This window comes from Nyctereutes procyonoides, unplaced genomic scaffold (genome assembly GCF_905146905.1).
Source record: "Nyctereutes procyonoides isolate TBG_1078 unplaced genomic scaffold, NYPRO_anot_genome, whole genome shotgun sequence".
NCBI lineage: Eukaryota > Metazoa > Chordata > Mammalia > Carnivora > Canidae > Nyctereutes > Nyctereutes procyonoides.
The window spans coordinates 40640752-40784930 of NW_026575051.1; the positions used below are offsets into that span (position 1 = coordinate 40640752).

Consider the following 144179-nt stretch of genomic DNA (forward strand, 5'->3'; position numbering starts at 1 on the left):
CAAGTGCTCTGGGCAACAATTTCCAACATCTAGATCACAGAAGTGATATGTTAAAAAAACAAACACTTTGGCAATGGCATAAAAGAGATTTGGTAGCAAAATAATCTGGCTCCTGAAGCTAAAGGTGAAATGTACCTTATTGCAGATATTTCTTTCAATTCAGAACATCAGAATATGGAGAGTTGCATAATGTCACTTAAGTATATGGTAGGGTATGTGACACAAAAGGTTAACTATTATAACTGGCTAAATTATTTTCTGCATAAAACTGGCCACCGCTAGTAAACTTTACTTAGTCATCCCTTCCATCTAGATATAGTTGTAAAATCCATCATAGCCAACAGTCTATATTTTCAAGGAATTCCTCTGGTATGCTTATTGTTTTCATACACTGCCCACCACTACTCCCAATTTGACCTGATCTTGAATGGAAGAAATATTAATGACTCATTAATTGTTGTTAGTGAGCTGACTTGAAATGTTATCATATTTAGAAAATGGCGACAATTTGAAGTTTGAGAGGTAAGTTGGTACAATACAAATTGCATTTTTTTAAACTGTTTTCTTCATGAGTTTCAAGATTTCTTCTATTGAGGTGAGCAAACTTGGGGGTCGGAATTCACATTTTATATTAAAAATAGTCTAGGTTCTTTTTTTTGAAGTTTGAAATATGCAAGGTTAAATGGTGACAAAATGAAAGGTGGGCATAAACAAATTTTCAGAAAAGGTTATGATGTTTATTCCTCCACGGCTTTCAATATAATTTGCCCTCTTCTTGCAATGAGTTTCCTTTCCACTTGACTATCTGTAAAATCCTATATATCCTTTAAATCCAAACTCAGGCATCACTACATGTTATATATTGTTTTTAAAATTTCCAGCATGACCATGACCATATACCTATGACCTTGGAAAAGAAGTCCCACATTGACCACTGACTTTTGACTTGGCCATGTGACGTGCTTGTCCAATGAGAAAATAATAAATGTGACACAAACTGAGACTTAAAAAATGATTGCACATTGAAACTTACTTTCTCTTGCTGGTTTTGGAGCTCAGAAACAATGTAAAAAAGCCTAGGCTAGCTCGCTTCATGCTGGAGACACATGGCTGTTGCCCCTGTTGCTTCAAGCACCCACCATATATATGAGTGAGGCCACTCATAAACAACTAGATGCCAGTGACATGCCAGGTGAATGTAGATGCATGAGTGAATCTAGTAGAGACTATCTATCAGACATGAATATCTAGATATATCCAGCCAAAATTACTAATCTACAGATTTGTGAGCTAATAAATAATTATGCTAATAAAGGACTATTGGGGGGGGTGGCTTGTTAAAAGCAAAAATTAACTGATGTAAAAATTTGTACCTCTAAGTGGGGTGTTGCCAGAACAAATTTCTAAAATGTGTCACAGTCGTAGCAAGTGGAAGCTAGGAAAGCTGTGGATCAGTGTTGTTAGGAAACACAGGAATCGTAGTGAGAAAAGTGGTAGCAGAGGCTGGAAAAATGTTGAGCTGACTCTGAGTAAAGGCTGAAACGACATTAAGTAAACAGCCATGGCAGGCTGAAAAAAATGGTGACCCATGTGATATATTAGTGAAACAATTTTTACTGCTGTTACCTGTGGTACCTTGGAAGATAGAAAATACATCTGAGAAACCTGTGGATGTGACTAAAGAGATTTCTAAGCAGTGCCAACAGGTTTGTGGTTGCTGTATATCAGAGGGAGAGGAGTTCAAGTAGGAACTGTTCATAAATAGAATTTAGGAGATAATGACCTTAAGACCGTCAAGTATAAAACTATAGTTTATTCATTTTTAGATTTTCTTTAAAGATTTTATTCTTAAGTAATCGCTATACCAAACATGGAGCTCCAACTCATGACCCTGAGGTCAAGAGCCAAAGCCCCTCTGACTGAACCAGCCAGGCATCCCTCAGCTTTTTAAATTCTTTAAATCCAACATTAATTTGTACTTTTCTTAAGTTTGCAACTTCTGTTTTTTACTAATTCTGCCATAATGTTTTGTTAGAAAATGTGAATCTCTGAGTCTGCAGATGAGGTACTCTGAGCTGAGAAATTTGCCCAGTTGCACAGCAAGTAGTAAGGCTGAGATCTGATCTCGAGCTATCTGGATCCCAAATTAGTATTCTTTTCAGAACACCTTTTCTTCTTCCCTGTTTTCCAATATTTTTTCTTTTTTTTTAAATTTATTTATGATAGTCACACAGAGAGAGAGAGAGAGAGAGAGAGAGAGAGAGGCAGAGACACAGGCAGAGGGAGAAGTAGGCTCCATGTACCGGGAGCCCGACGTGGGATTCGATCCCGGGTCTCCAGGATCGCGCCCTGGGCCAAAGGCAGGCGCCAAACCGCTGCGCCACCCAGGGATCCCTCCAATATTTTTTCAAAAAGGAGAACCTTCCAATGTATGGTACTTAAAATGTATACTATATTTTCATTTATAAGGATTCTCAAAAAATACACAAGTTTCACAAAAGTGAATCCTTTTAATATTCAAGATGGGTGATAGAATGATACATTATGTATGAAGGGTAGAATATGCTTTCCACTTTTGTAGTTATAATAGAAGGAAATTATGGTATCCCAGCAGTTTGTGCTGTGGAAGGTGGACTCTCTTTGATATGTGACCCGTAATGCTCTCCTGGTATATCTCCTGCTGCTTCTGGCTTAACATCTTCCTCTTTTTCTGGATAAGCTTTTTCTCCCTTTTTACTTGGAAAATTCCCATTTAGATTAATGAAATGGAATTTTCCTTGGCAGGAGAACAAGGAAGAAATGAATTTTCAACAACATATAATATTAAACCTACTTAGGAAGGGAAGAATACATTCAGTTAGGATAATTGCTCTTTGTTTTTCCCTTTCCACAAAGGAAAGAGAACTCTATTATTGGAACAATTTATATGTTACTTTTCGTGGAATTAGAGAACACAGGTGATAAATTTCCTTAAGCCCTCATTCACTGAATTTCATCATAATCTTCATTCTCTTGAAATTTGGAAAAGAAAAAATTCTCTATTTAAAACATGAACACATGTTAATTAGGATTCCTACAATGACCATTATGCTTGGCAGAAGAAACTTTAAAAATATAAAACTGCACTGTATTTTATTCCATATTAAATTTCTTAAATTCAACATTAGTTTGTATTTTCCTTGAGTTCGCAAATTATGTTTTTTACTACTGGTGCCATGTTGTTCTATTTAAAAACTAATCTTAATTAAATGTGGTTGATGCTTTGTCATTTATCAACTATTTTAAATATTGTGGAACAAAGAGAATTAGAGTACAACCTCATAGTTTACCGTATTTGGTATCATTACAATGCATGATTTCTCAATAGAGGCACTATTATTGCATTTGGGGCAGAAAAATAATTCCTTGTGTGATATTGTTCTAAGCGTTGCATTAGCTTGCTGCCCTTGGTCCCAACACAGTAAGTGCCTGTGGGGCTCCAGAGTCATTGTGATAAGCAAAAATACCTACACGCATTTACAAATACTCTGGGGGTATGTTATTGTCCCTAATTGAGTGAGATTCATTGGTATAGGCAAACTTAAGAAAGCCAAAATCTTCTCCTCCTACCCTCTAAATTTCTCCCAACTGATTATGGAATCTCTAAGGACATCTTACCTGTACTCACAAAATAGCTATCTTTACTCCCTCATGGCAGCTGCTAATTTCCTCCTTCCTGCTTCAACTTTTTGCAATGATGTCCAGTTCATCATTGCTGGTGATTTTTCCTGCTCTAGCTCTTTCCAGATAGACTTTGGTATAACTTGCTTCTCAGAACTTTCCTGGTTCCTTGACATTCCTATAGTTAGTATTAAGTGAGATGAGTGGTATACCATGGGTATACCATGGTGAGTTTGGGGGTGAGGAGGAAGGTAGAGGAGCAGTGGAGTTGCCTCTCCTTTCATTCCAGAAATTGTGTTCAACACTCCCATCCCTTAGAATGAGTTAACGCTGCAAAAGCATCTCATTTGCCTACCAGATTTTGGATTCCATGACAGCAGGGACTTCTGAGGAACAATATCCTGCTTATTGCTGGTGCTCAAATATTTGAGGCTTGGAATCATATTGAATCTATCCATTAAACCTCTGGAATTGAGCAGCAGCCTCTACCAATCTCTAGGTACATTCAGAAGTGCCCCATCCAAACTGAACCCTATTTAAATCTTCAGGCTAAGAGATCCCAGGATAATTTTAGTTTTTAAAAACTTAGCTGACATCCCAACTATGTTCTCATCTCACACTTCTAATTGCTTCTATTTTTCTGTCATTTTAAACTTGGTATGTCCAGAACAAAAGTATTATCATTCCCTCAGCTCTGCTAGAAAGTCTTTCTAACTTCTTGATTTGTGGGGGAAGGGAGAGGAAATCAGCAGTTTAATGACACTTATGTATCCTAGGTGAGAATATTTGAGGTAATCTTTGACTCTTCCTTCTCTTGTTAGATACTAATTATTTTAATAATTCCTTTTTAGTGAGCTAATATGTCACCAATTGCATTGATTATTTGATAAACATTCTTAATTTGCCAAGTTATGTTTTCTTCACTTTGCCAGATATGCCTTTCAAAATTTTATTGCCTTTAAACTGGATTAATCCACTACCTTGTGGTTCAGTTTCTCCTCTATTCACTCTGCTCTCTATCTAACCTGTCAAATGGATATTCCAGTGGCATGCCATATATACCTTCTGTACCTATTTGGCCAAATAATCCTTGATGTCACTCATTTTACAAATTATTTATTGGATGTCTACTATGTGCCCAAACTTACTCTTCTTTTCCTTATTTTTAAAAAATCCTACTTACTATGAAATTTATCCTGATTACTTCAATATGCACTGTTCTCTCCTTTCCCTGAACTTACTCCATTATAGCTCATAGTCAGAACTAAAGTTTGGAATTTTATTTTTTATCAATTGTTTCCACAATAAATTATTAATCCTTAGAAGACCTAAATCATTTTCATGTTTTCTATAGTATCTAGAATAGGGCTGGGTACATTATAATTGCTTATGAATAAATACTTGTTCACTGATTTATTGAAAACAGATTCTCCCAAGATGGACCTAATTAAAAAATGAACTCTCTGGGATAGAATATATATCTCTATTCATTGATCATGGCGGGTTTCCTATAGGTTATAATATTCCATGTTTTCTTTTTTTTTAAAGATTATATTTATTTATTTATTTATTTATTTATTTATTTGAGACAGAGAGAGAGAGAGAGAGAGAGAGAGAGAGAGAGAGAGAAGCAAGCTCCACACAGGGAGCCCGACATGGGACTCGATCCCAGGTCTCCAGGATCAGGCCCTGGGCTGAAGGCGGCACTAAACTGCTGAGCCACCGGGGCTGCCCTATTCACATTTTCTAAACAAAATGAAATCTCGCTATTTAAATGTCAGGATTGATGCTACCGAGTTAATGTTTTCCTATGAAATGGTTTAACACTAATTTGTACAGATTCAGCCTGTTATGGAAAAATTATAAGGAAAGAAAGTAAGCCTCGGAAAAGTTTATTGAATTGTTTTTGTGAAATCTGATAAGCAAATGGCAAAATTTATACAACAGAGCAAGAAGAGCCAACCAGGAAGAAGAATAGTCAATACACCATTGGAGAAAAAAAAATGTGCATATGGGGATGGAATTTGCTCACCAGATTTCCAGGATTATTTAAAGTTTCACTATTGTGTTACTAGTGCAGAAATAGACAAATATACCAATAAAACACAAATCGGAACCTCAGAGGCAGATCCTCACATATATAAAAGAAGTCAGAGCTGCAATTTTAGAGTAGTGAATAATAATACTTGGACAATCTTCTTCTCTATGGGCCTACATCATAATCAAAGAATAAATTCCTGATGGACTAAATATATATAAAATTTTTAACTTCCTGAAGAAAATATAGATTACCTTTGCAAACTTGTGTTACAAAAAGGATTTAAGACCAAAAAAGGGGCAGAGTCTATAAAGAAAAAGCTAACTAAAAGTCTATTAAAATGAGAACTACTAAAAAAAAATGAGAACTACTGTTTATTGAGAGATACTATTTTAAAAATGTGAAAAGACAATATATATGTAAGGGGACTATATTTCCAACATATATTAGAACAAAGTGTTAGTATTCTTTATACATATATAAATATTATATATAAAGATATATATTATATATAAAATATATTTTATATATAATTTATATATAAATATATATATTCCCCAAAAACCTACATTCAAACTAATAGAAAAATGGGCCAAAAATAAAGTAAGACACCAATTTTACAGAAGAGGAAAAACCGATGATTTGTAAACATCCTTATATGTCCATATGTCCAGTTTCACTCATAATCAAGAAAATGCTGAAATACCTTTTACACCCAAAATATTGGCAAAAATTGTAAAGCCTGAGCAATCAACGTGTTCATGAAGATGAGGGACAACAGGAACTCTTATATATTGCTAATGAGAGTGAATTCGTTGAACTCTCTTTGAGAATGATTTGACATTATCTAGTAAAGTTGAAGCTGCATCTACCTCATACACAGCAATTCGGCTCTAGATACCTATCCTAGTCTAAGGAAACTCATGTATGTGCAAAAGGGTGAAGGTACTAAAATATTCGTTGCAGCACTTGTTTTGACCAGCAAAAAACAAAAACAAAAACAAAAAAACAACTAGAACCAACAGGAAGGACAGATGACGAGAGGCTGGATAAGTGAGTCGTGGTAGGTATGTATAACAGAATACTGAATATAGAGTAGTGAAGACAAACGGGCTGTAGTTTAATGCACCTGAATGAAAGAAACATAACGCTGATGAAAGAGAAAGTGATAAGAATACATAGATTGCAGTTCCACTTATATAAAATTCAAACACATCCACCCAACTGAACAAGCATGCTATTTAAGGATACATGGTGTTTTTTAAACTACAAAGAAAAATAAAGAAATGATAAACCATAATTCAAGATAATGGTTACCTAGGAAGCAAGTTGTTGAATAAGTTGAGAGGGATGGTAATGCTAGGCAGGGTTACAGTTTTCTTTCTTATGTTGAGTGGTGGGCATATTTATTTTATTTTTCTTGTTCATATTATACATATGTATATCATATTCTTTGTATATATGGAAATAATTCTTTTTTTTAAATGTTTATTTATTTATGATAGTCACACAGAGAGAGAGAGGCAGAGACACAGGCAGAGGGAGAAGCAGGCTCCACGCACCGGGAGCCCGACGTGGGATTCGATCTGGGGTCTCCAGGATCGCGCCCTGGGCCAAAGGCAGGCGCCAAACCGCTGCGCCACCCAGGGATCCCTATATGGAAATAATTCAAAATGAATTTTTGGTTACCATGTAACAGGTGTTCAGCTAAACTGTGCTTCTGGTTGTGTTATGATTCTAATGGGGATTTATTTATCTAAATAGTCTGGATGTATACCTACAATGGTCACTTTAAGCATAATTTCTTCTTTGTGTGTATGGTTCCAATGGCTGTATATAGACAGAACTCACTCTTTATAACTCTATTTTCCTTCGTAGAGATTTTACACCCAAACTCTACAGAGTGAGACTTTCAGTGGGAACATGCAGAAAATCAGGGTAATTTGGCTGATATTGAAGGCTGTGGGTATTTATATTAGCCCTGTGTAAGAATAAATTGGGAGATTTCTTGCCCTGTGCTAATGGTAATGGTCTATATGTCTACAATTTTAAAATAACATTCTCAAAAATAATTCCCTCTCCCCCTCCATTTTTATAACTCCCCCCACACTAAGTATCTTTAGGAACATATGGTAGTTCCCCCCCAAAAAGCCAAATGAATATATGAAACATTAATGCGCTGTGCTATCATCACAAGAATAAAGAAAACTGGGACTTCAACAATCTCCTAACACAACCACTGGTGCTTGCCAGTTCTTATATCAAATAGAAATCATCACTTAGGGGAAGGATGGTTGCACAGTGACTAAGCAGACAGGATGGCAGGTGTGAGTCAAAACACTCTGGGGTGCTAGCTAGCTCAGATCACTCTGTATTAACTCACTGCTGGAGAGAGAGGGAATCTAAAAACAAATCGCCCGCTGGACGAGGAGTAAAATGCTGAAAACCCAACTAATGGAAATATAAAAGGTGGAGGAGGCGGTTTTAGGTGTTGTTTTGTAACTTCAAAACCAAATTTGTTGATCTTTCTCCGCCTTCATCTGGCTTAAGCCTCTCCCATCTTTCCTAGCTCCCTGGCCCGGTGATGCACAAGGAGGTTGCTGTTCCTCCACTTTGCCGCCGGTGCGCACGGAGCTCGGGCCGGGATCACCTGTCACAAAGCTTAGCGGCCGCGTTCCTGGAGCGCAACGTTCCAAGGCCAGAGAGGACACGATCCCCGCGTCCTTCCCGGGCCGGTCGCGCGTGCTGGTTCGCCGCCGCCTTAGCGACCTCCCTGTTCCTGGGAGTGACCAAATATGATCAGTGTGTGTTAGACACATGCTCAGAATAAAACAAAGCCTCAACCACTCTTCCTGATTTGCATAACTGGTTTCCATATTGCCGTCATAAAAAGAGGTTAGTTTTAATGAATATGAATGTAATTATAGAAAAGGGGCCCTAGGTGGAGCCTCAGTACTGGTGGCGACAAATGGGATAACAAATTGAAAATAAAATAAATCAAAGTCCTCCCGACGTACCAGAAGGAATGATAGCATTTAACAGCGTATGCTAATGTTGTTATTCTTCTAGCATAGGAAACAGTTGAATATAGAAATGCGTGTTCTGTTTAAGAATAACTCTCAAAAGAGCACATTCCCCAATAAAGAATGAAAGGACATGACGCCAGTGTTCTCCCTCGGCGGGGGTTTCGACAAGGGGTGCTGGGGGAGAAGTGTCTCTAACCTGTTAGCACACTCCCCTGACCATGTCTCCTTGCTCCTTATAGAGACGCCACCACTGACTTATTTATTTTTATGATACAAAATCTCACATTATAAGAGAAATAATCAGAATTATTTTTTAAACGATTTGCCTTTATTAGATTAAAAACAGAAACCAGATGTCAAAATTATTTTTTTCTGTTTTTTTTTAAATCTTTGTCACCATTGCTAAAGAATCAAGACAGACTTTTTAGATTTTGAAACTTAATTTTATCATAAGGAATTTATGTAGCACAGGAACAGAAAAACGAATTTGTGTTCATTGTCACATGTAAAGATTAGTGATGCAAAAGTGAGATTTGGAAGATTTTGATGGATAACCCCAAACAATATCAGAAAGCAGTAAAAAAGTGGAAAACGTGAGAATACCTGTCAAAAATGCAGGAATTCTTAATATGGGGAGGGAGTTCTTGGGTAGAATATTTTGGCTCTGTGGATAGAATTCATAGCATCTATACTGAACTTTTTATTTTTTTATTTTTATTTTTTTAATGGGTCCTCCAATATTTATTTTATTTTTCTTTTTTTAATAATAAATTTATTTTTTATTGGTGTTCAATTTGCCAACATACAGAATAACACCCAGTGCTCATCCCGTCAAGTGTCCCCCTCCGTGCCCATCACCCATTCACCCCCACCCCCCACCCTCCTCCCCTTCCACCACCCCTAGTTCATTTCCCAGAGTTAGAAGTCTTTATGTTCTGTGTCCCTTTCTGATATCTCCCACACATTTCTTCTCCCTTCCCTTATATTCCCCTTCACTATTATTCATATTCCCCAAATGAGTGAGAACATACACTGTTTGTCCTTCTCCGATTGACTTACTTCACTCAGCATAATACCCTCCAGTTCCATCCACGTTGAAGCAAATGGTGGGTATTTGTTGTTTCTAATGGCTGAGTAATATTCCATTGTATACATAAACCACATCTTCTTTATCCATTCATCTTTCGATGGGCACCGAGGCTCCTTCCACAGTTTGGCTATTGTGGACATTGCTGCTAGAAACATCGGGGTGCAGGCGTCCCCGCGTTTCATTGCATCTGTATCTTTGGGGTAAATCCCCAACAGTGCAACTGCTGACCCTTTTAAAAACAATCTTGTTATTTTGTTTATTTTGATCTTTCGGACTTAATTTTGAATTTTTAAAATACTGCTTTAATATGTCTTGATAGTTGAGGGATTTTGTGCTTGTTAAATTCTGTATCCAACTGTGTTTGCTTCACTCACCTCATTGTAGTCCTGACCCTAATCCATAGACTATTAATATTTTCACAAACTTCTAATTGAAACTTAACATTTCCTTTAACTGGTGCAACAAACCATAATAATATAAGCATTATTTGTGACTTTGATGACACTACTTTCCAATTATAACTTATATCTGCGGTACATACATCTTGTTGGTACCATATATGTGGTATTATATATCTTATTAATGCCTTAATAAAGAAGCAGACACTACTAATATGCCACAAATTCATTTACTTTAATTACTTCATTTACTTTTTGTTACTATATTTCAATATAATGAGTTTCTTTTATAGTCTTACACAGTTTATTTTATTCATTCAAATGGACTATCCTGAAAAAGGACTCACAACGTTACCAGATTGTCAAAGGGTCCATAGCACACAAATGGTTAAAAACTTTTATGGGATAACTAACAATCTAGTTAATCTCTTGGTCAGATCATCTCTGAGCTGAGACTACTCATTAATTTAGTTAAACTTTAACTCATATATACATATATTCATACTCACATGTGTATATATGTGTACATATATAGTCTAATATATATATTCATATATTCTAATATATATGAAATATATTCAAATATATATGAAATTTTTGGAATCAGTGCATGGCTGAAATAAACCAAATCGGTTTACCTATACAGATGTACTTTAAATGGCATGAAAACCCTGAGAGTTTGATAAAAATTCAAGTTCCTGGGTCCAACTTGAACTCAAGTCTCTTGGGAATCTTAGGCCTAGGAATTAAACTTTTATGCCAGCTTCTCTGAGATTCTGATTCAGATGGTTGTTGTCCTAAAAGTTCTTCACTCCAATCCTTAAAAACTTCTACAAGAGGTTATTAAAATCTGTTCTCAGTGAGACTTTTGAATCATTCAGAAAGCAGTATTTTTGCAACCTCCTTGTATTTATTTTTTTAAAGATTTTATTTATTAATTCATGAGAATTAGAGACACACACACACAGAGGCAGAGACACAGGCAGAGGGAGAAGCAGGTTCCATGCAGGGAGCCCAACGTGGGACTTGATCCCGGGTCTCCAGGATCACACCCTGGGCTGAAGGCGGCACTAAACTGCCAAGCCACCAGGGCTGCCCAACTGCCTTGTATTTAATACTGCCTTCCTCTTTCTTCTTTTTTCTTCCCTCCTACCCTTCTCTTCCCTCGCCTTTCTCTCTCTCTCTCCCTTCCTTTCTTCCTTTTAGGGAAACTGATTTTTTTTATCATTTATTTCAGATAATTTAAGGGGAGAGTTTTATAACCAAATCTGTTTATGTACACATCACCCAACTTAAAAAAGCAAACACTACAAATAAAATTTAAATTCTGCCATTAACCTTCCTGATCATATGCGAGTTCTTCACCCCCAAAAAGTAATTAATACTTACAGTCAGTGTTTATCATTCATGTATATATGTTTAAAATGATATTACACAGATTTGTACCATTAAATAAAACTATTATATTGAATGCTTCTAAGTTTATATGGTTGGTTATAAACTACATGTGCCTTCCACAGCTTGCAATCTTATCAATATTGCACTCGAAAGATGTATCCATAACGATACTAGTAGCCCTAATTTTTTAAATAGATTTTTTATTTTGAAATAGTTTTAGGCTCCAGAGAACTTGCAGAATATGGAGAGCTCCTGTATGCCATTCTCCCAATTTTCTCTGGTGTTAACATCCCACATAGCAATGGTACTTTTGTTCAAACTAAGAAATTAACATTGGTACATTACAAATAACTAAACTCAGACTTTATTTGGGTATTACCGGCTTTTCCACTAACACCCTTTCTCCTGCTCCAGAATCTAATCTGGGATACCACATTGCATTTATTACTCATTCATTTTTTTCCTACTGTATGATTATTCTCCATTTCTCCATTCTTATATTGACAGACATTTGGGTTGTTTCCAGTTTTCATTAGTACAACTGATGATATCTTTGTATACATATATGATATCCTTGTGCACACATATATAACATATGTTATACTTACATAAAATCTCACAAATGAATGAGGCGTTCCCAATGCTCCAAATTCCTTCCAAATTTTCATATTGTCAGATTACATTTTTACTAATTTTATGGGCATGAAATAACATTCATTTTAATTTATATTTCCTTTATTACTAGCAAGATTGAGCATTTTCTATGTTTTCTGTTTTATAAAGTGCCTGTTCATATCCATTGCTTTTTAATTTTTTTGTATTGATTTGTAGACATTTATTTATAAAGACACATATACTCTACTAAATCTTGGTTGACAATAGGTATTGCAAATATCTTCTCTTGATAGTGGCTTGTCTACTCTCACTTTTTAAAAAAATGTCTTCAGGTGCCCAGACATTTTAAATGTTAATATGATCTAATTAATTCATAGCCTTTCCCTAAAGGTTTGAATTTCTTTTTCTTGATAACACAATCTTTCCCAACTCTGAAAGCACAAAAATATTCTCTTATATTTTATTTTTTAAAAGTTCGAAAATTCTGCTTTGTACATTTGGTCTTTCCTCCTCTTGATGCAGATTTTTTGTATGGTGTGAGATAGGAATCCAGGTTCATTTTCCACAAATAGATATCCTTTATCACAGCAGCATTTAATGAATGATTTATCTTTTCCCAGTGATCTGCAATGCCACCAATATTAAATATCAAGTTACTATATGTGCGTGGCTCTATTTCTGGGCACTGTTCTCTTCATTGTTCTCTTTTTTCTCTGTCATTTTGCTAATGCCATACCATCTTAATTATAAATCCTTAAGTCTTAGTATGTGGAGGAGGCTCCATTTCATAGTTTTTCTTTAAGAATAACTTAGCTTGGGTGGCTCAGTGGTTGGGCTTCTGCCTTTGGCTCAGGGCGTGATCTCAGAGTTCCCGGAACTGAGTCCCACATCAGGTTCTCTACATGGAGCCTGCTTCTCTTTCCCTTCCTATGTCTCTGCCTCTCCATCTCTGTGTCTCTCGTGAATAAATAAATCTTAAAAAAAAAAAAAAGGAATGACTTGGCTTTTCTTTGCCTTTTGCCCTTCCATTTCATTGGAAGGATTTTAATTAATGCTTCATTTTAGGATCAGCTTGTTAAGGTCTATAAAACAAAACAAAACAACACCACAAAACTTGGTAAAATTGAGAATTGTGCTGAATTTGGAGTAAAATTGGTATCTTTATGTTCTAAGTCTTTGTGTCCACATACATGGTATATTAGTAGGTCTCTTTTAAAGTATATCAATATATATTTACAATTTTCTTTCAAGAATGAGAGTGAAATAAAGACATTATTTATGCAATTGTGAACCTGAAAGTTAGAACTAACAGTTTCTCATTATAAGAAATGATAAAAGATATAATCCAGACAGAAAGTGATCCCAAATGGATTGTATAAGAAGGAATAGTGAGCAAAGATATTAATGTAAATGTAGGTTAATAATAACAATAATGTCTAATTTCTGAAAGGTAACCAGAATAAAGCCAAAATACTAAACATAAAGCATATGATAAGTGGGTGAGGGCAACTAAATAGTTCTAATATCTTTATATTATTAGGAAGAGTAATAACTATATTGATATTTTAGTCTTTAAATATGCATGTAAAGTGGCAAGAGTAATAATTTAAGAACTAGATATTGAGTGTATAACATTTCCAAAACAGTACAGGAAACTGAATAAGAAAAAGGAAGGAAAAAAGAAGAGAAAGAGGAAACAAGAAGATAAAAACAGAAAAATAGTAAACATGAAATAAAATACTTTGTATTTCACTATTTTACTAATTTTTTAAAACCAAATATATAAATAGTCAAGCAAAAGTATTTTTAAAGTTCTCACATCTCTAGTTAGAAACCAAAGATTGTCAAATTGGATTTTTAAAATTCAGCTATTTTTTTGTTTATAAAAGGCACATTTAAAATGTAAGGACATAGAAAGATTGAAAGTCAAATTGGAAAAGTATATACCAGGAAAACACTAACCAAATAAAAGTGGTCTAGCTATAGCAATAGCGTGCAAAGTATACTTTAAAGCAAAAATTACTGTGAGGGGTAGTAAGATTCATTACATGAAGATAAAAGTCTTAGTTTATCTAGAAAATATGACATTCTAAACTTGAAACCCAGAAAACAAGCAAAAATGAATGAGAATGTTAGAAATTTGAACAAAATTTGCAAGCCTGAGCTAATAAAAATGGAGAACATTGTGATTGTTAGTTGCAATGTTCTCCATATGTTCATTGGACCACAGTTGTACAGTCTTTTTAAACAGATGAGGAATATTTATGAAAATAGACTGTGTTTTAAGCCATAAAACCAACCTTAATGAGTTTTAAAGGCTTGGTATCATACAACAACAATCTCTGTTACAATTGAGTTAGATATCAATAAAAAATATAAATACACGTATAAACAAGTACTGCTTAACTGAATATTTTAATGGAAATTAGGAAATACTTAGATTTAAATAATAAGGAGATGCAGCAAAGACATTTCTTAGAGAGAAATCTATAGCATTACATGCTTGCAAATGAGAAAGAGTAAAAGCTCTAATTAATGAGCTAAGAATCAAACTTAAGAGGTTTAAAATATAAATAGCAGAAAAATTTTTAAAAATCAACTAAGAAACAAGAAAATAATTATAAGATATTATTAAAATAGAAAAAATATACAATAAATGAGAGTAAGAATGTGAAAAGTTGGTTCCTTGAAAATGCTAATGAAATTGGCAAACTTCTTGCAAGCTTGATCAAAAAAAAGGAGAGCATTCAAAGTAAGGACAATTAAGAATGAAAAAGGTAAGAGTACCAAATACTTCAGATACTGGAAAGAAAATAAAAGGAAATTGTGAACTTCTTATCAATAAGCTTGAAAAATATAGCTTATCAAAACTGAAAAATATAACTTAGCAAAATTAACTCAAGTATGACCATATACGGCACCTGAGTGGCTCAGTAGTTGAGCATCTGCCTTTGGCTCATGTTGTGATCCCAGGGTTCTGGGATCAAGTCCTGCATCAGGCTCCCTAGAGGGAGTCTGCTTCCTCCCTCTGCCTGTGTCTCTGCCTCTCTCTGTGTCTCTCATGAGTAAATAAATAAATCTTTTTAAGTATGAGCATATAAGAAATAATCTTTAACTATTAAAGAAATTGAAACAGTAATTCAAAAATTTTCCCAGAAGAAAACTCCAAGCCCCATAAAGTTCTCAAATTCTATCAAATATCTAAAGAAAATTTTATCCCATCTTTACACAAACTCTTCTGCTCATAATGACCTGAAGCCAGATAATATATATTATTTATTATCATAAAATATATGACATATATTATATGTAAATTTATAATGTATTATGACCCTAAATCACCTGAAGATGAATATGTTTTGATAAACTATAATCATAATTTAAAAAATGTGTGTGGTAGTGGCAAGGCTACCCAAATAGATCAGTGGAACAAAATATACACTTTTAAAACAGACACATTTGGGGAAACTTCATTTGTGCTATAATAAGTGAGTAAAGGAAAAAATAACATAATTATCTTAGTCTGTTTTTTTGGAAACTAGAGTCTGGAGCAAAGCTTAAGGGCTATTTCTTTACTGGGAGATCTAATCCCAGGGCAGAAAGAGTGAAGGACAGTGAAGCTGGGAAGGACGGTGAAACAAATACACATCTGAGCTTTCCAAAGAGGCACAGCTGGTTCCCACTACTCAGTCATGCTGAACATTTTAAGACAGGGTGTTCAGAAGCATCACGCTTCATAACAGTCTATCAGAAGAAGGATGAGAGGAGAATTAATCTGCTGGTTTTCACTTCTTATCTTCTATCCGTCACTGGCCAAAATTTGTCTCAGAAAGCATCAACCTCACCACAATTCCAGGCTGTCTCATTTGGTCCCTTTAGGTCACCTCTAGGACACTTATGCCAAGATCTTATTCCTTATAGTGTTGGATTTTATCTAGCAGGGGCACTAGCAGGAGGAGCCAGAGACTCTATGAATCCATTTGGGTTGCACCTGGGTGCCAGATCCACTGGTACTCCCACAGCAAGGGACATGATGGGGGCAATGCTGCCATTGGCACTCTGTATGGGGTAGCTCAACACAAATGGTGGTGCTGGGAGACGAGGCAACAGCTCCTGCAGCCATAGAGCATAGAGCCATCAGGAGCTCACCAGGAGCAATCCGCTGAGGACCCCAGGCAAAGTGAATCTGAGTGAATTAAGGAGCTTCATTAGCTGTGTCCAAAACAATTGGATAATCATATGGGAAAATAAGACATCTGATCCTACCTCACATTTTGAAAGAAGTCAATTCCATGTGGAATAGAGATCTAACTGTGAATGGCAAGAAAATTAAGGAGAATACACTTACCAGATGAGAGAGAGAATCTTCTTAGGTCTCCAAAGTACAAACCATAAAGATTTAAAAATTTTATAACATTGAGGTAAGGATCTAGTGCTCATCAAAAGACCTCATAATGAAAGATTTTTGTGACACAAACCACAAATATGGAGAAAATATTTGCTATGCATATAACTGATAAAGATATTTAATCTACATAAAATTATTATAAATCAGTAATAAAAAGATAAACAATCCAGTAGAAAAGGGCAAACAATATGAACAGTGTTTAACAGAAGAGCACAAATAGCCTAGGAACATATTTTAAAATGGTCAAACCTAACACCTAAAAACAATTACTATAATGTATCTTACAGTAGGATATAGGACAAAAATCATATGATCATCTCAATAGACACAGAAAAAGCATTTAACAAAGTTCAGCATCCTTCATGATAAAAACACTCAATAACTAAAACTACAAGGGAAATTCCTTAATCTGATTAAGGCTGTCTATGAAAAACTGACAGCTTACATCATACTTAATGATGAAACACTAGATGCATTTGTTTAAGATGAAGAATAAAATGAAGATGTCACTCCTGCCATTTCTATTCAACATTGCACTGGCTGTTTTAGCCAGGGCATTTTGGTAAGAAAAATAAATAAAAGGCACCCAGATTAGAAAGAAGTAAAATTCTCTCTACTTGCAGATTACATCATCTTTCTTATATATAGAAAATCCTAAAGATTCTATTAAAAAACTATTCAAACTAACAAATAAGTTCAGCTAGGTTGTAGGACACAATACCTATATACACAAATAAATTGTGTTTCTATACGGTAGCAATGAACAAACAATAAGTGAAATTAAGAAAACAAGTTCATTTACAATAGCATCAAAAAGCATAAAATACTTAAGAATAGACTTTTTTTTAAAAGATTCTATTTATTATTGAGAGTCACACACACACACACACACACAGAGAGAGAGAGAGAGAGAGAGAGAGAGGTAGAGACATTGGCAGAGGGAGAAGCAGGCTCCGTTCAGGGAGCCCAATGTGGGACTTGATCCTGGGCCTCCAGAATTACACCCTGTGCCAAAGAAAGGCAGGTGCTCAACCGCTGAGCCACCCAGGCATCCCCAAGAATAAACTTCACAGAAGTACGAAATTTATACTCTGAAAAGTATAACATATTGTTGAAAGCAATTAAAGATCTAAAATAAATGGAAAGCCATTCAGTGTTCATAGACTGGATGAGTTAGTACCATAAAGATGACAATACTCTCAAAACTGATCTTTACAAACAATGCAATCCCTATTAAAATCATAGTTAGCTTCTTTGCAGAAATCAACAAGATGAACCTAAAATTCACATGGAAATCCCAGGATCCCAGATTATCTTGAAATAATCTTGAAAAAAGAACAGATTTGGAGGGCTTACATTTCTCAATTACAGAATTTACTGTGGTGCTGCAGTAGTTGAGAAAATGTGGTATTGGCATAAGAAAGTAAATAGAACTCATTAGAATTGAGTTTTTTTTTCTAACCTTCACATTTAGGGCCAACTGATTTTCAGTGAGGATGCCAACACAATAAATTGGGGCAGGAAACCTTTTCAAGAAATGGTGCTGGGACAACTGGATATCCACATGCAAAACAATGAAATTGGACCCATACTTTATACCATATGCAAAATTTAACTCAAAATGGATCAATCTAAATATTGAGAGCTCAAACGACAAAACTCTAGAGGAAAGTACAGGAATCTTTATAACCTCAGATTAGTCAATCAATGGTTTCTTAGCTGTGATACCAAAGCAAAAGCAACAATAGAAAAAAAAATGATAAAATAGACCTCATTAAAATGGAACAATTTTATGTTTCAAAGTACACCATGAAGAAAGTGAAAAGACAACCTAACAAATGGTAAAAGGTTTTTGCTCATTCTATATCTGATAAGGGACTTTTTGACAGAACGTGTAACAAACTTTTACTGCCCAACAATAAAAAGACAGTTAAGCCAATTTTTAAAATAGGCAAATGATCTGAATAGACATTTCTCCAAAGAAGATGCATATACAAATGGTCTGAAAAGATGTTCAACATCACTAGCTATCAGGAAATGTAAATCAAAACCAAACTGAGATTCCACTTGATATCCACTAGGATGATTATAATCAAGACAGCTAATATATTGGTGAGGATACGGAGAACTTGGAAACTCTCATACACTACTGGTGGGAATGCAAAATGGTGCAGCCACTCTAGAACTGCAGCCACTGGCAGTTCCTTAAAAGGTTAAACTTAAAGTTAACCATATGACCCAGCAATTCCACTCCTAAGTATATATCTAAAAGAAATAAAAATATATATCCACACAAAAGTCTGTACATAGGGCACCTGGGCAGCTCAGTAGGGTAAGCCTTCAGCTTGCCTTCAGCTCAAGTCATGATCCCAGGGTCCTGGGATGGAGCTCCGCAATGGGCTCCCTGCTCAGTGGGAAATCTGCTTCTTCCTCTACCCCTCCCTCTTGCTGGTGCTCTCTCTTTCTCTCATGCTCTCTCAAATAAATAAATAAAATCTTTTTTAAAATTTGCATGCAGTGTTCAAAGGTGGGAGCAAGTCACATATTGTATTTCTATACACCATTCAACAGATGAACAGATAAATAAAATGTTGTGTATCTATGTAATGGACTATTTGGCAATAAAAGGAATGAAGTACTGATAATGGCATGCACTACAACATGGACGAAACTTGAAAGCATTATGCTAAGTGGAAGAAACTGCTCACAAAGAAACAGATGTTCTATGATTTCACTTATGGGAAATGCCCAGGATAGGTAAACCAATAGAGACAAAAAGTTACTGGGGCTGTTGGATTTGGTTGGATTTGGTGGGGAATGGGAAATGACTGTTAGTGGATGTTGCATTTCTTTGAGAGATGATGAAAATCTTCTAAAATTGCTTGCAGTGATGGCTGTATAACTCTGTAAATGGACTAAAAAGTTTTGAATTGTATACTTTAAATGAGCAAATTGTAAGGTATGTGAATTACATTTCAATGAAGTTGTTATAAAACTTAAAAAGTGCTCGACCTCATTCAATATCAGATAGATGCAAATTAAAACCACAGTGATATATTGTTTTATTAAGAACAAGTGGGAAAACTTAAATTTTGGAAAATGTCAAGTGTTAACATGGTAACAGAACAGTGAGAACTGTCATCTGCTGCTTATGGGAGCACAAATTAGAAGCACCACTTTGGGAAATGCTTCGGCAATAACTTGTATACACCGTAAGACCTAGTAAATCCATTCTTTTCATGCAAACATCAGGAGACAGGAACACTGTTTATAGCAGCTTCTATTGTGAAAGCGAAAGATTGGTACAACCCAAATGTGCAGCTGTGGGATGGATTCTGTTGGCCAGGCCAGGCACTTTATCAATTGTCCCATGGAAGCCACCTACAACAGAGGAAAGGACATTTTGTAAGTGGAAATTGGGCTATTAGGAGAGGGGAATAGCCAAAAACAACAACCATCATCACAAAACAAATACTCTCTACACACCAGAGGGGTTTTTTTCCCTTTTACAATTTGTTCAGAACCCACAGGGAATATGGGTGTGGTTACCTACAGCTCCCTCAAACTCCTGAAAAGCAATGCACCTTATTGTTAGCCCAGCATGAGTGCAGAATCTTAGAAAGAGATGATAGGAGAGTTGAGAAAATGGGGGCTTGGCAACTAAGTGTTTTCCAAGGTGCAAGATGGGACCCTGGGGGGAGAGACGCTGTCTCTAGCTATGAACAGAAGAAAAGTAACAGTAAGCAGAAGGCAAACTACTCTCCATTTCCCCTAACCATATCCCCCTGCCCCAGAGAATCAGGAACAAGGACCGAAGAAGCCAGTGGACCCACCATTCCCAAGCTGGCTCAATATCTGCATTACCCACATTAACCATTCTTCCACTCTCCACCCTCACACCCGGGGCAAGGGAGAAACCAAACTGATCCTCCTTGTTTTCATCCTGCTCCCTAAGGCACAGTAGATACTGTCTTATTGCTGGGAAAAGTACTTCCTTCTTTCATCTGAAGTGGGTTCCCAGCTTCTCTTGCCACTAATCATTTATTTTTTGAGCGTGACATTTTCCTATGCTTGTCCTTTCTGTTAATAAATCCTCACTAATCATTTATTTTCTAAGCGTGACATTTTCCCACATTGTCTTTTCTATTAATAAATCCTCACTCGTCTTACCATCTTCCCAGGTGACACTGATGTCATTGATTTGCTCCCTCACCATGACTTCCTTTTCTGGCCACAGATTCTTAAAAGCAGCTCAGGAGTGCCTCCTAAGGCTCCCTCTCCTCCCCTTCTACCAGTGGTAAACAAATCTCAGTGTCAGTTGAAGGATTTCATGCCCTAAATCTGCAAACCAGGATCATCTGTCAACACCATTTACCTAAGGTGGTAAAACCTGTGAATTATGATTTTTAGACAGGTTCTCTTTATAAAAAGGCAGCAGGAAATCTCGTAGGCCACAGAAGGAAAGAGTTTTAATATACATATACATGTATATTTTATATACATAAAATATATATACAATATGCATAAATAATGTGGTAATGTTTCAGCAATTCAAGTGGATTTTACCCTTAAAAGTTCAGCTATTTTGCTGATACAAGTTTTATATATAATGTTTGTTTATTTTCACCAATACCTAGTAACATAACTCAGGAGTGAAAAGGTGTTTTCAATCTTTTACTATTTAAAGTTTCTTTGGTTATGGGTTCCTGGTGACTCAGTTAAGCCACTGACCCTTGATTTTGGCTCAGGTTATGATCCCAGGGTCATGAGATTGAGCCTTGGGTCTGGCTCAGTGCTCAGCAGGGAGTCTGCTTGAGATTCTCTCTCTCCCTCTCTCTCTGCCCCTCCCCCTCTAAAATAAACAAGTAAATCTTTTTAAAAATAAAGTTTCTTTGGTTATTATTCATGTCATCATTTAATAGAGTTAACTATTCATAATACACATCATTCTTTCCAGGAGATTCTTGAAAAATCATTTTATTGTGAAGTCTCTTATATTTACTTTATTGTTATTATATGGTTATTGCTTTCAAGAAGTATTTGAGGTGGCTCATCATAAAAAACAAAAATAATACAACTGTAATAGTAGAAAATAAAAGCCCTGCAAAAGAAAGAAAGCAAATACTCTCAGCTCATGAGAAAATAAAGCTATAGTGACTGAGCATTAGCCCGAACTTCCTAGAAACCAAAAGTGGAAACAAGCCATGCCAATACTTCAAATTTAAAAAAAAAAAAAAAAAACACGTTTGGTTTTGCTCTGCAACCAAATCTAAAAGGAATTTATCCAAAAAAGAAACATTCATTCAAAATTATTTATTGTTTTTTTAATAATAAATTTATTTTTTATTGGTGTTCAATTTGCCAACATATTGGGTTTCAATAACACCCAGTGCTCATCCCGTCAAGTGCCCCACTCAGTGCCCATCACCCATTCACCCCCACCCCCCGCCCTCCTCCCCTTCCACCACCCCTAGTTCATTTCCCAGAGTTAGGAGTCTTTATGTTCTGTCTCCCTTTCTGATATTTCCTACCCATTTCTTCTCCCTTCCCTTCTATTCCCTTTCACTATTATTTATATTATTTATATGTTTATTATATTATTTATATGTTTATTTTTGAAAATTATTTAGAACTTACAAGGAACTAAATGCTATATAACCCACTGAGAATACAATGTTAAACATTTCAAGAATGGTCTCTGCTCTCATAGAATGAGAAACAGATAATAAATAACTAATCAAACAAATACATATAAATCACAATTGAAGAAGTGCAAGGGGACTAGGAAAATAAACTAAAATTCAGGAAGGCCTCCCTGAGGCTGTGATATTTAAGAAACAAAGAGATGAAACGTAATTTCTGCCCAAAGATGTTTCAGGGAAGTTCAGTGCCCTAAAATAATCCTATAGAAGACTTGATTTTTGAGGTGCAGAGAGTCGAAGTATATTTGTCAGATATCCTGCTTAGCAATGTTACAGAGGGGAAATCTGGCCCTGGAACACAGGGGCCAGATTTTTTATTAATGTGCCTAAGAATGAGGCCCTTGGGATAGAATTGAGCAAGACTTTTTTTTTTTAAGATTTTTATTTATTCATTCATAAGAGACACAGGCAGAGGGAGAAGCAGGCTCCCTGTGGGAAGCCCAATGTAGGACTCAATCCTAGCACTCCAGGATCACACACTGAACCAAAGGCAGATGCTCAACCACTGAGCCACCAGATGCCCCTCAAGCAAGACTTTTAATATGAAGGTATTAAAAGAGGAAGTTAAGATTTCCCTAAAGAGGTAGCAAAATCTGCTTCCAAGGGTCCTTAAGGGTGCCTGCTTACCTCCTTGGGTTTATGTAATTTTGCCTAAACTCAAGGGATTAAAAACTCAAAGGCCTTATTTTGCTAACTTGTGGCCATATCATTGCTTTCTTTTCCATAGCTCTTACTAAGTAGAAGAGAGATGAGTAAGGAATGCAGTTTATGATAGAAACATTATAATTCAGACTCATATTTGAGGTTGAATAATTTAGAGATTGGAAAAACAGGAGGAAGTTATATGAAACTTTTTTTCTTTTTCAGTCTGCTGAGACTGAGTGGTCAAAGGAAAGTGCAAGGAGAGGGGGGAAGAGGAGAAAGAAATGGGAAGAGAGCGAGAGAGACCGAGGAAGTGAGCGTGAGTGTAAGAGAGAGCCTCTGCTGTAATAGAAATATGATGTTGAAAAAGGCTGACAGGCAGAAAACAAGCCAAAGTGTTGTTGCTATGGTTACTGGACCATCTGTGTTCTTGCCTCCCATACGCCAAAGGGTTATATAACCTGGTAGCCAGCTAAATATTAAAATGGACCTAAAAGTGACACCAGTTATTTTTGTCATTTTTTAAAAGGGTGATTCAAAATGAAATTGCAACATTACACAACTGCTCTTTATGTCTACTTCCACATGAAACACTCTAGAATGCTAGTACAATTCCTTTTGAGGGCATCAAGAAATATCTGAAGTACTGCAATAGCCCTGATTTTCAATCCTTGAGAGGCCATTGTTCTTATTAATTTTTAAAGTAGGCTCCACGTGGAGCCCAATGCAGGGCTTGAACTCACAGCCCTGAAATCAAGACATAAGCTGAGATCAAGAGTCGGGCACTTAACCAATTGAGCCACCCAGGTGCCCCTTACTAAATTTATAATTAGGCAGTCTCAGCAGTTGATACATTTATGTGTTTTCAATTGCAATTAATTTACAAATAAACCAAAAGTAGACTAAAACACAAGAACTATTCTCTACAAGGAAACGAGACTCTCCATTGACCAAAAATCCAATTTTTCTCAAATGTGAGATATGCAAAGAATATACTCTCCTTAGCACAGGGAAATGAATATTCTAAATTCATCTCTCACTAGAAATAGAGCTTTCTTGTGCAAGTTCAAGGGAATTGTGGTGAGAATTATGTCACAACTGGCAGAAAAAAACAGCCCTGAGCCATCCCACCTACCCATGCCCACAGCATGATTTAGGAGAATGCCAGCCACAGATAAGGCACTTTTAATCATGACAAGCTAGAATTGAAAGGGGTTGGATTTTGCCAGTTTCATCCCATAACTGCATCCCCAAATTGCTTTCCCTTCCATACCTCTTAGTTAAATAAAGGAGAGACAAATAAGAAATGCAGTTTTATTATGGAAACATTATAATTCAAACTTGTATTGAAGGTTTGAATAATTTAGAGATGAAAAAAATTTCTAAAGAAGGCCAATCACTCCTGAGGATGTATATCCCGCCCTTAGCTCTGACTCATAGCTATCCTGCAGGCACCTGAAAATCCACATCCAAAGATTAATTCAACTTTTCCACTTCCTATCACTTGTTCTGCTTCCCCTATCCCAGTTAATGTCCAAGCTAGAAAGTTCAAAGCTACCTTTAACCTTCTCACCTCCGACCATAGTAGCTACGGGGGCTTAGATGAGTTAGTTTACTTATCAGGTCTGAACCTGGGTTTTCCTCAATTGCCAAATGGATTCCTTTCTTCTCAAGTTATTAAAGAAGGTTAAATGAGAAAGTGTATGGGGAATGCTCAGAAGAGTGCCTGGCCTAGTAAATGCTCAAGAAATGAAGGTGGTTCCATGATTATCCATCACCAGAAAACTGCATGGGCTCCTAACTCATCTTTCTCAGGGCAGTATCTTCCCACTTTTTTCCACACTCACTCTCCGCTCCCTTTAGGATCCCCATGGTGCACCACAAATAATCATTTGTCTATTGCAGTTTTCCTGTCCTTGTGTCATCATTGTGTGTTGGGTGTGTGGGGAGCAGAAACTTGCCTTTTTGTTCACTGGTTTCCAGTTGGAGAGAAGCACATCTGAGCAGCTATACATGAGGGCACAGGGAACGCATCCTTCAGTATTTAAACCTGATTGAGATAATTAAATCCCAAACTTGAAGCAGGTGCCATAATGGGATGAGCCATGGAGGGAGGGGAGGAGTGATCAGCATTCTCTGCATGCAGAAGGAATGCGCATTGATTTACTTAGGTGGGCTGTAGTAAAGGGTTTGCAAAAATGGATCATCAATATGTACCACCCCACAAGCTTTGTGCAATGTGGCTTTGCCACTTCTCTCCTCAAGAGGTGGAGCCTATTTTCTGTTCTCTTGGATTGGGGCTGGTTTGTGACTTGTTTCGAACAACAAAATGTGGCAGAAGTTATGCAAGTATTATGGCTTCTGTTTAAAAGTTTTTCTAGCTCCCTCTTCACACTCTTGGAATGTTCCCTCCAAGAACTCTGCCTTGAGACCACCACACTGTAAGATCAAGATGGTTATAATGGAGAGCCTACATGTGGTCAGATCAATGTGCAGTGGCCAAAACCCTTGGCTGGGCCCACCCCTACCTAATCTGCCATGTGGGTGCAGCCACATGAATGATGCCAGGAGAGATCAGCAGAACAGTCAGGCAATCCACAGAATTGTAGGAAAAAAATAAATTGTTGAACCTGTAATCATATAAATGAATACCTTCATGATGCTCTTCCAATCTCCTATTACCCTTCAATTTCCTACTCTTTACCCTTGAAGTAGCATGAGGAATTCTTCAAACAAATATTAAGATCACAACTTTCTTCACAAATCACCTTGAATTTTCGATGTTGTGGTAAAGCTATAATATTCAGTCAATTTTAAGATGTAGGAAATTAATTCAATGAGTGCCCCAATTCAAATGTTAAGTGCCAATATGAAATGTGTAGCACAGGAATTCAAGAAGCTGAACAAGCATTGTTATTATCCATCAACTGCTGGTAGAGTACACAGCACATGAGAGTTGAAACGCCAAGTTTTGCGAAGAAAACTTGGAAAATGTGTGGTCATTACAGTTTGTTTAAACACATTCAAAAGAGAAATCTTTCCTGCTGAGTGAATCGGGAAATGAAAACAGTGTCTGAAAGCATAATGGTAGAGTTGGTCACTAGGAAGCAAATTTCATTTGGAAATAGAATCGTGGTGAGAAAATGTTTACTTTGGTTAGTTCTCCTGGACATTAGATTACCGATTTAATCATATTAATTGCCAGTGGAAGAATCCTGAGGCTCCTAATGTAAAAGAAAAAATAATGTAATGAGACTTTAGAGTGCTGTTAGGTTAGTCTTCCAAACCTAACTTTGCAAATTGGGAAACTGATCCTGAGGGCTGGAAAGGGCCTTTCTAGAGCTGATTGATGATCCATTGGGTAGCTGCAGGAAGCTCACAAGCCACCTGGGGTACCATTGATCCCCAGGTGGGGCTTGCAAAGCATCCTTTCTGCTGAAAGGGTATGCATCCTTACACAAAGTGTTTAGGTATTGGGTGGTGGGGCACATATTTTGTTCTTCCTCTTTCTAGACATATACCCATCCATAGCTACATTTATATTCATAGGCCTCTTAAAACTTTTTTCACGTCGGGCATTAGATACCTTTGCTAATAGAGTTCAGAAGTTTCTGCTCTCACAATTATGGTTACATTGCATTTTTCCCTCCATGCTGAGCACTGCTGCGTAGTTATGACTGGAACCGACACTGGTGCATCACAGAAACAGTCTGGCCCTTAGTGCTGGCTGGCTAGCAGACCCCTTAGAAACCATAATCTTTTTGGTTAAAATGTCACAGGTTCCTGTGTCAAGGAAACTGGATCTTTGGCTTTTTAGAAATCGGAAACCTACCTTCCTTTTTTACTAACTACCATTTACATACATTTTTGAACTCAGGACAATTTCCTCATTCAGATGAGTTTATATAAATTAACAATGTCATTTATTTACACAATTAATTCTGGATGGAAAGTTCTGTCAGTAGTACACATCGTAATGCCATTGTTACCTACTACCATGCTTTTTTTTTTTTTTTTTTTTTTTTAAGAGAACTATTTTGGTTTTGGATGTTCATAACTTTCAGAATTCAACTTTGGCCTCCAGTTTTGAGATAGACATAAAACATTTTTTACTAGTTGTTTAAAAGTTGAACACACTTTGCTTCTTTGCCAGAATAGAAGAGACACCCCTCTACAGTACATTTTTAGAATTCTTCAGACGTTTAAAAGGGACTTCACTGCTGACTTTACTACCAGAACTCTATCCACCTTAGCCGCCAGCACTCTTTTTATAAGAACGTAAATAACCTTGTTTCACAACATACCCTTACACACATAGGCCTTGATTGCTCCCAGGCTCAATGGGATATCTGTTGATGCTGCTTGCTTCATTCAGCTGGTCTTAAAATTTTCTGCAATATAGAGCTTCCTACCCCCAGCTGATTCCCTGTAGCTTTCAAACCACAGCAGGGCGACTTTAGCCTTGCAAGAAAGCATGCATAAAGGAGAAAGCCTGAAGTCTGGGGAACAGATTTGGAGATGGAGAGCAGAGCACTGGAATATTAGGCTCAGAATGCACAGCTGGATGAAAAAACACAGGCTGGGCTCCCAGTGTACCAGGCAGAAGGAAGCATTCCTGGTTCTTCCTATCTCTTCTTTTCTTGTCTCGTTAATCATCATCCCTGCCCCCGCTTCCTTGAATCCATAGCTCTGTTGAGTACTTACCCTACAGATCTACAGCCTTATAGGAGATCCCAGCCTTTCTTCAATTCTTCCCTCAGAGACTGGGAGGTGCTTCTCTACTGCCTGATGCTAACCCTACAGGGACAGCCATACCCAGCACAGATACATCGCAATGTGGGGTGTTTCATCAATCACAAGTAACAAGAGACTGGAAATGGGCTCCCCATGGCCTCCTAGGAGGACAGTTACCAACATCACCTGGATCAAGCCACAGACTCATCCCTTCAGTACCTCTTACTCTTTTAGTCTCTAGATTATCAACTGATTATTCATGTATGAGAGGCTTATTCTCCCGTCTAGATTCATTGTTAGCTCCCTATAGATAGGAAACATGTTTAACCCATTTTGTTGCCCAAAGGTTTTGGCACATGGTGACTGCTCAAGAAGCTCTGACTTAATAGGATCCAGACCTTTCTTCAAAAAGATTACAGTTCAAACCAAGGGCATTAACATAGTAATGTGGGGTACTATGACAGTGGTTTTATAAAGGTTCCAAGAGTGTCTCAGCATAACTGAGCATATTGAGTGACAAAATTCTCCCCATGACCTACAAAATCTGTCCCCCAGCCTCAAATTCAATGTACAAATCTAGCTTCCTATCTCAGATCAGAGATCTGTAGATCAGAGCTACTTGGAGTGCTTGTTGAAACTACAACTGTCCTACCCCCACCCCCACTCACCTCACCACCAATTTTGATTCATTAGATATGGAATACAATTGGAAAATATGCATTTGTTTAAAGTTGCCTAGGTGATTGTCTGATGCCTAGCAAGGTTTGGGTACACATCCCCCAGGGAATGCTGAAATGCAGAGTCCTCCGTTAAGAGGCTAATCTTCCACACCCTGCAAAATTGCTGGGAAGACTGAGGGTGTAGCTCTCCATGGAGCTAACAATCTGCTTCCTATCAGGGTTGGAACAGGGAGGGGTGGAGAATCAAGTTGATCATTTACACTAACACATACATTCATTGTTGGCATGAGAGGTGCGTTCTTATTGGCATACAATAGGATTTCTTCTCATGTGATGAGCTCCTTTTCTATTCATGACATTGGACATTGGGTTATGTATTTGAGGCTGGTGTGCTGACAATAAGGAGGTAGCACTGGGTGCCAAATGAAAGTTTTATAAGGGGAAAATGTATATAAAGAGCAGAAAGTGTGTACTATTTGAAAAATTTGTTTGCCTACCAAGGACATTGTTTAGACATATCCAGACAAGTTTGACTGGTTGAGAAGGAATGGCCATACTCGATACTGGCTTTGATTCAAGAATGTGCCCTGCCTTTCTAGGTTCAGGGTTCCACCTGCACCACCCCTGCCCTCCCCCACTGATACACAGCTTTCCCATTTGGAAGAGTCTTCTTTTCATTTTTCATGTTTCTATCCAGCCTCATCCATTCCCAGGCCTACCACATGGTTAAGTAAGCAGAGCCATGTAAGTTGGCATAATCCTTTTTTCTGTGGCAATTAGTAAGAGTTCATTCTTATGCAGTTGATCTAATAGCCATATTGATCCAAGCAGTCACACAACTATATTTCCATTAATTTTCAGGATTCCAAACACTGAATCAGTCATGTTTCAGCCTGGCTGCCTTCATTATAAAGATGGTCTTATTTTCCACTAATGTGGCAAATATGCCTGTGAACATAAAGTTAGAAGAGACTGGCTAGAATCTTCTCATTAATTCATCTGACCAAAGAAGGAAAACCATTCAAGTCTCATTTATCATGTAACCCAGCAAATGGAATTATTACTACATTTATGCCCATGGAAGGCACGTTTCCAGTGTCAAATTAGAGCATTTTAGAAATGTCATTAGGTAATCTGTTACAGGTTTTAGAGATATGCTGCTGGAGATAATGTCTATAATGTCTGCCTTCCCATATATTGACTTTACTCTTGCTTGTTGAAAGATTGCAAGACATTTTGCTGACATTCTTATTCTGGAGCAAAGGAAAGCACAATATTACCATTCTTTCTTTTTTGTTTTTAATAGTGCTGAAAGATTCCAAAGAAGAAAATTGGGAGAGTGAAATACAAATTATATGGAGGCTTCAAGTCTAAGATTGCTAATTAGTTATATAACCTTGGATTGTCACGTAATTCACTGAGCTCACTTTTCTCAGTCACATATCTTTTTCATTCAAGATACATTTCTTTAATTATATGTAAATATTTAGAGCCAAGAGTCTCATACATAAAGTGCTTCAGGAGTTGATGCTTTCGGTTTAGAGAGCCAGGAGTTCATGCTTTCAGCTTTCATGCCCTTGAAGCCAATGAGGAAGGTGAACTCTGCATTGCCTTGTGCATAGTAGAGCCACTCTTATCTTCATAAATGCCCCACAGTTCTCAAGTGAACTTGATGAATATGGGCCTTTGTTACAGAAACATGTTATTCATGAGTCTTATTAACTGTATTAAAAGAAATCATCCAGTGAGGATCTACTCAAAAGGCTTGGACTTTATTTTATGCAAGACAAATTATTCTGAAAATAATTCAGAATAATATTTTTTGGCTTTTACATTTAGGATCAAGTTGTAACTGATGCTCCAGCTCTGAGCCCTCTCCTCTGGCTTCAGGGTAGGTTGAAAATGTTTCTCACTAATTGCTGTCAATCCCATGACTTAGATTTCATGTCTTGGACTCATGACCTTCTCCACAAGGTCTGACACGTCCTGCCTTCTACACAAGGTCTGATAATGCCCAGGAATTTCATGCATTATCTGTCATATTTCACAGTTTAAGAAAAGAGTCGTGCCTGGCACACAAGTAGACTGTCAATAGAGGTGTATTGTATGAATGGGCAGTGAGCAAAGGAATGGACACAACTCTCTCTTCAAACCCTGTCACACCTGTTTTCTTTACTCTTCAGGCCCAGGCCCATCCCCTGCAGAATTAGGGGTGAGCTGCATGATCTTGGGCCCTATCCTGCCTTCTACACAAAGTCTGATAGAAAAAGTCCTTGGTCCAAGAGATAGGAAATCTGATCATGAGAGGCACAGAAGAGGCATTCAAGTTAAAATTAATTGATTGAATTGAGTCTGAGTCTAGTCTTAGATTTACAACTAACAGGATGATGTCTGATTTTTTTTTTTGGTAAGGTTCTAAACCTAGGTTTTCCCACATGTAAAATGAAGGAGTTAGACTAGATCACCTTGACTATCCCTTTCAGCTCCAAGGTCCTATGATTTTATAATTTTGTATCCTAGCTTTACCCACAGCTTGGATCCATAACCTAATCCTCCTGTATGGAGCCTGAGAGACCCTGAACTGATCCTCAAAAGCTTTCTAGGTAACCTCTCTGAGTGTCACTGTCCTCATCTACAAAGATGGGCAACAATCCTAAGGCTATGTTATGGCTTAAATAAAATAAAGGATATGAGATGCCTGGAAACATTCTTGAGACATAGAATGGTGCCCAACAATCATTTTGAGTTTATTTTTGTGTATGGTGTAAGAAAGTGGTCTGGTTTCATTTTTTTGCATGTGGCTGTCCATTTTTCCCATTTATTGGGAAAGCACCATTTATTGAAGACTCTTTTTTTTTCCATTGGATATTCTTCCCTACTTTGTTGAAGACTAGCTGACCATAGGGTTGAGGGACCATTTCTGAGTTCTCTATGATGAATGGATAAAGAAGATGTGATATAGATACACAGACATATATCTATGTATAGATATAGATGGAATATTATTCAGCCATCAAAAAGAATGAAATCTTGCCACTTGCAACAATGTGGATGGAACTAGAGAATATTATGCTAAGCGAAATAAGTCAGAGGAAGACAAATATCATATGATTTCACTCATATGTGGAAGTTAAGAAACAAAACAAACTAACATAGGGGAAGGGAAGGAAAAATAAAATAAGATGAAAATTTAGAGAGAGAGAGGAAACCATAAGAATTGTTGAACTCTCGGAAACAAACTGAGGGTTACTGGAGGGGAGGTGAATGGGGGAAGGGATAATTGGTGATGACTGGTGATGGGCATTGAGGAGGGCACTTAATGTAATGAGCACTGGGTGTTATGTGCAACTGATGAAACACTAAATTATACCTCTGAAACTAATAAAAATAAATAAAAAGGTGCTCAATAGTTGTTGCTATTTTTATTATCAAATAGCAGCTTTTTCTCTTTTAGCTAATAGAGCTTTGCTAAATCTCTTAGCCTTAAATTAACTACAGTGTATAAGTCAAGTCTCTAGTTTGAAAATATTCAGTCATGGGCTCTGGTATTGGGCAAATTCAGATTCTAACAGCTGAGCCAGTTACTAGCTGTGAAACCTCAGGCAAGTCACTCAACCACTCATAACTTTAGTCTCTTCATCTGTAAAATATAAATCATTATGTTTCTTTTGCTGATTTTTAGGGAGGATTAATTGTTTGAAAAGAATCTGGCATGGGAGTACACCTGAGTGGCTTAGTTGGTTAAGCGTCTCCCTTTGGCTCAGGTCAGTCCCAGAATCCTGGAATTGAGCCCTGCATGGAGCTCCCTGCTCAGCAGGGAGTCTGCTTGTACCTCACCCTGCTCCCTACTCATGCTCTCTCTATATATATCTCTCAAATAAATAATTTTTTTTTAAAGTATGGCATGAGAATTATTCCCCAAATACCAGCTATAAGCAAGTCCATGATGTTAAGCAAGGCTGGCTTTGGGTTTTTTGTAACTTCACCATTCACAGAAGAGAACAGGTATGTGTAGTCTATTACAAATTCCATTCCCCCAGTGGCAGCCTATAATGATTTCTGCCAGCATTCCCCATGATTGTTTTGTTCCCCTAACCCCACCTTTTCTAGGAACTTCCGGATTATTATCAAGTATCTGATATAAAGTGAGTGAAAAAAATTTAACTGGTTTCAAACTGCAACCTACTCTCTGCTACAGTGCTGCTAAAATAGATGCTTGGCATATCTAAGTAATCCGAGCCACTGAATAATACAAAAATAATTTTGCTTTGACTTTGAAATGAAGCTTGGGGTGTTGTAGTAACAAATGTCCTGTCTAATTAAGTTCTACCTACGATAAAATCAATTCCCATTTCCTGAGCTTACATCAATGGAAGGCAAAAGAGGCAGCTCAAAAACCTTGGTTTCAGAGAAGCCCAACTTGCTCAGTGTTAAGTAGTTGCTACAGAAATCCTCTAGCAATCCACAAAATCCATAGAATCAAACACTGCCTACTCATCAAGTTGGAAATGTGAATTGATTCTATGAATTTAGCCAGCACAGGCCAGTCCCACTCACATGCATCTGTGTCCTTCCTAGCCAGATACCTAAGGGCCTGGGGGTGGCGGATGGAGACTGCTGACCCTGCTTCCAGTAGCTTTGTCTGGGGGACCTCAGGCTTCCCCCTGAGGAAGGCCAGTCTTACTGGGACTTTTATTTCCTGAGACTTACTGGGACTTGTATTACCTGAGGGCCAGGCGTGGAGATACCTCTGCAGGGCCCTGTTAACTACAAAGGCAAACAGCACTCTGTTCAGAACGTGGCTTTAAAAAAAAATCAACCAGCCTGTCCTGTTCAGAAATGAGGGATGCCTGAGTGGCTCGGTGGTTGAGTGTCTGCCTTGGCTCAGGGTGTGGTCCTGGGGTTCTGGGTTCGAGTCCCACATCGGTCTCCTCACTGGGAGCCTGCTTCTCCCTCTATGTCTCTGCCTCTCTCTGTGTCTCTCATGAATAAATAAATAAAATCTTTAAGAAAAAAAAAAGAATCAGAAATGAAAGCAATCTGTAACCTAGGGAAGGAAAGAGTGACATTCACTTGGGTGAAGTAGACTAATTTTTGAACATTTTATTGCAGTTTATCGTATATGATATTATAATCTATAGTTTCTGGGAAAATAATGTAGAGGAGTTATATTCTTTCTCAACACCTGATAGCATTTGTACTTAGAGATAAAGCTCTATGTAAATGTTACAGACAATGGATGAACTTTGGAACTCCTACCTATCAGACGATTCACTGATCATAAGTAATAATAAATAGGACTCTTCCCTATCTTTTGTATTTTACAAAAAAAAAAAAAAATTTAAGTCACATTCATCTGGAGCCAGTGCTCTTGGCTCCAAAGGGACTGCTTTCCTGCTTTTTGTTCTGCCTTTCAAAAGACATATGAGGTCAGGTAGTTCATTTGACCTCCCTAACCTGCAGTTTCATCTGCAATATCTGGAAAGCACTTACTGAATTGACAAGAGCTGTGCACAAAACAGAGTATGGATAGTCAGTCCGTGGCTGGTCCACTTTTGGTTTCCATAGTTGTGTGACCTGTGAATTAGAGTTTTTACCCGTGTCTAGGCAATGCTGGGTGAACAGTGGGTACTTGGCAAACAAATGATGATGAAGAAACTGCAGGTGGATAATGATGTCTCTGGACATATGTCAACTGTTTTATGGTTCACAAGGCAGGTCCAAATATTTAATATGATTTGCTACTTTTAGCAATTCTGTGAAGCAGATATTGTAATGTCTCTTTTGCAGATAAAGAAACCCAGAAAACTAAGGTAAAAGGTCAAGGCGAAGGTGTGCAGCTTATTACCTATTTTTATATATTTTTTTATTGGAGTTCGATTTTCCAACATATAGTATAACACCCAGGACTCATCCCGTCAAGTGTCCCCATCAGTGCCCGTCACCCAGTCACCCTGTCCCCCCACCCACCTCCACTTCTTAAAATTTGTGTGGAATCAGAAAAGACCCCAAATATTGAAAAAGAAAACCAGAGTCGGGAGCATCACAATGCCAGATTTCAAGCTGTACTACAAAGCTGTGATCATCAAGAGTGTGGTACTGGCACAAAAACAGACACATAGATCAATGGAACAGAATAGAGAATCCAGAAATGGGCCCTCAACTCTATGGTCAACTAATATTCGACAAAGGCGGAGAGACCATGCACTGGAAAAAGCTCATTACCTGTTGAATGGCAGAAGCTCCATCAAAGTCTGAGATGTTCCCGGGTTGGCAGAGAGCAGATTTTATCTTCATACGCTGAGTCCTGACTCTTTCCTTGATGACAAAGTCACATTTTTTAACAAGAAATGAAAAACGTTAAGTGTTCTTTTCCTCATTTTGCTTCATGCTAGATACCACATGATGTGTCTGGTTCTTCTCACTCTCTCTCTAAAGCTCATGATAGAAAGCACTAAAATGAAGAATATTTGTATTCAGTGTCTCCAGGCTTTTCTTCTCCATTCGTTTCTTGCTCTTTGTCCAGTCTTCACACTTCCCTGTTCTCTTGTGCTGCTTTAGCTTTTTTTTATTGCCCTAAAACACAGATTGATGTACTTCTTCCAGGTGGGGAAGTGGCAACCACGTTGCCTGGTTGCAATGGCTCTGCCACTCAGTAACTGGGTGACCATATCGAGTCGTTATTTTAATCGTTATTAAACTCAGGCTTCTCACTTTTTTTAAAAAAATTTGTTTATTTGAAAGACAGCATGAGGCGGAGCGCAGAGGGAGAAGCAGGCTCCCCTCTAAGCAGGGAGCCAGACATGGGACTCCATCCCAGGCCCCTAGAATCATGACCTGAGCTGAAGGTAGATGTTTAACTGACTGAGCCACCCAGGTACCCCCAGACTTCTCACTTTTAAGTGTGGATAGTTACTCACTTCATAATGTGACTCCAATTAAATTAGAGTTCACATAAGGAATCTAGCCCAGTGCCTGCTATTAGAAGGTGTGCTGTGAACATTCAGTGCTACTGTAGTCATTCAGGAAAGTCATCTCATCAACTCATCCTGACTCAAGTGTGGCATACTTTTTTAGGGGGCAAGGATGGGGGTGTGTCCTAAGCTCTTTTATTCATCTTTGTTGAATGTTGTGGTCCTCTAGCTTTGGGACTACTAAACAGAATCACCTGAGAAGCTATTCACCTTCTTATGAGTCAGTAAGTCTGGGTGAGGCCAGGGCCACTGCCCTACCTCTCCCTCCCAAGCAGGCCTAAGAGGACCAATGTTTAAAAACCACTAGTTTATAAAAGGCTTCAGAACTTGACCGGCCATCAAGTTCAGCACTGTCCAGGTTGTTTGTTTCAACTGGTGATGAAATGGGGGTGAACCAGTCCATGAGCTTCCCACCTGTCACAGGACCCCACCATGTAGGCTGCGGGGATGTGATGGAGGGCCAGGGTCTCCAGGGGAGCTTCTTTCGACTCTTCTACCCCTGCCAAGAGTCAGAGGAGACCACCGAGCAGCCTCTGTGGATTCCCCGCTATGAGTACTGCACTGGCCTGGCCAATTACCTGCAGTTTAATAAGCGCTGGGGCGGGCTGCTGTTCAGCTTGGCTGTGGGATCGTGTCGCCTGCCTGTTAGCTGGAACGGCCCGTTTAAGGCAAAGGACTCTGGATACCCCTTGATCATCTTCTCCCATGGCATGGGAGCCTTCAGGACGCTGTATTCAGCCTTCTGCATGGAGCTGGCCTCCCACGGCTTTGTGGTTGCTGTACCAGAACACAGGGATGGGTCGGCTGCGACCACCTGTTTCTGTAAGCAGGCCCCGGAGGAGAGCCAGGCCACTAATGAGTCGCTGGAGGAGGAATGGATCCCTCACCGACAAATTGAAGAAGGGGAGAAGGAATTCCATGTCCGGAATTGCCAGGTGTATCAGAGGGTAAGCGAGTGTACTCGGGTGTTGAGGATCCTGCAAGAGGTCACTGCTGGGCAGATTGTTCTCAACATCTTGCCTGATGGGTTGGATCTGACGACTTTGAAGGGCAGCATCAACATGAGCTGCGTGGCTGTGATGGGACATTCATTTGGCGGGGCTACAGCTCTATTGGCTTTGGCCAAGGAGACCCAGTTTCGGTGTGCTGTGGCTCTGGATGCTTGGATGTTTCCCCTGGAACATGACTTTTACCCCAAAGCCAGAGGTCCTGTGTTCTTTATCAATGCTGAAAAATTCCAAACAGTGGAGAGTGTCAACTTGATGAAGAAGATATGTGCTCAACATGAACAGTCCAGAATCATAACTGTGCTTGGTTCTGTTCATCGGAGTCAAACTGATTTTGCTTTTGTGGCTGGTAACTGGATTGGTAAATTCTTCTCCACTCAAACCCGTGGGAGCTTGGACCCCTATGAAGGTCAAGAGATTATGGTGAGGGCCATGTTGGCCTTCCTGCAGAAGCACCTTGACCTGAAAGAGGACTATGACCAGTGGAACAGCCTCATTGAAGGCATCGGACCATCGCTTACCCCAGGGGCCCCACACCATCTGTCCAGCCTGTAGGCACAACCAGCCATTTGTGAAAGGTCACTGGGCTGAGTTACCATTTGGGGCCTGCACGGGGATACCTGTAGCCTCCTATCAAGAACTGGTTGAGATGACCCTTCTTCACAGTTTGAGAGGATGTAATCACACTGCTGATTGGATAACTGGATACTTTGATCTTGGACTTGTTGATTTTAAACTCATGCTGAGAATTGGATCACTTACTGATTGGCACACTGGCTTTCTGGGAACTGAACCCTGATGGTGTGGGGAACAAGCAGTGGGGTAGAGTTGGGGTGGGGGGTTTCTTCAAACCCCAAACTGAGCACTGTTAACTCAGTGGCCTATTCCCTCCCCTTGAGCCAGTGTGGCTTCTGGTGTGGAAGAAATTAAGCCAAAGGGTTGAAGTAAATTTCCTACCTTCGAGACCTTTAAAAAAAAAAAAAAAAAAAAAAAAAAAAAAAAAAAAAGGCTTCAGAGGCAGAGACCATAGTTGGTTTCTAGTCATGTGATCTGGGACCTGTCACTTAGCTCTCCACACCATGTCCAAAACTAGGAATAAAATTAATTCTGTCATGAGGCTATTGGGAGAAAAAAGTAAAGTTTATAATGGCATACAGTGGAATCCACTCACTTGAGCAATGTATAAGAAACTCAAAGAAGTTCTAATTAATCATCTTTGCAATAGAAAAGGAAAAGCAGATTTTTAGGTTAAATTTGTAGGTATTCAAAAAACTCCCATTGAGAGCTGACCCAGACTTTAAACTTCAGAGCTGGGACTTGAACTTGTGTTTTCTGTGATTCGAACTCAGGACCTCAACAAAATTCTAGGTTCTAATACTCCACCATAAAACTCACTCTCGTATGTTACAGTATTAGGGTGAAGTCCCCTCAGAATCTTTAGAAGGAATTGTGATTAACACATAGCACTAGATTGGTAATGGTGGCAATTTATGCACTGGGGAGGGAAACACTACATAATTGTCCTATGATTTGGGAGAAGGAAGTATTAACTTCCTCTTCTCCCTTTCTGCTTTCTCCTCCTCTTGGCTCTTCCTTCTCCCCCTCATCTTTTGGCAGATACACTGTGTTCAATGTGGAACTGCAGCCAAAGGTAAGCCTGACTCTGAAGGTCCCAGAGGGTTTCCTCCCACTCCCACCCCTCAACGTGAAATTTTGGGCTAGATACTGTGTTACCCCAGAAATCTGATACCTGTCATTGCACTATCATGAATAATTTCTCAAATTGAAGAAACATAGGATAACTGCCTTGTCAGCACAACCTGAAGTTTCTGGCTGTTGGCATGAATAATTTTTCCTTAAAAATAAATTTTTTTCCTGCTCATTTCCACCCTCAAAGTTGCAAACAAAAGTTGGAACTATTCTACACATCTTGAATTTTAAAGCCAGAAGGGATCTAAAGAGAAGTGTTTTCAATCTTTCTTGGCCATGATCTGGAGTAGGAAATATATTTACATATGACCCAGTATACATATACACATTCTATCTAATATATATTCTATTGTATTACATATTATTATTTATTATTTGTTCTATTTTCTATTTTAATATTTGGCTCATTAAATTAGTTCCTTGATCCATTAATGAGTTTTGGCTTGAAGTTTGAAAAATTCTAGCATAGAGATTAAAGTTCTACTTTTCCATGTGGTATCAGAAAATGCAAAAGTCCAGAAAAAGGAAGTGACTTGTCCAAGGTCACATAGCAAAAACTTACATAGACTAGCATTCCAAGGCAAGGAGGATGGAAATAGGATACGGTGCAGAAGGGCGGAGGTGGGGGATTGGAAGGTAGTGAGATCAGCAGGGCCAAAACAAGAAGCCTTTGTGCCAACACATACACACACTCATGTTCACACAAATTACAAGCTAGGGAAGCCAGGGACGGATTTCAAATAATCAGTTAATGAACAGCATTTGTTTTCAAACATAAAGCATATAACAGGGGGTAGAGAACAGGAGAGAGGCAATCTCTCCTTTTCTCAGTGTCATACTTCCTCTCCTCCTTGAGATGTTGCAGGAACATCTTCCAATTCTTGCACACATTCCCATCTGACGCAAGCATCACGTCTCTGGATTTCCTGTTTTCCCAGGATATCCCTGTACTTCCTGATTTCAACCTTGCTGATCTAAAAACCCATCTGAATAATCCCTCTAATGTCAGGATTCATAGGTCTAGGCTTCCTTGCTTCTGATGACCTCTATTCTCCCTTCATCACTTAACACAAGGCATGCCTTAGAGCATGTCAGCGCTGAAAGCCGTCCTCTGGTCTTATCCTGTGGACATGCCCATATTCATTTCACTCCTCTACTCACCCACCCCCCAGTTCTACCAGGTAAGTATTAAATGCTACTATGTGCTGGGAAATGTATGAAGAGTAAAAGATACCAAATTCCATAACACACAGTTCTTGTGCTCAAGAAGATCTTGTCGGGTTATGAAACGAAGAATTACAATCCAGAATGATATAAGCTATGCTGCTGGTGGTGGCGCTGATAGTAGCTTTTTGATGCTTTCTATAACCAAACACTATTCTAAGTACTTTGTGGGGATGAGCTCAGTCCTCTTAACAAGTGAAGGTAATTTAGCTGATAGATGTCAGAGCCAAGATTCAGCTGGACATTCTGGTTTCAGAAGTCTTGCTAATAGCCACCCTATACCATCAAAGATAAAGACAAACACATGTTGCTATGAGAGTCCATTAGGGGCTCCCAAATAGAAAGCATTCTGGAGAGGAGGACCATGAGTCTTGGGAGGTAGATTTAGCCAATTGGAGATGGTGGGTTAAAAGGAAGTGATTCAGTTAGAAAGAGCCAAGTTGGAAGCAAATGGTGGGGAATATTATGGGTAGAACTAATGATTTAGCCGGGTTGGAATCTAGAATGCATCTGTAGGGATGGCAAGGGATAAGGTGCACAAGATAGGAATTTTATTCATCCTTTTTAGGGCTCAAAAATGCTGTGAAATGCCATGACCTCTTGAAATCTTTCGTTACTCCTGACAACCAGAGATTTTCCTTATTTTTAAATTTTTATTTATTATTTTTCCATTGATTTTTAAAAATTTAAATTCTAGTTAGTTAATATACAGTTAATATACAGTGCAATATTGGTTTCTAAAGTAGAATTCAGTGATTCATCACTTACACGCAATACCCAGTGCTCATCATAACAAGTGCCACCCATCTAGCCCATCCCCCACCCTCCTCCTTCTATCATCCCTCAGTTTTTTCTCTATCATTAATAATCTCTTATGGCTTGTTTCCCTCTCTCCATTTCTTCTTCTCCCCTCCCCTTCCTCCTCTTCTTCCTCCTCCTCCTCTTCTTCCTTCTTCTCCTTCTTCCTCTTTTTCTTCTCTGTTTTTTCTCTTTAAAACCCAAATAGCATTTTGTTTGCTATTGCTCTTACAACATTTGCTTTGGGCCTCATACTGCAACCACCTCTGCCTTTGTCTTGCCCTCTGTGGGATTTTAGGCATCACTTTCTCAACCTAGAACAAAGCTTTGCAAGCTTGGCTACTATTGCATGCACTTACTTACTTACCCAACTAGTTCCAGGAAATATTCAAGGAAGCTTTTGAGTATGTATTTGGCACACTGTGTAGAAACGTGTGACTAGTCTGATTCAAACAGACTAATCCTGAATCAGATCTTTTGGTGGAAACAAAGTATGCATTTTGTGGATCCTGGAGGTCAGTGGCCACAGGAGAGGAAAGAGTAGTTTTAGGAAGGACTGGGACTGTAACCCAGGATAGACAGCAGCCCAGGTACATAGAGAAGAGAGCTGAAAGCCACTTTCTGATTTCTGGGAGTGGAAACAGAAAGGACCATTGGAGTGACTGAAGGTGGCTTGGGAGAGGATTCTGCTCCAAGTAAGCCACTCCTGGCTCCCTTCTCAGGACTCAATCCATAGGTTACTTCCACAGAGGACTGATTTAGACACTGCCAGAGGCAGCCCAGAGGACTAACTGTTAACATCTACAGTGGACAGTAGCCTAAAGCACCAGCACTCAGATGCTCTTGCATTGGTTAGGGACCATCCTCAAGGGAATCCAGGAGACCGCATGTTTGCTTTAAATTTGGAAATCGCACTACAGGGATTGCAAGCAGCAATTCAACTCATGGCTGGAATGAAAGGCAGGGGCTTAAATGGAGCTTGGGTTTCAGCCAGTCAGCAGGCTATATCATGAGTTGACACCTTGACTGTACTTCTTGGCTGATATGGTTGGAAAAATATCAGTTAGAGTCAAGCTGAATGGACCCTCACTACCAAGTGACTCTGTGAGGCCACTTCTGTGCAGGTAGCTCTACACCGAGGTGTAACTTTTGGGTTAATAAATGTGCAAACTTTAGAGTGGGCACCAGATGCAAATGTGGCTCTACTGCTTAATAGACAAATCCCTTCATCTCTCTGAGGCTTCGCATCATCTTCTGTAAAAGGGGTGAAATATCTCCCTCGAAGGATTGCTGTGAGGATTCAGCATGATCACACCTATAGAGTATCTAATGCAGTACCTGATATTATTGGACACTCCCCAGTAATGGTTATTTATCTTCTAGGAGTCATTAGCCCCTCCTGTATATGAGTTGTAAACACAATAAACTGTTACCAGTCTAAATGTCAATGATTTCCGGGGTTATATTTTTATTAATATTTTGTATTTTTCCTTAAAAATCTGCTTTAAACCATCCCTGATTTCTTCAGGGTTTTATTTTGTAAGAATGTGGGCTGAAGCCACCTTCATTTGTCATGCTGGCAAAGCAGAAGGCCCTGAACAGGCTGTGAAGGACTTTCCTCAGCACAATGACACAACAGAGCTCACATCAGATGGCCAGGCTGGAACATCCACAAGGAGAAGCAGGAGCTTATTTGCACTATGATCCTGCACCCAGCCTGTTTTGGGGAAGCCCAAGCAAGATGGCCACTCAAGGGGGCAACTGTAGGGAAAGCTGGGGGAAGCAGAAAACTAGAGTGTGAAGAGCTGTCGACAGGAGTAATAAGAACTAACATTTACTGGAATTCTCGGCTATATGGCAGCTCTGCTTTAGGCTCTTCATGCATATTTTCTCATACATCCTCATAGTAACTATGTGAAAGGTGGCTTATTATCCTGTTAGGTGGATATAGGGAGAAGATGCATTGCAGCAATAAGTGACGTATCTTTGCATACATGTCTTCCTCATTCCAGAGCACATTCTCCTACTGGGAAAAACCACGTATCCTAGTTTAACAGCCAATCCAGATTAAAATTTCCTTCCCTCCTAAAGCTTTTATAATTTTATTGTTTGTTATTTGTTTTTGGTTTTTTTGGAACCAAGATCCGGTCAAATTTCACTTGTTGGATTTGACTAAGTAAGGTAAACAAACAAACAAAAAAATCCCTTGAACTTTGGTATATTTGTTTTGTTTCATGACATTGACTTTAAGAGGAGTCCAGACCAAAGTTTGGTGGAATAACTCATATTCTGGATTTGTCTGATTGTTTTCCTTGTGCTGTTAATGTAATCCCTCTCCCCCATTTTTCCCGTAAACTAGAAGTTGGGTCTAAAGGCTTGATTGGAATTAGGTGAAACATTTTTGTCCTGAGTTCTTCACAGGTGTTTTGTATTTCACATCACTTCAGTCAGGAGATCCAAAATGCCAGGTTAGCCAACAATAGTGATACCAAATATTATCACTTGGCTAAAGTGACAATCCACAAGTCCTTTTGATGTGGGAAAGAAAGGCAAAAGAAAAATTACATTTCCTTACTACTTAGAGCCCACTCATAAGTTCTTAAAACAGGTAGAGTGAACTTCCTCTAGGAACTCAGCTGCCTTGATGTTAGTACTTTGCTGAGGGTAAGAGGCAATCTTAGCCCAATCCCCAGGATCCTGTAAATCAACTTTAACATACAGAAATTCCTTTGGAAACCTCCTTTATCTGTACCCCTCAAGATATATGTTGGCAATCATCTCCCAAGCATATGACCTACTGATATACATCTGAAGGGTCTCATGACTAAGGTTTTATTAGACAGTAATAAATGGCCGTTTCCCAACAATAGCTGCCGTCTCAAAGTCCTGGAAACCGTTCTTCCACAATTCCTTAGAGACGTACACTATCTTTTACCTTGTCCCTTGTATATAAACTTGAAAGTATATAATGAGTCACTCCTCATGACCCCAGGGCAGCTCTTTCTGCCCCCGTGCTTTAATAAAACCACCTTTCTATACCAAAGATGTCTCAAGAATTCTTTCTTGGCGGTGGGCTTCAAACCCTAACATCTTTCCTACATCACTTCCATTGCAAAGGTGTAGGAATTCCTTAAAAATTTATGTTACAAGGTATGGATAATCTGATCCACATATCCTTCCTTATACCTAAGGCATTAACATCATTGATATTTATTTAATTGTATATATTATTTAATTGGTGGTTGCAAAATGGTGATTTTCTAAATTATCATTTCTTTACTTACTTGCAGGCATACTTTTGTAAGCAACAGCTTTTCTTTACCTATTGAGATGAATTATCGTTCCTTTAAAAAGGCAGGGTATCTCTTTCTCTCTTAGTGCTAACTTTCAGAGTAAGGAATTGCTACAAGTTGCTTTCAATGGGGGCAAATTAGTTTTTTCCTCTTCTTTGAACAGGTCTATGGACTTGTGGCTTTTTATTTATTCAACTTTTATAGTCAATTGCAGTCATTTTGGGTTCTCAAATTGCCTCAAATTTGGACAGAGGGAGCTCTTTCAAGCTGGCTGGCTCCTTTGTCCTTTGAGATGTCCCCATCATTCTCTGGGCACTTCCTTGCCTTTTGGGCACAAGAAAATATCCTGGACTCACCTTGTATTTTCCACGCTTCAGATCCAGAATCCACCATTTCTTCAAGGAGCCCTGGAAACTTTTGGTGAGAATAGTATTTTAAAAAGAAGATTTCTGTACTTGATAAGCTCATTACCATTGTAGGGTCATTGCTTCTAAACTGTTTCAGTGGCTAAAACTAAGAAATATATTTATTTAAATCATGAGTTCATATTGATATTTCCAATTCAAATTTAATATTAATGGTTTTTATTTTTTATTTGTGCCTCTTTTCTCTTACATAGAAAATCTCAGTACCTAATAACCCAACATATTTACTTATTTGCCATAGTCCTCAATATATATAAAGTAGTTTTAAAGTAGAAAAACCAGGGACGCCTGAATGGGTCAATGATTGAGCATCTGCCTTTGGCTCAGGGCATGATCCTGGTCCCGGGATTGAGTCCCACATTGGGCTCCCTGCATGGAGCCTGCTTCTTCCTCTGCCTCTCTCTGTGTATCTCTCATGAATAAACAAATAAAATCTTTTTTTTTTTAAGTAGAAATACCAGAAAATTATGAAGTGAATTTTAGATATTTTTTGGAGGGGGAATTTCTTATTTGTCCTTAGGATATATTCAATTAAATATGGAAAGCAAGACAATATTGTGTTCCAAAGTCACTTGAACAAATTTTCTGTGTATATCACCTATATGATATATAGTCAATTTGTTTCAGTTTGATTTCAAATTGAGTTTGCTTTTATTTTTCTCTGTCATTAAATTTTATTTTTGGACAGTTAAAACATGGTTGAAGACTTATATGTCTCAAAATCAAATTCACATAAAAACATAGAGAAATCAACCATATCCAACTATATCCCCTCCACCTTGCTCTCCTCCCTACTGCTTGGCCTCTTTCGGCAACTGATTATTTTATTTCTGTGGATTTGATATTTTATCCCTCTGTAATTTCCTCCACTTCTTAAAAGAAAGTAAATGATATTCACTGCTCTGTGCCGTTTTTTTCTTCCCTCAAAATATTAACATATATCCAGGGGAATCCATGTAAGTATGTACATATCATCCTCATTCTTTTTGTATTACTGCATACCTTATTCAGCAGTTCTATGCTGTTATTGTTGCTATGTAGTCCAAAGCAAGCAGTTTAGCTTACATTATCTTACTTTTGGCTCTTTTTTGCCTTAGTTTATACCCTTCGATCCTCCTTTGCATTTGAGGTTTTGACCTCTGCTAAGGCTTTCCAGCTGGGTGGATGCAGAGAATGCCAGGTACCACAGATTCCCAGGAGACTCAACACCTCAGTCCACTGGCCTTTGGTGGAGATGAGGGGAAATAGGAAGTGAAGCGCTGCTGTTTTCTCACAGATCCTGCTGCAGGCACCGGGGCTTCTTCCTGTTTGGATGGAGAGCTAGGGAGTGATGAGTGAGAAGAGGGAGTGGCTCTAACACAGTTTGCATCTATTCTTCTGCATCTATTCCCTTTCTCTTCTCTCGAAAGCACAAATGGGAATCATCTGCCTCTTGTGCTAATTTAAAGGCAATTAAAAAAAAAAACAGAGAAACACAGGACTTTACTAATGTTCAGAAGTCATATCATTCAATTGAAGAAAGATCATATTGCATGCTGAAGCTGGAACTTCCATTTTCAAAAATGAATGTTTCCGATTTCTCAGAGTAGCCTCAAATAGACAGCTTTATGCTGACTTTTTCTCCTGCTCACCTCCAAAGCTCATAGCATGCACATTTATCTTGCATTCCCCCATCAATCTCACAGGAATCTGGTTCTATTTTGGTTTTGTTTTTAAATGAGGAACAAATATTTTTTTCTTGCTGGATAATTCTTCTGTAAATCTATTCTTTCAAAGCTCACTTTTTTTTAAGATTTTATGTATCCATTTGAGAGAGAGAGAGAGCATGAATGGGGGAGGGGAGGATGTAGAGGGAGAAGTAGACCCCCACCCACCCCACAGAAGGGACCCCGATATGGGACTAGATCCCAGGACCCCTGGATCATGACCTGAGTTCAAGGCAGATGCTTAACCGACTGAGCCACACAGGTGCCCCTCAAAGTTCACTTCTTAAGTTATTTGTCTAATTTCTGCCTTACTCTTTTAGGAAAAGGTGGGTAGACAAATTTGATTAAATTAAAAAGATTTTGCCTTTTCCTAAAATGATTGTCTTCTGGCCTTTAGAAATGTGATAGGGCAAAAAAGAAACTCATGCAGTGATGATGTGTGTTTTGCACCAAATCCATCCATGCCAGGTGCATGACTATCAACTGGCTTGTGAGTTACTTATGCTTTGGCACATGCAGAATAAATTAACCTAGCTCTGAATATATCACCTATTATAACCTTGGAAGATAACTGTCTCAGGACTTGGAAGAGTCCTATATGAGAGTCAGCATTCTTTTTTAGCCTTGAAGTCAGGAGTAGAGTGAAGCAGTGATCATTTCCTGGTCTGAAAGGAAGGGGGGGAAATCATAAAAGAGAAAAGGAATATGCATGGGAAGAGGAGATGGAAAAGTAAATGTGAGAAAAAGAGGAGAAAGGGAGAGGAGGGAAGGGAAGAAAAGAAGAATGAGGGGATATTATAGGGAAAGTAGAGAGAGGGTCCAAACTGTACCACAGACATAGGTCTTGGGGAAAGAACTCTCCTTGGAGTGTTGAAACATTCATGTTCTCCAGTTCTATATCTTCTGCACACAGTGCTATCCAGGGGATTTGAGGAATTTGGTTGTAAATCAAGCACCTTGGAAAATACAGTGCCTCTTTTTGTTAGTAAGCAATATTTATGAATGTTTACCATGTCTGGCACTTATTTAAGCACTTGGCATGGATTATGTCATTTCATCCTCATCCCAAGGCTAGGAATTAGGTTTTATTATGATCTCCATTTTACTGATGTGGAAACTGAGGCACGGATGCTAAATAATGTACTCAAGGTCCCACTAAGCAAATGACTGTAGTAGTCACTATTTGTTGCACTCAGCCACCCCACCCCCAGAATTATCTGCCTTGCTAGCAGAACCTCAGTAGTTTGGGTTACTAATATGCCCATCCTCCATCCTACCCCCACTGGATCAATGATAACAGACTTAAGCCCATCTTGGCTCTCACATTCTCCTTACTGATACACATTTTCCTAGCTTCCTCTGCCGGTGACTATGGGACCAAGTTCTAATGAATGAGATTGAAGAAGTTCACTAGGGGACTTCTGGGAAAGCTTTTCCTCTGTGACAAGAGGAAAGCATATTTTCTGCTTGCCTTCTTCCTTCTTACTACTTGATGATGGTATGAAGATTCTCTACTTGAGGCTGTGGCCACCACGAAGCCACAAGCCCAAGGAAGAATGTCATTATGCTAAGGATGGCTAAATGGAAAGCAGAAAGTGTCCTGGACTTTGAGGACATTGTTGGATTGCTACAATAAACCTAGGTTCACCTCCTTGTACTCTTCTTGTTATGTGAAATGATGTCACTAAGGCACCTGAAAATTTCTAGGGTTTAGCCCAGCATGCAGCTGCATGTATAGCAACTGATATGAGAACAGAAGTAGATTTTGGACACAGGAAGCCCATCTCTGCTTTAGGCTCACAGGCCTCTATTCAGGACTTCAGAGTTGTGTCCTTGAGCATCTTCCACCTTTGACTGAGTATACAGTTGTTACTCTTCACCCAGGAACAAGGGTAAAATATAGCAAATCACAGGAAAATAGAAACTTACAAGATTCCAACTATCCAAAATATCACTCTACTATCTGAAACAGGAACAATAATGATACATATTGCAAGTGAGTTTTAGATCACACTACAAAGATTCTTTTCAAAGGACCCATATTCCATGTCTCTGCATTGTTCTCACACAACCACTCACTGACCTTTGTTTGTGCTTCTACCCGGGACTTTAGTTTGTACAAAAAAATTTCACCCCACCCCCAACATACTCTATTTTATGAATCTTTGTATTCTCAGCATCCAGTAGAGTGCCTGGTGCCTAGTAGGACCTTGATAAATGGTCATGGTATGGAATTAAAATTGCTTAATACCCCTCCTACTGAATTGCTATCAAAGTTTTAAGCTTCTCAGGAATTATGAGAACATGTTAATATTTTTCTGATTTTGAGATATGAATTCTTAATAATTATTAAATTTTAAAGAAATGCAAATTGCTGAGGAGATAAAGTTTAAGAAGTTGCTCATAGAGAGCAGGTGTTCAACAGATAAATCAAACCGAATGGATTTGGCTTTTTAAAAAGCCATATGTTTGGGGCAAATGTAACTATGGTTAAAGTAAAATAATATTTTTCACTACATTGTTCTTGTAGCAAGAAAAATTTAATGATTTTTTTGAATATGTCTGGTTTACAACTAGGGAGCAAGGAAGGAGTAGAATTCTATTGTTAAGTGCTTCATGTTGTCATAAACTTAGGATATCTGTCCAGATCATGGCTTCTGAGTACAGTGAGTTGAATTTATAGGGAAGTCTCACTCCCTGACATCAGTGTTAAATGGAATTTTGCTTAATGCAAAAATGCCTTCCTTCTGGAAAGATTGTATTGAAACCCACAGGCTCTTACTGCAGTTGAGACCAAAGTAGAATGATATCCATAATTAAACCTGTCCCTGAATGAATTGGATAAGGATAGATACAAAGAACTGAGGAAAAGAAGTGGCAACCTAGTGTTAGAGTGTTCTATATATATTTTTCTCATCTTTTGGTTCTACTTTTAAGGAAAGAGTCAAGAAATTTAAAGGTAATCAGACCTCATTGTTCTTTTTGAAATCATTAAAGGTAATGATTAGGCATTAAAAGGTACTAAAAGCAAATGTTCATAATTTTCATTCAGCAAGCCCTTCAAAATCACAGGAAACAAATAATAAAAATAATTGCTATAACAATAATAACACTTTGTTTGTTTAACCACACTATTCCATTTTCTTTAATTGTAGCTATATATAAACATTTTCTTAGACTTTCTCTGCTGCAATTATTCTAAATGGCCTTTATGCCTAGCATAATAAGAAATTATAATGAACTGAAAACTCATTAGCAATATATTCATGAGGAATCAAAATAATTTCAGAATTCAACAATAACCTAAATGTAAATTTTTGTTTATTATAATATGGTAATCATTTATAAAGGCAGTGAACTAACAACCAAAATACTGTAGAGTACTGAAAGTTCTAACTTGTGTTGCCTGCAACTATCTAAATAGTATCAACTTTTAATCTTTATTTTGTCATGGTGATATCATCTTCTGACGTGGAATGTAATCTTGGAATGGAAAGAGAATTTTATAGATCTCTCTCTCCAAAAATAGTTGATTAGAAGAGTCCTTTAAGATAAGAAAACAAAAAAAAGCAACACAATTTTTGTGTTGTCATTTCCTTCAAGTATATTCTTGTTCAGCTTTCATCTTCCGGATTAGCCATAACCTCTGTAAGGGTAGGGACTGTGTTTGATTTACCACTGAGTTCCCAGCACCTAGCAAAGCATCTGGCACATACTGAATGAATATAGCTGAAAGAAATCAACCGCACACAAGGTTTTTAGTTCTTCCTGTGGTGACCAGCAGATCTCAAAGCCTTCTAGTTACAGTTCGCTTTTCTTCTCATACCTTTTTCCAGTTCCTAGAGGAATCAAGGCATTGAAGAAATGAAAGTGTTTTCTCCTGTCAGACAGGTTAGGGAACCCTCTGGGGTAGGTCAAATATGTGCAGATTCAAGAATATGTCCTGAATGTTGGTTTCAAGGCTTGTTCCTTACTTTATGATTTTTCTTCATTCCTTAAACATGAGTGATCAAAGTGCCATCCAATTCAGGGACTGGTTAGTGTGTTCCTGTTAACTAAGACTTTATTTCATTAAAAATACACAGAATGAGCCTGTTTCCATTCTCTTATGGAATTCAAGCTGCCATTATTTGACTTTATTACTGCTTCATTTTACCAATATTCCTTTTATCTTAAGTATGGTTTCCTCTAAAATTCATTAACATCAAAAAGATTTTAAGTACTTAAACTGAACATGGCACTGTACAAAGAGGCCCATACAAACCAGATATTTGCTGTTTAGAAAATGAAACTCATAGACATAAAACAGAAATATTTGTGAAATTTAAGGGCACCTGGGTGGCTCAGTCTGTTGAGTGTCTGACTCTTGATTTTGGCTCAGGTCATGATCTCACAGTTGTGAGATCAAGCCCCATATCAGGCTCCATGCTCAGTACAGAGTCTGCTTGTCCTTCTCCCTCTGCTCTTCCCTCCCTTCCCTGCTTGCACTTTCCCTAAAATAAATAAAATCTTTTTTAAAAATTATGAAAACTATATATATATTTTTAAAGATTCTATTTATTTATTTGACAGACAGGGAGCACAGCAAGGGGACAGGCAGAGGGAGAGGGAGAAGCAGGCTCTCTACTAAGCAGGGAGCTTGATACAGGGTTGGATCCCAGGACCCTGAGATCATGACCTGAGCCAAAAGCAGATGCTTAACCAATTGTGCCACCCAGATGCCCCGAAATTTATACTTTATGCAAATGAAGGCCATTCTCTGAATTTACTTTACATGATTAGTAATTGCTAATACTTATTGAGTCCTAACTATGCCCAAAACACTGTGTATAAAAGCACCTTACACGCATCTTCTTCATTAAGCACCCAACAACAAGGAAGGTGAGGTATCCCATGTTAGGTTCCCATGTAAGGAAGGTTCATACAGCTGTGACATTAATTCAAGTCTGGCTCAGAGACCAGTTCCATAACCACTCTGACCTACCCCTGCCCTCTTATAACCTTATAACCTCTTCTCCCACACATGTCACTTACTAACAGCCAAATAAATGTACCAAATCAGCATTCAGAGGAGCAACTGTCTGGAGCAGGGCAGGGATTTGTGATGGGCGTAGATGTAGTGACAGAAGTGCCTTAAGTTAAATCCTTGGGGAGCTAGATACTATTGGCTTGAGTCCTGTTTAAAGAGGGCAGCCCTGACCGAACAGAATTATCAATCAGATTCAATTCCATTCTAAAAGTAAAATCTGGAGAGTTGAGATTCCAGACCGCTTAAAAGAGCTCTTTAATGTGTAGATAAACCTTACTGAAGAATGTTTATGCTCCCTGATTCCACTTCATATTTCTGTCCTCCCTTGTCTCCTCTCATCACTTTTCAAATCAAATCCTAATTAGAAAAGACGATGCAGTTGTTTCTTGTGCCTCGTCAGCCCTGAAGCCACTGCCAGCAGGCTAATGCTTCCAGCCTCTGCTGGAAGTGCTCTCACAAAGGTCAGCAATGATAACAAACCATCATCATTGTAATAACACCTAGTGCTTCTTGTGGATTTATTGGGCTCCTAACACTGGGATCAGAGTTTTATTTACACTGGAAGAACCACAGGATTGTACAGGATTGCAGAGGTTTTGGCTTAGTTGAGTCAGTTTTTAAAAAATTAAGTTGACACTGAAATTTCAGAATATTTCAGCAAAAATCTCAATTTTTTTAGAGGTACTGTCCTGTTAGTGACAGACCAAACAGTGAAGCCCCTGTACCTGGACCTTCCTCACCTCTCTCATTTATGTCACTTGCTTGGCCCCGACAGGCACATGATTTACTACCCGCAGTTTACATGGGTATTCTGGTAGGATTTGGGTGTTGTCAGGAAAAGACCCCTCTTAAATTAGCCCAGGATAAAAGGTGGATGTTATTAAACAGCAACCCAAAACAGGAACCGTGGCACACCTGGATTCATGGAAACTAAGACTGGAACTAAGACAGCTGTCAGCCTCTTCACTGGCGCTTCTAGTTTTCACTCCACGGGGGCTTCGTTCTCCCATCACACACTGACTCCCTCTTAATTCATTTCAGTTCCTCATTCCTTAACTTGGCCCAAAGCTTCTCAACCCTTGTAGCATCTTCCTTTATGCTCCTACTACTGATTACCTTAGTCTTTAGATTTTCCAACTGTGAATTCCTGAAAGAGGACTGACATGTATTTTCAAGTCTGGTCATGAAGGTCATAAGTTGCTCTCAGGCTGCAGTAGGTCACACTAAGTACACAGATAGGGTCCAAACATCTGCACCCAGGTGGAGTGGGAATAGCCTCCAAACAGATACTCTAAGGCATAATTTGGAGAACATCCAAAGCATAATTCACACTAATAACAGTCGTGAATGATAATTATTATTTAGACTCACTTTATAGACATGAAAACTGAGGCTTAGGGAGGTGACAAAATTTGTCCAAGAAATTAAGTGGTAAAGCTGGAATGTGAACACAGGCTGCTGACTAACGAACTCCAGGCCTCCATTTCTATTATCTTTCTTGACTTCTAGACTGAGTAATGTTCTTGATATTCTCTGCTTCCTGAAGCTTAGAACTCCTGTCATGCATTTTGTGATACTGTACCCTTTGGGTTTTGTATTTTTTCTGATGGCTCCTCCATTCCTTTTAGTTCTTTGTTCTCTTTTCAATTTTTAAATGGAAGCTTTCTCCAAGGAACTCTTCATGGCTCTTTTCTGTTTCTTTCTATACTTTCTGTTTAGGCAAATTCATATACTTTTACATATTTGGATACAGTCAGATACTATGGTTTCTTAAATTGGGGTTTTTGGGCACACATGCCCTCCCAGCCTACCCAAGAGATTTGTGGATAGAATTTAGGGAGTTCATGAACTTGAATGAGAAAAAAATGAACATATTTATATTTTCATTGAACTCTAACAGAAATTTATTAATTCCAGAGCACCTGTCTGGCTCAGGTAAGCATCTGACTCTTGATTTTGGCCTATGTCATGATCTCAGGCCTAGTGTTGGGCTCTGTATTCAGTGGTGGTTGGGTGGTGGTGGTCTGCTTGAGATTCTTTCTCCTTCCCCCTCTGGCCCCACCCCCACCCCCATGCACCTGCACCCGAGTGCTCTCTCTCTTGCTCTATAAAATAAATAAAAATCTTTTTAAAAACATACTAATTCCTTCAATTATGAATGTAGACAAGTTACTGTAATAGCAGCAAACATCTGTGATTTTGTTTCCAATAGAAATCATAGGTATTTTAATATTTTCCAACCATTGCAAATATCTTACTTTATTTTTTCCCATTATACTTTAAAATCATTGTAGCTTACTTCACCCCTGCCAGAATGGCTAAAATACAAAAAACCACAAGAAACAGCAAGTGCTGGCAAGGATGTGGAGAAAAAATAATTGCCTTTCACTGTTGGTGGGAATGAAAATTGGTGCAGCCACTGTGGAAAACAGTCTGGAGGCTCCTCAAAATGTCAACAATAGAACTCCCATGATCCAGTAATTGAGCTACTAGATATTTACCCCCAAAAAACAAAAGCACTAATTCAAAGGCATGTGTACCCCTATTGTTACAGCAGTATTATTTACAATAGCCAAATTATGGAAGCAGCCAGGTCTCCATTGATAGATGAATGGATAAAAAAGATGTGGGATATATATATATATATATATATATATATATATATATAATGGAATATTATTCAGCCATAAAAATAATGAAATATTGCCATTTGTAACAACATAGTTGGAGCTAGAAAGTGTAATGTTAAGTGAAACAAGTCAGAGAAAGACAAATACCATATGATTCCATTCATATGTGGAATTTAAGAAACAAATGAGTAAGAGGGAAAAAAAGAGAGACAGAGACAAGCCAAGAAATACACCCTTAATTACTGAGAATAAACTAATGGTTACCAGAAGGGAGGTGGGCGGGGGGGATGGGTGAAATAAGTAGTTTACACAACATTATATATCACTTATATCTCAATTAAAGGAAGAAAAAACTCACACTAGCCAGGTCTATCCTGACCTGGGATAAAAAGGGGCTCAAGTCTTAGGTAATGCAGAAGGGTTACCTAAAGCCTTAGTGACCTACTCAATTTTCTGAGTTCTGTCTTTAAGTTTTGGTTTGTCTGCTTTATCTGCAGACTTTACCTATCAGATGGGCACCTAATCCTCCCTGTGGTATGATACCCTGGTGTTGATCTTGGACCTCTAGTTTATATCCCAGATTGCTTTCTACTCTCACTCACTCTTCCATGTTGTTTACTAACTCTGGGTCTCAACTCCACACTAGCTGTTGTGGGTTCCTGTACTGTTAACACTTTGTCCTGGATACAGTTCTAAACTTTTTTACCAGCATGGAATAAAAAGAACTATAACCAGAATGATCTTAAAGTATAGCTCTGATCATATCCTTTGCTTCCTTGGAGTGCTTACAGATTCACTTTAAACTTCTCAGTGAGGGCGTTTTGGTTGCAAAAAACAGAAACCTATTTGAGGTGGCATAAGATGAGGAATTTATGATATGGATACAGGGCTATTATGTAGGTCTTAAAAACAGGGATGTAGGAACAGGTTGAGCCATAAACATGGATTGGCAAACTTTATCTGTAATGGGCCAAATAGTAAATGTATTAGGTTTCACAGGCCATATGGTTTCTGTCACTTTGCCATAGACAATATGAAAAGAAATGTGTTCCAATAAAACTTTATTCATAAAACATACAATTTGCCACTCAGGTCATAATTTTAGGATCTCTGGACAAAAACAAAAACATCAGGATTCTCTGAAACTCATCTCCATCACTCTCCAGGCATCTGCTTTGTTGCTTTCTTCCTATTGACTGGCTTCTTCAGCTTCTCCTGCTCTCATGTTGAAACGGCTTCTGAAAGCTCTTAGCTTCCAGATCTCAAGTTAAAGTTTAAGCTTTCTCTTTCTTTGCCAGTGCTAATTCCAAATCTTAGGGTAGGGATATTGCCTGGTCTACCTTGGGTCAGGTGTTCACCTCTAGACCAACTGGCTTGAGTCTTGCTATGTGAACAGGTCTTTGGGGCACACCCGTACAACCTCTTAGATCAGATCTGAGAAACAGATTTCACAAAAGAGCAAGGAGCTGGGCAGACAACCCAGTGGGAGTCTCCTGCTGCATTCACTCAAACCTGCATTTTCCACATTGTTCCTATTAACCCCCAGATATCCTTTTCTGAAGCACAACCAACTCCTTGTTGATCTCATAAACCGCATATTCTTACCCTGCATTCCCCCTATCTGCCAGCAGATATTCTATTCATCTTCAAAATCTCTTCTAAAAAGCCACGCTCTCCTCTATATCCACACAGCAGTCTATTGGTACAGTGTGTCTTGTTCTGTTGCTATTTCTGTACCTGTCTTTTTGTTTTGCAGACAATAGGTTCTCTGCTGACTGAGGAAATGACTTATTCAACTTTTCATCCACTTTGGTACCTTTCAGAGAATAGGCTCTGAGTTTCTATTTGTTGAGTTAGTTTAACCATATCTTCACAGCTGAATAATTCCAAACTGAAGAAAATGTTGACTTTTAACAGTGGCAGTTACATAGGAAACACTAAGAAATTATTTTAAATTTCATAAAATATTCATTTCCACATGTGGGGTAGCCACATTAAAGTGTATATGCAGAGAGATATTAATTACAGCAAAAGTAATATTTAGTTATTGTTTATAAGAAATTACGTCCCATTAGGATTGAATCTTCCGTTAATGTACTAAATTCAAAAGAAATACTACAGAAATGACTTAATAGGAAAGGTTAGAAACTTGAAATATTAAAAAATGCTCTAAAAAGCAAATCTCCAAAATGATTAGTATCTGTGCAAGAAATGTACCAAGGAGCTAGAGACTTCATCATCTCATTTCTTTCTTTCTGGAACTATTAATTAACATTGTTCCCAGAACTCAGCTAAATTCCCCCGCTGAAAGGCAGAAAGTAAATACAGTTGGGAAAACTGGTTCATTCCACCAAACGGTGAGAGGCTTAAGCTTTTGTGAAACAGAAAACACTTGCTAAATAACTATTCCTAAACTATTAGCAACTACATAAAAGCTTTTTATTTTAACAGCATCCTCCTGGGAGACTGTGCTTGGAATGTGCATCAGGTCTGAAAAAGGCACAGATTTGGCTCATTTGTAAATATGAGGTGCACAGAGGCGAAGCCATTGTGTAGAGGAGGGCGTGGGGCGGGTGGGGTCCTGATGCCCAAGGCTGATAGAAGGATTCTAATTTCCCTTGGTATTTTATTTTTTCTACTACAATTACAGTTTTGCAAAGAAAAATAAAATATCGGTTGTGCTCTCATCTGGCTTCTCATTTTCAGCATCTACAGAGGAAGAAAACGTCTCATTTAACTAAAAGAATCAATCACCTTTCTGCAACCCCCGGAGCCGCGGGGCACACGGAAGAGCGCCCAGCCCCGCCGCCCTTACCACGCCCCCCCCGCCGCCCTTACCACGCCCCCCCGCGGGGAGAGCCCGGCGCGCCCCACCCCGCCCGCGGCCGCAGGTCGTCAGGGCTTGCCCCGCGCGCTCGCGGCCTGAAGACCGCAGGTGGGCGCCGCTCGGTCCCGGCCGTCGGCGTTCCGCGTGGGGATGCTCCAAATCAGAGAAGCCAAGCTGAGACTCTGAACCAAGCCTTCTCGCCTCGTTTCCTCCCCCCGCCCCCCGCACGCCCCTTGTCCTCGCGACCCCTTGCCACAGCGTCTCCCAGCCTCTCCCTCCAGCCACCTGCGTGTGTGCGCGATTGTCACGCAGCAAGGAGGGGCTGGAAAGAGCTCAGTCCACTGGGCGCTCCAAGGAGAGACCGAAACTACAACTCCCATCACGCCCCGCGGCCCGCTCCCTCCTCCTCCCCTCCCCCCTCCTCCCGCGGCCAGCGGCCGGGAGGCTCCGCGCTTTCATCTGCGGACCGGCGGGAGGGAGTCAGGTCCCGGCGGTCTTCCCCGACCCGAGCGCTCTGCCCGGCGGCGGCGGCGGCGGCGGCGGCGGCGGCGGCGGCGGCAGCGGCGGCTCCTCGAAGCCGAGTTGCGCCTCCGCGTCCCCGCCAGCCCCGAGACCGCTGGGGCAGACGGTCCGTCCCGGCGTGCGAGAGGATGGTGATCCGCGTGTTCATCGCCTCCTCCTCGGGTTTCGTGGCGGTGAGCACTGCGGGAACCCGCAGCGGGCCGGGCGGGGTCCCCGGGGGCCCGGGGCGCCGCGCGCGGGTCCTGCGGGGGGCGCGCCCCGGTGCGCAGCGCGTGCGGACGCGGCAGCCGGCGCGGGCAGGTGACCCATCGCACTTGCACAACAATGAAAAGGGCGGGGAGCAGAGGTGGGTGGGGGCCCCTCTGGGAGGCGGCCTGGGAGCGAGACAGCGCTGCGGGAAAATGGAGTCTGCGGGAAGCCCCCAGCTCCAGCAGTGTGGCTGGCTCGGGAATTTGGGGAAGGGGTCCCGCTTCCCTTGGTGTTAGTTCCTCCGGATTTGGGACATTCAGCCTGGTTCTGTTTTGTGTGACCAGCTTTTTTCTAGGCTGCTTAGTTACCCAGCTCCTGAATGAAACAAGTTCAAGAAGGGACTTGCTCTCTACTCTCCCTTCCCTCCCCACCCAGTACATTTCTTTAGTCTTATACCTGCGCAAAGAGAACTGTCAACTAGGCTTGTCCTGTCGTGCCAGGATTTCCTTGTTTGTTTTGTCTTTTTTCTTTCTTTCTTTTTTTTTTCTACCTGGGATGCTATCAAGATTTTTACATCGTGATGTAAACATGGGTGTTTGGTTTCTTTCCCCTTGTAGTGCCATGGTCAGTTTCATCTTGATGTATAAATTGTGGCCTCTAATTATTTTAAGCTGTTTTGTTGGGTCGAGATTCTTGTTGTTTTTTTTTTTTTTTCCTTTTAGGAAGAAGAGAAGTTAAATAGCAAGGTGTGTCAGACTGTAAGGAACAATTCGGTAGTATACTTGATACTGCGTAGGACATGTAGCAGTATGTTTTACATGATGATTAAGACTTAGTTTCCTTAGTAAGAGTTAAGCTATAGATTTAAGAGGTTCCTTGGGGAGATACACAATCAGACTAATCAAAAATGCAATATTGATTGCTTAAAATTTGATCTGGTCAGTTGCCTGCCCAGCAACAACCAGAGTGTTTCAAAATTTGTTTTTGAAGCAGGTGCGACAGAGTATGGAATAAAATATTGTTTATAAAGCCTTATACACCATGGAGACTTTTTATTTAAAAATAAATCAATACTAGTACAAAAAAGACCTCTTTTTCATTAGGAACAATAGAGGGGAAACTCCAGCTTATCTTTATATGCAGGCATGTGGTGGTCCCCAGACTCCTGACAGTTTTTGTATTTCTAGTTATTTGTGGTTGCTTAGTCATACCTGTCTTTTACAGATTTCTCTACTGAACTGCACTTGTGTCAGGAAACCCATATTTTGTGGGTAGGTTTTTTTCAAATGCACGTCTTCATAAGAATGCTACAAAGCTTTTGGTTTCACCACCAAGTTGTATCCTTCAATAATTGTTGCAATAGCATTTTATTGATGATGAAAAGGCTGATCTGCCGCATTAAGAAGCCTAGGTTATGTTGGACAAGTCAAAGTCAGAACTTCGGGGAATTACTTGGCTTATCCTGTCAGCAGGTAATTTACAAAGGGGGAAGATGGTTCTGAATTGTGCATCTCTATTTCCTCAAATCCATTAATAAGTATTTATTGTCTACCTATGTCCTTTTTTAATTTTTAAGTTTACTGTTATGTGTTTTGCACATGAAGCTGGACTTAAGAGACCTAAGTTTTAATACAGGCTCTGGCTGGTGGTGTAAGCTTGGATAAGCTGCTCTCTCTCTGCCTGAGGTAGAATGGATTGTAATGTAAACTCAGAATTACATTCTAGCTTTAAACTGCTCTGATTTCATCAGTTGGGTAAAAGTGGATAAATCCTTCTAGCAGCATTTTTTTTAAACTTTAAATTTATACATATTAATCTCAAAGTGACTGTATTATTTTCCTTTGGTGTTTTACTGTGGTGTCTCAGGTCCCTTGACTGCCCTGCCTGGTAATATGTGTTTTCACATGGTTTGATTTGAACTGGAAGACATAATCTGTTATCACATATGTACAGCCCATAAACAGTAATTATCTATTTTAATGGGCCTAACTTTTTTAGGTCTCAGATAATCCTCAGTAAGTCCCTCCAGTTATATTATCTGTTATATTAATACACAGTTTTTCTATAATTATGTAATATTGATACTTTTGGTGATAAGTAAATATATGCTTATATGCAAGAATAATGATTTCTAAGAGATCGTGAAGTTGTTTAGGTTAACTGTCAGCCTGGGCCTGGGGAGGTTAATAGGGCTTATAGCATTAAGCTATATTAAGCTTTGAAGGCAAAGCCCCCGCCCCCGGCAGTGTTGTGTTGGTCATTGGCGCTGTTTTATTTGGTGACCACCTGTGATTAGCAAGTGCATGAGAGAACAAATAATTTGATTCCAAGGCAGTTTGGCCCTAGCCGAAGTTTCTTAAACCACAAGGAAGGAATGTAACTAGAAATGGACTTTGCTAAGTGAATCTCCTGTATTTCCAAAAAGATGCTCTGCCCCAATCAGCGATAGATTTAAACAATCTGTTTAGAGAAAATCCTCATATCTTGTCTGACTTGCCTGACTTCTCCAGCTTCAACACATAACACTAACAGTAATATATGGAATAATTAACACCAAGGCATGGTTGCCCTTTTGTCCTCCCCAGCTCCAGGTAAAATCTGCTTTTATAAGGAAATAAGAGATGCCACATTATTATGCTATGGATACCTAAAAAGCAGATTTCTTATGCAACTGATAGTGTTGCTGTCATTCATATTGTAGTAAATAACATTTATTTCAGTCCTCAGAAAATAGTTTATTCCCAAAGTGCCATTTTAAAATTTAATTTATCTGGTTGTATACCTGAAAGGGATTGTTCTGGGAACTTTATTCAGGAAATAGATTAATGTGACTTTTTAATTTAAAAACATGAAAATCAGTCAATTGTTTCATTCATTCATTATTTTATTTATTCAACAGGTATCTTCTAAGGGTCTGCTGCTTGCCCAGCTCTGTTCTTGTTCTTGTGGGGAACTGGAGGAGAATAGAGGATGTGGTCTCTGCCCTCAAGGAATTTAGGTGGGGACCGAGTGGGGAGATAAGATAGGAAAGCTAAAACCACCAGTAATAAAGTACAGCCCAAGGACACTTGGCTCTTTCAGAACACATTATCAGAGAGAAATAATATAGGGGCAGAGGGATACATTGCAGAATGTCAGATAAGGAGGGAAATGTGCCAGAAATCATAAAATATGCATGTGGGAGCCTTAGGCAGATGGCAGGGAGAGGAGTTGGGTTAGATTTGGAGCCTGGGAGAGTGCAGAGTCCACCTTGTTCAGGTTGGAAAGGGAGGAGCTTTGTGTAGAAGAGGGCAGGTGGCGGATGTCCCTGTGGACCTCATTTGAGAACAGGGTAGACATAAAGTTCTTGCAAGAAGCCCATAACAAACTCTGTAGTGCGCAGCATCTCAGTGATGGCTTCAGTTTCTGCAGCTTGCCTGCTGTCTGGAACCCTTTGTCCCCAGTTAACAAGGGATACTGGTAGGGAGAGACCCCTGGTATGTGATTTTAGATAAATCTTTACCCCTGTGCTTGCCTTGACTAAAATGTCAAAAAAAGAAATTCTTTCAATCTTTTTAAAAGTTTCTGGGCTCGGTTGAGCTGGAAGAAAACCTAAAGAGGTTTTCTAAGTCCAACCACCTAAAGAGGTTTTCTAAGTCCAACCACCTAAAATCACAGAGAAGGAAATTTGGTCATAGAAAGTTAAGTGGCTTACCCTGAGGTCATTTATGTCACTCACTGTAGAGCTAAGAAAGGGTTAAATGGACACCAGGTCTCCTGACTCCTAAATGTTTTCATTCCTCTGTTCATTCTGCGGTGCATTCATTCATGCATTGATTGACTCTTGCAGTCATCAGTCATTGAAAACCTGCAAAGTACCAGGGTCTGCGTTATGTGCTGTTAGGTGCTAGGTGTCTGTGAGGGTCAGGAGAACGGACCTAAACTCTGGCCCGTATGACACAAATCGGCGCTCTCTGTAGCTCAAAGGCTTGGGATACAGACCATTTAAACAGGGAGAATGCAGGGCCAGTGGGTTTCTGTGGAGGAGGGTGAAAGGAGCGGTATACCCTTGGATATTGGAGAGAGACCATCATGGGGAAGAAAAGATACAAAGAAATTGGATGCAAAGTTAGAAAACAGAGCTTTGTCCAGGGCTGCTGCTATACTTTCAAGTGGAGATGAGAGTAGCCGGGGAACTCATGGAAGTTGTGCTCAGAGTTGTCTAGATCTTTGTAACTGTAGAAGGCATACTCTACTGGTTTGCATGACATATAACTATTTTAAACATGCAATGACCAGGATGCTGTTGCGTCACCACAGAATGTATTCAGTGAAGCTTCACTGTGTGAGAAGGCCCCGGAAAAGAGTTACAAGGCAGTTCAAGTCAGGATATGACCATGTAGAATAGACTAAGACTGGGCAGTAATTCCTAAGTGATTCTAATGCCAGAAACTAGTGAGAGTGAGCCTGGTTCATCAACCTCTTTCTTTATTTCTAAAGATTTTATTTATTTATTTGAGAGAAAGACTGCGCACATATGGGCATGAGCCAGCAAGCACGAGCAGGGGGAGGGGCAGACGAGCAGGGGGAGGGGCAGACGAGCAGGGGGAGGGGCAGACGGAGAGGGAGAGAGAGGGAGTGGGAGCAGGAGCGGGAGCAGGACAAGCAGACTCCCCAGTGAGCGCAGATCCTGATGTGGGGCTCCATCCCAGGACACTGAGATCCTTACCTGAGCCCATACTTAACCCACTAAGGCATGCAGGCACCCTGCATTAGTCCATTTAGCTCATTGAACCTTCAGAGTCGCAGGGCAAGGTGATTATTTATTCCCATTTTGCAGATGAAGAAGCTGAAGTTAACTGCCCTGATGAGATCAGACATAGTAGATGGTGAGATCCCGAGTCATATTCTAGCTAGCAGGTGGCTCTCAAGTTTCCAGAACAGTTCTCTTCTTTGGGCACTGCCGCACCCTGGGGGAATGAGAGTTCCAGGGATGCTTGACATCCTATTGTGTGCTGGATGGTTCCCCAGAAGAACTGCCCTTGCAAAATGCCGGAAGTATCCTTCATGAGAAACAGTGCCAAAGAACATTGGCAAGTGACGATGTTGAGTGAGATTAGGGAAGTGGGAGCATATTAGTAAGAAGTGGCCAGGAGAAGCAAGAGTAAGTTGGGGGTGCAGGCAAGGACAAGGATGTGATTGTAAGGGAAGGCAAGTGCATTGATTTCCTAAGGGCTGCCATTAACAAAGTACCAAAATCAGGGTCTTACACAACAGACATTTCTCAGGGTTCTGGAAGCTAGATCAAGGTGTTGGCAGGATTGCCTCCTTCTTAGGGCTGTGAGGGAGACTGTGCGCTCATGCCTGTCTCCTAGCTTTTGATGGTTTGTTGACAATCTGACATTCCTTGACATGTAGATAAATCATTTTGAGATCTGCCTCATATTTGCAAGGCGTTCTCCTTGTGTGTCTGTCACAGTATCCAAATTTCTCCTTTTAATAAGGACACAGTCCTTTTGGATAGAGCCTACTCTAATGACTTCACCTTAAATTGATCATCCGCTAAGATCCTCTTTTCAAATAAAGTCACATTCATAGGGACTGAGGGTTAGGATTTCAGCATTTTTGGGGGGAGCACAATTCAACCCATAACAACATGGAATATTAATGGAATTTTCCCCTATAATTGGAAAGACTGTAGGCACATTTCTAATTAATGGAATTTTCCCCTTTAATTGGAAATACCGTAGGCACATTTCTTGAATCTTAAAGTTAGCAGCTGGATATGGAGTTATATGGAATTGTAGTGAATATATATGGTCTGTTATAGAAAGGGAGATTTAGCAATATCCCAACTGAAGGCCTGACCTCAGTTTTTCTAGTTCATTTTTCTATTTCCCAAAGTTTTAAACTTGAAAATATAAATATAATCAAGGGCATGGACTCTTAGAAAATTAGGGGCTTTTTATCCATTTGTATTGGGATACTTTTAATAAACATTTCTATTTGAGAAAATGAAATTTTGACAAATATAATATGGAATATAATGTGGTTTCCATAGTGCGGGAATTTAAGACTATTTGAATCTTGTTTTTTCTGTGTTTTTCTTTTCTTTTTTCTTTCTTTCTTTTTTTTTTTTTTTTTGGTCAGAACAGAGAAGGAAAACAAATGTAGTGATAAAAAGCAGGCAAAAAGCAGTGTGAGATACCAAATTAAATAATATTTCTTCTTTAGATGTTTTATTTATTTATTTATTTATTTATTTATTTATTTATTTATTTATTTAATGTTTTGTTTATTTGAGAGAGCATGAACAAGAGGAGGGTTAGAGGGAGAGAGAGCAGATTCCCCACTGAGCAGGGAGTCCCACTTGGGTCTCCATCCCAGGACCCTGAGATTATGACCTGAGCCAAAGGCAGACACGTAACCAACTGAGCCACCCAGGAGCCCCTTCTTGTTTAATTTATAAAAAATCCTGAAATTATTTTCCTTTCCCAGTAAAGTTAGAAGTGGATGATAGGATAGAAAAAGTCTAGATTCTTAGAGAATGTTTCATTTTTAAAAATAAAAATTAGTGTGACTTATGGATATTATATATGAAAGTTTAAAATTCTTTATTTTGAAAAAAACAAAAAAAAACAAAAAAAATAAAATTCTTTATTTTGAAATGCAGATTAAAAAAATGGGATCAAGACATTATTGCTTTAATTGCTAAATGTCAAGTGTTTTAAAAGTCACCCTCCAAACTCTAACCTCAAAAGGAGGCTCTTCCAAGTTTCAGCAAACTTTCAGTAGGAACTGCTATAAATGGGTGCTGCTGTAGCTGCAGAGTTAGGTAGAAACAGAAGTTACTCTGATTCAAATTACATTCCTATATACATTATTTTTCGGTGATAAGTTTTGTTATACTCTCTATTCATTATGTGAAAAAGGACCCTGGTTTTCCAAATTAGTACTTTAGTGAAAACAACTTTTTTCCCCTGTAAAATGGCAAATGCTTATTAATATTTGAGATTTGAGGGAAATTTCCCACTTCTGATTATGCTCAATTGTTTTTTTTTTTTTTTTCAGGTCCTTTTTCTAGTCATAGTTTAAAAACACGTTATTGAGGGGTGCTTGGGTGGTTCAGTTGGTTAAGGGTCAGACTCTTGATTTCAGCTCAGGCCCTGAGATCAAGCCCTGCCCTGAGCTCTGTGCTCAGCAGGGAAAATGTTTAATGTTTGAGATTCTCTCTCCCCCTCTTTCCTTCCCTCCTGCTAGTGCATGTGCACATGCTCTCTGTCTCTCTCTTGAATAAATAAATAAATAAAATCATTAAAAAAAATGAAGACATATCTTTGAGCCTTCCTGTTGAATGATTGTTGAGACCAGTAGTGATCAGTATTTTCCGAAATGGTGGGGGTAGGGGGGCAGTTGCAGAGGCCAGGAGAGGTGGGGGTTGGAGTTTGGAGGGTGACAAGCAGCCACAACCCAGCAATATAGTTTGAGGCAGTGCAGCCTCCCTTCTGTCTGTCCTCTTTTAAAAATAGGCTTATCTGAGTTTATCTGCCAGCACTGACTAATTACTCAGGAACTGTACTATGGTAACTAGAAGTGTTATTATTTCTTTTATGTTTATGTTTATGTCTAAAACATAAATCAACCTAGGAAAAGCACCTTCTGGCTCAGGACAGCTTTGATGTAGCACTGAAAGCTGAATGAGATGCTGGGAGATAGGGGACCCCTACCAACAAACCCAGGTACTTTTAGGCTGGTACAACCCCTGGAGCCTAGAACAATGCAGCTGGTCCCCTAGATCTGGTGTCCTTTGTTAACCATTGACAGCTTTCTCATTCTTGGAGGGACCTAAGTCTTTTGGGCTGGCTCAGTACTAAAGGGGGTTTCCTGGAACTGACCCCTGAAGGTGGAAGGGCAGGGCGTGGTGTACATCAGGGTGTGTCCTCCTTGTTGTGGGACCTCTGTGGGCTCTCTGCCAATGTTGCTCAGAGCTCCTGAAACCGGAAATGGAATGTTGGCTGTGATTGAGGGCGAAGGGCTTTAGGTACTTCAGGATGTGTTTTCCATTTCCTACCAATGATGGCTCAGACCTGGAATTGGCTCTTTGTCAGCTTGGGCCTAGTGGATTTGGGAGTAGAGGGCTGAAAAGAAGAGAGACCCAATTAACTGACTTGCTTGACAGGTCAGTCGGTGGTATTTGGTAAATGGGAGTATAGTTAAAGTCAGCAGCTGTTACTGCATACCAATCCTCTATTCAAAATAAAACGAAGCAAAACAGAAAACCCAAAACAACACAACCAACATAGCTTTTGAGTTAGTTTGTTTTCCTTTTGGTATTAACACAAAGAGTGGGAGTATGGTCTTCTTCATTCATGACATTCCCATGTGATTTGAAGCATACTAGTTTTCTGCTTTAGTAATTATATTCATTAGGATAGCTCTTTGAATGGGAGTTGGCCACTTCTATAAGCACGGGTCCCCAACTGACAGTTTCAGGCTGCGCTGACCTTTTATGATAAGCTACTTACTAGCCCAAGTAAGTATTTGGGTTAAATTGATTTATTTAATTCTGGAGTTAGCTTATACTCAAGTCCAGCACCTCCTTCTGCTCCATCCACAGATTATCACTGGGAGGCAATATAATCTCATGGTTAAGGCAGGGGCTATCCAAATCCTAGCTCTGCCATTGATGAAGGGTGTGGCCTTATGCAAGTAATCTCAGACTCTTTTTTTGTAAAAATGGGATAGGAATGGGTCCTTCTGTATATAACTGCTTTGAGCAGTCTTCCACAGGAGGTATTTAGCTGGAGTGTCAGGTACATAGTAAGTACTCAGTGTGTATTATCTATGATTTCTGTTATATTCTCATCAACAGTAGTATACTAGTAATAGCAGTAATAAAACAATTTAAAAAGTTAAAAACTTGGGTCATGTAAGATCTTTAATCATCAAAAAAATTATATATGGTACATAGAACTTACTAAGCCCGGGTTGCATGCTGGTATTATAGTTTCTGGTAAACTTATAAGGAATTTTTTTTACTGAAATTTGAAGTTTGAATTAAATAATTAATAAGAACATTACAATTTGAGGTCATTCCCCAAATAAATCACTTAATTAGAATTCTGTAATTTTTTAACACTTTATAGGTACACAGCATGTCAAACAGTCACTAAACCATATTGACTCATTACCTACAAAGTGCTTACTATTTGCAATTGATCACTATTCTTTGCTGTATCTAGTACATGAATTTAGAATTCCTGGTTTGATTTAAGGCTTCCTATACCTAGCAAGTAGATTTCATCCCAGATAACAGCTTTGGTTGTTGGATGGTGGCTGCTTGTAGAGTGGGAGAGAGGTTTTGGAGCTTTGTCTGAGATCAGCTGGAAAACCACTGTGATTGGTTGTTGATGTCTTATCTGGCACCAGAGAAGAAAGGACCAGGCTTATGCCAGCCCTGTCTTAGACTCTTTGAAATTTGCATAACTGAATGTAGAGTATTTTGAGTGTATGAGTAAAAGGGAAAAGAAATGTGAGACACCAAGTTGAATTGATGGATAGACAATATCTTCTGCAAACATCTCACCCCAAATCTAGGGGGAGGTGGTAGAGAAGGGATATCTCTGTTTAATGAAGGTGAGTGAAGAAACTGATTATCATGACTGTGAAACCTGAATTTTGATGCTTGCAAAACATTCGTGGGGAGCTTGCCTATGAGGTAGACGGGCAGGCAGATGGTGGTAAAAGAAGTTGGGGGCTTTGTGGGAGAAATTGGTAGAAACAGGGAGAAAGACACTGGAATAGGTGGACTATCAAATATGACTAACTACCTTGCTGAGCCTTAGAGCACTGGAAGGTCAGGTGAACAGTTAATGTTTACCTGTGCCCAGAATGTGGTAGGATTTTTCCTACAGGTTATTTAATCCTCATAATTCCCCTACAAACTGTATTTATTATACTCATTTTTCAGATGAGAATATTGAGGTACAGGGTGACTAAGTAACATGCCTAGGATCATTCAATTCAATGAATCCAGATTTGAACCCCTCCCTGTCTTAAGATTTTGTGTCTAGTGCTTTTATCCCACATTACTAGTGAGAAAAGCCCCTGCTCGGAGGCCAGTGAGATCCTGAGTCTTGCAGACCCAGAAACAGCCTAGGATAATAGTGTGTGAACTCAAGTTAGAGAAAGGGGGAGGGGCAGGACTGCTAAAGGGCAGCTCCAGGGGGCCCCACGCACAGCTATTTGGCCGATAATTGTAGCCACAGTATCCTTGGCATGAAAGCAATGACTTTGCTTCTGTAGAGACTGATACTTGGAATGGAAATGGAAAGATATTTCACTTATGGAATGGATGGAAATGGTTGAAATGGAAAGCTAGTATTTCATAATAATTATAATAGTGACAAGAACAACTATCATTCATACCATGTGCAGGAAGTACCCAAGGCTTTATGTTTGTTATTTGTATTCCTCAAAGTAACTTGGCTTGGTGGCCATTTGTATTCATTCCCTGGCTTCCTTCACTCTCTAGTAGAATGGGAAACTGAAGCTCAGAAATTTCAAATAACTTGCCTTGTCATAGAATCCAGAAGGTATAGACACTAGATCCGTGTCATCCATTTTCCTAATGACCATGTCACAGAGGAAGGAGTCAGAGGTTAAAGAGAAGTTGGAATAGACAGTCTTTGAAGACACTGTTGAATGTTTTGTTGGATGTCCTGAAACCAAATGTATGATTTACTTCAAATGCAATTCTCTTGCTTTGTGTGACAGAGTAGAACTGACTTGATGTGTTGAGCTGGAGGGAGCAGCATGGGTTGAGAAAGTAATAGGGTAATATGGGAGAAGGAGAGGTTGGCTGGGATGAGGTCCAGGGTAGAGATGTTTTAATCTCTTGGGACGTTTTGGGCAACATGAGATCTCCTGGGACAAATGGTGGTAGTAGAAGCATGTGTTCTCATTCTTTCCATCTTGGATCCTCTGTTCTTGGGAGACTTTTTCTCCACAGGCTGATCATTCCTTGTTTTCTACCCTGTAAATAATGTGTCCTTTTGGGTGGAAAGAGTTTATCAGTATATAGCAGCCTACTATGGAAGTTTGATGCAAGAGTGGGTAGAAACTGAGAGGCCAGAGGCAGGGCTGTTGGTGGTTGTAGGAGAGGGAAGGAAGGCCTGTGGGAGAGCAGAGGGAAAGATACAGTTGGCATGTGCAGGAAGGCAGAAGGAGCCTGCATTTATATACCTTATCTGCCCACTTGCATAATTGTAATTTTTGTGCTTTCCTTATTGTTAGCCATCTCTCTCTCTCTAAGATCAAATGCTTTATATGTAATTTACTAAAAGAGCCTCATAAGCATGGTTGATAGAAGAAATTTGTGTGATACAAACAAGATGATAAATGGAAAGAATGTGAATTTTAGGAGTAGAGGGACCTAGGTTCAAATTATGGCTCTGGTGCCCTAAGTGGCAGGGTGGCATAGCAAGTCTTTTAACTTCTCTGGATCTCAGTATCACCATTTTCAAAGTTGTCGGAGCTTAATGATAAGGTCGCCACTAATAATACTGTGGATTTCATTTACATTTAAGTCTATAATAATTCTCTGGTCTTTTATGAATTTTCAACTCTAAATGAGCTATTCATATTTAAGGAAAAACAAATTATTGTTCCAGTCAGGCAATAGGTCCTGAGTTAGATTGGAACACATCTGTAGGAAGACCTGAGACTGATATTGTTTATTAGGGTTGACATTGTTTATTAGGGTTAGTACAGGCTAGAGGTCACAGTCTAGTTGCAGAGGCTAGAACCCCTTCTTTTTTGATTTAATATAGTGTTTTAAAATGTTTTTGAGCAAAGATTTTAAATATGAGGAGATGTCTAGAATTCCTACTCTTCTTCAGACATCTGAAGATCTCTTGACTCCAGGGCCTTACTCCATCATTACATGGATACATCAAAGTTGATTAATGGTGACCTCTGCATCGGGGCATGTGCCTTTGGGGGTTTCTGTACCCCCCACCATTTCTACTGTCTTCCCAACTCTGAGCCATTTGTTATTGAGCTTGTGCTGTTCTTTTTCCTATAATATGAAGTATTTCTTGGCATGTATGTTTATGAAAAGTGGAAATTACAAGATTATATTGAGAGGGTTCTATATGTTTCATGAAGAATGGAAGTCAGAAGTTTTTTTTTGTTGTTGTTGAAAGATGGAAATAATAGTCTTAAATTATTATTAGGTGCTTGTGGCTTCATTCCTTTGTGTTAACTACCTGACCCCTTTGGATATTTGAATGACTCTGCGGAATTATTATGGGAGGTAACAAGTGTCTATTTTTTTTTTTAAGATTTTATTTATTTATTCATGAGAGACAGAGAGAGAGAGAGAGGCACAGACACAGGCAGAGGGAGAAGCCGGCTCCATGCAGGGAGCCCAATGTGAGACTCGATTCCAGGTCTCCAGGATCACACCCCGGACTGAAGGCAGCGCTAAACTGCTGAGCCACCTGGGCTGCCCAACAAGTGTCTATTTCCTATCTGTGCTTGGTGCTGGCCTCTCAGTCCTCTAATCGTAGAACTGCTGCTTGAAGTCGTTATACTCTAGAACAGAACTTCCTGGAAAAGCTTAAAAATGAAATTGGTCATACCCTAAGCCAGGTTGTATCACCAGCATTACCGTTGTCATTTTGGTGTAGGTAATTCTTTATTGTGGGATTGTCCTGTGCATTGCAGACCCTGAGTGGCATGCCTGGTCTCTACTCACTAGGTGGTAGCTATTACTACCCCCTGCCTGCAGTTGTGACCATGAAAAATGTCCCCAGATATTCCCAAATGTCTCCGGGGAAAATCGCACCTGGTTGAGAAGCCCTGCTCTACTGTATAGTAGCAGAGAGGAAATGCTCATAAAGAGAAGACTCAGATTGCTTTAAAACCAAAAGGAACTGAAGAGATCATTTAATTCATCTGTCTCTTCTGACGAGGTGTGAACTGTTAAATTAGTAGTTCAAATCTACACTGCTTGTCCTGACAGTCCTAGAACAGTGCATTGTAGACCTAGAATATTGCACTGGGAGTTGGGAAACAGTCTGGTTCTGGTGATGACATTTTTTTTTTCTTTTTTGCAAACTCTGTGCTCAACATGGGGCTGGAACTCACAACTCTGAGATCAAGAGTCACATGCTCTACCAACTGACCCAGCCAGGTGCTCCTCCCCCCTCCCCTTTTTGCTGCCATTTAATCAGCTTTCTGTTTTTAGACAAGAAACTTAGCTTCTCTGGGCTTCAGGTTTCTCATCAGGCTGTTGTTGTTGTTGTTTGTTTGTTATTGTTATTTTTAATTGAGATATAATTCACATACCAGAAAATTCACCCTTTTCAACTGTATATTTCAGTGGTTTTAGTTTATTCCCTATGTTATTACCACTATCTAATTCCAGAACCTTTCCTCACCCCAAAAAGAAATGCATGTCCATTAGCAGTCATTCTCCATTCCCTCCTGTTCCCTGCCCCTGGCAACCACTGATCTTCTTTATCTCTCTTTGGATTTACTTCTTCTGGCTGTTTCACATAAATGAAATCCCACTGTATGTTGCCTTTTGTGTCTGGCTTCTTTTACCTAGCATAATGTTTTCAAAGTCCATGTGTGTTGTAGTAGGTATCAGTACTTCATTTCTTTTTATGGCTAATACTCCATTGCATTAATAGACCACATTTTGTTTATTCATTCATCAGTTGATGGACATTTGGATTGTTCCCACTTTTGGTCTGTTATGAATAATGCTGCTGTGAACATTTGTGTGATCATATGTTTTCAATTCTCTGGGACATATACCTAGGAGAAGAATTGGTGTTTCATATGGTAACTCTACATTTAACTTTGTGAGGAATTGCCAAGCTGTTTTCCCAAAGTGGCTGTTTTATTTTATATTCCTGTTAGCAAGGTCTGAGGGTTCCAGTTTCTCTGCATCTTCACCAACACTCATTATTTGTTTTTTCAATTATAGTCATTTTAGTGGGTGTGTAGTGGTATCTCATTTGGTTTTGATTTGCATCTCACAATAATGTTGATGCTTTTTAAGAACTGGTTTAGATCCTTCTTTTGAAGAGTTCTTCTAGCTTTGAATTTTAAAGTTTTTTCTTCTATTCTACATATGAACCAATATGAATAATACAGAATTGAGTCCTTAGGGATATCTATTTTGGAAATTAATTGGGTTAATCAGTTCTCATATATTTATTAGTACCTTTTATTGCACAGTGTTTAGCCATATTCAGGATGCAGAATAGGTACATGACATGATCCTTTCCCCTCCCACCTAACTCCTAATCTGAGGAGAATAAATGAACATGGAAAACAGAGGGTAACACAGAGTCATATGGAATGTAATGTTAAAATTATCTGGCTTGTAGGTTAGTCTCAAGGGCAGGTATGTTTATTTGGACGAGGACAAAGAAAGCCGTATCAGAGCTGGACAGAAAAATAGCATTCTTTTGAGTTGGGAAGGTGGCTGTTTCTAAGATTCTAGAAAATTTCACTTAAATAAAAGTGGCCAGTGGAAAATGAAGAGGTTCCCCCCCCAAAAAAAAATATTTTGTATGAGCGTGTGAACTGAAATAGATGTCATCCTCCCTGTTTTTTTTTTTTTTGTGAAAAGAATGAATTTGAATTGTGTATCAGTGCTGCCCTTTGTTTTAGACTAGATGACTCCTTTTCCACTGATAGGTGTTTCCTGTAGTGAGAACAAGACAAATGGAGGCTCTAAAGTTAGTTCCACAGTTCTGTTTTCATAGCAAACTTGGTTTTAAGAGATTATTAACAGGGATGAGATGATTAATAATTCACTTTTTGAATTCCTTTTCCATTAAAGGAGAGAAAAAAGCTTTATCCTTTTAACAAGATTAAGTCTGTGTGTTAGGTTCAGAGAACTTAGACAAACCTTATTGACTCCTGACAGCTTACAGCTTCAAGGCCTAACTTTTTGCCCTGGCATTTTGGGGCCTTGGTGATCTGATTCTGACCTACCTTTGCAGCATTTTCTCTTTCCATTCCTTTGACTACTATAAAAATACACCAGTCTTTTTTACCTTCTGCCTTCTATGCCTTTTCTCATAACATCCCCTCAGCCTGTGCTCACCCTGCATTGTGACCAGATTTCCCTCCTCTCTTTGAAGCCTATACCATCTCCCAGGGAAGTCTTCCCCACGCCCCTCCCTTTCTCATCCTCCCTCCAAATGGGGAGGCTCTGCTTCTCTAGCCTCCATGGTGCAGCCTATGGAACTGCTATCCTGGGGCCTCAACACATTCCACCCTTGGTTATAATTATTTTGTACCCAGGCTGTTTGAACTACAAGTTCTAAGTTCTTTGAGGTCAGGGCTGTTCCATTCATCTTTCTATACCTTCATACTTCTATATACCTCTTTCCTATTAAAGAACTTGGCATGTAGCATTTGCTGAATGAATGAAAAAGAAATATTGTTTCTGTAGCTTCCACATCAAAAATATCAAGCTTATCTAGAGTTCAGAACCGTGCCAGAGTGGGACCAGCATGGAACATGTACACAGAAGTCTGCTTTGGAAAACAAAAGGCTGTGAGGGACATGATTTACAGGTTTCCCAGGCTATCCAAAGTAGAACATTCCTATGAAACTTCATAAGCTGAAATGGGATAAAGCCAAAAGGCAATTACCACTAATTTAAATAAAAAGATTTTTGAGTGTTCCCAAACTAAAATATAACCTCTCTTAGGCTTTTTTGATACCTTAAGACACATCTTGCTAACAGATGCATAAAATAAATGGAGATAATGCATAGATGCTCATAGATATGGTTCACACCTATGGCAGCTTGATGCTGAGCTGCTGAGTAGAGTTCTGGGGAAGGAGCTTGGGGGTGCCGCTCTTGCTGCCAGGGTGCACTCTTCTACAAAGGCTTGCTGCAAGACAAACAATACTATTTTCGCTTTTTACCTTTTTCATGAAGGTGAAAATCCTCTTTGGATTTCTTTCAGCTAGTGGAAATAGGTACTAATGTAGGCCTTTCAGAAAAGTGAAGTGGTGTACTGTGAACTTTCAAAAAGCAAAGACACCTGTATTTTACCGCTTCTTAAATAAGTGGCATGAAGAATCTATGTTATTAGAGATAATTTTATTGTAGTATTACTTCTCTTATGCAGATCTATCAGATTTCTCAAACCTCTGTGTGGATGAACTGGATACGTGGACGGAACCAGAGGGGTCTCTGAGAGGCAGTTGGTGACTCCACATACTGTGGGATTGGGCTGGGAGGCTAGGGGACCGCCCTTCAGAGCCTCTCCTCAAGACAGCTGAATGGAATAGTCCACAGCCATTTTCAGCTCCAATGAAGGAGCCACAAAGGGAAGCACTGAGAAGTGACAACTGACTCCTGAAGGCAGACCTGGAGAATTCCAGAAGCACAGTTTCAGGCTTTAGTTGGTAGAGAGTAAAATAGCAGACTTTTACACATAAGTGGACTCTGAGAATGTCAGTGCACCACATCAAAGTACGAAGATGGATTATAATGATGATTCTTCATCCAGAACAGATTAAATCAGGTTTGGCATGTTTTCCTTTGATGTACTCTGCTAAACAATGCAGGAGCACATGGTGCATTTTAGAAAGATTTCTAAACTAAAATTATTTTTTAAAAAACGTCAAAATAAATTTTTGTTTAAAGGGATGAACTTCAGTTATACAGAAAACCACAATCTCCAATTTCAGGAGAAAGTAACTTATTTGCTCCTACCTCTGTCCCCCCTGTTGCAACTCCTCTTTTGCCTTCCATCTTCCTTTCTCTCTACCTTCTCATATAATACCTACCTGTAAGCTCCTTTCCCCCATCATCCTAGGGGCTGTTTAATTTATATTTCTTCTTTTTATATTTCTGATACTGTGGGTTTGTTTTTTGCTTATTACATGTTGCCAAATTTCACAGCGCCCCCTACCCCCCTCCCACCCCTTCTCCACAGAGTACTGTCCTGGCCTGGAGGCACCATTCTGACTGCCAGTTTCATATGGAAGTTCATTTTTGGCCAGCCCCATCTCCCTCCACCCCCCCACTAGACTATGCACTGCATCAATTTAGAGGCCTTTTTTGTCACCTCTGTTTCTTTAGTTACCAGGACAGCCTAGCACATTGCAAGGTCTCCACAAGATCTCATAAAAACCTGAATAAAACAATGACTCCTTGACCTTTTAAAGATACTTTGATTTTTCTTTGTACTGGCTCTCTGTTCTCTCTCTCTCCTCTTCCTTCTTTTAATTACTCCACTTACTTTCTTGAGTGGGGATGGAAGGGAGAATTCCATGGAAGAAGATATAGAGAAATTTGAGGTGGAAACACCAGAATTTGGAGGTACTCTTCAAGACTTCACCTTATCTGAAATGCAGGAGTTAGGGTCATCTGTGGGAAGGGTGAGTGCCTGTGGAGATTTGAAAAAACTATGAAAGCTTCCAGTGGCAGTTGTGTGGGATTCAAACAGAACCAAGTGTCTAGCTGAAGCTAGATGATTGCAGTTCTTAGCAGACAAGGCTCATAACATTGCTCAGTAGCCCAAGGAGGGAAGGCTAAGCTGATGACATGGCCAATCCAAGACAGGGTGGTTCCATAGAATGCAGGCAAGAGCATCCAGACTTTGTCTCAGAGGTATCAGTTTGTGCCTACAAAGGAAACGTGAATTAATTATATGATACCTTATAAAATGTAATTGCAAAAATGATCTGGTGTTCCTCACATTACTTTTCAAATGTAAGTAGAAGTAGTTTCCAGATCATCTCTTGGGATCACTTTCCACCCAATTGAGGATTAGCTGTTGTAGAAGTGGGAACAACACATTCAAAAACACAATGTACAGAGTAGCATCTCAGGCCATTGATAAAGGCATGGCCTTTGGCTGAAGGCTGATAATTCTTGCCTGCAGAAAATACTGTCATCAGCAGGATTTCCTCCTTACTGCAGAGGATTTTGATTATTAAGGCAAGTTTTGCTAGACCAGCTCTCCTGTAAAGTATTCTCTAATTAACAGAAGGCTCATGTACAAGCAATTGTGTATAATTTTCATAGTCTCGTAAGATAGCAGCATCCTAAATGCATATTTTATACTTGGCTGACTTTTTTTCTTTAAGGAAGTAAAACGTGATCTTGACAAAAAATGTAAAAACAATAAAATCAAGCTGACCACATCTTTCAGTCCATTTGCTAAAGATTTATTATGGCCTCACATTGCTACGTAGTACAAGTTGTTGTTTTTAAGTTTAATTTAATTAATTAATTTATTTTTTAAGTGTACTCTGTGCTCAATATGGGGCTTGGACTCATGACCCTGAGATCAAGAATTACATGTTGTGTTTATTGAACCAGTCAGGTGCTCCTGTTGTTTTTTTTTTTTTTTTTAAAGCAAACAAGTTTTTTTTTTTTAATGCAAACTAAAAGTAGTTTAATGGATGTGTTGATGGAGAAATTAGTTAGAACTGTTTACATTGCATCAAACAGGTGAGAAAGGAGACAAATTAGCTGACAGGTATGTGATGAGCAGCTCCTTTGAAGCTATCTACTGAATACCTTTGGGGATGCAGATGTGATGCTCTCATGGTCTTCATCTTTCAGAGGAATTTATGGTTGACCTGGGGAATGTCGCAGATATGAAACTGTGCCAGGCTGTGTGTCATTCTGTGCTGGGTTGGTGGTTACTTTGAGTATAATGGGAATTTGGTAAAGGGAATGATTTGGGAAGGGAGCGGTTGGTATAAGTTAGAGTTTCTCAGCCCTGGTACTATTGACTTTGTGGATGGCTTTCCTGTGCATCGTAGGATGTTTAGCAGCATCTCTGGCCACTTGAATGCCAGTAGTACTGTCTACCTGTACAAATCAAAACTGCCTACAGACGTTAACAAATATCCCTGGTGGGGGGACAGAATTGTTCCCAGTTAAGAACCACTGGGTAGGCATAGTAGAGCACAGTGTGGATTTGGGGCTAAGCTGTGAAGAGTAAATAGAACCTGTATAGGAAGTGTGGATAGTATGGGGATGATTTCAGCTGGGAGAAAGCATTTAAATAAAAACTCAGTTTCTACATGTCAGTCTTGGAGTAGGGCTACTCAGAGTATGACTTGTGGAGCAAACTGTGTTGCTGATATTAGCCTTGCAATTGAAGGGAAACATTTAGAAACTTTTATTGCAAGTTTAGAGTAATTTTATAAGTTTGGAGGTGTTTTTTTTTTAAAATGCGATAATAATAAGAAGCTTTAGGCTTCTCTCTTTTTTCTTTTCTTTTCTTTTTTTTTTTTTTAAGTAAACTCTGCCCAACGTGGGGCTTGAACTCATAACCCCGAGATTACAAGTCACATGCTCCACTGACTGGGCCAGCCAGACTCCCCTAGGCTTCTCTTTTTTATGTCTTTATTATTTTGTTTTTCTAGAAATTTATTTTCCGAAAGTATCAGTCTGTGACAGATTGGAACATTAAAATGAGAACAACAGCAAACTAATCCTTTACCACTAATACTTGGAGGAGTATCAAGGCTGTGTCTGGACTGAATTTAGTGTGCGTGGTGGGGAAGTACAATGGGCTAGGTATGGTTCAGATGGGACATTGAAGTCAGGGTACCTGACACATCTTAGGCTTCATTCTCAGATCTTTTCAGGATGAATGAATGAATGCCTGGAAAGCTTCCAAGTAGAGCAGAATTGACCTAGGAAGGACACCTGGGTGGCTCGGTGGTTGAGCGTCTGGCTTTGGCTCAGGGCATGATCCCAGGGTCCTGGAATCAAGTCCTGTATCAGGCTACCCACGGGGAGCCTACTTCTCCTTCTGTGTATGTCTCTGTCTCTTTCTCTCTCCGTATCTCTCATCAATAAATAAAATCTTAAAAAAAAAAAAAAAAAGAATGGACCTATGAGTCGGGAGAGGAGATCCAGTGGTATTCTTGAGGTGGGAGTAACTTTTAGAAGGGGATATTAATGTCATTTAACCTATCTCTGTGGTTTTTGTCTTTCAGTTTTCTGCCTATCTCCAGTTAGAAACCTTTTCTAATGACTTGCCCTTGAATCATAATTTTGACTGGTTAATTGCCACTTGAAACTTTAATTTGTACATTTTAAACCTTGCATGTCATATTATGGGTATCCTTTCTTTTTGGGATTTATAAACACTTCCCTATCTTTGGCACAAAGTAACTCTTGTGATTATCTGGTGGTGCCTGTACCTATACCTGAAAGAAATGAAGGAGGGTACATTTTGGCCCCTTTGTATTTTCTGTTGAGTGGAAAAGCTGTGACCTTTGTGGTTTTATGATGGTGTCGATGCCCTGTGCCTCTGCTTGTAATACGGAGTCTTATTTGGACCATGGATGGCATTGATGTGAGATTATGGAGGCTGACTGCTCAGCTAGTGGCCATAGGCCTGTGCTCATGTCTTCTCTAGAAGCTTTGGAGAGTGTTAGTTTGCTTAGATTCCATCTGCCACTTAACTTTTCTTTCATTGGACTTACTAAATATACTTATTTTATATCTGACAATTTCAATATCTGAAGTGTTTGTGGTTTTTTTTTTTTCCTCCGTTCTCTTTCTGTGGCTGTGGCTCGTGATGTGTCGTGTGGTTCTTGGTATGCTTAATTTTTGAGTATTAGCTGTTTCCTTGCTAATATCTTGAAAGTAATTGCTTAAAATAATATGTGGCATTTAAGGCTTTATAAATTTCACTTGGGATGATGTAATGGGGCCAGAGTTCTTGGTTTCCTGTCTCCTAAGTGTAAATCATTTGGTGAAATGGAGAAGTGGGTGCTGGGCTGCTCATTGGGAGATCTGGGTTCTAGCCCTGACTCTTGCTATTTACATAGTGAATTATTTTGGGTAAGTGACTTATGAACTCTCTGTGTCTCAGCTTTACCATTTTGTCAAAAGACTAGATTGACAGGCCATTGAATAATTATTGTAGGACAAATGATTGATGTCAGGACTATGGTCCAGGCATCAGCAATTTCACATTCATTGTTTCTGCAGCTTCGTCATTTGCTGATGTAGTATGCAAAGCCCTTTAAAGTAAAAAAGGTATAGCGTATGTCCCCTGCCCTCCAGAATTTAAAATTCTGTCTAAAATTCTTGTCTACTTGACAAAATCCACTAGCTCTCAGATACAAAATGAATTTGAGTAGCACATTCTCTGCAAGTTCAGAGGAAGTGGAGAATATTCTGGACATAGGATGAGACTATGAGATGTGGGTTCTAATAAATTGGGCATTGCAGGAAAAGTAGGACTTAAATATTAAGAAGGCAAGAGGGCACTCCTGGCAAGGGAAACAAGGAGAGGTCTCTGTGGGGAGGAAGTACATGTAGGGAAAGGAGAGGTAGGAGATGGCATTGAGTAGTTGGGACCTCAAAATGCCAATACCACACACCTTAGCCATTCCCCAATAGTACCCATCCTCTTCTTTCCAGCACTAGGCAACCACTATTGTACTTTCTGTCTCTAGATTGGCCTATTCTGGACATTTTTATAAAGAGAATCATATAGTATGTGGTCCTTTATGACTAGCTTCTTTCACTGAGCATGTTTTTAAGGTTTATCCATGTCATGGTATGTATCAGTACTTCATTTATTTTTATGGTCAGATAATACTCAAATCTATGTATGTATAATGCAAATTCTTGAGCCCCACCCAAGCCTTACTGAGAGACTTTGGGGTTGACCTTATTTCCATAGTCTGGTCTGATAAGCTCTCCAGGTGATCCAGATATACCTGTGGGTGGAGAGCCATTGCTGCAGGGTGAGTAGGGGAGGGCATGAGGCTGGAGAGGTGGACCTTGTGGGCCCAGGCATGGATTTTTTTCTTTCATCTCAAGGATAGTGGGAAGTTACTGAGAGGTTTTTAAACAGAGATATGAAGCCATTAGGTTTCTGGTTTAATAAAACAGTTATTTTAGCTTTATTGTGAAAAGCAGTTTGGGGGAATCTGGTTAGAAGAAGACACAGGAAGCTGTAGATGAGAGACAGTGGCTTGGCATGCATTAGTGGGAGTGAAAATGGAGAAACATGGGTGGGTTTAAGAAAAATTTTGAAAGCAGAAAGGACATGACTTGATTAATTGCATCATCAGAGAGAGTCAAAAATGAAGTTCAGGTTTATGGATTGGACAGGTAACTGGATGGTGGTACCATTACTAAGATCTTCTGAATTTTCTGGTTTTCAAACATGTGAGTACATTTTTAAAAAAAGATTTTATTTATGTTTTTGACAGCATACATAAGCAGGGGAGCAGCAGCAAGCAGAGGGAGAGAGGGAAGCAGGTTCCCCACTGAGCAGGGAGCCCCATGTGGGTCTCAATCACAGGATCCTGGGATCATGACCTAAGCTGAAGGCAGACACTTAACTGACTGAGCCACCCTGCCCCCCCCATATATGAGTAAAGCTTAAGCATCCATTCCTCCCCCTAGAATCTGTTCTTTTTGACAAGCCCCAGAGACAACATAGGATGACATTTGAGTTACATACTATATAGAAAATTCTCTTGGGAGATGTGCCACAACATCTAGAACCCTAAGCAACATTGGTATGTATACTAATATGTGTGTGCCTCTACAAAAAGTATAAGATGTTTGAGAAGATGGAAAACAAAGATGTAATAAGGTGTTTGGACTCAGGGGTGTGTAGAAGTCTTGCCAAGGAAGGTAAATTTGTGTAATTTAGAGAAAAGAGATGACGGAGTGTTTTGTTGAGAGGAGAGAGGAGATATCAGGCTGCATTCAATTCTCAACAGGCCTAGGATGTGAGCTGAGGTACTCTGGCTGGATGGCGGTATGTGAGATCCAGTGTGCCCCAGGATTCCATGATTCTAGAGGTGAGAGCATAAGATTGTGTAGCTGGCTTTCTACAATGTTTATTCAGAGTCAATGAGGAATTCTAAAATTCTGAAAAGGTAGTGATAAGTGCTTGAGAAGGACATTCTTGTCTGCCTTTAGAAGGGAGTGGGTAGGACAGTAAATTTCTGGGTTGTGTGACCAGCAGAGAATAGGGACTTCAGAAATGGGGAGAAATGGGCAAGATAGGAAGGGTAGAAGTTGCAGGAGTTGGTGGCTGAAGGAAAGAAAGGAGATTACTTCATGATTACTGGGAAACTGGAGGAAGATCTGGCTGTTGGACTCCTGATGGAGCAGTTGTGGAGAGAGGGGGCTGCTGGGAAAGACACTGGTTTAGTTTTTAACACGAACAAATAATTATGTGGGATTAAACATGTAAGCGTGGTTTTGAAAAATAAAGTCACTAAACTTGAGATAGCAGATTTTATAGACTCCTTTAACTTTTTAAATTTTAACTAAATTTTTAATTCAGTTCTGCTATTGTCCTACTTAGCTATCTTTTAAAATTATGCCAAGAATTAGAAGCAAATAATGTCTCAATAACCTATGATCTGGAATGAGAAACGGGTTGACTAAGCTATTCTAAAAATATTTATTCCCAGTCAAGAAATATGTACAGGTAATGTTTTCATTAGTGGTGGTTAGATTTGAGTTCGTGGGAAGAACTGTTCTGCCAGTGGCAATCTCTCTCTGTTCTGAATTATTTCTTTAAACTCAAGAACAATAGACCGTAGACTCTGACACCTGCCTAAGTTTCAGTTAGGGAACTAAATGAAATTATTAGATTTAATTACATCCAAACTTCTTGATCTGTAATTCCAAAAGAGAGACAACTATAACTCACAATTAAAAAAAAAAAGGTGTTTAAATTGACATTGGCTCCCAGTGTTAAAATAATAAATAATAAAATAATATAATAATAAATATTAAATAAATTAAATAAAAATAAATAAAATAATAAAATAAAAAATAATAAAATAAAAATACACCAGTACTGACTAAGTCTGAGGGTGTACCGTGGGGACATTTGTTAATTCCTCCTTCCTTGACTGAAATCTCTTGTTCTCCCTGTGCCACTTTGTAGTTTTAACTTTGGCATTCCTTTTCTCAGTTTCTGTACGCAGCAGAGATGGGAAGGTCAAAAAGGTTATTCCTGTGAACACCCAACAGTGAACAGCGCCTGTGGCCTGCCTGTTGCGCTCCCTTCGGCTCCCCGAGCCCCTGCACAAAGGTCTACCTCCTCCTCCCTCTCGCTCCACTTTAGCCCGCTGCCCAGGCCAGGATGGGAGCATGGCGTGAGCATGAGCCTGAGTGCGAGATAAATACTCAGGACACGTTCTACTAGTGAGAAAGTGTTATGTTCATATTTAAAGGGAAACCCAGGAATGCCTGGATCGCTCAGTGATTAAGGTCTGCCTTTGGCCCAGGGCATGATCCTGGAGTCCCCAGATCGAGTCCCACATCAGGCTCCCTGCATGGAACCTGCTTCTCCCTCTGCCTGTGTGTGTGTGTCTCTCTCTCTCTCTGAATAAATAAATAAAAATAAACAAAAAAAAATAAAGGGAAACCCATTACTAAAACACACAGTCCCAAAGAGTGGATCTCGTGTTTAAATCAGGTTTTATAGTTCAGACACTGTCAGTGCTTGAATATTGACCCCCTGTAACTCACCACTCATTTGGGAAATGAGCTGAAGTAAGGCAGAGGCAAGTGTCTATCCTTATGCTTGGTACAGTGCCTGACACTTGCCAGACCTTCAAAATATCCTTGTGGCATGAACAAATGAGTAAGTCAAGGAATGAATGAAGAAAGAGAAGCCAGGTGACTGTGGAGTTATATGGGGTCCAGGTATCCCCAGTGACCAGCAGAATACACTTGCTTAAAGAACAGAATAGAGGATGAGGTTTGTGGCCTTTGAACAAAAATTATAACAGTAACTAAAACGTGTATGGAGTTCTTTCAGTGGACCAGGTACAACTTGGGGAGCATTATGTCATTTAATTTTCAGCTCAGCCCTCTGAGCTGAATTATGATCTATACTTCACAGATGGGGAAACTGAGGCTTTGATAGAAAAAGGAACTTACCTGGGGTGAAATTAATCCATTCCTTTCTGCCTGCCCAGGACTGGAACATGACTCAGAGCTAAGAGGTCCAAAAGAGGATCAGGCCACTGCTATTGGCATCATTATCACAATGTTGCAAACATCATGAACAAAGTGCCAGATGAACCAGTGACCCTCACAGACCTCAGAGCCAAGCTTGCTGTGGCCAGACTTCTTCCCCACCGCCTTTATTCTTTACACTGTCCCTGTTTTTAGTGCTACCAAACTGAGCTCAGAGAGGCTCCCTTCATCTAGTTTGATAACAGAGTGTGTTGTTTTCATTTAGGTAGGTTATTTTTGTAACAGTATGAAGTTTTGGAATTGTAGGCAGTTCTCTTGTCATACTGAGTCATCAACAAAGTGGTGTTTTGTTAATAGGAACAGGAAAGTTAAGGGAAGGAGGTAGATTGGTGGTGTGACTTTGTGAAATTGTTTTTGTTGTTTTATTTTAGCCGTCGGTTGATGTTTGAGGTGATGTTGGGACATTTAAGCATAAATTTCCAGAAAGGCTTTGGAATCATGGGATTGATCCTTGTGAAAGAGGCCAACTTTGAAATGCAATTTTTAGATATATTTTCATAGAGGTGATAGTTGAAGTTGTAGAAGTGTGTGATGTCTTCAGGGGCAAAAGTATTAATATGAAGAGAAAACAGATTATAAAGGATATTGCCCAGATGATAAGATGTCTCTATTTGCCTTATTCAAGTGCTATAAGTATATGCTAATGTTCCTGTCTTTTCTGACTCTACATTTAGTACCATGTCTCATTTATGTTAATCTATAGAAAATATATTAGCAATTTAATATGCCACTATATTTACAGTGAAGCTCAGATTAGATTTTTAGGATTTCCTTATCCGTCTGGTAACTTCTACTCCCAAGCATGCTAGAATACTTCCAGGCAAAGAATATCAAAATTTAAGCTATACTTTTAGAAAATATGGTGGGATTTTATTCCCTCCATTTTTGCTGGTTTTGCAAGATAGGAATTTGCAAATTTCCTTTTAAAACCTAGTATAAGAAAAAAGGCACTGAAAAATTAGAATAATAGAATCTAATATTTCTCAAATGTTTGGAGCAGAGATTTGCCTTCTTGTTTGGAAATTATTTAGACTTAAGCATTATAAAGACTTAAACATTTTAATCTCATGTGCATGTATATGCATGTTTCTTCTGGTCACTACAGGTTTTTTAGTGCAGTAGTCTATGGAGTTTTTTGATTACATGCCCTAATAATAATTTAAAAATTCTTTGACTGCAGCCCGGGTGGTTCAGTAGTTTAGCGCCGCCTTCAGCCCAGGGCCTGATCCTGGAGATCCGGGATCAAGTCCACGTCAGGCTCCCTGCATGGAGCCTGCTTCTCCCTGTGTCGCTGCCTCTCTCTTTCTCTCCCTCTCTCTCTCTCTCTCATGAATAAATAAATAAAGTCTTTAAAAAAATTATTTGAGCATATATCCCCAATATGTGTATATTTTAAATAGTGTATATATACTACTATACTAATAAAAGATGTACATCATAAAATGTCACAGTTCAAACAGTATTGTTTATTTTTCAATGATAAAACTTTCTCATCAAAAACAGTTTTTCTTAGTGAAAACAGTGTGAGCTAACAATCAATACTACAATTTGCAGGTCTGCTTTAACAGTTTTCATTGTTGAAAAGGTAACTCCCCAAGAATGCATAGATGCAGATGGAGGGTGAGAATCATTATAATTAAAGAACAATGGTAGTAATTTCTCTGATCCCATTCGTCATGCTAAAGTTATTAAATTTTGATAGTTAAAATTATACTGTCTTCCCGATGTCAGTGAGTTATTCCTAAAAACCAGTTGAAGGATCTTACATTTTTACACTGAAAATTTTAAAAACTCTGAAATTTTCTATTTGAAAGGCTTTTAGATTAGAAAGTTATATTTCTAGGTTTTCATAGTGACAGTTTTTATAGATGACAAGCATTGTTTTCAGTTACAATATCAAACGTTTCCTAAAATCCATTCTGTAAAAAGTTATTTGAGAAAATATACTTACCTTGAATGGATAAGTTACAAAAAAAGAGAGTGTATATCTGTATGTGTGTGAGAGAGTCTGTGTATGTTAGTATGTTAGGTAGCCTACTATTTATATACTTCTCATCATGACAAAAGCACATTTGGAATAGTTTCCTTTTTTAATTAAAAAAAATCTTTAGAACATATTTAAATTTCCAGTGGTAGAATCATGTTCTAAGTACTTAAGAATTTATGCATGCAATAACTCTGAAGATTATAAAAACAGAATATTTGTAATTCAACCAAAATATCCTACCCCAAATGTATATGTTATGGCAACTACATAAAGTATGTTTCTAAATGTTGTATCCTTGGAATATAAAATAAGAAATAATCACCTCAGGATGATGAGGTCATGGTGTTTTTGTTTTTTCTTTTAAATAAAAAATTCTGAGACGCTTGGGTGGCTCAGCAGTTGAGCATCTGCCTTTAGCTCAGGGCGTGATCTTGGGGTCCCGGGATCGAGTTCCGTATTGAGCTCCCTGTGTGGCGCCTGCTTCTCCCTCTGCCTGTGTCTCTGCCTGTTTCTCTCTCTGTGTCTCTCATGAATAAATAAATAAAATCTTTAATTAATCAATAAATCTTAAATCGCAAAGATGACTTAAAAAAATTGAAAACAGAAACCAATGCAAATTGGTTAAGAAAACAGTACCAAAAATTTGGACTGATTCAAAAGAAAATGTGTTAAAAGTATTTATTCAAACTCAGTAGTGTTTATATGGTTAATATAAACATATTGCATGCCTGTTAAGTAGCAGGGACTGTGCTAATGATACACAGATGAAAAAGCACAATTTCTTCCATCATTAAAATTGTATTGCTTTAACTTACACCATATAATACTGGTTGTTTCGAAAGTTGTTCTGTATTTCATAATCCATCTCTTTCTGACACTCTGATTCCTTAAAACTCAAGTTTCAATCTCTTGCTAGACAGCTTCTCTCATTGTTATCTTTGGCTTGGTAACCTGGTATTTGCTTTCTAGTAAGATAACCTGCAATAGACACCAGACACACAGTACTTTACGTGTAACCTCATGTTTAGTTAACCAGTATCAGAACGTTGACAGTTAGCAGATGGCTTGTTGGGGTTTATTCTCCACCCTGCCATACTCCCCGACCATGAAACATTGGTGAATGTTCTAGTTGGGAATGTGTTCACCTGCAGAAAAGGGAGAACCTGGCACACATGAGCTTAAAAGAACAGCAGTTTTGGTCTCTCGGTAAGTCTGCAGGCTGATTTGTTCAGGGCCTGTGTTTCCAGGGTTCTCTTGGCCTTTTCCTGATGCTTACTGGCTCATCGCGGAAAAGCTGCCTCTACACCTCTAGCCCTCACACTGAGGTTCCAAGCAGGAAGGGGAACAAAGGGCTGGGACAAAGGGCCTAGCTTCAGACTCCACATCTGCTTGACCAGGAGAGCAAAAGCTCATCCAGAAGCTCCACTTAGCAGACATGGGCTCATCCCTCAGGGGCCAGATCTGGGTCCCAGGGCTGCCTAGCTGCAGGGATGCCTAATGCCTGGTGAGTCTAACAGTGAGGTGTTAGGTAAAGAATTTGCCGTGAAATTATGCATCTTTGAGATATTCTGCTTAATTGCTAAGAAGTTCCTAGGGTCTTTGACAAGGTAAAGATCATTAGCCTTTCCTGTTTTTGTGGTGGAAAGGAGTTGTCTTAGAGCCCTTTACTTCATGCTTCAGTCCAGCCCCTGCATTGTAAGTTTTGTCAAGTTATAAGAAAATTTTTACTTTGTTTTCTTTCCTCTGCCTTTGACTTTCTCCATGTGAGATACATAAAAGGTCCTAGTCAGTCCTACATCTACCTCAAGTCGGAAAAAAGAAAACTGTGTACTTGAAGTGTGAAAGTAAGTGAAATGAAGTGTTCCATTGAATCCCTAACACCTTTGAAAGTACTACCCAGAAGTCACGTTTTTTTTTTTTTTTTTTTTGCAGAGAACCCCATCTAGGGCAAAGAAAGAAAAGCTCGTGTTCAAATGAATGAAACAATTGAGCAAGTGCCTGTTATTGCTTAGTTCTTTTTGTATTTAATCCTCTCAATGAATCTGTGAAAAAAAATATTTGGTCTATTTCACAGATTTGGCAACTAATGCTGAGAGAGAAGCTTTCTAATTTCTTCAGGGCTACCCAACTGACAGGGCCAGGGTTAAACTCTGGAGAGTCTGTCTGAAAAATACACAGTCCCCTCCCTCCCCCTAATTTTCCCTGTTGTCTTCCATTTGTACTTCATATGTCTTTAAACTTGCTTTCCCACAATTGTGCACATGAAATCTCAATTTTAAAAAAGTCTTCAAATTGAGTATTTCTCTTTATTTGCTAATGACTTCCAAGGTCCAAAGGTACAGCATCAGCTGTGTATACTCCGGAATTCAAACATGACTAGACTTGTCTAGAAGTCTATGGAAGGATTCTGACAGGGGCTACTTAATTACATAAATTAATTGTCAGCCTTCTGGGAAAGAACTAATCCGAGGAGAAGAGAGACTGAAGGAGTGCAAGTTTACTTAAAAGTGCCACAGAGTTAGGGGTAAATCTAACTCAAGTACAGTGTCATTTATTTAGCCTGGCCTCTGATCCGACTCCTGGAGCCAGGAGGTTGCCAGTGAAAGAGCTACAGACATCTTCACTAAGTTTTTCATGGGTCATTGAGTGTTCATGCCAGGTCAGCCGATTCAGCAGTACCAGCACAGACAGTTTATCGCCCGGGCGCCTGTGGGGGTGGGTCACCAGGGCTTGGGTGCAAGCATTGGGGTCCTTGGCAGGGCTGGGTCTTGCAGGCATTTGGAGTTGAAAGGGTAAATACTCATGGTCTTTGTTTGGGCTGCTACACCACAAAATTGACTGAGTAGCTTATAAACAAGATAAATTTATTTCTTAGTTTTGAAGGCTGGATGTCTAAGATGAGAGTGCCAGCATGGTTAGGTTCTGGTAAAAGCCCCCCTCTGGTTGCAGACTGCAGACTCCTTGCTATGCCCTCATATGGTGGAAAGGGGCAGAGAAGCTCTCAGGTCTCCTTCATAAGGACACTAATCCCATTCACAAGGGCTCTGTCCTCATAAACTAATCCCCTTCCATAGGCCCCCACCTTGTCATACCATCACCTTGGGGGGATAGGTTTCAACATATGAATTTGGTGTAGGGCCAAGACAGCTACTCCAAAGCTTGCTTCAGAGCTTCTGGAGATATGGGGGGAAGTGGGTGGGGGTGACAGAAAGCTGTGGTAGCAATTGGAAGCAGAGTCAGGGAAATACTGGTATATTTGCTTTGTTCTCAGTTGTCTTCCACTTGGAAATATATCAACAATTTAATTAAAACATTTGGGCCAAACAAAAAACCACATTATGCACTTGTAATTTTAAAAATTAACTGACAGTAGCATTCATTTAATGCTATTTCATTAATGCTACATACAATTTTCTTCTTCCGTATCATTGTCAATGTTAGAAGCAAAGCCTTTTTCACATTCAGGGTCTATAGATTGTTCTGAATTATTTAGGCAATTTACAGTTACATGTAGCGTCCTAGACATACTGCTTTTTAAAATCATACAGCTTTGGCATTAATTGAGAAATGTTGGCATTTGATCTACAATCCTTTTTGGCTGAACTTCAGTTACATTTGTTCCTAAATTAAATTACCAACTCAGTTTGATCTCTAGAACATCACCTGGAAATCTTTGATGTTCAGGGCTGAAGTGATCATTCTTTAATCATCCATTCAGTTAATATTTACTGAGGGCCTCCTGCATTGCCAGTCTCTGCGGTTACAGAACTGACACTGTAGAGAGAGAGAGATGAACATAAAGTCAAGTACACAGATAAAGAAAGAAAATTTTAATAAATTTAGATAATAGAACTTCAGTTAAGGTGGTTAGAGAGTACTCTCCGAGGTAGATTGTCCTAAATGATGAGAGAACCAACACTGCTGAGAGTCAGGAGGAAGCCTTTCTAGCCCTTCCATGTGTGAAAATTCTATCGGTTAACACTGTGTCATGAGTGTTTGCCACATGCCAGACACGCTTCTAGGCTCTGGGGATACAGCAGAGAACAAAATCCCTGGCCCTATGGAATTTATAATCGGGAGATAGAGAAATAAATACGGAAAACATACAGTATGTCAGATTTAAGTGCTGTGGTGAAAAATGAAGGCTTGAAGGGAAGTAAGGATTTGGGGGGGGGGTGGCTGTAAAAATGCAAAATCTGGTTGTCAAGGAAGGCCTCATTAAGAAATTGAACTTTGAACCAGAAATGGAGATCTTTGGTCTAGCCCAGGGCTGACAAACTTTGTAAAGGACAGACTTTCTTCAGGCTTTGGGAGCTCTGTGCCTCTGTTACAGCCCTCAGCTCTGCCATCCATCATAGGGCCAGAGCAGCCAGGGCTTGTATGGAAATAGGTGGGTGGAGCTATCTTCCAATGCAATTTTATGGACAATGAAATTTGTATTTCATGTGATTTTTACATGTCATGAAATACTATTTTTTTCCATCCTCATTTAAAAATATCCCATTTTTGTCTGTGGGCCATACAAAAACTGTTAATGAGCTAGATTTAGCCTGTGGGCCATAGTTTGCCTTCCCATGATCTAGCCTAAGAGATTTTGGAGTATCTGTTCCTTTTAATTGCTTTGGGTGATGTGTAGTAATGTTTGTTTGAATAATAAAATCTAACTCTCATCCTTTTGTAGATATCTTCCTGTTTTGGGTACAACAACTTTTTTTTTTCTTGTTTTGTGGTCGTTTTATGAAGAAAATAATGAAAATTCATCTGTTTATTCAGTGACAAGTATTCGTTTCACTTAAATTTATGTCTTACAGCCTTTATTTCTAGGTTCTGCTATGCAGTAATACTTTTATTTTTCAATCCATCATACTACAGTATTTCTGAAGACATTTTAAATAGTTAAGAATTTCTTCAGTTAGCTCTGCATTGGAGTGTGAGCTATAGAAAAACTTGAGAGGGTAGCTTAAGCAATTAAGGGGTTTCTTTGTCAAATACAGAAAGGTTTAGAGTGGACTGCACAAGACTGATGTGGCAGCTGTAAAATATCATCAAGGACCCAAGCTCCTGTCTTTCTGCTTGACTATCCTTAGCGTATGGTGTTTGTTTTCACATTTGCAAAATGGTTTCTGCACCTCCAGGCACAACTTCTGGGTTTCATGGCGGGGGGGGGGGGGGGGGGGGGACACGGACACATGATGGGCTTTGTGTTTTTATTCATTAAGTCAAGCAGAGGAGTCTGGTAAAACAGGGATTTGTAGGGGAGCACATCAGCTTTTCCAGGCAAAATCAGCCTTCTGTTATTAAGAAAAAAAGGAAGATTGGCTACTGAGTAAAAACAAAACAAAACAAAAAACCAGCATTATCCGCTGTGGCTTTTAAGTGTGTTACAAAAACAAAAGCCTACCTGAATTATGTAGGTCCTTCCATCATGGCTGGATACACATGGGTGAAGGCAGGATCTCTCACCACACTGTTATTCTCTTCCACTTGCTCCTCACAGGTCTCTTGATGTTGATTTTAAGGTATGTTTTGTTTTGGGATAGGTGAAATATGGGGAGGAGAAGCTCTTTGTGTCAAGAAAATAATGGGATATGTTACTGTTAGTTGAACTCTGGGTTTATGGCCACACGCCCATGGCAGCTTCCTGTGCCACATGAGAATCTTTTTTATTACCAGGGCCCCCCTGCCCAGCCAGCTGGCTCTTCTCCCAGCCGCTGCCACCTGGGCTGACCTGTCTCCCCCCTCCCCCACATAAGCCTGGGCACCCACAGTTCAGGCCACGTTCACCTCACCAGATCTAAAAAATAGCCAGTGGTAGCAGCTCATGACTCGTCTTCCTTCCTGATGCTAATGCCACAGATATCCACGTGAAAACTTCCAGTTCTCTGGGTTAAATTTCTGCCCTTTGTTTATTTTTTTTTTCAGATTGTCTAATTGGTTTTTTTTTTAATTTATTTTTTATTGGTGTTCAATTTGCCAACATATAGCATAACACCCAGGGCTCATCCCATCAAGTGCCCCCCTCAGTGCCCGTCACCCAGTCACCCCTACACCCCGCCCATCTCCCTTTCTACCACCCCTTGTTTGATTCCTAGAGTTAGGAGTCTCTCATATTCTGTCTCCCTTTCTGATATTTCCCACTCATTTTTTCTCCTTTCCCCTTTATTCCCTTTCACTATTTTTTATATTCCCCAAATGAATGAGACCATATAATGTTTGTCCTTCTCCTATTGACTTACTTCACTCAGCATAATACCCTCCAGTTCCATCCATGTTGAAGCAAATGGTGGGTATTTGTCATTTCCAGTGGCTGAGTAATATTCCATTGTATACATTGTATACATTGTATACATCTTCTTTATCCATTCGTCTTTCGATGGCCACCGAGGCTCCTTCCACAGTTTGGCTATCGTGGACATGGCTGCTAGAAACATCGGGGTGCAGGTGTCCCGGCGTTTTACTCCATCTGTATCTTTGGGGTAAATCCCAGCAATGCAATTGCTGGGTTGTAGAAATTTCTGCCCTTCGTTTATTTGAATGATTTGCTATAATATTAGTTAATTTTCTGTGGCCTTAGCTCCTTTTTAAGAAAAACTTCTTTTTAATCATCTGGCTTTTCTTACAAGTTTGAATAAATATGGAGGCCAGCATGTGACAACATGCTCTGACTCCTGGGGCTTCATATCCTGTTGGAAAACCTGATTTATAGACACCACATCTCTGTGACCGTATATTGTTTCTTTTAAGCGAAGCTCTCTCTCTCAATATAACTTTCTTCTATTCAATCTTTGGAATATTGACATATTCACACTGTTTGAAAAAGATTAAAGTTCATATGTGCAAAGGGTAAATAAAGACTCTTGCTCCTACTTTGTCTCTGTCACCCAATTCCCACTCCTGCAGCCCCTAGACAGCTATTTCTGTTAGTTTTTTATATAACCTTCAAGAGTTAATTTGTTAACATAAACATAAGCAAGTACAAGTATGTTCCTTTTTTTTCTCTATTTTTTAAAAATGTTCCCAGTCTATGCATAGTTCTGTTCCTTGTTTTTGTTTTGTTTTGTTTTTTCCCACTTACTAATGTATCTTGGAGATCTTTTCATAGCAATGTTAACAGTACATACAGAACTCCCCTTTCCTTCTTTTGAAGTTGTGTGGTATTAAAATTATCTCTTTGAAACACAAACCTGGTCCTGTCTCCCCTGCTTTTTGCTTTTAAAACAGATATAGGGGCACCTGGGTGGCTCAGTGGTTGAGCGTCTACGTTTTTAGCTCAGGTTGTGATCCCAGGGTCCTGGGATGGAGTCCTGCATTGGGGTCCCCGCAGAAAATCTGCTCCTCCCTCTGCCTCTGTCTCTGCCTCTCAAAAATAAATAAATAAAATCTTAAAAATAAATAAATAAAACAGATACAGTTATTTACATTTTACTCTTTACTGCCAATTATCCTCTTTGTTAGTAACTATCCATTGCTTCTTGAGCATTGTTAGTGTGTGATGATGCATTTGAATTTTTTTAAAACAGCAACCAATTTATTACTTTCCCTCTCCCTCAGTTTTATTGACATATAATTGACATATAATATTGTTTAAGTGTAAGGTGTACAACCAATGATTTGATATATCGTGAAAGGATTACCACAGTTAGGTTAGTTAACACATCCATCACTCACATCATTTGAATTTTAATATTCTGTGATAATCTTTCAAATATTTTCTGTAAGGAGGGAGAGGTGTTGAGACATGGATATTTTCACACATTGCTAATGAGAATATAAATTGACGTGGACTTTTTTTTTTTTAAAGATTTTATTTATTTATTTGAGCACACAAGCAGGCGAGTGGCAGATAAAGGGAGAAGAAGCATACTCCCCATTGGTCAGGGAGCCTGCATTGGACTCCCAGGACCCTGGGATCATGACCTGAGCCAAAGGCAGCTGCTTAACTGGCTGAGCCACCCAGGCACCCCAACATGGACTTTTTGCAAAGCAGTTTAGTATGGGTCCATCAGGAGCTAGAGAAATGTCTCTACCCTTTGATCTGAGTTTCATTCATAGGGCTTTGTCCTAAAATAGTGTTGAGAGATACAGTCAAAGATCTCTAAATAAAGGTGTTTACTACATGATACTTCTAGTGGTGAAAGTTTACAAGTATTCTAAATACCAACAATTGAGTAGTAGTTAACTGAAAATATGTACATGATGGATTTCTAAGCAGATATTAAAATTCATGCTTTTGAAAAAATTTTTAGTGACTGGACACGGGGTATATTTTTGAGTGAAAGGAGCAAGATGCAGCTGTTTTTGTTGAATGTGATCTTATGAAACCAAGGGATCAGTTGAGCAACAAAGGATTATAGTCCAGCAATAAGTGCTCTGTGTGTGTGTATGTGTGTCTGTAGGGCTATGTCTTTGATTTATCCTAGTATTGAGAGTATATGAGTTTTTAGGTTATTCACATTTTGGGGGAGATAAAGAAGTGGGATGGATGTTATGTGTATATACATTATATGGAAAACGAAGGTTCGACTATATGTCAGTTTCATTTTTGATCACTCTCATGAACATTTGAAATGTGTTGAATATGTAAAGCTCTGCATATGGATATTAAATCCAAACCCTTTCCTCTAATTAATTTTTTTTAATTTTTTTATTGGAGTTCAATTTGCCAACATTTTCCTCTAATTAAATTTTGAGAGGATTGTGAGTAACTTCTTGTTTGCTTGTGTTACAATTTCTAGACTTTTAAAAATGCAAATACATTGCTTTCATAGTCAAATAAACTGAATCATGAAGGACATTGTCCTATGCTAAGAAATCTGTGTGTTCTTTCAAGGGCAATGGGGATTCACTAAAGAAGGATTTTAAGTAGGAGAATGGCGTGATTGTCTTGACAAGAACACATTATAGGACCTTGATCAAAGTAGGTGACCATTTTTTACCTCAGCATCATCAACCTTGTTTATCTGCCTTAAATGGTTATAAAGGGAAATTAAGTAGGATGAATAATACTTTTTTTGCAAGCCAGAGTTTCAGAATTATATAACTACATTTCTGAAATTGTGTACCAGTGAGGGAAAAAAGTTAACTTTTTCAGAAATGAGAAATAGCTTAATTCAAGAAACTGAGATAATGCATCAATTTGGATTTATAACCATACAGTAGTTTTCTTGTTTTCTAATATCACTGAGTGTTAAGATGTCCTATTTTGCTAGCTTTGTATTTTTTGTCCGTATTAACTGTACAATCATGTTAGTCATTCATAAATTTCAACCTAGTGATCAAAATCTCCGTGCTCCTACGTACGACATATTTCCATCTCAGGAGCACACGTCATTGAGGATTTTTGGAGGAAGTTGGAGGAAATTGATAGAGGCAATCAGTATATGAAAGTTTGTTCTTCAAGCGTTTTATTTTCTAGATGACAGGACTTTCTGGTGGCTTGACCTCTCAGAATGATTCTTTTCTCTGGCCATTAGAAAATTCACTGCACCACTTAAGCTCGTTCTCTGTACACATCCCAGAATTGTTTAGAAAAAGCAAGTTTGTTGAATGTTTTACCTGCTGTGTTTAAGATATTGAATATTGTCACCCTGTCTGAATTATTTAGTGTGTACCCTTAAGTAAGAAGATTCATAAGATTTTGAAAACCTACAGATGTGTTTGCAGCTCTTCAAGAGCATACCTGACCCCTAGTGACCAAAGAAGGAAACATAAAGCTGAGAGGAGCAAAAAGGGTTAAGGAATAGAGTTCAAAGTAAGATGGTGCTTGTTGTTTACTCTCACCTTAGAAGTGGAGAACATTTTTCTCTTGTGAATTGATGAAAGGATGCTTTCATGACAGTGGCTACAGCTTTGGAATATCTGAAAGAGACTCCTGAGGGAATAAAAATGTTGCTGCTCCCAGGAATCAGTGAAATGTCGACATCTCAAATGGACTCTACATGGTTTTCAAATGGTTTTGGCAGAGGGAGCTTTCATAACTGTAAATGTCAACTTCTGTAAGTAGGAGGGAGAGTGCTTATGGCCTACTGAGAACTGAGTTCTCACCTCATACATAATCTCATCCTTCCAGGTTGTGCCCCAAAGTTCTGGGGAGTCTATCTAGGTAAAGAAATCATCGTGCGAGGACTTGCATAGACTTCTGCTAGATATCCAGTGAGGGGATGATGCATGGTGCCTAGGAAAATTACATCTTTTTTTTTTTTCGTCAGTGACCTCTGACAATGAGAAACCAAATCTAGTTCAATTTGGAAATATCTACATATTGTTTCAGATGAGCATTTCTCCTTATTTGTTTTTCTTCTCTCTTTAGATAAAGAAGAAGCAGCAGGATGTGGTTAGATTTCTGGAAGCCAACAAGATAGAGTTTGAGGAGGTGGATATCACAATGTCAGAAGAACAGAGACAATGGATGTACAAAAACATCCCCCCAGAAAAGAAGCCCGCTCAGGGCAACCCTCTGCCACCTCAGATATTTAATGGTGACCGATACTGTGGGGTAAGTAGCCAGATTGTTACCATGCTATTTCTTTGGGTGATTCAGAAATTCTAGAGTGAAGTTGGGTTTTTTTTTTCAGTGAGGACTGTGTCCTGTTCACCCTGTGCTGTTCAGATTCACAGTCTAATAGAGGGTATATGAGTCCAGGGACACAGACCGTGTGTGAATGTGAGTGCGTATGTGTCTGTTGGTCTTCCTGTCTCTGTGATTGAGGAAAGTTGTGGGAGGGGGTGTGTATGTGTGTGTTTATTGTGTTCTAAATTTTAAAGCAGATTTTTTTGATTAATATGTTTTAGGGGTAGAGTGGAAGGGAGTATCCTTGAATCTTTACCCCTCTATTGTTTAAAAAACTGCTAGTAGCTGATTATAAACCAGAGTTTCTTTTTTTTAGGATAATGAGCCAGATGGATCATTATGAACATCTAAAATACCTTAGGTGCCTTCCTCCTGTGTGTAGCATATGAGAAGATAAAGTCATTTTTGTCTAATTATCTATTTTCCTTCTTATTGGGTTAAGAAAAAAAAATTGAGAAACTTCTTCCTAATGAGTAGTTAAGGTTTTCCATTCATCATGCTCTGTATAAGTGTTTGTTTTGAGACCTGTACTATAGTTCTTTAAGCATGGCCTGAAGAAGGGGAAAGGGCTATAGTGCTGAGGTGCTTAAGGTGAAATAAATAGGTGGGCTGTATTGGAATGGAGAAAAGGAATAATAATACTTTTGATATCTTGAAAGGAAACAGTTTACATGTGCATAAGAGAGAAGAAGATATTGTGACATCTACCCCATAGAGATTGTGCACACACTTGTATTCATGTCAGAAGAGGAAAACCCTGAACATGGGCCAAGATTTAGATTGGAGTTCTCGTATGACTTTATGTTGGCTTTGACACCTTTCCAAAGTCATTTTTCTCTTAAAGCATCAATTTTCTCATCTTTAATATCTGTTTTACTTCACAGGATATTTACTTAGCTTAGGCGTGATCCCGATTACTGTAAGGTGCTTTTTAAGCATAAAGCTTGTTGTTTATGTGGAATTTTTTAGATTGTGATAGGCGTGATCCCGGTTACTGTAAGGTGCTTTTTAAGCATAAAGCTTATTGTTTATGTGGAATTTTTTAGATTGTGATTTCATATTTTATTACGGAAAGTATGTGGTAACTGAAGGTGTATCCCATTCATGATTACAAAGCCTAGAAAATGTGCTCTTGTATCTGCAAACCAAAACGAGGTATAGTTGAAACTGTATAAACTGTACATTTCAAAACAAAGCAAAACTACTAGTCAAATAGTGCATAGAAGACTTAAAAATCTAACAGTTTTGTATCTCTCAGACTTCTCCGGTGTGAGAATTCCTTTTTCTGGTCTTGTAATTGAGGGGTAATTCCACTGGGTATAGAATTCTAGTAGGTTAGAAAGAATTTTGATGGTTTTGCTTTATTATCATCTGGTTTCTAGGGCTTGCAATGGAAAGTGTCATGCTGTTTTCCTTGATCTTTTGTATGTTTTCACCAGCTTCTTCTTTGCAAGTTTTTAATAGCTCTTACTCATGTGTATCCTAAAATTTTTTAGTGAATTACCATGATGCAATCGATTTTTTTAAAGATTTTATCTATTTATTCATGAGAGACACACAGAAAGAGGCAGAGACATAGGCAGAGGGAGGAGAAGCAGGCTCAGTGCAGGAAGCCCAGTGCGGGACTTGATCTCTGAACTCCGGGATCACGCCTAAGCTAAAGGCAGATACTCAACTACTGAGCCACCCACATGTCCCATTGTAATTTGTTTTTCATTCACTGTGTTGAGTGCTCAGTAGGTCCCTATTATGTAAGAATTATGTGATTATTAAATATGTTTTAATATTCTTTTTTTTGAAAAATTTCTCCCTGCTTTTCCCCCCTGTTCTCTTTATCTGGAATATATATTAATTTAGATAGTGAACTTTTTTTTTTAAGATTTCATTTATTTATTCATGAGAGATAGAGGCAGAGACACATGCAGAGGGAGAAGAAGGCTCCATGCACAGAGCCCGATGCAGGACTCGATCCCAGGACTCCAGGATCACGCCCTGAGCTGAAGGCAGACGCTTAACCGCTGAACCACCCAGGCATCCCAGATAGTGAACTTCTTACACCAATTTTCTAATATTATCTTTTTTTTTCTTGTATTGTCCTTTTTAACTTTTTGTTTTACTTTCTGGAAGATTTCTTTAACCTCAGTTTTTTCATTGAATTATGTCACCTTTTATTTTCCTTTCTTATGTTCTGATATTTTCTTTTGAATAATGTGCTTTTATGAGATGAATACAAGATCTTAGCTCAGTGGAGATATTAAATATGATTTCTTGGGATGCTTGGGTGGCTCAGTGGTGGAGAATCTGCCTTTGGCTCAGGGCATGATCCTGGAGTTCTGGGATCGAGTCCCACATCAGGCTCCCTGCATGGAGCCTGCTTCTCCCTCTGCCTATGTCTCTGCCTCTCTCTGTGTGTCTCTCATGAATGAATAAATAAACAAACAAACAAACAAATAAATAAATAAATATTTCTTTGAGGTTTTCTTCCCTTAAAATATTGTCCTTGTTCTACTAATTCCCTTTTTTTCACTTTGTTTATTTTGGCCTTTTCTCTCAAATGTGGTGGGCTTTCCTCAGATGTCTGGTGATCCTTCTCTTTTGCTTAGGATATAAGGCATTAGAAAGCTTGTTAGAAGCTGTGTGTGTCCTAATATAGGTGTGTAGATTTGTTTCCCACTGGACTTCTCTGTAGATTGGTTGGGTAGCCTGTTACATTCTCATTGTAGATACAGATAATAAAATCTACAGGCCTTTTATCAGATGATGGTTTAACTTTTCCAGAGAATGGCCCTTTAGTCTCTTGCTTTGGGGATATCAGCCTGGCTCCTGGAGTTCTGGACATATAGGGTGAGAGGGCTGGAGGATCTCATTCTCTGTCATGTACATTTTCCCTCCATAGCCCTGTTTTCACCACCCCCTCTCTCCTTCATGCTGGTGTTTAGGAGTTTGTTGCTTCCCAGAAGCCATATTTATTAACAGTGTGCCTTTTAGTTCCTTGACCAGTGAGGCACCCTGGGAATCTAACTGCTGCTTATGTAGATTTTCAAACAGTCTCCCAGTTTTCTGCCTTTGTCTGCTCACCCCACCCACCTTCACAATAGCTGATGCCTCCAGATCCTGCCATTTCCTGGGGGCTCCTGTAGCGTGTTCAGACACCAAGGTTTGACCATCCTCTGCTCTCTAGTGCCCTTCACCATTTCTCTCCCCACTTCCTGCATATGTTGTAGTTCAGAACTGTAGATTTCTCCAAGTTTTATTTTTTTAAAATAGTGTTTCTGTTTTTTTTTTTTTTAATTCTTGTTTTGTTGATTTTTCAAGATAAAGGAAGAAAAGACATCTTTGCTCTATCATCACAAAAGTAGAAGTCTTCAGAGCCCTTTGAATACAGGAATGTATTGAATGAATAAAAAAGAATGTAATGTGAAATAGTTAATTCCTTATCCTTGCTTTCACTTCTTTATCACTTTTTAAATCTCTGTGAATCTTTGCCCTACAGAGTTTATGGAAACTTTTTCAGATAGACTGTCTAGGAGCTGGCTAGAGGCTTATGCATTGATTAAAATATGGTGGATAAATAGCATCTTCTCTGTGTGAGCAATGTTAGTCCTGTGGGGATGGTGACAGAAGCGCCGGTACACACTCTGTCTTTATAGTTTGTGCTAGCAGGAGTTTTGAAGACAGTGTTTGCTCTTATCATGGTCAAGTAAATTCGACTTTGACAAAAGCAGAAGCATTAGAGGGCAACTAACCGTGGTCTCTCATTCATCCTGCCTGCTCAGGTGTACCTTGCTTTACCTAGTGATAGTTTTTGAGTGGTCTTATCTGGTTGATAACTTGTGGAGATCTGTCACATTGCTGGTGACAGGATCCAGTAAGCATAAAGATTCTCCTATTTTCTGAAAGTGGCTAGAAACTTACTACTTATTTTAAACTGGGTGAGCTAGCCATGGGAGACATAAATTGCTGATAAGCTACTCGGTAATCAGTGTAGACAATTTCCCTCTCTCTGCCCTTTAGTATTTGAATAATCTGCCTGTTGGGAAAAATTCCCCACTGAATGGAAGCTCCTTGGCATGTCCCATCAGTTCTTCTCATCCCAGAATTTGAACATTGAGGGGATAATGCAACAACATAGCATCAGTTGGACAGGGGACTTGGGTTCAGGAATAGCCATGGCAGGTGTCCTAATGGGGCTGATCCTGGCATGTGTTCTTGGCCACCCAGACATAGAAATTCCTCTTATAAACTGGTTCTCCAGGTTTAATGTGGATTCAGAGCTTCTCACTATCCTGCCATAAATTCCTTTCCTGTTAAGTTGCTAATGTCCATTTGAGTTTTTTTGTAGTCAAGAACCCAAATTGCACACTCGTTGTTCTTGCAGTTTCCTGGGAGTTACCTAACATGAGCAAGATTCTTCTCTGGAAATGAGTAATCTAAAGGTGAACATCCCAATTACTAGGCTTTTCTCATGGGTTTTATAGTGTCTGATTCAGATTTTGGAAAGCTCAGGATCCTCATGTTGAAGGATTAAACTTTTCAGTTTCTGTGGAACTGGCATGTGTGGAGTGCACCAGAATTGAAAATGCACACATCTGTACAAAAGGAAAATATTTACTCCCTTTTCATTTTTTTTTCTCCCTTCCTATTCAGGGGAGGAGAAAAGATTTGAATTTTTAAAATAAATTTTTATTTTATCTTATTTTTTATTGAAAAATGTTTATTGTGATAAAAATATATGTTGTAAAAGTTACTATCTTACTTTTAAGTGTACAGTTGAGTAGTGTAAAGTATATTCATTGTTGTGAAACAAATATCCAGAACTTTTTCATCTTGCAGAACTGAAACTCTGTACCCATTAAACAACTCCCATTTGTCACCCCTGCCCCCCGACCTTAATAACAACTATTCTGCTTTCTACCTGTGGATTTGACTATGTTAGATATTTCTTAGAGGTGAAATCATACAATGTTTGTCCTTTTGTGACTAGCTTATTTCACTTAGCATAATGTCCTCAAGATTCATCCATGTTGTATATCTTAGTCTGTTAAGGCTGCTATAACAAATGCTACAGACTGAGTATCTTGCAAACAACAGAAATGTATTTCTCAGTTCTGGAAGCTGGAAGTCTAAGGTCAGAGTGACAGCATGGTTCGGTTCTGATGAAGACACTCTTCTGGATTGCTGACTACCAACTTCCTGAAGTGTCCTTACATGAGAAAGGGACAAGGGACCTCTTTTATAAGGGCATTAATCCTATCCTTGCGGGCTCTACCCTCATGGCCTGATCACCTCCTAAAGGCCCTTGGGCATCAGGATTTCAACATATGAATTTTAGGGAGATTCAAACATTTAGCCTATAGCATTGAAGCATGTGACAAGATTTCATTTCTGTTTAAGGCTTCCATTGTACATATGTACTACATTTTTTTATCCCTTCATTCATTCATTGATGGATTGGGTTGCTTCCACCTCTTGGCTATTATGAATATGATACTGCTTTGAACATGGGTTTGCAAATATCTCTTTGAGATTCCACTTTCAGTTGTTTGAGATAGATATGTAGAAGTGAGATTGCTGCATCATAAAGTAGCTCTATTTTTTATTTTTTGAAGAACTGTCATACTGTTTTCCATAGTGGTTTTGCCATTTTACAGTCCCATCAGCAGTGCAGAAGGACTCCAACTTCTCCATGTCCCCACCAATACTTGTTCTTTTCTATTTTGTTTTGTTTTGTTTTGTTTTGTTTTGAGAGTAGCCATACTAATAGGTGTGAGGTGGTATCTCATTGTGATTTTGACTTGCATTTCTCTGATAATTAGTGACGTTGGACATTTCATACACTTAATGTCCATTTGTATATCATTTTGAAGAAAAGTCTATTCAAGTCCTTTGTAAATCAAGGTCAAATCAATTTTATCCCATTCTTAGGTTGTCTTTCACTCTGTTGATTATATTCTTTGATGAACAAAGTTTTAAAATTTGATGTAGCCCCATTTGTCTATTTTTGCTTTTGTTGATTGTGCTTTTGGAGTACTATCCAAGAAATCATTACTTGCCAAATACAGTATCATGAAGTTTTCCCCTCTGTTTTCTTATAGAAATTTTACAGTTTTTGGTCTTGTATTTAGTTTTTAATTCATTTTTAGTTAATTTTTGTATATGGTATAAGATAAGGGTTCAACTTCATTCATTTCTATGTGGAAAACTAGTTTTCCTAGCACTATTTATTGAAGAAACTGCCTTCTCTCCATTGAGCAGTCTTGGGGCACATTTATTGAAGATCATTTGATCATATACATGAGGGTTTATTTTTTTGGACTCTATTCACTACAGTGGTTGATATGTCTGTCTTTATGCCAGTACCACACTGTTTTGATTACTGTGGCTTGTAATGTGTTTGGAAATCAGGAAATGAGAGGCCACCAACTTTGTCCTTTTTCCAACTTCTTTGGCTATTTCGGGTCCCTTGAGATTCCATGTAAAGTTTAGTATATTTTTTCTTTTATTTTTGCAAAGAACACACTTGGGATTTTGATAGGGATTATGTTTAATCTTTAGATAGCTTTGAGTAATATTGAGGTCTTAACAATATTAAGTCTTTCAATCCATGAACATGGGATGTCTTTCTATTGATTTGTGTCTCTGTTCATTTCTTTCAGCAATGTTTTGTAGTTTTTAACATACAATCTTAAACCTCCTTAGTTAGGGTTTATACTTAAGTATCTTACTCTTTTGGTATTGTAAAAAGAATTATTTTTAAATTTCCTTTTCCAGTTGTTTGTTCATTAGTGTACAGAGACACAGGTGATTTTTATATGCTGTTTTTTGGTCCTGTAACTTTGTTGAATTTAATTCTTTTATTTGAAAAAAAATGGTGGTTAGGAATGGGAATGCAACTTCATTTCATTTGACTGGGTTCACATTAACCAATTTGTAGATTAACCATCAAAACGGGAAAAGGTAGTGACTATTTAGATAGTGAAGACAAGTTGGTGCAGGTTTGACTAAGAACGCCTGTATTCAGAATTGGGTTTTGGATGATTGTGAGAATAGATGAGGTGAGATAGAATGTGTGGCTGGAGTTACTCATGTAAGTCTTGTCTTGTAAGAAGAGAGGACAGCTTGCTGAAAGATAGATGGCAGAATATTTTTTTTTTGGCAGAATATTTTTATAGAAAAATAACCATTTTGATCATTTTCCATAGGGCAACTTATAAGGTTGTTTATATTTTACTATTATAAGGCAACTTATAAGGTTGTTGAATTTACTATTATAAGGCAACTTATAAGGTTGTTGAATTTACTATTTTGGTACTTTCGGGTGATACTTGTAGAATGGTAAATTTGTACCTAGGCATTGGGTCTAATGCTAGTCAAATAAGTTTATGTTAAAGCTATTGACTATTTTGATTTAAGTAATGATTTGGGGGCCAACTCTGACTGCCTTTCCCCATATTACCTTGGTTAATTGGAGCCTGAAAGTAGTCTAGAGATGGGTTAGATTAATCTTAAGGAGATACAGAAAGGCTGACTGACTAGCAATGGTTCCTGTGGCATCTCCTCTCCTATTCTTTCTTTCCCATCAAAGGAGACAAGGAGATGTGTTAGTGTCTTCTAACCTTTGGTGTAGGCTCAGAAGCACACCACAGAACACCTAAATATACGTAGTTGTATTGTTTCTAAGTGCAGCATTTATGAAAGTCTTTTGAGAAGATTGTCTTGGGATAATAAATTTTAAGTGTGTTTGGGCATCTTTTTGAAGCATGCGGAACCAACTCCCTTAATTATCAGTTTTCAAATCTCTGATGTATACATATGATTTTATTTTTAAAAAATCATATGTTTGAATTTGAATATATTGAATTTGAACGCACACACCTATATGTATGTATACACACATACATATCCACAGATAAATATAAGAAGTGATTTTCAGCCAAAAGCCTCTCAAGAAGTTGTTAGAGATATTTAAAGAGATTTTCATACTGAATTAGTTATCCAACATTATTGTTGTTTCTTTTTTCCCCAGCACTAAAATGAATATGGAAGTGGAGAATATTTGAAAAATGAGAATGAGAAGGGGGAACAATAAATACTGCCTTTCAAATACAGCTGCAAACACTTGGTCTATGCACACTCTCTTTTCTTACAAGTTGATTTAAATTTTTAAAATCATGTATTTTGATCATACTATATATACCATTTTTTGCACTGCTTTGTTCTCTAACAAAAATAGTTTCCATGTCATTGTAAGCTTATTTTTTAGACACTGCATATTATTCCCTTGGGTGGATTATTATAATTTATTTAATCATTCCCTCATTGTGGGCTATTTAGTTTGTTTCCAGTCACTTGAAATGATAGTTTTCAGCTAGCAAGCTGTTTTGAAGAATGCATTAAATTGAATGTTATTTTATAAAGTACATTCTCATTTAAGCTATTCCACCCTTTTTCTTTTCCTTGGAGCCACTTTTCTTTCTTTCCTTAAGAGTCTTCTATCAAATAACAAAAATATTTTGGGGTATACTGTTACCAGGATATGAAGAGTGATGGTTGGTGGCCTTAGAATCTGGGTTCAAGGTGAAGAAAAAAATCACTTGGTGAAATGAGAACTAGTAAAAGTTAAAAACAAGTTGATTACTATATGTGGTTGCTGGTAAAACCAAAGTTGAGTTTCTTAGGGCTGGGGTGGGGGGTGGGGAGCACAAAGTCATAGCATAAAGACTGCCCACTTGCCCAGAGCAGCATTTGGCTTGAAGATTTTGAGTACATTGCAAACACATTTTTTTTTAAAGCAAAATAAACACTAATATATTATGGGGAAAGATGCCTGACTTCATGAATTTTTAAGATTGAATAAGCCTTCAAAGAAATTTCACTTTTATAGGGGCTGCCTCAAAATATATCCTCCAATGTTCTAGATCAGGGGTTGGGCTACCTGGTAAATACTTTAGTCTTTTCGGACCACCAGGTCTCTCTGCCACATCTTCTTTTTGGTTTGGTTGTCTTTTTTTATTTGTTGACCATTTAAAAATGTCAAACCATTGCTTAGCTCAGAGGCCCCTCCATAATTTATTCCTGTTATATATTGTCCATTCACTTTTCCTCCACCTCCTGGGGTTCCTTATGGTCACATTTGGACCATACACAGGATTGGCTGTTTCCCAAGTCTCTGCCATAAAAACGAAGTGTATCCTCTGGCAGAACAGAAGAGAATGTAATGATAGACTTTTGACCTATGATGAAGCCTGACTGGCAGTAATTTTGTGTTACTAGAACTCTGATTGTTGGAGTCAATAGGGAAAAGAAAAAAAGGAAAGCTAAAGTTGAAATTTACGTTAGTCACAGGAGATTGTGCTCTATTTCTAAAATATGGATGTTGTTAGGCTTAATGACTGTATCTCATCTATATGATACATAAGGCAAAGCCCTAAAAGTTACCCTAACTCATTTTCTTCACCTCAATACCCACTTGGTTACTACATCCTGTAATTTTTATCTATGTAATTCCACCCTGTTTCTATCTCAGAAATCAAGGCAGACAGGCCTTATTATTGAGCTTTCTCCAACTAGGGCTCTGGTTATCACTGCCCCTTCCCTAGGCCCAGCAAACCTGTGCCTCATTCCTATTATGACCTTGATCTCATAGAATTTTTTTTTTCACATCTTTCCCTTCAGCCAGTCTCTGAGGTTCCTTGTGTTCACTTCAGCAGGCTCTGTGGCATATTTATCTTAGTATCTATATAATACTAGAAACCCAGCAAGTATTTAGCAAAAATCAGTTGTTTGAATGGATAAATAGTTACACAGATGTTTTCAGCTGACCAGGTAGCTAAGCTGTTCTTGGGGTCCTGCCTTGTTGAAGCTCTGAGCATTTGCATTCCCATTTTATTAATAAAAGTCAAAGTAAAAATTCTCAAAAGGAAGCTTATTGATCCTTCTAAATTTTACAATGAAATCTGTTTGGAAGATCACCTCTGCTAGAAGTTCACCTATCCCACAGGTAGAATTTTCTTAAGAAACTTAACTTGAATTAGAAGATCTGTATTCCAAGGCTTTCTGTCTAAAAGATAACTTATCTAATCAAGGAGAATCTTCTTCAGATGTTTTACTGTAAATAATCTTATATGACATCCTCACAGATACAAGGAAAGGAAAAAAGTAGGGTGGTGGGGAAGGGGTGATATAAATTCCTCTTTATCGCTTGCTGATCAGCTGTATGCCCAGAAGCATAACAATTTAATTGGATATTCTTTGCAGTTTTATCTCTTTTATATAACCATAGTTTTTATTCTTCTGTCTATAAATGTTTAATCTCCCATTTTCACCTTACTGAGATGTTTGCAGCAATATTCTACAGTGATGAATCCCTGAGACGTGTCTTTCATTAAAACAATGGCCTGTGCTGTGAATATTGAAAACCTTCATCCAGACAGGTTCAGGCTCCCCCAGTTGCATGCTTAATGGTATGGCTTAAATAGGGTGCATATTCAAGGTTTTCTTTTGGTTAAAATGTTTCTCCTTCTGAGCCTTATGCAGGTAGAGTTAATGAAAAGAAAACAAAACTGTTAAGACACTAAGGCTATGTTAATACTTTCAATATTAAGATAATAAAGAAGGGTCAAAAGTGAAAACTCCCTTTACTCTGCCCTGCTTTCTATGCGTCCTCCCCTGGACTCCCAAGAGATAGCCTCTCTTGTCAGGTTCTGCTTTATAGTTTTCTTAATTACCACCATTCTGTGCCTATATTCCTTGATTTAAAACTTTAGACAGCACGTTTTTCTTTGAAAAATGAAGAGAGGGATGCCTGGATGGCTCAGCGGTTCAGCATCTGCCTTTGGCTCAGGGCGTGATCCCAGATCTGGGATCGAGTCCTACATTGGGCTCTCTGCATGGAGCCTGCTTCTCTCTTTGCTTGTGTCTCTGCCTCTCTCTCTCTCTCTCTCTCATGAATAAATAAAATCTTTAAAAAAAAAAAAAGGAAACAAATATGAAGAGAAATATGCATTTTTAATAGTTTCTCTCATTTCTCCCCCATGTTCATCCACACACACCCACAACATTGCTAAAGTTTATAAGTCACATTCTCCTGTAACTGTAATAACTATTATAAAATAAAATATATACACATATTAATATTTATTTTGTTATAAACATATAAATGCTAATCTCTATAGAGCTGTTTAGTTGTGTGAGCAGTCATAGTGGATGGTACATTATCCTATTTTACTAAATCCCTGTAGCTTAAAAGAGAATGACATAAATGTCAATATCCAAGAGATTCTCTTAAGTAATTGTAGCCTCTTCACTTAACTCCTCTGGGTATTTCTTAAAATGTTATTGCTGGTTCTTTTTCCTGTGTTTAACACAAACATTTTTTTACATTCAATTTCAGTTGGTCCTTGGGTAGATGTACTTGCTTGCTCTACTGTCTTGAACCAGCATGGTCAGAAATGTTAAGCATGAATTAGGAATTTGAAATCCTCAGCTTCGGGCTTGCCCATATTTTTGGTGTTTGGCATAAAAATTGCTGAATGAAGCTGTTTCAGACAAATACATCTTACATACACTTCCAGGGTTGGAACTGTCAACTATTTTTTCCTTCTATGTCAAGATTTTATAAAATAGAACATAGCATTAATGGTCCTTAACCACTAAATCAAGATATTCTGCTCAGAGGCTACCCTCAGGCTTGAAAATTTTTAAGAAGGAGCCTCTGCCCATTTTCAGCTGCAGCAGCAGTAACTCTGGTAGAAAGAATTAAAAAATTTTTTTTCTTCCTTTGGGTAAGCCAAATTTGCTTTGGCTCATTTAAAATCAGTGCTGCTACCATTTCCATATAAGCCATGTATTGTTTTTATTCCCCATAGCCTCCTGTTTGGATATGCCCTTGGCATGTAGAAATAATATGGGTCTGTCACTTAATTGTCATTGACTTAGTGTGGGAAGCGATACAGCTTTGCAGCGTGGCTGCTGTGGGTTTTCCTCGCTGTTCTCCTAGGGAACACTAAAAGGGCAAAGAACTTTAAGGTCTTTGTCTCAAATGCTCGTTTAGTCCATAGTAGTCTAATCATGGTGTATGTATGGGTAATGTACGCAAGTTAAGCTCTATGGAAGAATGAGGCAATTTGCACTTTACCTGTTGTAAATTTTATCATGAGCTTAGAAATTTTCTAACATTGGTTTTCACTTGAATGCAAACAGAAGTATAGGTGACAGAAGCTTTTTTTTCTTCTTAACAGCTGTTTAGCTTGTTTTATTTTTCTTAAAATTGCAGCATTTAGATAGATATTCCATTAGTAATAGTGCTCAGTTACACTGATACCTATATAGTCCAGAAATTTCTCTTTTCATAAGCAGTTAGCACAGAAACATCTTTTGTTTTCACGTAAGAAAAATGTACCAGCCTCTGAAACTGGGCAATTTTATCTTGACTATGCTCTATATGTTTGTGCCCTTCTCCACAGGTAATATTAACTGATTATTATTTGGTATTGTTACAGAGGTTTGATTGTCCTGAAATGTATAATTTGCAGATGTGTATTTATAGACACTTCAGAGAGAATGTCTTTGACTATAAAGAATTCAGCAAACCTATTTAGAAACTTTATAATAGTGAGTTTTTAAAATACAGTGCTTTTAACTTTTGCAGTACCAACCTTGATATATTTTTAAAAATAGAGGCTGATAAGTGAAATGAATTTGTTAAGAAAGCAGACCTTTCTCTTTTATTGGGGAATGTCTATGGCCATAAGAATTAATACCTTATAGGACTTGATTTTAAAATTTCTAATACTATTTTAAATTATCTCAATCATAGTATTTAACTTATTACCTCTGGAAGGAGGTATTAACTATTAAGAAATCCAAGATTTTAGATTATTAATCACCTACTCACCTACTGTTTGTCTAAAAATAATTTACCTTTTACACTTTGAGATTCATCAGACTTTATCAGAAAACATTTTTTACATAATTTTTTATATAATTTTTAAAAACCCATAGTAGAGGAGGATTTACTCAGATTATATTACCAGCATGAGATTACCTAAAACATGACACATCAGTCATTAATTTGCAAACACAACTCGTTCATCCTTGACAAAAACTATTGGTAACCTGGTGTTTGTCAGGTACTATTCTAACATTCACTTTTAAAAATTATTGCCTTTAAATTATTCTACTTTTAAAATTAATTACCAAATCTTATATTTGTCACTTTGAAAGGAGTTAATTACCTTAAGTGACAATTTCTAAACTGTTAGTAGGATCTAATTCAATATTCACATAAGAAGCCTCCCAGCCATAGTGATGTTAAAAGCAGAGAAAATATGCATTGAACAGGATTATTTCTTGAACCTGGATCAGTGAAATGGTACTCAACTGTTTGGAAATAACTTTGTTAAAAAGAATATTTTAACAACATTTTCAGTTCCTGGGATTTTGCCTAAGTTCTGCTAGACCTGTATTATTTATGACATAGCTTTTCTTATAAAAAATTAAAAATTTTCCATAAAATTCTATGAAATCTGTAATATCCTAGAGTTACTAGAAACCTCCAACTGCCCATTTGGTATCTTCTTCACTTGAATGTCTCATACAGTTGCTCAAACTGAACATTTTAAAACTCCATTTTAGCCTTATTCTCACATCTGCTTTTTCTCTGGTCTTTCCTATCAAGTCACAAAGCTTAGAGCTGCTTTAAGTCTTAATTCTCCTTAACCCTCTCCCCTAATTCCATGGTTGAGTATGATCAATTCTTCCTCCATAATATCTCCAGTCCACTTTTCTCTATCTCCACTATCATTGGTCGGGTTCAGGCTGCCACCATCTTACCTGGATTACCAACAACACTCTTTCCACTTTACTACCTGCTTTCCTTCTTGCTGGCCTGACTCTGAGCTATTCTCCACACAGTTAACTTAGCTATTTTCTTTCTTTTTTTCTTTAAGGTTTTATCCATTTATTTGGAGAAAGAGAGGGGAGAAGGACTGAGGGAGAGAATCTCAAGACTCTCTGCTACCCTGCTGAGTGTGTAGCACAATATGGGGCTCGATCCGATGACCTTGAGTTCACAACCTGAGCTGAAATCAAGATTTGGATGCCTAACCGACTGAACCATCTAGGCACCCCTAACTTAGCTATTTTCTGAAAGGAAACTAGATCATTCTGCTCCCTTGCTCAGAGCCCCTACATGATTTCCTTTTGTACTTAAGATAAAATTCAAAATCTCTTTCTTGATTTTACATAGTCTGGCATGTGCTCATCCTTGTCAGACCTGCCAGCTTCACTCTTCATCAGTGCTGTTCCCTGTCCTGAGTGCCCCTGTTCCAATCCTTTACTTGGTCAAAAACTCTTCTCCTCCTTCAGATTTTAGCTTAAAATGCCATTTTTGAAGTAGGTTTTTTGCTGAGTCTCCCTTTTCAGATGGATTGCTCCTTCTTGGCACATCAAGGAAGGCCTCTCTTTGGTGGTGAACTGTATTAGGCCTGACCCCAAATTGCAGAGGGAGCTACCACCAGAAATCTGGAAGGAGCAGCAAGTTGTAAGGCTGAGATGATAATGAATTAAAATCAAGCTACCTTCAAAACCACATGAGACTCAACTTGCCAAAGCATTTGAACAAGAGAATCTATACAGAGTGAAATAATTCAAAGATTTTTTTTCATCATTGAGACATCCTTTGCAAGAAGCAGATCTCCATTCTACAAGTCATGGACTCTCATTTAGATTCCTAGACAGGTTTCAAAAGTCCTTGTGCTGCTATTGGCTCAGCTCAGCAGTGGATTCATTAGGGCTTAGTGACTCCAGTATACAGGGTGCTCCATACCTGGTTTCCTCTTGGGCAACAAGCATCAGAGTACAAAAAGCATTGATTTCAATGTTAATGAGAATTGGCCCTGAATCTCAGCTCTTTCACAGATTACCTGTCAAACTTGGGCAAATTTCTTTGCTCTGAGCCAGTCTCCAACCAGGTGGTCTATGGTGGGGATTAAATGAAGTACTGATTGTAAGGCACCTGGCACAGAGCAAATGGCTAAAAATGATTCTGATCACTGTCTGCTTACATTTATCCTTCGGATAAAGTTATCAGAGGGACTTCTACCAAATTTTAAGACAGCTTTACATCAACTTAGAAACCATATAGTTATATATATATGTGCAACTTTTGGAAAGAAACAATTGATGAACGTATTGACCAGAATTCCTTGATGGTTTCCCTTGTGAAAGTAGGAAGAGAAAAATGATTCTGTGTCTGAGGCAAAGATAAATGTTACAGAGAATATAGTTTCCTCTAGCTTTTATTTGATCTTTTTATTCTCTCTGAAGACACAGTCTGAAAGAATGTGGAAAACTTCAAAAGCAGAATGGAAGCACTTGCACTGACACATGGAGACCTTTATGGCTTTCTGTTTACCCAGTGATTTTTTTTTAAAGCCCTAGATAACAAAATATCAAGAATGGAATTGGGAGTCAGCCTTTCATATTGAAGCACTAGAATAAAATAAAATCTTAGATCTGAGTGATTTCACACAAATAAATGTTAGTGTTTCGCACAGGAGGGAAAGGGAATGTGTTCTGATTTCTCCTGTGTTGTCAGTATTTTACATTTTAATCCTATCACAGGCCTTGCATTAAAAACATGTTACACCCATCGTCATACTCAGAGAAATTTTTATGCTCAAGCACAGCAAATCCAGTAGATTTATGTAGCTCTTCCCTGGCCTGGATGGAGCAATGATTTTTTTTTACCTTTCTATAAAGAATTTTTCAAAAGTACCAAATACTGATTTTTTGCTTTTGTTTCTTTTCTCTTCCTCCATAATCTCTAGGATTATGACAGTTTTTTTGAAGCAAAGGAAAGCAACACAGTCTATTCATTCTTAGGCCTGAAATCACGGTTGGCATCAAAGGTAGGTAAATCTTTTCTAGTTTTAAAATTTATTTTTCTTGAATTGTCTCTAGGGATTGAGATTGAAGGCGTTAGAGGAATCATGTGTAGTCTCCTAAATTTTTAAATTTCACTTTCTCAAATGCATAGTCAGGGGTCTGGCCAGTATAAAAACACACAAAGAAGCACAGTTTATTTTTTTCTCAAATTTTCAATTGTTTTATATTAGAATTTATTTTCATAATTTATTTTATTTATAGTCTATATCCCCTTCTTCCAAGAAGAATTTAAGGTAGTAAGTGCTTTCTATTTTAAAGTGCAAGTTTACATTACTTTACATTTTTTGAAATAACAGAATCAAAGCCATATCTTTAAGGTTTTCTGCACATTTAACTTCTTTACTTGGGAGATGACCTATAATAATAAATGGTCAACCTTGAAAAAAAACACTACAATTCTGAAACTAATCAAAAATGTTTTTGAAGCTACTTTATTATGTCATACGTCGTTGATGGAACATAAAAGGCTCAAGCTTTTCTAATATTTAGACCAGAAGTCTAATCTGTATTTTATATATATATATATATATATACATATATATATATATATATTAAGTATATATATAATGACAGCTTTGTGAAGTGTGTAGATTCACTTTCAAAATAAAAAACAGCATTTTTTATTAAATAATATTTTGATTATTCCCCCTGTTAAAACATAACTATTTTATTCTGATTATGAAAGGAGCCTAGTTTCATTTACAAAAGTATAGAGTTGAAAATAAAAATCACCTATTATTCCACCATCCAGAGATAAGCATATTAACTTTTTTGGACGCATTTCCTTGTGATCTTTATATACGAAGCAATTGAGGTTTTGACTATATTTCAAATTGAGACTGAATTCTAAAGTGCCTATTTTTAACACTGAATTAAAATGAAAGTATATTACTGGGAACTTTGATGTCTATAAGTAATAGGTCTTTTGAAGCCACCCAGGATTTGTACCATTTCTGGAACACCTATGGGAGGAAAGCAAAGACTATCAATAATATAAATTATACACCAGCACCCGCAGTTCATAGCTGATGTGAAATCTCGCTTTGTTTTTACATTGCTAAGTCCACAGATGGTTGTGGGTGGTTTCTGTGCATATGTTTTAAACAGTGGCAAAACCCACACATATAATATTTAAAAGTTCTTAAAACTATTTTTATAAAGATGGAACATTGGAATACTTGTTAGGAAAATTGTAGTATTTTTATAACATTTCATCCAAAGATATTAAACAATCCAGATTTATCTTCAAAGAAGTGGAAAAAAACTTGGGTGGGAGTAATCTAAAGGATGCATAAATCTAGTGGACATCATTATCTATGCAAAAACCTTTAAAAAAAATACTGTGTGCTTGCCATCTTTGTTCTCATTTTTCCCTGAAGATGCAGATTCCTTAGAGACTCTGAGGGCTGACTTTTTTACTCTTTAAAAATATTTATTCTCGGGATGCCCGAGTGGCTCAGCAGTTGAGTGTCTGCCTTCAGCTCAGGCCATGATCATAGTCCTGGGATTAAGTTCTGCATCAGGCTCCCTGCAAAGGAGCCTGCTTCTCCTTCCGTCTATCTCTCTGCCTCTCTCTATCTCTCATGAATGAATGAATGAATGAATGAATGAATGAATAAATAAATAAATAAATAAATAAATAAATAAATAAATAAATAAATAAAATCTTTAAAAAAATTCTCTCATAAGTTTCTCAGGAAGCCTATGCTATCTATAAGATAGCATTTTCACATGACTTGTGATCATAGTATTAAAGTTGGTCTTCTGATACTGTTGACATTGGCTTGATTTTAGTAGACCATTCCAAAGGACTTAAAGGCTCTGGGCAACCCCACCCATTCAGCCCACCATATTCAGGCTCCTGAATCAGTCATATGAGCAGGAGCACATGGAACCAAAATAGAAGGCCATGGTGCAGTGTTTGTGCGATCCTCTCCTGTGAATCATTCAGTGCCTTAAGGGTTAATAGCAGCTCACACTTCGTCTGCATGGAGAGAGGTTAAAATATGTTTAAGAGCAATTTAGCCTTTTCTCCCTTCCTATTTATTTATTTATTTATTTATTTATTTATTTATTTATTTATTTATTTATTTCCTTGTGAGGAATATACACTCAGTTCACATCCACACTCAGAGGCCTAGGCAGGGGATCCCTGGGTGGCTTAGCAGTTTAGCACCTGCCTTCAGCTCAGGGCGTGATCCTGGGGTCCCAGGATTGAGTCCCACATCAGGCTCCCTGCATGGAACCTGCTTCTCCCTCTGCCTGTGTCTGCCTCTCTCTTTGTGTCTCTCATGAATAAATAAATAAAATCTTAAAAAAAAAAAAAAAGAGAAAAAGGCCTAGGCAGAGCAATGTACTAAAAGGTGGAAGCTCCCTTTTCTCCTTTCCTTTGCCACCCTCTCTGCAGTATACATACATATAAACAATAGGGTTAGAAAGCCTGTCAAGGAACATATAAAAACACCATTAGCATCTGTAATTGCTCTTACACAGTGGGGAGAGAGCAGATGGTAGGAAAAGAATGTTTACAAACCCAACAGGCCCAGATATAAGGTAGACTCTGGGCAGTTCTCAAAAATGGACAGGACAGAGGAAGGTAAGAGGTCACAAAATGGTGGCCTATAGGCCACATTGGCTCTGGATGCATCTGTCCTGTGCAGAACTTTGAAAAGATTTTAAATGAGTTGCTAATATTTAAAATACAGACTTCTGACTTTTCTTGAAAGAAATTGGAAGGTATGGAAACCCTAGGGGAGCCCACTTCCTCCTTTGACTAGTTGGAGCCACTAGAAGCCAACCCACCGTGGTAGGTACCTAAGAGAAAAGGAGCCCTTTTTCACCAATAGTTTTTAGGTAGAAAACCATCAAGTTTGTTGTTTAATTAGATTCAAAGCAGGACCTGGAGTAGAAGTTTCTGCTTTTGGATCTCTGCCATTCAGGGGTGATATTCAAAATATGTAACAGCTGGTAAATCCTGGACACTGATCAGCGAGAGTTAGCTTGAGCATGTCTCAGAAGCTCCCCCTATGGCAGGTGTCTTTTGTGGTTGAAACATGGAACTGTCCTGGTGGGGAGGGCCAGAGGTGGCACTTAGGGAATCGGCCTGCAGCTTATTTACCAAGAGTTTGGCCCTATGAGTGCTGTTCTTCATCTCTGGTTGCCCTGCACAGGCCCCAAGTGAAGTACCCAAACACAACCCACTCACCTACGTACAAGTGGAACAGTGCCTCTGAGAGGAGTCTCAACAGTCATTGGAAACATGTGCCTTCTTTTTCACTTTTATATTTCACTTTTGTAGTTGAGTAGGTATGATTGAAATCTGTGCTGATCCTAAAACCTAAGATTTGCTCTCATCAATCACCTGGGGGTGATTTATTGTGATTTCCAACATCTCCGTTCCTGACATTTAAAATATTATTGCCAGGGTAAATTTTCTTGTCAATCCAGTGCAACAACTGACTCCCCCCCCCCCCTTTTTTTTTTTAATAAATAGGCAGAACCTTAGAGAAGACAAGTGGAAGATTACGGAGATGCATTTTGGAGCGCCCCCTGGTACTCATCACACACCTGCTTACCTAATGCATCACTGTGACTAAAGCCACATGCATCAACTGTAACTTTGCTTGCCATGGAAAAGGTGTTTTTGGAAGACATGGGTATAATGGGATTGCATGATTGCTTTAAACCAAATCAGGACTGTGGTGTGTTTTTTCTTATTTTCAGAATTGCCTGCAGTTGCCTCATTCACCTGGAGGTACTCTGACCTGTTACAGGTGTGCTTCCTTAATGACTGAAAGATAAGTGGGTGGCACCATTGGAGAGAAAATGTTGGATCTGCCCAAGGTTGTAGTTGATGCCAGTATTGCTCAGACCTGCCTCTCTTTAAGTTGCCTGGATTGTATCCTTGAAATTAGTTTGCCAGGCTATCAGAATTTTTTGATCAGAAAGAAAAAAAGCAATGCTGGTTGACAAAGGGCTAAAGATTTTTGCTGCAAAAGTCACATACATCACTATTCCAGTGCTTTGTAATAGCACTTATTGAAAAAGATGTTCTAACCACCTTTGGCAGAGGACACTCTTCTTTCCATAAATCCCCCAAAGTCATACAGATGTTTAAAAAAAAAAAACCACTGTTGCAACAATGTGTGATCAGGACCAAGTTACAAGGTTAAAAATAGTTGGTATTTTCAAAAATATAGGCTTCTTTATCTCTTGCAAAGGAAAAATTTCATTTAAATGTAGAAGACAGCTTAAAAGGTATATTTTAGGAGGTGTACTAATTAGATAGCAAATTTATAGGGAAATGATCCCACTCCTCTCTAAAGGGATTTTCAGCTCTAGCAACGTATTTATGCACAAGTAACATATTTTTAAATGCAGCTTCCCTAACTAACAGCTGCTTGTTCTATTTTGTGAATGAATTATATTTTTTTGAGAAAGGAAGATCTTTAGTTAGATATATTTTTGAACCCACACTAAAAGATACTAATATTGGGGTACAATTTCATTTTTTTTCCTGTGTTGCTTTTCACTGGACATCTAAAACTGCTCGTATTTCTGGCCAATGTACAGTCCCAGGTTTTTCAGAGTAATGTAGATACGTGTTCTCATTCCATATATGGATACCAGTGAGCTTTCAGAGCAGTCTAGTGAGAAAGGCGGTGTCAGAGAATAGCTCTGAATTGTACTTGGCATGTAGAATCTCCACTCTCTTTGGAGTGGATCCTGAACATGTCTACTTCATTAGGGCAGAGGCTACTTTTCTCCATCCTTATCCCTGCTTACAGTCTTGAGAGTTTTTAGTTGCCAAACATAAACAGTCTTGAACAGGATAAATTCTTAGAGGGTTGCCCAGAATATTCTGCTATTCTCAGCACCCTGATGTGGGACCTATCATTCAGATTCTAAGCAGGATGTAAGAAATTGAAAGAACATAAGAATTAAAGCCCTGTCACCTGTGTTCTCTCACCCTCAACTAAATGTGGACCACTCTAAAGGACTTGTCAAATGCTAAAGTTGAAATCCCAGCCTGAGATTTGCAGCCCAGGACTACAACCAGAAGAAGAGCATGTCACAGATTTCTACTTGACTGGAACAAAGACATGATCCACAATTTTCTCTCCAAAGAAAGCTGTTGTGAAATCATGGGTATTACTGCTCAGTTGGGATTAAATGAAATCCAGGTCAAATTCCATTTGATAAATCCCAGGGACTATCCAGGAAACTTTTTTTTTTGAACTGGATATTGTGTTTGAGTAAATGAGTCTTCTGATAAGACTCAGAATTTCGTTTTCAGATTCAAAAATGTTAAAAACTTTAATTCTACAGTGATCTAACTTATATTTAGTCTGCTCTTGTCAATGAACTCCAAGAACCAACTTGGTAAGACTGGGGCCTTGCAATTTAAATCCTGGGGTTGTGGGATTGATACGATACTTGCTAGACAAAGATAGCTACTCAGATTTGTTCATCTTAAAACTTTTGAATTCCTGTGGTTATAGTAGGACCAGAATGGTTCTCCTAAATATACTAGATGGATGGCATTGCTAAATTGCTACCAGTTACACATTGTCTATTGCTCACCTTACTTTTTTTTTTCTTTTTTAAATCAGCATGGAAATAGGAGAGACCAGCCCTGGCTAGTACTGTACTTGTTATGAGTGAGGTAGAAGCACATTATGTGGCATTTACTACAATACCCAGGTTCTGCAGAGTACTGACATATTGCCCTCTGGGACCACATTGTGTTCAGAGAATATTGTCTCTTTACGTGTAATGTTTTACCAAAACAAACATGTAATGATTTCTTGTTCTCTTATTTAACTAGATGCCTTTAGATTTGAATATGCAGGGTCTTAAAAACCTAGGAAAGTAATAGGTGAGAGTTGCAGATGTAGATGTAATATCAGAGGCATTTCAAGACAATTTTTATTTCCTGTAGTAGGCTTATTGAGACAAAGGATATGTGCTGCTAAAAATAAAATTATGCCATTTTAAAATTAGATAAAATACAGAGTGCCATCCTGTTAGGTATATGCAGACCAAAAGAAAATTTAGTTGGGGAAATACTTATTTTTCCAAATTCTGGTGTTCTATTAAAATCAAAGAGGAGAAAAGGAAGATTTTTTTTCTCTCTCAGATTCTTATATATATTTTAGATTTATTTCTGTTTTATAGATTCCTTTAAATACCTGGCTGTTTTTGTATTACATATATTTTAAAATGAGCTAAACTTGTTTTTGGTCTCCGTTATTGAAAGGTACCAAAGCTTCTTTCTGTTTTCTTTTTTTTAAACTTGATTTTGCTCTATAAGGTTTTGCTTTTTCTAGAAAAGCTTTTCATTTAACAGTGTTTCTGAAGTGTCCGTGCCCACTTTGATCTGCATAATCATTGTTTTTAGATATCAGTGTGTATGCGTTTGTCTCTACAGGCACTGGTGAAATCTCAGATTTTATATTCAGCATTAAACAGAAATACATTCCAGAAAACACATATTTTGAAAATGGAGTATTTGTTCCCTACCATTTCTTATACCTTTTCTAAGTTTAGTTCTGCATTTGGTTGAAACCTTCCTGTTTAGTTGGGATGCCATACTTTTACTCCCATGAACCTCATACCTGAATGCCGCAGATTAGTTCTAAAACTGCGACAGATCATTTGACTGTTCGAGGAAACACACGTGTATGCGGTTCTGTGTGTATGTGTGTTGGGAGGTGATCACAGACCCCTCAGACAGTGACCATGATCAAGGATGCCATTAAATCTCTTATTCCCTTGGTTGGTTCCAACAGATGAACAATTGTGGTTTCCTGAGTACACTGAAGCCACGGAATGCTGGATTTGTTCCCTTAATTGGGTGTAGAAAACCAAGTACAGTGTAGCTGCCACCGTTAAACGGCATGGCCCCCTTAGATGCAGCCCTCTCTGAAAGCAGGAGAAAACATTTCTGAAGGCAGTCTGAGGCTGATCTCATCACTGAACTATTTCAGACCTTAAACACCAAGACAGAGGGAGGGTGAAGGAGGAAAACAGGCTGTAAGTTTGGAGGAAATGTGCTAAATTGTGAAACCAAAAAGCCAGGTAATCACTGCCCACTTATAACCCCGATTTTCAGTTTTCTTAGTTCTTCTAGAAATGTAGGTCAGGTTGGTTTGGTCATCCTTTCAATCAGCATGTGTTGAGCCCCTAGCACGCAGTGGGTTCTTTCTGAGCAGGACAGTAGTCTCCACCTGGAAGGAGGACAAAACAGAATCAGGAGCAGCGGTTACTGCTGAGTGCTGAATGATGGAGCCGAGGTCAGTTTGTGGCACTCACTGAACATTATGTATAACCTTCTTTGTTTGTTACAGCCCTGCCAATTTTAAAAATTATTTCATGCAGTGGAATATATATGGATACACACATACACATATACACACACACTAAAATATAAAGAGTAATAAACCCCCGTGTGCCTGTCACCAGCTCATTGCCTTTCCTCCGAGGCGCTGTGTGCTATCCTCTGGCCCTGTCTCACCCGTTTGAGAGCAGGAGCCCCTCTCCTGAACTCTCTTGATCATAGCCTTTCTGTCCTTTATCATATGTATCTTTAAACAATAATAAATGGCATTACACTGTATCTTCTGTCATTTACTTGATGTTCTTTGCAGTTGGGCATTATCATTTTTAAGCAACCTGTTTTATTTTCACTGCTAAGTACTACACTTCATTATATGACTATCTCACAGTTTTTCCCTTCTCCTGTTACTAGATATTGAACTGCTTCTTTCTTTGAAATAGAAAAAGTCAGTGTTGCTATGAACATTCTTTTATATTAAGACTTCTGGTGCACATATGCAAGACTGGATGTATGCCTTGAATAGAATTGCTATGTCATACAATAAAGCACATTATCAACTCTAATAGATAAGGCCAAATTGTTTTCCAAAGTCTTGGTACCAACCTACACTTTCACTGGTATCCTAGAATTTTTGCCAAGCTGAAAAATGTAAAATGATCTCTCTTTGTGGTTACACGTTGTACATATTTGATTACTAATAAGTTGAACATGTTTTATTATGATAATTCCTAAGTAGGAATTTGGAAATTCTTCTTCATGTCTCTTACATTTTTTCCTATTGTGTTTTGTTTTTAATTATTAGTTTTTATAAGTTCTTTATACTTACCTTTTATTGGTTAATGCTTATTTAACTATTAAAGTAAAGACAAACTATATTTAGAATAGAAAAATCTTCTGAAGCAATTTCCAGAAGTATGAAAGGCATGTGAAATTTTCTTCTATTTGGAGAAAATAAAGTTAAATGCATATATTGTGTGTTCTTGTGTGCTAATTTTCAACTTGTCAGCATATTAGCCAAGAGAAGATGTACTTTGGAAACCCCTCTCTGGCTCAGCCCAGGTGGCTCAGCCGTTTAGCCTGCCTTCAGCCAAGGGTGTGATCCTGGAGACCAGGCATCAAGTCCCACATCGAGCTCTCTGCATGGAGCCTGCTTCTCCCTCTGCCTGTGTCTCTGCCTCTCTCTGTGTCTCTCATGAATAAATAAATAAAATCTTAAAAAAAAAAAAAAAGGAAACCCCTCTGTGCTCTAGGAGGTTTCTTTCCTTGAAGCTATTTTAAGGCTCATCAATTCTAGTTATTTGGTAGGAAATTAATGTCATATTTGGTTTTCTGCTACAAAATTTTATCAAAAGGAAATCTTTATGTAGACTACATGTTTATAGATGTACATTTCCTTAGTTTACCAACATGATAGACTTACACTAGGCCAAAATGATGTTACACTTATTAAGGACATCAAAGAAGTTCATTTAAAAGATTGTTTCAAATCTATACTTGTAATTAAATAATCCTTAAGCCGAATGAGATAGATATGTAACCTGGGAATATAACCCATGTACTGTGCTTCTAGCATGTTTCCATGTGTGTAAACTGACAAGTAGGTATAAGAATGGGAAACTACAATGCAGTCCTATCTTCTGAGGCTCCTGGGCCAGGAGACAGCATTTTTGATAGACTAAGGACCCTGGCATACTACAAGACTTAGTATGAAAAAAAGGTTGTAAAGTATATTGATTGCATTTTAAATGATCATATTTTGAACATATTGGATTAAATATTAAAACTTATTTCACCTTTTCTTAAAATGTAGCACAATAAAATGTTAAATTACATGTAGGGCTTGTGTTACAGTTCTCTCGGGTGGTACTATTCTCTACTAGCTTCTTTACCTGAATTTACAATAGAATTTACAAGATTTACAAAACCTTTAAAAGTTTTTTTGGGTTTTGGCAAAATACATCTTTCATTTGCAAGATGAAAGGAAATGTGAACATGTTTTGGAATATAATTTTCTAATAGAACTGCCAAGAGAAATGTTTTTCTCATTTTGCTTTTTGTCCTTTTAGCCTGAAGCACATTTGTAGTGAGGAGGGAGATTTTTTTTCCTGGGATAAAAAGAGTAATCTGTGTGTCCTATAATATGGGGCATCTCTCTGTGTATCTAACCTCTTGTTCCATTATTGTCTTACAAAGTTGATGTCTCCTGTTGAATTGGTCCACATCTGTGAACAGTCATGGTGGGAGTTTTTTGTGTTTTTTTCTTTATTTTTAAAGAGAGAATTGAATGAGCTGTACAGATGCATCTAAACCTGCAAAACAGTGACCAATATCAGGATTTTATCCTAGATTTCCTAAAATGTTGTCTGTATCTGTAAAACTCATTTGAACTCATAAGAATATATGGATGATTGTCTTTCTGAAAGTTTCTTTCTGGTCTCATTGCCAAATATTAAAACAAAATGTGAGTATTAAAGAAAAATATCTTCCTTTTTTTGCCCAGGGTTTTAAACCATTTTCTTGTTGCTACTGCTTAGCAAAATAGTTTCTGGGGGGGGAAGCTACATTAGTTTTGTTATTAAAATAATTGATGGTGACAGTAGTTGTTTAGGTAGGAGAATGGTTTTTTTGGTGTGTGTGTGTGTGTGTGTGTGTGTGTTTATTTTGTTTGGGGCCTTTCCCTGAAATGAGAGTGATTGTATGATAGCCCTTGCAAGTCAACAGAAGCCAACTATCTGTGTTTCATGTAGCTGTTTTGCATGTAGTTTGGGGGCTCATTTGTCATTCTCATGAACTACCACACCTTTGTTGGATTTATACTTTCAGGATGGATGCAATAACCCCACAGAATCTGTCTGAGGTAAATTTCTCATTTCTCATTTCTGAGGTTAACTTGATTTAGCTTATTGATACTATTATCCCAATCTGTTAAATTGGGATAGTATTTTTCTTCATATCAATCCATTTCATGCCATGTACTAATAATATATCACTAGGTTGAAATACAGATTCTGGGCTCTGGGACAGCCCATAACTAGATTCATCGATGACTCAGATCAATAGATGGAGCAAAAAGACCAGTAATTTGGCATTGAGTCTGTTATCCTGGACCAGACTTACCCTCTATTCTCACCCTGCCTGTCTTTAGTGGCAAACCACCCGTAAACAATCTGCTCCTAGCCACATCCTAACCAACCAGTATGGGTAGCAGAAGTGATGACAACAGCAATATTTTTACTCCCCAGATTGGCAGACAGAAGGAATGCCTCCCCCTGCAACTTCCCTTGCTGCACTATTTTACATGCCTAATAAGTATTTATTATTACACCATCACAATCATAAATGAGAAACTGAATCCTGACAGGTCTTCTATCCTAGTCATGAGGTGACCGGGGAAATAGAATTTTAGCAGTTAGGTAGCTGGCAAGTGAAATGATTACAACATTCAGACTTGTGGGTGGTTTCTGAATGACAACAGGAAATCTGTTCCCCATCATTGACTCATTTAGAGACCAAGTTGCCTCTGAGCAATTCCAGAGGGATTTAGACCTCTAGAACCCCAACGCATAAACTGTAACATCTGCGGCGAGAGGGGACAGAGGTACTGCTGGAATCAGATGGACATGGAGGCAAATGACAAGTTGTGATGGGGGAATTTGGGTGGAAATGGTGTCTACCTAAAGAGATGGCCATCTTGCTGAAAATGGGTAATTTTAGCAGAGAAAAGATTTCAAATGATGGTGAATATCTGTTTTTTTCCCAGTGTTTTCACCATTACTGAAAACTTTATTTCATTTTCATTGCAAATTGCCCTTTATGGAGTAGTATTTTCAATATAGTTATAATTTACATTTTTTGCTAATTGGAATAGCATCCTTTGCATGATTTGTGGTAGAACTAAGGGTCACCATATAAGTTGTCCAGCCAAAGCCCAAGAACTCTGTGCGGGTAAGTCGTATATATATATATATATTTTTTTTTCATACCCCAGCTTGTAAACATCTGAGAAAGAAGAGAATAGCACTTTCCCATTCAGTGAGGGTATAACCACCAATCACCAGTTAAGCCCAAATATGATGTTATAAAAACCAGATCCATTTTCTCTTCTGTATTAAAACCAGTATGTATGGGACGCCTGGGTGGCTCACCAGTTTGGCACCTGCCTTCCGCCTTGGAGTCCCAGGATCGAGTCCCACGTCGGGCTCCCTGCATGGTGCCTGCTTCTCCTTCTGCCTTGTGTCTCTGCCTCTCTCTCCCTCTCTGTGTCTCTCATAAATAAATAAAATCTTTAAAAAAAAATAAAATAAAAGCAGTATGTGAGTTTGTTGATACTCAGTATTGATACTTAGTTTGCAAGATGCTGATGAAAGTGTAATACTCTGTAACTTAACCTGTGAGCATAAGTGTTCACTACTTAGTAGCTCAGAAGCTGCTTTTCTTTTTTTTCTTTTCTTTTTTTTTTTTAGAAGCTGCTTTTCTTCGTGTTATTTTTCTACCATTTGATCTGGGTCCACTTTATATTAAGAGTCAAATTACTTGTATGTCTTTTTAATTTATGTACACTAAATGTATAAAAGCTGACCCTACAGTCAAATAAAATACATGGTTTATTAGTATGTGTTCAACAGTCTGCTTAATAATTTAAAAAATGACCATGAACTAAGAAGTCTAGTTTTTTCTTACTGTATCACTAGTAACTTCTACTCCTTCTGTCCTTTCTGCTGACAACTACTCGTTGTGTAAGTGAAATGTGTTTTTTATCAGTCTGTAACCAAACACGAGGTAAACACCACATGGTTATTTACCCAGGAAGTTAAATATAAAGGGTTACCAAACACTGACAAAGGAGTGACTATCAGATGTAAGAAAACTGTATTTTACCCTGGGGCTAAGGGACAATACCCAAGGAAGGGCAGACCTGGAAGGGAAGCGGCCTTCAGAGCTCTTTGGAGAAGTTAGAGTTGCAGCTCACTTGATGGCACAGAGGTTCGCAGGTTGCCCAGTCATGGTGCAACAGGAAGCAACCTCGAGTGCAGTTGGGACCCAGTGAGCCACGGCCAGGCTCGTGTGCTACAAAGAAAGTCCAGTTGCCAGTGCAGATGGGAGACACAGAGCATGCGTCTATGTCAAGGAAGCTACAGGGAGGTTACTGGCAGGCCAGAACTCCAGGTCTCTGGGGGACCATGTGCCCGGGGCCTCCAAGAGAAGGCAGCACCATTAGATCCATACCACTGACCCAGTGCGGCAGCCACACAGGAGAGCCTTCCTCCAACTGAGAAATCTTGACATCGTACTCGTGTGAGGGGGACTTGCTAAAAGGAATTCCGTCCACAATTACAGAACATGTGCCAGAGGGTGAACTTGGAGCTAAGACATGGTAAACTGATAACTGGCATGTATCGCAAATGAATTCTCTTAATGACTTCTTATTGGGAATTAGCCATGTTCATTAAAAGCAAGAGGATGATCAGTGTCTTGTGAAGTTTAGGCAGTTCAAGTGAAAATTTGCATTAAAAGCAATACCCTGGGTGGCTCAGCACTTTAGCACCTGCCTTCGGCCCAGGGCATAATCCTGGAGTTCCGGGATCCAGTCCCACATCAGGCTCCCTGCATGGAGCCTGCTTCTCCCTCTGCCTGTGTCTCTGCTTCTCTCTCTCTCTCTCTCTCTCTCATGAATAAATAAATAAAATCTTTAAAAATAAATGAAAAAATAAAAGCAATACCGATGGTCTTGCTGTCAGGTATCCAAAACTTTATTGTGGGAAGTTGGCAACTCACTTGTTGACTAACCTGGTGAGCATCATGTCACAAACACAATGTTACAGAAAGATGCAAATTTTAGGATGTAACCATGACTTCTAGTCATCCTTACTTATGTTGAAGATGAAATATTTAAAGGGAAAAGCTCATATGATGCTGAAATATTTAAAGCTTCTAGAAATGCCTCGTCATATAATCAGTTATCAGAGGATATGCACTAACCTATTTATAGAGTATTGCTCTTAGCCTTGCACTAGAATTTCTCAAATTCCTCAACAATAAATACCAAGAAAAAGGACATAGCTATTGGCTCTGAATCTTTTTGCTTTTAATTTACTCCCGTGGCAAACAGAAAATTGAAAAACTTCTCTGTAAAGTCTGACCTACTCACTCACCCTAAAAGATCTTACCTCTAATGGAAGACAAGACAGAAGGTTATTAGGAAATAGAATGTGCCAGATCCAATTAAATCCAATAATTATGTGCATTCCCAGACTCTCAGTTCATGGTGGCTAAGTGATTAAGCGGGTGGGTAGATGAAGAGATAGATGATCCTGCCAGATAGTCTTCCTTTATTAACTTTTAAGTGAGCTTGAAGTGAAAAAAAATTAATTTTGCTGAGGAAGTCATTGGCTTCAAAAGACAACTAATCCAGACTACTCCATTCCTTACCTGTGCCTCTCTCTATCTAGCCTTGCTACTGGGAAGCTTGGTTTGCCCGTTTTCTGTCTTGATTTTCTCACTAGTATTGGAGGGTTTTGTGTGACATCGAGATATGTTTACTAAATCAAGATAACAAATAGATATTCAGAGTGCCAACATCGTTCTGGACTTGATTGGGAGAATAAAAGTAGCTTCCAGTGTGGCTCTGTCATATTGGAGTTTACAGCGTTGACATGATTGTGCTGCCACCGAGCCTACCCTGGGAAAGGACTTCTGCAGTGGAAAGGAGCCTTCACAGACTCTGCGCCCTTTTAATTCTATGGCACACATTTTATAGGTGTCTGTAAATCAGTAGTAACATTAGTCTTGGTTCCAGGAATTCATTACTCTTACTCCACAAACCCAGAGTTTGTCATCCATCAATACACATGCTGGCGAGGTCTGAGACTACTATCTCACAGAAGTTTTAGTTAGCAAAACATTTCTCTAATAGGCAAATGGAAGGGTCACTGCTAGCTTGCAATAAAAACAGACCAAAATCTGATAATCACTCATTATAGAACTACCCGTTCTTCCAATGTGACTGATACTCTTTAATATCGTACTTAAAAACAAAAACAAAACCTTAACTAGCACAGCAAATTCAGTCCCTAACATGACCTTTGGGCTGTTTCTCTGTTCAAGGAAAAACCCTGGCCTTCCTGGGCTCCTTATCAATTTTAGCCCTAAGGTCAGAAATCAATACCAGTTGCCTTTAGAAGCCTGACAATTCTGCAGTTTAGCAGTAACTAGATATAGCCCTTAAATGAGCTCACTGCTGTTCGGTATTTTTCTTGGGGAGAGCACGTGGGCGGGTGATAAAAACAGCATGTTCTCTTGTCTTACAATAACCTTCATTATAGTCAAAGTTCTTTGCCTACCAGTAGCTTTGGTTATATTCAAAGCTTTCAGAAAATGTATAGATGTTAAATGCAAGATGTGGAAAGCTCTCATTTCTTTATATGTGTGCGTGTGTGTGTGCATGTGAGCGTGTGCACACGTATGTGTGCGCGTTTGTGTGTGTGCACACATGTATCTGCACACACGTGTGTGTTTGTGGGTGTGTGCACACGTCTGCGTTTGTGTGTGCACGCACACATTTGTGTGCACGTGTGTGTGTATCTGCGCACGTGTGTGTATGTATACACATCCATACATATATATCTTAGTGGAGATTTGTCTCAATTTTTAGTTCTACTAAATCTTAGCTTAAAGGAAAAAGAGGCAAGAAATACCTTTAAACAGAATGTTCTTTCCAGTTATTCCATTCAAGTCTTGCTCTAGCCTATGAAATTTAACCTATAGCAGCCATCAGAAGTAAGCTGCAGTAATTACAAAGTCAGAAATTGGAAACATAGGGAGAGAGTGACAAGTTGAATAGCAAAAGTGGCAGCAGTGCCATGGCACAAATAGGGACACACAGAGGAGGCAATTCTAGCATAAAGGAAAAAAGTGGAAGAACTGAAGTCCGTCCTATGTTTTGAAGTCAAAACAGACAACTCTTCTGGATTTGGCAATATGGAGAAACCTGTACAATCAGAAAGGAGCAGTCCTGGAGGGCAGGATTTCAATCTTTCTGAATCCTTCAGCATTCTTATTTCAAATTTTAAAATACCACATACTTATATTTATAAGTTGTAAAATTTCCGATGGGGAAGAACCAAATATTAGTGAACTTTTGGAGTATTTCCAGAACTCTAAATGCATCCACTCTCCAATGTTTGCTGCTTTTCCACTTGCTTTGAAAATCAAATCAACCTAGTTCCCTCCAAAACTGCATGCAAATCTAAAGGAAAGGAAAACATTAAAATGGTGTTGTGCAAGAAAAATGATTGTTTTGTAAGTTTATGGACCTGGGTGCATCTTTAGTGAATATTCTGAGAGTCAAACAAAATCCACCCTGTTCCAGTGCTGATGTGGAAAATAGAACAAAAGAATAAAATTAAAAAGTAGCTACATATATCATTTCTTCTCTTAGTTTGAATTTTGCACAGAACAGTAGAGCTGGAATGGAATAAATACACATATATGTAACAGGTGAAAAACTATATATATACTCCCCCCTCTCCCCCCGGGCTGGATAATCTTTAAAAAAAAAAAAAAATACTACATGCCCAGCCTGTATATATACAGGGCCAGGAACCCTTCAACAGGACTTGGCTGGTGGCGACACCTAGAGGCCGGACAGCTGAGTACCAGTTACACATTTCACTTGTCACCACAGTGATTAAAAAGACCTGTGAGGATAATGGCGAAAAGGAAATTTACCTTTTCAAAAATCTTTTTCAGTATATATTTATGAATGTTAAATTGGAAATGAAGATCTGGGGCAGGAGAAACTGCAGTATTTCAGAGAGTTACCCAAGTGGGTCAGGATACAGGTGATGTCAAAGGAGGTAGGCATTCCTGCACCTTTGGGGCAGGCAGGGAGCCTGGGGAGCTGCGGGTGGGGCGCAGGAGCTGATGGCCAAGCCAGACACGTTGTGTTTGAATCTCCTTATTGCCATGCTCATTCTCAAAGAGTGGCAGGGAATTTAAAGGTAAACTACAGACCAAATAAGATTTCCTACAGCACCAACCACAGGGTCTCACACAAATAGGTGATAGAAGATATTAAATGTGACTCTGTGTTTTGCTGGAGCAATATAGTGGGAAGGCTCTGACCTCCTCGCCAGCCCTGATGCAGCTGGACCAGCAGAACTAGAGCCATTGCCTGCAGCTTCTCTCACAGCTCAGGGAGAAAGAGCAGAGAGAAAAAACACAAGAACAGAGAAGATGACCCTGAGACATTTTTAATTCATGCATTCTGTAGAAGAACATTAACTGAGTGCTGTATTAGTTTCCTACCGCTGCTGTTACTGCAAATTACCCAAACTCAGTGGCTTAAAATAACAAATGTATGGTGGGCTTCAGGAGGTCAGAAGTCCAAAATGGATTCTTACAGGCTAAAATCAAGGTGTTGGCAGGGATGTGTTTCTTTCTGCTGGTTCTAGGAGAAAATTCATCTCTTTGCCTTTTCCAGTTTCTATAAGCTGCCTGCATGCCTTAGCTCAGGGCTGCACCACGTGGCTTCTGCTTTCATTTGACATCTCCTTTGATTTAGCCACTTCTCCCTTAAAAGGATCCATGTGATTACATTGGGCCCACTCAAAATAATCTGGGATAAACTCTCCATTTCAAGATCATTAATGCCATCTGCAAATTCCCTTTGCCATTGTAAAGCAACACATTCACAGGCTCAAGGGATTAGGATGTGGACATCTTTGGGAGGAGGGCATTATTCTGTCTACCACAAGCACCTTATAGGTGAACACTGTGCCAACCAGGCCCGGGAGACATAACGTCCCTGCCTTTAACAGGGTGGAGATGGGGATTGTGAAAAAAAAAAAAAAAGATTTTTCACCAGGAAAAACAGTGGTTATGAAGGTAACAGCCTGAGCTCAGCTGAGGCAATCAGTTCAGGCTTCCTAATCCAGGTGCCATGTGACCTAGCTCTGGAAGATCAGGGAGCGTCAGCTATGGGGGTGAGAAAGGGAGTTTGAAGCAAAGCAAATAGCATATGCAAAAGTTCAGAAATGTGTGAAATAGCTCAGCAGTTTCCATGATTAATAAGATGTCAGGTTGTGCTGCTGGAGGTGGCAGGAGATGAGGCTGAACCTAATCACTCAACTACCTTATGAGAGATTGTTCTTCCTATAATAATATGTGTTCTGGGCTCAGAGAAAAAGGAGGCTGATCTTTTCTCACATAAACATTACTTCCCAGTGTCTGTGGTATAAGAAATTATGTTCAACTCTGATAAAACAGCCAAATGTATTTTAATCTACCTTTTTATTAGCCACTTCTAATAATAAAAGAAAAAGGAGCCATAAAGCTAGAATGAAGATAAGCAATTGATAATCCAATGAAAATATTAAAAGACAATATCTAGAGAAAGATGTATAATATATTTTTCATAAGATTCTTAATATAGTTCTGTTCTCTTACCGCTGGCCTCATGAAAATTTTAGTGAGATTTTCATTAAGAAGAGAAGATTGCCATGGTAAAGACCCAGAGGTGAATTGTTAAGAAATGTGAAACAAATGTGATATTATTGAACCATTTCACACTAAAGAGCTTGTAAAACATGTATTTCCCTGCTATTATGGAAATTTTATTAGATTTTTATCTTTTGAATATAGACGAATCCCCAGCTGGTGCTTCTTGCATTGGCCTACAAAAGAAGTGAGAAATGTGGCTAGAAATCCATGAGGGTCAGTGGATCAAGGTGGAATGAAAGTTTGGAGTGACTGAGGCATCATAGGTGTTTCCCCGATATCAGGAATTGCAGTTATAACATTAAGGAGGTAGCGGACTATAATAGGCTATGGGACTTGGACATAAGTCTGGAACTCTTAATACTTAAAATGTGGTCCAAGGAGCAGGAGCAACACATGGAGACTACCACACCCCAACCCTGGTCAAAATCACGTTTTAACAAGCCCCTACTTATTCAGAGTCACACTGAGGTTTGATAAGCATGCTATAGATCATGGAAGATATTGAAAGATTTAAAGCAAGAGTGTCCAAGAATTAGGTTCACATTTGTATAAAATCACAGAGTTGCAGTGAGAGGAGAAGATGGATTGTGAACCATGGTGATCTGGGGAAGAATAGAGGTAGAGACCAATTAGAAAGTTAATTCAGGGTTGATAAAGATTGGAACAAGGATCATGGCCATAGAGATGTCTGATTAGCTTTTGAGGAGAGGGAGGAGTGAAGGGTGACACCCATATTTTCTGGTTTGGCTGATGGGTGCAATTAACTAAAATAGGGGAAAGAATGAGGCTGGTTTTGGACACTGAGCTTGAGATGCAGGCGAAACACCCAGGTGGTGAAATTCACCATTGGACAGCAGTGTTGCTGGGCTAAGATAGTTCAGGAAGTCCTGGAGAACAGAAAATGAATGACCCCACCTGAGAAGTAGGAAAACCAGTGGAAAATATTGTATGGGAAGCTGAGAGAGAGAAGAGTCTCAAAGAAAGGTCAAACAAACACTAAAACACATCCTTTGGATGTGACATCCTAGTTTTGGGGTGAGCTCCTTAGTAAAGTATAGGCCCCCAAAATGTGAGACAGAATTGAGAAATTGAGAGGGAGTGGATAGAAATGGAGTAAGACCATGAATGCATAGAGAAAGTCACTAAAGAAAAATTCCAAGTTGGAGTGTGTGGACTTGTAGTAGCAGGTGTGATTTTAAGGACTCTTATGGCAGCAAGCAAGCCACTTGAAAAGGAGAATGCTTCAGCCAAAATCTTATAAGAGCAAACTGAAGCACAGGGAGCCCAGAAAAAAGAAAGAAAATTGAGAAAATGGAGATCAGAGGCATTAGAGGTCCTATAGAGATTTTTACAGAAGGAAAACAAAGAAGAAAGTTGGAAATAAGTGATAAAGACAGGGGTGACTCTATTTTAAACGATGGTCATTAAGAGTGTCTTCAGTTTTGCTCTATCTCGTGAAGCATATGGGGTTAGCCCTGCCCATTGTCTTGCATCACTAATCACTTCTCAGCTGGCTGTCCTCGCTACACAGTGTGTTGGAAGTTCTCCATGCACTAGACCCGCTGTTACCTCGCTGTATTTCTCTAGGTGTAGTTTTTTTTAGTGCATTAGAAACTGGGTAGGCTTCAAGTTATTGTGCTTTCTTAATGTTCACAGTCCATGAGCTACAGAGATGTTTTTATCATGGTAATTTTTTTAGTGTCTTCAAAAGATGTATGCTTTGGGGATCTGTCCTACTCAAGAAGCAAAGCCCACAGGAAGGCTTCCATATAAGTGAATGGGAGATCCTCACAGACATGTAAGTTACTAGCTGTATCTAATCTTACCTTCTATTCTAGTATAATTCACAAAAACTTGATTCTGAAGCTGTACTTTTGTTTCCATGATTTTTATGTTCTTTTAAAGTAAAACTAAAAATGACAGAGTAATTACTATCTTTGTAGGAGTCTTTATTTTCACTCAGTCATTACATACAATAATTTCTTCCTCCAAACAAAACATCATAAATCTGAAAGGTTTTTAAATTGCCTGCTAATTGGTTTAGTTCAGTTCTTGGCCATACAGGGGCACCTCCCATACAGGGTCTTCATTCATTTTACAGTATTTGTTTATTGTCACCTTTCCCAGGTAACACATCTCTTTTCCACTTGTACAGTCTAAATAATTGAATTCACCCAGTCCTGTATCCAGACGCTATCATTTTTTCCTAAACCTACCTTTATCATCACACCAGTGCTCCCCATTGGGTAACCTGGTATTTATTATCAGCCCACATAACTGGCACTTGTAGCCATCTACAGCCCAAAGATAATTTGGATGTGAAGCAAATAGGACCAACCCATCTTGTTAAATTCAAGCAGTGATAACAGAATACTGATTTGAGGACTGAAGTTAACACATTAGGCACGGCTGGATCTTGGGACTCCAGCCATGTTGCCAGGGCTCTTTCTCTCCAGCTCTCTGCTTGAGCCTGTGTCTGGCTTCATTTCCCAGAGTGTTTTCCATGCTGAAGGAAAAACAGCTCCATGGTCCTTAAAACTAATAACTATATATAAAATTTCAGGGAAGACCTTGGCCAGTCTGGATCACATATCCACCCTACAGAATAGCCTACCAGAACCACATGGAGTATGGAGAGGTGGTTCCCCAAAAGAAAAGTTGGGGGGGGCTATTGTCACTTGTTATGGTGGTCAGATGAAAATAACAGATATCTGCTACACCCACCAAAATGAGTGAAATTAGTCGTTTGGAAATGTTCTGAAAATGATCAGAAGCCACACAAATCGAGTAGTAAGACCTTATGAATAACAGAATTTGATTTAAGGTAGAATTAGGGACATGACAGTATAAAAGAACATCATACCATAATTGATCACAATATGATACCAGAAATAAAGTGAAGAGAGAGAGAGAAGCCCTTACAGAGAAAGACAGATAAAGAGCAGAAATCTCAGTGAGCCCCAGATGGGATCCTGACAGGATGATGCAAGTTATTCTTTAACAAACACATTGAGCGCCTACTACATTCTAAGGCAGTAGCTCTCAAGCTTTTTGACCCTGAGCCATGTTGAGAAATACATCACATGTCAATCCCCTAACATGTACATATCATGTAATTATAATACAACTATATGAAAAATATTTACTCTTTCAATATACAGTGCTCCCTGACATTTTCCATTCAGTCCACTGCATATTTCTAAAATTCCTGCGTGTTAGTTTCCAGGACTGCTATAACAAAGTATTGCAGACTGGGTGGCTTGAACCACAAAAATTTGTTTTCTCACGATTCTGAGGCTGAAAGTCTGAAAGTCTCAGAATGAGGTTTCAGCAAGTTTGGTTTCTTCTGAGGCCTTTGTCCCTAGCTTACAGATGACTATCTTCTCCCTGTGTCTTCACATGGTCTTTCTTCTGTATATGTTTGTATCCAAATTTCCTTTTCTTAAAGGACCCCAATCTTACTGGATTGGGACCCACCCTCATAGCCTCATATTACCTTAATTACCTCTCTAAAGATCCTGTCTCTAAATACAATCACATTCTGAGATACTGGGGATGAGGACTTCAACAAGCGAATTTTAGAGGACACAGCTGTGCCCATGACATACTGGTTTCTACCCAGTAACTTAGTTTCACAGTCCTCTATTGGGTTGGGCCATGCAGTTTGTAAACACTGTTCTAGGAAAAACAGAGAATACCTTCTGTCAAGGAAGTCACTATCTAGCTCAGGGCTCAGTATCCTTTTTCTGTAAAAGGCCAAATAGTAAATATCTTAAGTTTTGTTGGTCATATATGGCCCCTATTGTGTATTTCTGTGTTTTTCTTTAAAGCACTTTCAATCTGAGCTCAAAGATTGTACCCAGACAGACTACAGATTTGATTTAGCCAGGGGACCAGTAATCTAACTGTCCACTTGACTGGGCGCTTCCTTCAAGCCTCATAGAAGAGGACACCATATTAAAATGATCTGATTCCTTCATTCCAATTCTAATTTTCCTTATGCAACCTCCAGAAATAATTTGGCTTTCCAAGTAGGCTGTCCAATTTCTAAGAAAAGATGTAGAGGTCAGAAAACACAATATTCTGGATTACTTAGCAGTTATTTTCCAATTTCCAATTCATAAACAGGCAATTTGATTGTCACATGTGTATGTGTATTTGTGTGTAATGTGCTTATTTCAATGAATCAGCTCAACTCGGCATTCGCTGAGAAACTTTGCTGTGGGAACTTGTATTCCAAAAGCTAGATCTGGGAACAGAGTCACCACAGGTTGTGCCATTCTGGGTGGGCCCAGTCTAGGAAAACATGCAGCATCCCTATTCCTCACAGTATCAATTTTCTATAAGGTCAAGTGATTAAATGTGACTAGGAAGAATGGCTGAAATCTGACAGAGACAATGCGTTCTATGTGCCAAAAGAATAAACACCTGAGTTGCATTCCATCCTACTTTCTTTGTCCTTTTAGGAATCATTTTACTTCTCTAAACATCTCTCTGTATGTCTACAAAAATGGCTGCCAACCATTTTTCCATCCTTCTACCTGCAAACCACTTGCCCCATCAAGAGATAGAATCTGTTTCCCCTGCCTTTAAATCTGGGCTGGCTGAGTGACTTGCTTCATCTAGCACAGTGTGGTGGGAACGAGACTGCACTAACTCCAGGCCTGGGCTTTATGAGGCCTGGCAATTTCTGCTTTGCTCTGGTGGGCTGTAGCTACTATGTAAAGAAACTTAGACTACACTACAGAATAATGGCAGATCACATGATGAGACCCAGCCAGCACCCAGCTGAGGTGTGGAACATGTGAATAAAGGTATCTTGGGTGTTCTTGGGTGTTTCCCAGCCTGAGCTGAGTACCTGGCTCATGAAGCCACCTATGCAATCCCAAATAACACTGTGAGGACAGAACCTCCCAGCAGAGCCGATCCATCCCACAGAATTAGGGGAAATAATAAATAGTTTATTATCAAATTATTAAACAATTGTCCTGAATTAAGAGAGCAGAATGGAGGAAAGCTCCCCAGGTAACCCTGATGCTACCTTGACTCAGTTAAGAATAGTTTGGGCTGCAACTACTCGACGAAACCCTAATTACAGTAGCTTAAACAACATGGAAGTTTATTTCTCCATCATGTGAAAGCCTTGGGACACTGAAATAACTAGTCAGAAAACACATAGAACATAGAGTGCCACAGCTTTTTTCTACTTTGGTCAAGAACATGCTTTTTCCAACAGTAATTCTATCACTTCATCTGCCCTCCCCCCGGTCAGCATCCTCAATTTCAAGTTACTAAACCAATGATTACTCTTTCAGAGTTGCCCCCACACTAACTCTGAATAGAAGTGCATGTGGATTTTAGTTTAGAACACCTTAGCTCCTCAGATCTACTCTCAGCTTCAGGCTTCAAGAAAGACTGACTGATGCTAAGTATCTTCCTGGAGGACCACAAACCTCTGGTTGGATCGTCCAATAATTGCAGAGACTAATTTAGTCACAAGCGTTAAGCTTTGGGACCTTCCACTGTATACCCCTCCTTCAAAGCTTTGAGTAGGGACCTAGCAATATGTTCCCATATCATCATATATTTGTATAAAAGTAATCATAAGGCTGGGCAAGACTGCTGTCTTTCTCTTCTGTCATCCTTTCTCTAGTGTCAAGTATATCCAATTGGCCAGGGGCTAAAATATGGCTAAGAGGAAGCTGAACTGGGGATACACTTAGTTTGAAAAATGTTTGTGTGGTTGGCAGTTACTTCTTTGTACAGGGAAGTTACTGCTAGCTGGCTTGGTGTGGGATGAGCTCCAAGAATACTCCTGCATCCCACTGTGCTGATTCACAGCATCACAGCACAATGATGCAGGACCAGAGGTGGAATCGTGCTATAAACATGTCCTACTACCGTTGCTATTGAAGCATATGGCCATAGAAGAAAAAATAAGGTTTGTGATGTACCAACCATAAGCTGGTCTGTGGTTCAGTAGTTCCAGACAAAATGACCCACATAACTGAGTGTTATAGTTCAAATAATATTTAAGATTAGTCACTTACTGCAATAAAAAATCTGAAATGCTCTGAAATCCTACAACACATATACAGAAGAAATTAACTAGACATTTTCTAAAAATATACAGGTCATTAACAATGAGTTGTTTAGGAAAAAAAAATTTTTACTAAACCATAATTCTTTTAAAGTTCAATCATCTATGCCAGAGGAAAGAATGAATTATTTCTAATTTTTCTACAGAAAGTTGAATTAAAAAATAATTTTCATATAAGGAAGTAATCAAAGAACATAAAACCAAAAATGTAGGAAAAGGTATTATACATATGTTAGATATTTAATTATAAGAAATATGCTTTTTTGGATTTAGGAATGTTGGTATTAATCAATTTTTAAAAATTTGTATTTTATGTGATATTTTTTCTTACTCTAGCCAAAGTTTACTTTCATACCTAATTTTGTATGAGCTCTAGGCTCCATACTATTTGAATCGACCTCTGAATAAGAGAAGAAAATCTCCAACAGCTCAACTAAATAAGAATGACCTGTCCCTCAAAGAGTGAAGCTTTGAGTTATGGTGTACAAATGTGATGCTGACGTTCAAAGATGGGGCTTTCTGAGTCTATAGACACAGCACTCCTATAGCTGGGGAGGCTCCCAAGCTGTGTGGAAGGTCATCAACCAGCTAGCCAACTTGACTGCACTGTCCTGTGCTGACGTAGAGTATGTTTGGCAGTTGTACCACATGTGTTCAAAACACTTGTTACTTGAAAAGAAAGATGGTGCTCCTTTTTTTTCTTTTTTCTTTTTCCTGGCCAAAGCGAGTGTTAAATAAACTTTAAGTTAAAATTCCATCTACAGGCAGATCTTTACCCCATAAACAGGGAACTTTGCTGTCTAGACCTTCATTTTCCTGGTTTCCTGCTTGAAAGTGAACATTTGTCTTGGAGCGATTCAATTTTAAGCAGAGAAGGGGGAGACATTTAATTATCAAAAATAATTATTACCCAAAATAAGTTCTTTTCATTTGAAAGTGTATTCCCTGGACAGTATTTCAACTCCAAATATGTTAGTTAGCAAAAAATGTTTTATGCATCACCATCTAATTAACGTTCAGGAAGTGGTGCTCCTAGCAGACAAGGAAAATATTCCTTTATTTTGACATCGCACCATTGTTGAATTTATAGAGTTGGATTAAGCACCAGAATAACTATTCATCACTTGTTAGTATTCATTGCAGGAACTGCCCTGAACTTCATGATTTTCAAATAACCTTTTAAATAAACTACACATTGATTTATTTTTTTTTCCTAAACTACACATTTAAATGTACTTTATTTTCATCTGAAAGATGCACAGATAATTTTTTCTGAGCTAGCAATTTGTGGTTTCCTTTGAAGTTTTGTTTTCTATTTACTTTTGGAAGAGTTTGTTAGAGTTTTTATAATCTAATTCTAATTGCCTAAGAATTATATCAAAATGTAGTGAGAATTTAATCCAGAAATTATTTTTTGATGGGAAATGGAGGAGCTGTGACAATAAACCAGTTGCATAGTTACATTTTATTTTTAAGTTTAACCATCCATCTTCCCTCTCCTTTAGCTGAAATAAATGAACTTAGATCATTATATCCTTTTATTCTTTATAGAATTGAGTTTATTTAGTAATACAATCACTCTATTCTACAGAAATTAGTCTAGAAATATATTTCAATTTCAGTGCTGCCAATTCCTGTTCATTCTATTCACTAATGTAGTTATGGCTTAATTAACCAAAGGTGTAGATGTTTTGAATATTTTCATAAATATAAAACTCTAGGGATCCCTGGGTGGCGCAGCGGTTTGGCGCCTGCCTTTGGCCCAGGGCGCGATCCTGGAAACCCGGGATCGAATCCCACATCGGGCTTCCGGTGCATGGAGCCTGCTTCTCCCTCTGCCTGTGTCTCTGCCTCTCTCTCTCTCTCTCTGTGACTATCATAAATAAATAAAAATTTAAAAAAAAAGTTTAAAAAAAAATAAAACTCTATAGTTATGTCTTCTCACCACCCACACTAAATTTGCTTATACATAGAAATAATTAATTCTGTTTACCAAGAAATAGTGGTTTGAAGTTTTTGTTAACATTTTGTTTTCTAACAAGCGCCTTTCCTCAAGTGTGCAAGGTCAACCTGGTAATTAGGTATTGTCAATGTCATACTCACAAAAAGCCATCTTAATCATGGAATGATTTTTACTTATTTTTTTCCAGTCAGTGTATTCTCATGCAAACAATAAATATATTTATGGTCAGTGTTGACAAGAACCTCCATGTTAGGTATACTTGGCCTTTCAGTTATTCATTCCAAACCCATCTGATCTGCTCAAATCAGGGTTCACTGATGTGGCAGTAAGTCTTCTTTAGTGTATCACCATTGGAAATCAATGACTCCTAGTAAAAACCATCCACAACACTACATCTGCTGGTTAAACTAACAAAATTATTTTATTTAGTTTATAAAAATTTTGTTTTATAGTGTGAGTCAAGATTTTTAGGGTTGGTCACCAATCTAAATAAATAGTAAAAATCTTGGTTCTTAAGGGCAGTATAAAAATAGTAGTATCTGTATTGCCATTTTAGTACAATCTCTGCAATGGAAGTCCTTTAGCTCCTTTTATCATCTTCACAGACAAGGGGTCATGGACTTTCCTATGCGCGCTGAGCATACCTTATGATGGTATTTTCCAAGCTTCATGGCTCTGATTACTGTTTCTCAGTATTACCAAGTGAGATGTAGTCACCTATTAGCTGCAGAGGTCAGTGGTGTGGCCACTCATTCGCTCTCATTTTTGCCACACTGAACTGGTCAAGAAAGAAGGTGGAAAAAAAGACAGTGACTGTGCTATGTGTTTTCAGCAGTGCCCCCAATATTAAAGATAATTTTTTGATTCACTATAGATCATTACACTTTCTTCACTGCCTTCTCTTCAAGAATTTGGAGAGGAGTCTGGAAAGGCTGTGTCAGGAGCTATTATTCAGGGCTCCTCTCAGAATCTCTCTCTCTCCCCAGTTCAGGCCTAATAGTGTTAGCAAATGTTCTCTGACCCTCTCCCCCTCGAACCACTGCCTTTTTAAATTCTAATCCTTCGTTCAGAAGAGTAAGAGACAACTGTGTTTCCTCAGTTGTGTAGGATACTTTTTAAGGAGCCAGTTGTCTGAGCCAATGCTTCTACTTATTATCTTTTCAAAGAAGTTCTCCAGATCCTCGGGTAAATAAAGCCATTGGCTATGTGGCCAGCAGTTGACTATTCCATTATGTGCGTAAATTCGCAGAGCTGACTGCACAATTCCCATCTTTACTCTTGGACTCATGTTATATTTTGTCCTTGGAAGCTCTAGATGATGTGTCTGTTAGGACAATTTCTTTCCTATCTTGTAAGGTCTAAGGTGTACACTATTTCCTCCTTTTCATCTCTCTCTTAACTGTAATATCAGCAGACTTGTCGGATTTCTTTGTACTCACATAACTTTTCTCTGTACTATTGCTTTGACAAATACCAATTTCTTATCCTTTCTCTTTACACAAACATACCATGTTTCTCTTTGTCAATCTGGGAAACCCTTTATCCTGACTTTCAAAAACCTCAAACCACTGTCCCTGCCCTATTTCTCTTTATCTTTGGCTTCTCCCCCTTATCTGCACCTGCTGCAGCCTAACTGATCTCTTGTCTTTTGGAGAGCTCAAAAGAGGGGATCTCTCTCCACCTAATGCCTAGCCATTGTTTGTTCATTTCTCCATCTGGAATGCTCTTCTTCCCTTCCCTCCCCCCAGTCAGCCTTCAAGCTGCAACCCAACTCCTTCCTTCTTTCTTTAGGATGCCTTTCTTGATTACTCTTGCTGATTTTATCTCATCCTTTTCTGAATGGAAATATAATAATTGTATTATAACTTATTTCCAGAATTTCTTGTCATTTATCACCAATAATACAATATGCTTCCTTATCTCCCCAAGGAGATTATGTGTTTTTGGAGAATAAGATCCAAAATTTAGGCTCCCCATCCTTCCTCACATTGAGTTTCCTATGAGAGGCACTAAATAGGCATTTGTTGAACCATATGGTGCTGGACTATTCTGCATCACAGATGGACACTTGACTGATATTGAACTAAATCTCAGAAAGGTTAAATGATTGATTGCCTTAAGTCACACAGTTTTCTTTTCTTCTGTCCAATTTCCTGCTATCATCAGCAATAAAAATGTAGCCATTTACATTTGATGCAGCGGTTTCCTTCCTCTCATTATCCTTAATCTTCTAAAACCTTCTCTTTTGTTATGGTTTCCCCATGAAACAGGCTTGTTTTAGTGCAATCCATTCCTGGTCTGAATGTTTTATGTTATCTGGTATGTAGATCCCTTCTCTCACTATATTGATGATATAGTACAGGAGTTGGCAAACTTTTCTATAAAGAGCCAGAGATAAATATTTTAAGCATTGCAGGCCATTTGGTATCTGTCACAAACACTCAACTCTATCATTATAGCACAAAATCAGCAAGAGACAATTGTAAACAAATGAGATGACTGTGTTGCAACAAAACTTTTTATGAATGCTGAAATTCTAATTACAAATAATTGCCACGTGTTCATATTATTCTTTTGATTTTTTTGAAAACAATCATTGAAAAGTATAAAAACCATTCTTAGCTGGTTGGCTTTACGAATACAGATAGGTGGGCCAGATTGACCTGCCAACTCCTGTTACAGTGTATTAAAAATGCAGCATAGCCATCATCAGCCAGGGTACTTTAATTAAAGGAAAAGTTGGCTTGAGCCTGGTTCACCAGCCTATGGAATTTCAAATCTATCCCTAAGGTTCCTATCTGTTCTTGGTGGACATATGACCTCCTCCAGTTCTTGTTCCTTCTTCCTTATGTCTGGCCCCTGTTCTACACCATGCTGACTCCCCATGAAATAAAGACCTTTTATTGAGCTCCTCAAAAAAGTCCCCATTGACACAGGTCATCATGAACAAAATAGACTTTACTGAAGGTTTCAGAAGAGGAGTTTGTCACAGAAATCTAAAATACGTCAATGGGATAGTATATTACATTTCTTAAAAGGTCATTGTATCCCTTTACCCATCCCCCATCCCCAAATAAATATTATGTCTTCTTTTAAGAGGACTGGTTCAACTTTTTTACAAGAGTAATGCCTTTTATCTCCTTTCAAATTTTAGGCATTCAATCATTCATTCATTCAACATGTATTTATTGAATGTTTATTACAGTGCTGTCTAAAGAAACTTTCTGTAATGATGGAAATGTTCCATATCTGCACTATTCAATACAGTAGCCACTAGTTACATGCAACTATTGAGCACTTGAAATGTGCCTAGTGAGGCCAGGAACTGAATTTTAAAATGTATTTTATTGAAAGTAATTTAATTGTAAACAATCATGAATGGCTGGTGTTACCATCTTGGATAGCAGAGATCTAATATGTGCAGGCCAGTTAGATACCTTAAGAGGTCCTATTCAGACTCAGTTTCTAAAATTTAGCACAAAATTGAGCCTTCACTGCCAGTGTGCAGGATTTAATTAAAATGCTATGTTATATCATGGCTGTCTTATAATCAATAACCCTCAAAGCTTTCACTTTTCTCTCACGTCATGTAACTGAAGATAGTCCCTGGCTTTCAAGGTTCTCCCCTATTTTCCACTTCAATAGTACACAAATGCAAAGGTTCATTTCCCTCAAGGGCACATTCCTCACAAAAAGCACATCTTCAGCCATGTGTCCAAATGCTATATTGATTCCAGCTGCCTTTTTTTTTTTTTAACCAAGTACATAGATACAACAGCTGGTCTTTGTTTTTAATGCCTCTCCATTTAGGGTAAATATTTCATCTTAAATACTGTTTTAATATGTTAACATGGGAATGATCCGTATGGAAACTCTCCTATAGAAATATTGATGGTTTGTATACAAGAGGATTAATCTAGCTGGATTAGGAAGGCTTCAAAATTGTGCTAGAGTATTTCTCAGAAATGTCGATGGTTGTTTAATTTAATCACTATAAATAAACATAATCCCTTGGGCAATGAAGCCATACTTTTGGCATTGTCACAAGGTTATAATTAACCTGTGCATTATAGCAGAGCTGGAATCATTTTTACCAGGCCACTTGGAACATTCTATCAGAGAGTATAATATTCAAATACATGTGGATCTTGAAGAGGATCCACAACCCCAAAGATTTTTGGATCCACTACCCCAAAGACTAAGTGAGTGTTGGAATCCATTCCAAAATTATGGCTCAGAACAAGATAGTATCTAAAAGGGCCAGCATACTCAGGAGACTAGTTATGTTTTAGCCTTTCCTAGTTGTTCGAAGCCCTTAGCAAATGGTAGGTCTCAAGATACAAGATACCGATAACTACTTTCCAGATTAAAAGATAGATTAGATATAAAACACCCAATTAGGATCTTGTCATATAATAAGCACCTGACAAATCTTAGTTCTCCTTTCCCCGACTTTGGTCCCTGGCCTTTTAGACTTCATTTCCTAGGGAGGTGCATATCTATAAGAGCCCTCTCTCAAGGATACTGCAACTGGACAACCTATCTCCCTGGAGTAGAGGTGCCTGGAGGGATTGTGAGATAGGACAAACACAGAACGCACAAAAAATTCTTACAGGGAATGTCCCAGGAAACATGAACTCAAATTAAAAACCAAACTCCAATAAATCCTTAAAGATTTTATTTATTTATTCATGAGAGATACAAAGAGAGAAGCAGAGACATAGGCAGAGGGAGAAGCAGGCTCCCTGTGGGGAGCCTGATGTGGGACTCGATCCCAGGACCTCTAGATCATGCCCTGAGCCAAAGTCAGATGCTCAACCACTAAGCCACCCAGGTGTTCCTCAAATAAAGCCTTAATGAACAATGGATAGTGTGGTGGAAAAAATATTGCCCAGTTATCAGGAGAACTGGGTTCTAGCTCTCATCTCTATAAATCCAAGTTGAACACTTTGACACTGAGTCTTAATTTTCACTTATGAGCAATGGATCTTGAACCAGGTAGTCTCAAGATGGTACGACACTTTGTCATTCTGTAATATTTCACTACAAGAATGATTTTGGTAGTAGCTTTATTAACCCTATTAACAAAACAGCTGTAATAATATCTTTAGCTGCATTTGAGGAAACAGTATCAATAGGGCTCCTTGACTCTCACTGTGGTCTCAGTCCACAATTAAATCAGGCCTGACTTATCCTTTCACACAGTAGACACTAAAGTCTAGACCTTTAGGGCCCATGAAAATGTAGTTTTAATTTCTTTTAAAATCTGAAGAAAAAATGAACATAATAAAGAGGAATATGTAATAATAAATGCAGCCTTGAGTATATTGTTTTTATATCAATTCTGTAATAAAATATAATTAAAAATTTTTTTGTTTAAAGGAAGAAGGGATCCATGGTCATAATGCAGTCCTATCCATTATAGTTTCTGGTGTATAAGAATGTATAAGACTTTTGATTAGATAGAACTTAGAAGAGTCTCTACAAGGGTCTTTGTACTCTAGATCCAGTAGTTGACCCTTGGTGGTAATGCTTAGAAAAAAAAGTTATATTTGAAAGTTAAACTGGCAAATCAACATAGTGAATGAGACTAATAATTTATAAAAGTTACTCAAAATGCAGGAAGCTTCCAGGAAGAGTCAAGTTAAGAGATATGTGGTAGTAATTACAACCATTATTGACCATTTATGATGTACCAGGTATTATACTAAGTGCATTATATGCATAACCTCATTTACCCTCACAACTACCTTAAAAGGTATTATTATAAACTCACTTTATAGAGGAATAAGCAAATTTATAGAGATTGGAATATAGAAATGGGATTTGAATATGGAGTTTGATTTGGGAGAATGCAATAATGCCCTGACAAATGCCCCGCACCCTGTGAAAGCACACTAAACCCTCCACATGTTAGCAGAGCTCATTAGAGGTGGAGTGATTCTTCATGGAGCACAGGGAAGCAGATCATACAAGACAGACTCCAAATGGGTTAATCCTAAAGATGAAAAGTAAAACTTGAAGGCTAATTGGTATCTCATGACCAAGTATTAGATAAAAACCTCTTAGAGCACAAAGCAGTGGAACTCTTGCCCCTCTGCAGATCAGCATGATTTTCAGATAGGTAATTGATGATGGGCCTTTCATGAGAGACTCTTGAAATTTTTAAAAAATGTATAACAGATTGACAAGGGTGTAGTAATACAATTTGAGAACACTTGCCTTCTTAAAAATCTAAGTTTTCAATGATTACGGATCAAGAGAATGAAAATGTTGGAAATTAATTATAAGAAATATAAAGAGGGACATCTTGGTGGCTCAGTCAGTCAAGCATCTGCCTTTAGCTCAGGTCATGATTCCAGGCTTCTGCAATGGAGGGATTCCCACTCAGCAGGGAGTCTGCTTCTCTTCTCCCTCTCTGTGCACTCACTTGGGTGCGCATGAGCTCTTTCTCACAAGTAAAAAAATAAAATCTTTTTTTAAAAAAGTAATAAAAAGAAATGACCATTCCAACAGATAGATGGGAATCATAAAAGAGAGGTCCAGCTCCAGCAGTTGAGGAGATACCAGGACTGAAGTAGAGAAGACCAAAACCAAGAGTTTCCTTTAGCTACACTTCTAAGTGTTCTAGGGATTCCTAGTGAGATAACATTGGAAGTTATTATAAATATCACAGCACATAGTGTTCATAGTTTGTAGTAAAGAACTATGCTTAAGCTAATTTAGAGTAATTTTTTTGCAGTTCTTATTCCACATGGTCTTCATTAAGTTATTCTCAATTCTTTTGTGATCTTTCTTTTTTTTTAAGATTTTATTTATTTATCCATGACAGACACACACACAGAGAGAGAGAGAGGGGCAGAGACACAGGCAGAGGGAGAAGCAGGCTCCACGCAGGGAGACGGGCACAGGACTTGATCCCTGGTCTCCAGGATCAGGCCCTTGGCAGAAGGTGGTGCTAAAACCCTGAGCCACCGGGGCTGCCCTTTTGTGATCTTTCTTAAGGGTTGGATTATTGGCCTTCTCTAATACTCTAAGAGCATTAATGTCTATATCAGATTGACCTCACTCGGCATGTGATAGTTTGACATCTTGGGACCTTGCTCTTCCCAGAGGTAGTAGGATGGTGTTGATTCCCTGGCATTCCGCCACAGCCAGTAGGTCTTGCTTAAAGCCTCTGAGGACACATGCTCAAGCTCTGGAACCCACAGAAGGCTGTCACAGCAAAGAAGAATACTTCACTTGGTGTGGAACCTATTTACATCTTCCAGGCTCACAGGGACTATGTTGGCAGTCGCCAGGGGCAACAACAGGGGCATAACAAAAACCGTTATGGTGGTAGGAAGATGCCCTCATCCACAGCTGGAAGATTCCAGACCTCAGCATGGACCTCTATGATGGTTATGACATAAGTGTGCTGAGCCATGTACTTCCTGGAGGGCCATGCAGAGACTGTGTGGGCCCCAACCTTTAGTCCCATATCCTAGTGCCTGCCCTCCTATTCTGTCAGTGGCACCCATCCACATCCAGGACCCTGGCAGCAGCACCTGTTTCTGTACCTTCTCCACAACCAGCGATCATGGGATTCTACTTCGGCGGCCTTCTCCAGCACTGAGCCTGCCCACATAGTCCCCTTCTTCTGTTCTGGAACACAACTCTTATGACTTTGAAGTTGGCAGTGTCCTCCTCATACTAGAGTCTAAGAGGAGTAGCAGCCCAACCCAGATCAACCAGGTAGTGAGTTACTCAAACCAGCCCCTCCTCAGCACCACCCATGATGACAGAGGAATCCACTTCCTGGACAGTCAGACAGGGAAATCCATGCACTCCATGGTTGCCTACTTGCATGTGGTCACCTGACTAGCCATGGACCCTAATGGCATATTGGGAAGCCATGACTATCCCCTGCATCTGTGGAGCCTGGACAACAAAACACGCATGGAGGAGATCATGGCCCATCTCCAGAAGCATGAGGAGGCCATCCAATATATTGTCTGCCACCCCAAGGCATTCATTG

At 38.7% G+C, this 144179-nt stretch overlaps 2 protein-coding genes across 2 annotated transcripts; both read left to right on the top strand.

Moving 5' to 3' along the window:
• Positions 1–35695: 35695 nt before the first annotated feature.
• LOC129512801 (platelet-activating factor acetylhydrolase 2, cytoplasmic) lies at positions 35696–37345 on the top strand. The gene has a single exon (XM_055330345.1). The coding sequence runs from the start codon at positions 35749–35751 to the stop codon at positions 36925–36927; it is 1179 nt and encodes a 392-aa protein (XP_055186320.1). The 5' UTR covers positions 35696–35748; the 3' UTR covers positions 36928–37345.
• Positions 37346–39170: 1825 nt separating this feature from the next.
• SH3BGRL2 (SH3 domain binding glutamate rich protein like 2) lies at positions 39171–118567 on the top strand. Its single transcript, XM_055329619.1, has 5 exons — positions 39171–39263; positions 55894–56709; positions 94052–94237; positions 110143–110223; positions 113754–118567. The coding sequence occupies exons 1-5, from the start codon at positions 39171–39173 to the stop codon at positions 113763–113765; spliced, it is 1188 nt and encodes a 395-aa protein (XP_055185594.1). The 3' UTR covers positions 113766–118567.
• The last annotated feature ends 25612 nt before the right edge of the window (positions 118568–144179 follow it).

Bases quoted from the DNA above. Each gene is read 5' to 3' on its own strand.
- LOC129512801 (XM_055330345.1), top strand. From the start codon at position 35,749: ATGGGGGTGAACCAGTCCATGAGCTTCCCACCTGTCACAGGACCCCAC.
- SH3BGRL2 (XM_055329619.1), top strand. From the start codon at position 39,171: ATGTCAGCGCTGAAAGCCGTCCTCTGGTCTTATCCTGTGGACATGCCC. The intron at 39,264-55,893 runs GTAAGTATTAAA...TCTCATTTTCAG, and splicing joins CCACCCCCCAGTTCTACCAG to CATCTACAGAGGAAGAAAAC. The intron at 56,710-94,051 runs GTGAGCACTGCG...TTCTCTCTTTAG, and splicing joins CCTCCTCGGGTTTCGTGGCG to ATAAAGAAGAAGCAGCAGGA.